The sequence below is a fragment of the Coregonus lavaretus genome, assembly GCF_964263955.1.
Source record: "Coregonus lavaretus genome assembly, chromosome: 3".
Lineage (NCBI taxonomy): Eukaryota > Metazoa > Chordata > Actinopteri > Salmoniformes > Salmonidae > Coregonus > Coregonus lavaretus.
In genome coordinates, this window is record NC_139990.1 from 34,701,547 (window position 1) to 34,845,725 (window position 144,179).

The 144,179-nt window shown below is 43.3% G+C and overlaps 2 protein-coding genes across 4 annotated transcripts in view; one reads left to right on the forward strand and one right to left on the reverse strand.

Moving 5' to 3' along the window:
• Positions 1 to 26,568: 26,568 nt before the first annotated feature.
• LOC311107124 (sodium/hydrogen exchanger 3-like) lies at positions 26,569 to 108,460 on the forward strand (the record flags this gene model as incomplete). Its single annotated transcript, XM_084149622.1, has 17 exons — positions 26,569 to 26,818; positions 69,320 to 69,622; positions 69,840 to 70,000; positions 78,184 to 78,262; positions 78,837 to 79,014; positions 79,525 to 79,745; positions 94,719 to 94,921; positions 95,067 to 95,156; positions 99,247 to 99,317; positions 99,466 to 99,595; positions 99,876 to 100,024; positions 105,281 to 105,401; positions 105,504 to 105,677; positions 105,792 to 105,846; positions 107,884 to 107,964; positions 108,127 to 108,223; positions 108,397 to 108,460. 17 exons carry the CDS (start codon positions 26,569 to 26,571, stop codon positions 108,458 to 108,460), a joined length of 2,427 nt encoding a protein of 808 aa, XP_084005748.1.
• Positions 108,461 to 141,458: 32,998 nt separating this feature from the next.
• olah (oleoyl-ACP hydrolase) overlaps positions 141,459 to 144,179 on the reverse strand; it is an 11,236-nt gene continuing 8,515 nt past the window's right edge. For all 3 annotated transcript variants that reach the window (XM_084158611.1, XM_084158609.1, XM_084158610.1), the window contains exons 4-7: positions 143,952 to 144,051; positions 143,610 to 143,779; positions 142,562 to 142,644; positions 141,459 to 142,248 (exon numbers count right to left, since the gene is read on the reverse strand). In XM_084158611.1, the coding sequence (XP_084014737.1) occupies positions 142,106 to 142,248; positions 142,562 to 142,644; positions 143,610 to 143,779; positions 143,952 to 144,051 (496 nt within the window). In that variant the 3' untranslated portion in view covers positions 141,459 to 142,105. The remainder of the gene's footprint in view (positions 142,249 to 142,561; positions 142,645 to 143,609; positions 143,780 to 143,951; positions 144,052 to 144,179) is intronic.

The following is a 144,179-nucleotide window of genomic DNA, read 5'->3' on the forward strand; positions in this document are numbered from 1 at the left end:
CTTGTCAAAAATAGTATGATATTGTTGCCGCCCGTAGCATTGAATGCAAGGGAAGCCAGCGAGCATTTGGCCTCCCTTGATAATTAAAAACAATTATAATAGCCAATCAGCGTTCAGCTAAACTCAGTGAGCTCAACTGTGAATGGTCCTGGCACACCAAAAAAAAGTGTCAAGGGAAGCCAGTTTGGATTTGACCTCACACCAATCACATCACATCAAAAACCAAACGTCATTGACAGAAAAAACTTGAATTGTTGCATCTCGTTGTGTTGTTGTCCTCCGGTGGCTAGCTAGCTAGCTAAAATAGGCCCTTTCCTAAATTAGCCATGGATGGAGATAGGGATTTAGTGTTTTTACTCAATTTTCCGTACTGACCAATTATTATAACGGCAATTCTGACAGCTATTCTTGCCTGAGAGGATGGAAGTTCAATATGTAGCTAGACGTAGTAGGCTAATGTTAACTAGCTGGCTTATTGTTTCCCATGAAAATAAGTTAGGCTAGCGAGGAAGCATTTTAGCCAGGTAGCCTATAGGACAACAAAAACTAAAAGCGTATACTGTATGACAGAGTCATATACCGTTTCAGCGACATGAAAGAGAGGAGGATGTCATTGGCATTTCTCTACATTAGTGTGAGTCAACATGTTTTTTCTACTTGCAAGCACGAACACACACAGCAATCAGTACCATGGACAGCCACATCATATTTATCTTACGTTGATTGGACTAAATTGTTTTTGGTATCTTTTAGTTGTCACTGTATTAGACTACGCATAGGTGAGTTGATGATGATGAAATGTTCAAATTAAAATGGTGCTGGAATATTGGAGGCAGCTCCTGTTTTCTTTGCGACTTGCGGTAGCCTAACTCGACATGGTTTTAAATCTATAGTTGTTTAGTAGTCCGAACATTTTTGAAACATTAACTTGCTTGACCATTCTGTATGTCAAACTGTTTGTTACATGCAATATGCTTTGTGGACTTCCCCGGACAGATGTTGCTCTCCGGTTTTGTGATGAAACGCAGGTGTGGTTGAATTTATTCTGCCACTGTGTCTTCTTTGTCTCGGCCTTAGGCCTATATATCATGTGCACTTTCAGAAAGGATTACATGTATATGATGCAAATCCCTTCACATACAAGACCTAGCTTTCCATCATCCAAAACATAACTCCAGGGCCTGGCCAGACATATATTTTGACAACCCCATGCTTTCACTGATGCAAGCCTTTCCACACTCCCTTTGTTAGGTCTAAGTACTGTGTAAAGAGTGAAGACTGGTGTTAATATTCATTCAATGGTGACTTTAAAACAGTTACAGAGTTTAATGGCTGTGATAAGAGAAAACCTTGGATGGATCAACAACATTGTATTTACTCCACAATACTAACCGAAATGACAGAGTGAAAAGAAGGAAGTGTCATGATCGTCTGAAGGAGGAGACCAATGCGCAGCGTTGCGAGTGAACATGATGACTTTATTAACTTAAAGCAACCACGAAGAAAACAACAAATGACGATCCGTGAAGTTCTAATACTGAATACTACTAACAGCAACAAAGAAACAATAACCCACAACACAAAGGAGAAAACACACAGAATATATATGGCTCCCAATCAGAGATAACGAGCCGACAGCTGACACTCGTTACCTCTGATTGGGAGTCATCGACCAATCACCACATGACACAAACAAAATAAAACTCACCCATCCCCAACACCACCAAATGAAATACACCCAAACACAAGAAAATGAACAACCCTGGCTCAATATAAACGTCCATAGAGCCAGAGTGTTACAGTACCCCCCCCTAAAGGTGCGAACTCCGGGCGCACCAACATCAGGACTAGGGGAGGGTCTGGGTGGGCGTCTGTCCATGGTGGCGGCTCTGGCCCCGGTCGTGATCCCCACCCCACCACAGTCACAACCTGCTTCGGTAGCCTCCTCCCAATGACCACCCTCCACCTAACCCCACCTGGACTAAGGGGCAACCCCGGACTAAGGGGCAGCATCGGCCTAAGGGGCAGCACCGGGATAAGGGGCAGCACCGGGATAAGGGGCAGCACCGGGACAAGGGGCAGCACCGGACTACGGGGCAGCACCGGACTAAAGGGCAGTACAGGACTAAGGGGCAGCACCGGGCTAAGGGGCAGTACCGGACTAAGGGGCAGCACCGGACTAAGGGGCAGTACCGGACTAAGGGGCGGCACCGGACTCAGGGGCAGCACCGGACTAAGGGGCAGCACCGGACTAAGGGGCAGTACCGGACTAAGGGGCGGCACCGGACTCAGGGGCAGCACCGGACTAAGGGGCAGCACCGGGCTAAAGGGCAGCACCGGGCTAAGGGGCAGCACCTGACTAGATGGCGGATCCTGGCTGGCTGGCTCTGGCGGATCCTGGCGGGACGGCTCTGGCGGATCCTGGCGGGACGTCTCTGGCGGATCCTGGCGGGACGGCTCTGGCGGATCCAGGCTGGACGGCTCTGGCGGATCCTGGCGGGACGGCTCTGGCGGATCCTGGCTGGACGGCTCTGGCGGATCCTGGCTGGACGGCTCTGGCGGATCCTGGCTGGACGGCTCTGGCGGATCCTGGCGGGACGGCTCTGGCGGATCCAGGCTGGACGGCTCTGGCGGATCCTGGCGGGACGGCTCTGGCGGATCCTGGCTGGACGGCTCTGGCGGATCCTGGCTGGACGGCTCTGGCGGATCCTGGCTGGACGGCTCTGGCTGCTCATGGCTGGCTGACGGATCTGGCTGCTCATGGCTGGCTGACGGATCTGGCTGCTCATGGCTGGCTGACGGATCTGGCTGCTCATGGCTGGCTGACGGGTCTGGCTGCTCATGGCTGGCTGACGGATCTGGCTGCTCATGGCTGGCTGACGGATCTGGCTGCTCATGGCTGGCTGACGGGTCTGGCTGCTCATGGCTGGCTGACGGATCTGGCTGCTCATGGCTGACTGACGGATCTGGCTGCTCATGGCTGGCTGACGGACCTGGCTGCTCATGGCTGGCCGACGGATCTGGCTGATCCTGTCTGGCAGAAGGCTCTGGCTGATCCTGTCTGGCGGAAGGCTCTGGCTGATCCTGTCTGGCAGAAGGCTCTAGCGGCTCCGGTCTGGCGGACGGCTTTGCAGGCTCAGTACAGACGGGCGGCTTATGCAGCGCTTGGCAGACGGGCAGTTCAGACGCCCTAGGGCAGACGGCAGACTCTGGCCGGCTGGCGACGCACATCGTGGACCTGGTGCGTGGAGTAGGAACAGACCGGTCCGTACCGGGAACACCCACCACTGGCCTTAACTGGGGATCAAGAACGGACCGGACCAGACTGGGAACACACTTCAGTCTCTCATGCCGTGCCACAACAACTTCCCTCCCTCTACTCGCCAATGGCTCCCGTAATCCGATAGCCTTCTCTCCAGCTCTACCTGTGGCAGCCTCCTGCTGCCCAGGCGCCCAAGCCATGTGCCCCCCCCAAAAAAATTTTTGGGGAGTAACCACGGGCTTCCAGCCTCGACTCCGCGCTTCCTCTTCATACCACCTCCTCTCGGCTGCAGCTGCCTCCAGCTCTTCACGAGGGCGGTGATATTCCTCCTCATACCACCTCCTCTCGGCTGCAGCTGCCTCCAGCTCTTCACGAGGGCGGTGATATTCCTCCGGTTGTGCCCAAGGACCCTTTCCAGCCCGAATCTCCTCCCAAGTCCAAAAATCCTTAGGAGGCGTCCATAAATCCTGCGTAGGTAGGTCCTGTTGCCGCTTGTTACGCCGCTTGGTCCTCTTGGGGTGGGTTATTCTGTCATGATCGTCTGAAGGAGGAGACCAATGCGCAGCGTTGCGAGTGAACATGATGACTTTATTAACTTAAAGCAACCACGAAGAAAACAACAAATGACGATCCGTGAAGTTCTAATACTGAATACTACTAACAGCAACAAAGAAACAATAACCCACAACACAAAGGAGAAAACACACAGAATATATATGGCTCCCAATCAGAGATAACGAGCCGACAGCTGACACTCGTTACCTCTGATTGGGAGTCATCGACCAATCACCACATGACACAAACAAAATAAAACTCACCCATCCCCAACACCACCAAATGAAATACACCCAAACACAAGAAAATGAACAACCCTGGCTCAATATAAACGTCCATAGAGCCAGAGTGTTACAGGAAGCCTGTACAGAATACAAATATTCCAAAACATCCATCCAATGTGTGTATTGTTGTATTATGACTTTGGATTAGGAAGGTTTAAAGGAATTTTTCACTTAAACTAAATTGTAGAGCAACACAGTACCAAAATAATTACTGTAAGGTAATGTTGATGATGTTTAGTTGGTATTTGATGGTCATACGGGAAAAACGTCAGAAAACCCAACATTCTTTTTACTTATTCCATTTCCTTCAGCCAGTTGTGAGTGTTGCTCAATCAGTTTATTATTATTAATTGCCCGTATTAAATAGTACTGTATTCCTCAAAGGTCCCCTGATCAAAGCATTCACCTAAGCTTGTGCAAAAACTCCCTCTCTGTTGTTTGAGTACTGTGAGAATTACTGCCCTTGTCAGATCTCTTTGCCTACAGTGGTATTGTATACCCTGCATAAACTTTATGTTGCTTTTATTCAAGGATTTACGATGTTAACTCTATGGCAGTGGGACCTCTCTGACCAGTCGCCTGTATGCTAAGGGTGTCACGGTTTCGGCCGAGGCAGCTCCTCCTCCTTGTTCGGGCAGGTTTCGCCGTTCGTCGTCTCCGGAGTACTAGCTGCCACCGCTCCATGTTTTCTGTTTGACTAGTTTTGTCTGATTAGTCACACCTGTCTTGTGTTATGTCCAATTAAGCACCCTATTTAGTTTCCCTGTTTTGTGTGTTGTGTTGTGTGTAATTGTTTCGTGTTGGTGTCGTTTCGTACCTTTGTTTGGTACGCCACCTCTGTATTTTACCTACTTCTCATTTTGGAGGAGTTTTGCGCGCCTGTTTTGGGCGCTTGTGTTTCACGCCTGTGTGCGTTTTTCCTCTGGCTATTTTGGATTATTGCATTGCATTTTCCAGTAAAGTATTTTGGACTCTCCTTCTGCTTCTGCACTTGATTCCACACCACACCTTTTCTACACGGCTCTGACAGAATTACACACCACTTCGATGGAATCAGCAGGAGCACAAGTCGACAGCGTGGAGGGACGTCTCCAGGGACAGGAACATCGCATTAATCGGATCGGGCACGCGTTGGAGGGCGTCATGGACACTCTTCGGCGCTGGGAGATCAGCGGTGTTCCCACAGCCCCACCGATCGCTCCATCACCACCAGAGAACCTGCCTACTCATCCACCGGAACCCAGTGGGATTCGGCTCTCGCTCCCGAGGGCGTACGACGGCTCCGCTGCCGGGTGTCAGGGCTTCCTTCTGCAGGTGGAGCTCTACCTAGCCACTATACACCCGGCGCCCTCGGGATACGAGAGCGTTTCCGCCCTCATCTCCTGTCTCACCGGCAAGGCGTTGGAGTGGGCCAACGCCGAATGGAGGGGAATAGACTCCGCCACAGTCACCTATGCGGAGTTCTCCTGCCGCTTTCGTGCAGTCTTTGACCATCCACCAGAGGGAAGAGCGGCGGGGGAACGTCTATTCCACCTTCGACAGGGGATGAGGAGCGCTCAAGAATTCGCACTGGAGTTCCGGACTCTAGCGGCTGACGCGGGGTGGAATGAGAGGGCCCTCATAGACCATTTTAGGTGTAGCCTTAGGGAGGACGTCCGCAGGGAGTTAGCGTGTAGGGACGCTACGTTAACTTTTGACCAGCTTGTGGACATGGCTATTCGTCTGGACAACCTATTCACGACCCGCGGACGTCCCAGATGGGGGCCTCCCATTCCACCCTCCAGCACCTCCGAGCCTAGTCCGATTGAGCTGGGAGGGGCTGGCGCTAGAACTAAAAGAGGAAGGAACCCGAGGGGAGCAGTCTCCTGCACCAAGTGTGGCTGCGGAGGGTACACCGCGGCTAGGTGCTGGGGAGGGTTCCCTGAGGAGGGAGATGGCAGGCCATACAGTGGGGAGTCCACCCAGGTGAGTAGGCGCCCTACTTACCCAGAGCTTTCTGTCGTCCACTTTACATTGCCTGTTTGTTTTCCACAGGTTGCACCTCGTTCCCAGCATAAGGCGCTAGTCGATTCAGGCGCAGCTGGGAATTTTATAGATCGCAAATTTTGTGTTAAGTTAGGGATTCCCCTCCTTCCAGTCGATAAACCTTTCCCCGTACATGCTTTAGATAGTCGTCCGTTAGGATCTGGGTGGATTGGGGAGCTCACAGCGCCACTTAGGATGATGACGCAGGGGGGTCATGAGGAGACGATTCAACTCTATCTGATTGACTCTCCTGCGTATCCGGTGGTACTGGGGCTTCCCTGGTTAACCACCCATGATCCTACTATTTCGTGGCGAGAGAAGGCTCTTCAAGGGTGGTCTGCTCAGTGTGAGGGGTTTTGTCTGGGTGTTTCCGTAGGGGCGACCTCGGTGGAGAGTCCGAACCAGATGTCAGCACTGCACATTCCTCCTGAGTATGAGGATTTGGCACTTGTGTTTAGTAAGACCCGAGCAGCAAGGTTGCCACCTCATAGACAGGGGGATTGTGCGATAGACCTCCAGATAGGAGCAGCGCTCCCGCGGAGCCATGTGTATCCTTTGTCACAGGAGGAGAAAAAAGCAATGGAGACGTACATTGCCGAGTCTCTGAGACAGGGATACATACGGACCTCTACTTCTCCCGCGTCCTCGAGCTTCTTTTTTGTGAAGAAGAAGGATGGAGGTCTGCGTCCGTGTATTGATTACCGCGGTCTCAATCAGGTGACTGTTAAATACAGTTATCCACTCCCGCTGATTGGGACTATGACGGAGTCATTACACGGGGCACGGTTCTTCACAAAATTGGACCTCAGGAGCGCATATAATTTGGTGCGCATTAGGGAGGGCGATGAGTGGAAGACAGCATTTAGTACTACATCCGGCCATTACGAGTATCTGGTCATGCCGTATGGGTTAATGAATGCTCCATCAGTCTTCCAATCATTTGTAGATGAAATTTTCCGGGACATGCAGGCGCAGGGGGTGGTGGTGTACATTGATGATATTCTGGTGTACAGCCCTACCCGGGCCGAGCATGTAGCCCTGGTGCGCAGAGTATTGAGGAGACTGTTGGAGCATGACCTGTATGTCAAGGCTGAGAAATGTCTGTTCTTTCAGGAGTCAGTTTCCTTTTTGGGTTACCAGTTGTCTGCGTCAGGGGTGAGAATAGAGGTGGACCGAGTGTCCGCCGTGCGTAATTGGCAAACCCCAACGACAGTTAAAGAGGTGCAGCGGTTTTTGGGGTTTGCGAATTACTACCGGAGGTTTATCCGGGGTTTTGGTCAGGTGGCAGCTCCCATCACGTCTCTTCTGAAGGGGGGTCCGGTGCGCTTGCAGTGGTCGGCTGAGGCGGACAGGGCTTTTGGTAAGCTGAAGGACCTGTTTACCTCGGCTCCGGTGTTGGCGCACCCGGATCCCACTTTACCGTTTCAAGTTGAGGTAGACGCGTCCGAGGCTGGTATAGGGGCCGTTCTATCTCAGCGCTCGGGTACACCACCTAAGCTCCGCCCCTGTGCTTTTTATTCTAAAAAGCTCAGTCCGGCGGAGCGGAATTATGACGTAGGGGACAGGGAGCTGTTAGCCGTAGTCCAGGCCCTAAAGGTGTGGAGGCATTGGCTTGAGGGGGCTCAGCACCCTTTCCTTATTCTGACCGATCACCGTAACCTGGAATATATTCGGGCAGCTAGGAGACTAAATCCTCGCCAGGCTCGATGGACTATGTTTCTCGCCCGGTTTGTGTTTAAGATCACTTACATCCCTGGGTCCCAGAACGGGAAGGCAGATGCTCTGTCCCGCCGGTATGACGCGGAGGAGAGGTGCGTGGAGCCCATTCCCATACTACCGGAGTCGTGTCTGGTGGCACCGGTGGTGTGGGAGGTCGATGCGGAGATCGAGTGGGCGTTGCGTACCGACCCTAGTCCTCCACAGTGTCCGGTGGGTCGGACGTACGTCCCGCTCGAGGTCCGGGATCGGTTGATTTATTGGGCTCACACGTCTCCCTCCTCTGGACATCCGGGTATTGGCCGGACGGTGCACTGCCTTAGCATGAAGTACTGGTGGCCAACATTAGCCAGGGATGTGAGGGTTTATGTCTCCTCCTGCTCAATATGTGCACAGTGTAAGGCACCCAGACATTTGCCCAGGGGTAAATTACAGCCCCTGCCCGTTCCACAGCGACCCTGGTCACATCTATCGGTGGATTTTGTTACCGATCTTCCCTCCTCCCAGGGGAATACCACCATCCTGGTCGTTGTGGATCGGTTCTCTAAGGCCTGTCGTCTCCTTCCCATGCCGGGTCTTCCTACTGCCCTACAGACCGCTGAGGCTCTATTTACTCACGTCTTCCGGCATTACGGGGTACCCGAGGATATAGTGTCTGATCGAGGCCCCCAGTTTACCTCCAGAGTCTGGAGAGCATTTATGGAACGTTTGGGGGTCTCGGTGAGCCTTACCTCGGGTTACCACCCGGAAAGCAATGGGCAGGTCGAAAGAGTCAACCAGGATGTGGGTAGGTTTCTGAGGTCATACTGTCAGGGCCAGCCGGAGGAGTGGGCGAGATATGTGCCCTGGGCCGAGATGGCACAGAACTCTCTCCGCCACTCCTCCACTAGACTAACCCCTTTTCAGTGTGTCTTAGGGTATCAGCCGGTTCTGGCACCGTGGCATGAGAGCCAGATCGAGGCCCCCGCTGTGGATGAGTGGGTAAGGCGCTCGGAGGAGACGTGGAACGCTGCTCACGTCCATCTGCAGCGTGCCATACGTCGACAAAAGACGAGCGCCGACCTACGCCGCAGTGAGGGGCCAGTGTACGCACCTGGAGATCGAGTCTGGCTCTCAACCAGGAACCTGCCCCTCCGCCTGCCCTGCCGGAAGCTGGGTCGGCGGTTTGTGGGGCCTTTTAAAGTCCTGAGGAGATTGAATGAGGTGTGTTACAGGTTAGAACTACCTATTGATTATAAGAATATTAACCCCTCATTCCATGTGTCTCTCCTCAGGCCGGTGGTAGCTGGTCCACTCCAGGACTTCGAGATTGAGGAGACTCCTCCGCCCCCGTTGGAGATCGAGGGGGCTCCGGCGTACACTGTTCGGACCATCCTGGATTCCAGACGCCGGATGGGGGGTCTCCAATATCTCGTGGAGTGGGAGGGGTACGGTCCGGAGGAACGGTGCTGGGTGCCGAGGAGGGATATTCTGGATCCGTCCCTGATGACCGAATTCCATCGTGGTCATCCTACGCGCCCGGCGCCGCGCCCTCCGGGGCGTCCCCGAGGCCGGAGTCGGCGCACGGCTGGAGCCGCGCGTCAAGGGGGGGGTACTGTCACGGTTTCGGCCGAGGCAGCTCCTCCTCCTTGTTCGGGCAGGTTTCGCCGTTCGTCGTCTCCGGAGTACTAGCTGCCACCGCTCCATGTTTTCTGTTTGACTAGTTTTGTCTGATTAGTCACACCTGTCTTGTGTTATGTCCAATTAAGCACCCTATTTAGTTTCCCTGTTTTGTGTGTTGTGTTGTGTGTAATTGTTTCGTGTTGGTGTCGTTTCGTACCTTTGTTTGGTACGCCACCTCTGTATTTTACCTACTTCTCATTTTGGAGGAGTTTTGCGCGCCTGTTTTGGGCGCTTGTGTTTCACGCCTGTGTGCGTTTTGCCTCTGGCTATTTTGGATTATTGCATTGCATTTTCCAGTAAAGTATTTTGGACTCTCCTTCTGCTTCTGCACTTGATTCCACACCACACCTTTTCTACACGGCTCTGACAAAGGGAGAGAAAGCAGTGTCAAATTGGGCCGAGAGATGATAAAAGACATACAAAAGCATTAGCCATAGCTAGCTGAAATTGTCAAATATTTGTAGGTAAAGAGAATATGTTTTATGCAGTGACCTTGGTATTTGTTCCGGTCTTACTGCATGAGACTGACCAATAGACTGACTCATGGTGTAATGACGTGTAATTGAGAGGCCTGTTGTCTTTAGTTGGTTTGGTCAGGGCGTGAGTTTCTATGTTATATATTCTATGTTTATGATCTAGTTAGTCTATTTCTATGTTGCAGTGCTAGGTGGTGTTTCTAGGTTTGGCCGGGTGTGATTCCCAATCAGAGACAGCTGTCGCTCATTGTCTCTGATTGGGGATCATACTTAAGTAGCCCATTGCCTACTGTGTATTGTGGGATCTTGTTCCGGTTAGGCTGGTATGTGTATAGCCTTTTGGACGTCATGTTACGTTGTTTATTGTTTTGTTGAATGTTTATTTAGTTAAATAAACATGTACGCTTTTCACGCTGCACCTTGGTCCGACCCGTCTCTCAATGATCGTGACAGAAGATCCCACCAAACGAGGACCAAGCAGCGTGGCCAGGAGGAGCAAACACCCGGGACACAGCGGGAGGCTACGTTGGTAGATGTCCTCCTCGGTTGGGGGAAAATCACCGAGGAGGAGGCCGTCCGTTACAGTAGGGCAATGAAGGAGGAAGCCCGGGTAGGAGAGGATCAACGGCGACATCAACGGTGCCGGCCGAAGAGGAAGCCCGAGAAGCAGCCCCAATAAAAATGTTTTGGGGGGCTCACGGGGTGGACAACGAGGCAGCAGGAGGCCGGGAAAGGGCTGACTAGAGAGGAGGAGGCCGCTATTTTAGAGGTCCTCCAAGACTTGCGGATCGAGAGTCTGAGAGAGGAGGCCACCACGTTACGGGGGCTGTTAGATCAGAGGGAGCAGGAGTTATCCGTTCAGAGGAAGGCGCTACAGGAGGCTCAAAGGGAGAAGGAATTAGTGGAGGCAAGGAGAGAGGAGCTGGTCAGGCAACAGAAGGAGCGTGTGTTCATAGAGGAACCTAGGTATGCGGAGATACGCACTGTGTCGCCAGTGCGCATTCACAGCCCAGTGTGTCCTGTGCCAGCGCCCGCACGTGTCGTGTGAATGTGGGCATCCAGCCAGGACGGGTTGTGCCAGCTGTACACTCCAGACCTCCAGTACGCCTCCACGGTCCAGTATATCCTGCTCCGGTTCTACGCACTGTGTCACCAGTGTGCCTCACCAGTCCAGTACGGCCCGTACCTGCTCCCCGCACCAAACCAGTGGTGCGTGTCGCCAGCCCGGTACGCCCCTTACCTGCTACCCGCACCAAGCCAGTGGTGCGTGTTCCCAGTCCGGTACGGCCAGTGCCTGCTCCCCGCACCAAACCAGTAGTGCGTGTAACCGGTCCGGTACGGCCCGTACCTGCTCCTCGCACCAAACCAGTGGTGCGTGTCGCCAGCCCGGTACACCCCATACCTGCTCTGCGCACCAGGCCAGTGGTGCGTGTTCCCAGTCCGGCCCGGCCCGTTCCTGCTCCGCGCACCAGACCTGTGGTGCGTGTCCCCAGTCCGGTCAGCGGCTCCACTCCGGAGCCAGAGCAATCCGCTCCACCGGTGCCTGATCCAGCTCTGGTCAGCGGCTCCATTCCGGAGTCAGAGCATTCCGCTCCACCGGGGTCCAGTCCAGCTCCGGTCAGCGGCTCCACTCCGGAGCCAGAGTATTCCGCTCCACCGGGGTCTAGTCCAGCTCCGGTCAGCGGCTCTACTCCGGAGCCAGAGCAGTCCGCTCCACCGGTGCCTAGTCCAGCTCCGGTCAGCGGCTCCACTCCGGAGTCAGAGCAGTCCGCTCCACTGGGGTTTAGCTCCGGTCAGCGGCTCCACTCCGGAGCCAGAGAAGTCCGCTCCACCGGTGCCTAGTCCAGCTCCGGTCAGCGGCTCCACTCCGGAGCCAGAGCAGTCCGCTCCACCGGGGTCCAGTTCAGCTCCGGTCAGCGGCTCCACTCCAGACCCAGAAGTCAGCCCCTCTCCAGGGTCGGGGCCTCCCACACCAGTGTCCAGACAGGGCATGGTGCATCGTGGGGGGATTGCCGATCCAGGCCCAGCCGTCAGCCCCTCTCCAGGTTCGGGGTCTCCCACACCAGGGTCCAGACAGGGCTTGGTGCATCGCAGGAGTATTGCCGATCCAGGCCCAGACGTCAGCCCCTCTCCAGGTTCGGGGTCTCCTACACCAGGGTCCAGACCAGGGGCGCAACGTGGAGGCAGAGAGGAAGAGGTCGTCAAAGCCCACCCGGACCCTCCCCTAATGAGTCAGGTTGGTGTAGTACACACCTTTGGGGGGGGTACTGTCACGCCCTGGCCTTGAGAGGCCTGTTGTCTTGGTCAGGGTGTGAGTTTCTATGTTATATATTCTATGTTTATGATCTAGTTAGTCTATTTCTATGTTGCAGTGCTAGGTGGTGTTTCTAGTTTTGGCCAGGTGTGATTCCCAATCAGAGACCGCTGTCGCTCGTTGTCTCTGATTGGGGATCATACTTAAGTAGCCCATTGCCTACTGTGTATTGTGGGATCTTGTTCCGGTTAGGCTGGTATGTGTATAGCCTTTTGGACTTCATGTTACGTTGTTTATTGTTTTGTTTTATGTTTATTAAGTTAAATAAACATGTACGCTTTTCACGCTGCACCTTGGTCCGACCCGTCTCTCAACGATCGTGACACATACATTAACTTAAGTCCTTTTGTTCACCCGACCTAGAATACCTCACAATCAAATGCAGACCGTATTATCTCCAAAGATAATTTTCCTTGGTTATAGCCACGGCCGTTTATATCCCCCCCCTCAAGCTGATACCATGACAGCCTACCCTAACCCTAACCAGAAACCGTGGATAGATGGCAGCATTAACGCAAAACTGAAAGCGCGAACCACCGCATTTAACCATGGCAAGGTGACTGGGAATATGGCAGAATACAAACAGTGTAGTTAATCACTCTGCAAGGCAATCAAACAGGCAAAATGTCAGTATAGAGATAAAGTGGAGTCGCAATTCAACGGCTCAGACACGAGATGTATGTGGCAGGGTCTACAGACAATCACAGACTACAAAAGGAAAACCAGCCGCGTCGCCGACACCGACGTCTTGCTTCTGGACAAGCTAAACACCTTCTTCATCCGCTTTGAGGATAACACAGTGCCACCAATGCGGCCGCTACCAAGGACTGTGGGCTCTCCTTCTCCGTGGCCGACGCGAGGATTAATACGTTAAATGTTTACTCACAAGGCTGCCGGCCCAGACGGCATCCCTAGTCGCATCCTCAGAGCATGCGCAGACCAGCTGGCTGTTGTGTTTACGGGCATATTCAATCTCTCCCTAGCCCAGTCTGCTGTCCCCACATGCTTCAAGATGGCCACCATTGTTCCTGTACCCAAGAAAGCAAAGGTAACTGAACTAAATGACTATCGCCACGTTGTACTCACCTCCTGTTATCATGAAGTGCTTTGAGAGACTAGTCAAGGATCATATAACCTCTACCTTACCTGCCACCCTAGACCCACTTCAATTTGCTTACCGCCCCAATAGATCCACAGACGATGCAATTACCATCACTCTGCACACTGCCCTATCCCATCTGGACAAGAGGAATACCTACGTATGTAAGAATGCTGTTCATTGACTATAGCCCAGCATTCAACACCCTATTACCCTCCAAGCTCATCATTAAGCTGTAGGACCTGGGTCTGAACCCCGCCCTGTGCAACTAGGTCCTGGACTTCCTGACGGGCCGCCCCCAGGTGGTGAAAGTAGGAAACAACACCTCCACTTCGCTGATCCTCAACACAAGGGTGTGTGCTCAGCCCACTCCTGTACTCTCTGTTCACCCATGACTGCATGGCCAAGCACGCCTCCAACTCAATCATCAAGTTTGCAGACGACACAACATTAGTAGGCTTGATTACCAACAATGACGAGACCGCCTACAGGGAGGAGGTGAGGGCTCTGTGAGTGTTGTGCCAATAACCTCTCACTCAACGTCAACAAAACAAAGGAGATGATCGTGGACTTCAGGAAACAGCAGAGGGTGCACCCCCCTACAACATCGACAGGACCGCAGTGGAGAAGGTAGAAAGCTTCAAGTTCCTTGGCGTACACATCACTGACAAACTGAAATGGACCACCCACACAGACAGTGTGGTGAAGAAGGTGCAACAGAGCCTCTTCAACCTCAGGAGGCTGAAGAAATTTGGCTTGGCACCTAAAACCCTCACAAACTTTTACAGATGCACAATTAAGAGCATCCTGTCGGGCTGTATCACCGCCTGGTACGGCAACTGCACCACCCGCAACCGCAAGGCTCTCCCGAGGGTGGTGCGGTCTGCCCAACATATTACCGGGGGCAAACTAGCCGTCCTCCAGGACACCTACAGCACCCGATGTCACAGGAAGGCCAAAAAGATCCACAAGGACATTAACCACCCGAGCCACTGCCTGTTCAACCTGCTATCATCCAGAAGGCAGGGGCGGTGTGTTCAATAGGGCGATATGGGCGACGCACTGCCAAACGGGAAAAGGAAGGGATTTTTTTTCTAATCAATTATATCACGGCAACAGTAGTTATCAGTGTTGTAATCTAGACGTCTGATCTGCCACAGTGCCACTAAATGTCCAATCAGGCTAAAGTCGTGCTTCAAATGGCCCCCCCCCCCTTTTGGGGCGATTTCAGTCAGGTTGAAAATCGCCCAGAAGTCTGTCATAGACTCCCATGTAAAATCTATTTTTTTCAAATATCAGAGCTTTCAATACAATCTCTATGGGTTTCTGAGGGCTTGCACTTACGCGCTTTCGTCATACGTAACATAACCATGAACGTAACTAAGAAAAGAGCGGGTAGCAGCGTCAATCAATTCACTACTACTATCAAAATGGCTAGGCTTCAGTGCAACTCGATTGTGTCTTTGAAAGAAGTTCCTTTTTGTCGGCGAACAAATGAAGATAAATTGGCAACGAAACAATTAGGACCTCCCAGGCCAAATTTAATAATTCAACAGGTTTCTACTAAAGGGGGGAAGTCCTACACCCGAGGATTTTCCAAAAATTGGTACGAACGAAAAACCTGGCTAGCAGGCTGCGATGTAGCTAATGCAGTCTTCTGCTACCCCCTGCTTACTCTTTCACCCTGAAGGCGGCACGGCAGACAGCACCGCTTGGACAGCGGCTGGTGTGTAACGGACATGCACCATCTTTCAGGAAAGATTAAGAAACATGAGCTGTCAAAGACCCACATGGATAGCTGTTTGAGATTGTCTGCTTTGGGGAGAGTGAACATTCCCACTCAACTGGATGAGGGATACAGGCTAGCTGTCCGCCGCCACAACGATGAGGTTAGTGTTGATAATCACAAGTTTACTGGAGAACTGAAACTGACAAGGCTGACAAGATAGGACGCTTTTGTCCATTGTTATTGGATAAGAACAGAACTTATAACCAGCTCCTGACCTAAATAGATCTTAGCACAACATTTTACTCAACATATCATATTCCATATTCACTATAACAAATATATTTACTACGACATTAGCAAGAACCGCCACATCCTCAGCCGGCTAATCCAGTGTGTGAAGTTTTGCGGAGTGTTTGAGTTAGCTTTGCGAGGCAAAGATGAAACCGAGGGCTCCACCAACCCTGGTAAGCCAACACTTTTGAGATCAGTCAATAAATGCTTCTGGTATTGACTTATATGCTGCCCCTGTCTTCATGTTGTTGCTGGACATATCTTTTTTAAAATGTGTGTAGGTCACCTAAATCATCAGAAAAATTGCCCCCCCTGAGAATTTTTTCAGGAGCCGCCACTGCCAGAAGGTGAGGTCAGTACAGGTGCATTAAATTTGGGACCGAGAGACTGAAAAACAGCTTCTCAAGGCCATCAGACCGTTAAATAGCCTTCACTAGCACATTAGAGGCTGCTGCCTATAGACATAGACTAGAAATCCCTGGCCACTTTAAGAAATAAAACACTAGTCACTTTAAAAATATTTACATATCTTGCATTACTCATCTCATATGTATATAGTGTGGGAAATACACATGCAGACATCATCTGTTCACCCACACCGTGTCTCACAAAGCCACGGGGTTGGAACCAAAATTTTGGAAATTTGTGTTTCTTGGCCCAAGCAAGTCTCTTCTTCTTATTGGTGTCCTTTAGTAGTGGTTTCTTTGCAGCAATTCGACCATGAAGGCCTGATTCACACAGACTCCTCTGAACAGTTGATGTTGAGATGTGTCTGTTACTTGAACTCTGTGAAGCATTTATTTGGGCTGCAATTTCTGAGGGTGGTAACTCTAATGAACTTATCCTCTGCAGCAGAGGTAACTCTGGGTCTTCCATTCCTGTGGCAGTCCTCATGAGAGCCAGTTTCATCATAGCGCTTGATGGTTTTTGCGACTGCACTTGAAGAAACGTTCAAAGTTCTTGAAATGTTCCGTATTGACTGACCTTCATGTCTTAAAGTAATGATGGACTGTTGTTTCTCATTGCTTATTTGAGCTGTTCTTGCCATAATATGGACTTGGTCTTTTACCATATAGGGCTATCTTCTGTATACCCCCCATACCTTGTCACAACTCAACTGATTGGCTCAAACGCATTAAGAAGGAAAGAAATTCCACAAATTAACTTTTAAGAAGGCACACCTGTTAATTGTAATGCATTCCAGGTGACTACCTCATGAAGCTGGTTGAGAGAATGCCAAGATTGTGCAAAGCTGTCATCAAGGCAAAAGGTGGCTATTTGAAGGATCTCATATATAACATATATTTTGATTTGTTTAACACTTTCTGGGTAAGTCTCTAAGAGCTTTACACACCTGGATTGTACAATATTTGCCTGTAGCTTTGTAGTGACTGGGTGTATTCATACACCATCCAAAGTGTAATGAATAACTTCACCATGCTCAAAGGGATATTCAATGTCTGCTTTTTTTTTTTTTACCAATCTACTAATACTGTAGGTGCCCTTCTTTGTGAGGCATTGGAAAACCTCCCTGGTCTTTGTGGTTGAATCTGTGTTTGAAATTCACTCCTCGACTGAAGGACCTTACAGATAATTGTATGTATGGGGTACAGAGATGAGGTAGTCATTCAAAAATCATGTTAAACACTATTATTGCACACAGAGTAAGTCCATGCAAATTATTATGTGACTTGTTAAGCAAATGTTTACTCCTGAACTTATTTAGGCTTGCCATAACAAAGGGGTTGAATACTTATTGACTCAAGACATTTCAGCTTTTCCTTTTAATTAATTTGTTACATTTTCTAAAAACATAATTCCACTTTGACATTATGGTGTATTGTGTGTAGGCCAGTGACCCAAAATTTCAATTTAATCCATTTAAAATTCAGGCTGTAATAACAAAATGAGGAAGAAGTCATCTCATATTGCTCAAATAAACAGCAAACCTGGTTTCAAAAAACCTACCTCTGCCAGGAGGCTGAAACTTGGCCGCAAGTGTATCTTCCAGCAAGACGAAGACCCCAAGCACACACAAGGAAATGGTTAATTGACTTCAAAATAAAAAAATTCAATGGCCATCTCATTCTCCAGACCTGTGGTTTGAATTGAAGAGGGTAGTCTATAAGCACAGACCGAAGGATATCAAGAATCTGAAAATATTGTGAATGGAGGAATGGTCTAAGGTCCCTCCCACTCTCATAAAACAATATACTGTAGATAAAGGCTAAGTGCTGTTATCCTCGCAAGGGGAGGCTGTACAAAGTATTGAAAACATGGGTGCCAATCATCTATCAATTTGCTACTTTTTTTATTACTTGTTTAGCAAAATACTTTTCTCTGAGCAATAGTATTAGTATAAAATAATATAATTTTCCATTTTTTCCCCACACAATATATCTCAGTATTTGTATTATTTATTTAATACAGTCTTATTTGCTTGTCATTATCAAGGTTGCCAATAATTTCGGACTGTACAGTGGCTTGCGAAGGTATTCACCCCCCTTGGAATTTTCCCATTTTGTTGCCTTACAACCTGGAATTAAAATTGATTTTTTGGGGGTTTGTATCATTTGATTTACACAACATGCCTACCACTTTGAAGATGCAAAATATTTTTTGGGGTGAAAAAAGCAAGAAATAAGACAAAAAACAGAACTTGAGCGTGCGTAACTATTCACCCCCTCCCCAAAGTCAATACTTTGTAGAGCCACCCTTTGCAGAAAATACAGCTGCAAGTCTCTTGGGGTATGTCTCTATAAGCTTGGCACATCTAGCCACTGGGATTTTTGCCCATTCTTCAAGGCAAAACTGCTCCAGCTCCTTCAAGTTGGATGGGTTCCACTGGTGTACAACAATCTTTAAGTCATACCACAGATTCTCAATTGGATTGAGGTCTGGGCTTTGACTAGGCCATTCCAAGACATTTCAATGTTTCCCCTTAAACCACTCAAGTGTTGCTTTAGCAGTATGCTTAGGGTCATTGTCCTGCTGGAAGGTGAACCTCCGTCCCAGTGTCAAATCTCTGGAAGCCATCCTCACGTACTTTGTGCCCCCTCCGATTTTTGGGGTGCATGACCCCCTGGATGCAATCTTAACAGGAAGGTTTTCAGCTCTCTCCAACCTGTTCCCTACCTCTTCATTGTATCCACGTCAGTGCATACAGTACATTCCAATGGCAATGCAGGACTGAGAATCAATACATGCTGATCTCTATAAGCATTTTAAGATGTCATCAGCTATCCACCTTATGTAATCTAACTCTGCTTAGTTCTGGCCTGATCCAGTTTCTGGCACTTGCAGCAAAACCTCTGCTACTTACCGTGGCCAAGGATGTCAGAGCCACAGACTCACCTGACCCCTCTAACTGACCACTATACCCTTGCCCTCAGCAACCGCTCGATCCTTGGTCACTTTTGACAGAAGAATCATGGTGTCTTAAACACAAGCCAGTATAACAATAGGCGCCAGCTTACACACAAACTGTAAAAGAGTTGTCGTGCAAGCAGCTGCTCATTAGTCCATGCTGGTGTCCTCGAAAAAGTATTCTTGCCGGCATGGACTTCACCTCACTAGTTCCAACTTGTGAGGTTCATGCCACCTGTAAAATGTAAATAATTACAATGAAAGCTTGATGTATTGTAGTTAAATTAGGATGTAGAATGTAGAGTTTCAGAATCCCTTCCAAGTAACCCTTCAAACTGATATCAATTGGCAAACATCTGAGTGTTTTCAGTGCCAGTAGATAATGAAATTGTACAACATGTACAGTAGGTTTAAGCTGAATCATGGGCAAAAATTAGTTTGCCTGTTGAGAAATGCTTTCCACAAAAGCAGAAAGCAGATTTTTTTTGTTTAACCTTTTATTTATCCAGGAAGTCCAATTGAGGTCAGAAGACCTCTTTTACCTTGGGGCTTTTCTCATTTGGGCAAAAGTCCGTCCTCCACCCTCGCTCCGGAAACCGATAAGTTTCTTGAGGAGATGTAAATTCGTTAGTAGGTGAACGGAAGGTCCTCGATAGCCACCTTTCATCGAAGATAGTCATGTGTGTCCTTCGCGGAAGAGTTTTGAAATCTGCCACACCCCCTTAGAATCAGCTTTTGTTTGTCGGAGGAGAAAAGAATGCACACGTTTAAAAACAACATAATGTGGCCTCCCGAGTGGTGCTTGAGGCGTCACTACAGCCCCGGGTTCGATCCCAGGCTGTGTCACAAACGGCCGTGACCGGGAGTCCCATATGGCAGCACATGATTTGCCCAGCATCGTCTGGGTTAGGGGAGGGTTTGGCCGGGGGTGCTTTACTTGGCTCATCGCGCTCTAGTGACTCCATGTGGCGGTCCGGGCGCCTGCAGGGTGACTTCGGTCGTCAGTTGAATGGTGTTTCCTCCGACGCATGACTTGACCTTCACCTCTCCCGAGCCCGTTGGGGAGTTGCAGCGATGAGACAAGATTGTAATTGGATAATACAAAAAGGGGGTGAAATGTATTAACAATACTTATCGTTTTATCTATAAAATCTCTTGATCACTTTACACATAATTTGCCTGAGTCTCATTTCATACAAGCACGTTCCTTCTCCTCGCCGCCTCTCCTCGATTACCTTTGATATTTTTCAAAAGGAGTCGAGAGAGGACAGACAAATCATGGAGCAGCCAAAGTGGATCGTTAGATGCTTTTTTTCCCCACAGAAGATCTCCGCTAAACATACAATTAAGATGTTTAGACTGTCTGATTGATTGTGACCACCGATAACTTACAAACGAAGTCGACTACAAATACAAAGTTGCAAAAGTATTTGCAATTGTTACAAACAAGTGAAGGATAAAACAACGCATCAAATGAAAACCGAGATGACTTGAAAGATAAATAGGCTACATGGGCCTTCATGGGCTATTTCTATCATACTGAAATCTAGTTTAATGTCAAATCAAATTTTATTTGTCACATGCTTTATAAACAATAGGTGTAGACTAACAGTAGGTGTAGACTACAGAAAAACTACAGAAAAATAATAACACATGGAATAAATGCACAATGAGTAAAGATAACTTGGCTATATACACAGGGTACCAGTACCGAGTCGATGTGCAGGGGAACGAGGTAATTGAGGTAGATATTTACATATAGGTAGGGGTAAAGTGACTAGGCAACAGGATATATAATAATCAGTAGCAGCAGCGTATGTGAAGAGCAAAAAGGGTCAATGCTATTTAGCAGTCTTATGGCTTGGGGGTAGAAGCTGTTCTGTCCTGTTGGTTCCAGACTTGGTGCATCGGTACCGCTTGTCGTGAGGGGGAAGAGGCATTGTCGTGCCTTCTACACGACTGTGTTGGTGTGTGTGGACCATGTTATTTCCTTAGTGATGTGGACACCGAAGGAACTTGACGCTCTCGACCCGCACCACTACAGCCCTGTTGATGTGGATGGGGGCGTGCTTGGCCCACCGTTTCGTGTAGTCCACGATCAGCTCCTTTGTCTTGCTGACGTTGAGGGAGAGGTTGTTGTCCTGGCACCCTATAGGCTGTCTCGGTGATAAGTCCTACCACTGTTGTGTCATCAGCAAACTCAATGATGGTGTTGGAGCCATGTGGGTGAACAGGGAGTACAGGAAGGGACTAAGCATGCACCCCTGAGGGGCCTCAGTGTTGAGGGTCAGTGTGGTGGATATGTTGTTGCCTACCCTCGCCACCTGGGGGCGGCCCATCAGGAAGTCCAGGAACCAGTTGCAGAGGTAGGTGTTCAGTCCCGGGGTCCTGATCTTAGTAATGAGCTTGGATGGTGTTGAACATATGAACAGCATTCTCACATAGGTGTTGTTCTTGTCCAGGTGGAAAAGGGCGGTGTGGACAGCAATATAGAATGTGTGGTCTGTTGGGACAGTGTGCCAATTGGAGTGGGTCAAGAGAGTCTGGAATGATGGTGTTGATGTGAGCCATGACCAGCCTTTCAAAGCATTTCATGGCTACAGATGTGAGTGCTACGGGGTGATAGTCATTTAGGCAGGTTACCTTGATGTTCTTGGGCACAGGGACTATGGTGGTCTGTTTGAAACGTAGGTATTACAGACTGGCTCAGGGAGAGGTTGAAAATGTCAGTCAAGACACTTGCCAGCTGGTCCGCGCATGCTCTGAGTAAGTGTCCTGGTAATCCGTCTGGCCCCGCGGCCTTGTGAATGTTAACTTGTTTAAAGGTCTTACTCACATTGGCTACGGAGAGCGAGTTCACACAGTCATCTGGAACAGCTGGTGCTCTCATGCATGGTTCAGTGTCTGGTAGTATCGCGTCACTGGGCGGTCGCGGCTGGGTTTCCCTTTGTAATCTGTGATAGTTTGCAAGCCCTGCCACATCCGTCGATCATAGTCCTGTATCGACGTTTTGCCTGTTTGATGGCTCGTCGGAGGTCGTAGCGAGATTTTCTATGTACGTAGCGGGATTGTTAATCTTGGTATATGTACTATCGGATGAATTCCGGAACATATTCCGGTCTGTGCTAGCAAAACAGTCCTGTAGCTTAGCATCCACTTCATCGGACAACTTTCCTATTGAGTGCGTCACTGGAACTTCCTGTTGGAGTTTTTGCTTGTAAGCAGGAATCAGGAGGATAAAGTTATGGTCAGATTTGACAAAGGGAGTGTGAAGGAGAGCCTTGAATGCGTTTCTGTGTGTGGCGTAAAGGTGATCTAGAAATTTGTCGCCTCTAATTGCACAGCTGACATGCTGGTAAAAATGAGGTCAAACGGATTTCAGTTTCCCTACATGAAAATCACCAGCCACGAGAAGCGCCACCTCTGGGTGTGCATTTTCTTCTTTGCTTATGGCCCTATACAGCTCGTTGAGTGCAGTCTTAGTGCCAGCATCGGTTTGTGGTGGTAAATAGACATCTACGAAAAATATAGATTAAAAATCTCTTGGTAACTATTATGGTCTGCAGCTTATCATGAGGTATTCTAACTCTGGCGAGAAAAAACTTGAGACTTCCAACGTAGTCTAGTCAGGATGCTGGCTCGTCTGCCTCTTTTGCGCCGTTGCTTCCTCTTTCGAGTCCCGGGGATTAGTGCCTGGTCCGAATTAAGTAGAACGCCCAGAGCTTCCGACTCGTTGAAGTGGAAATTGCCATCCAAATTGAGGTTAGTGATCTCTGTTTTTGGTTATAGGCATTATGTACACAAAAAGTTACGTGTGAAAAAAAGAGCATAATTGGTCGTAAAATGGCTGCTTTCCACTGCAGCGCCATCTTAGATCAATTGAGTTCTATTTTACCGCTAGGCTGCTGTCTGTAATTTCATGACGTGCCCAGTCTGTGATTTAGTTCATTATTGGGTAAGCATAATAAGCATTTGCAGTATTTGCAGTATTTGCAGCCAAAGGTGGTTTTCAGATGTAATAACTTTTTTTAACATTGTCACCTTAGTTACATTGATATTTCTTAGTTGTACAGCCTTTCTTTAATGGTCAGATTGGATTGTCAAAACCGAATCCCTATCCAGAGGATCAGAATCTCATTTTTTATTATTTTAAATCCCAATTCTATGGAAGCTCGTTCCCGCCACCAAAATAATAAAATAATAATGTTTGAGCTGCATTTGAAAGTAAAAGTTGAATTCAAAATATTATTGGCATTGTTGAATTCAATTTTCATAATAGCGAGCTAGGACTGAAAATGTGTTAGCTAAACTAGCAAGTCTGTTTTTTGGTTACCAAGGCAACTACTTCAGTGGATGTTGAACACATTTCTACTGGCACATGAACACATCGTGTTAAATTATAGCCATGGTATAAAAGGAATAATCAACTCGGGGCTCTATGCTTTCTCTGGAAAGTAATGCAAGGTTAGTTCCACTCCTCTAGCATGTCGTGGAACACACCTTCCACGTCATTCATTATTTTCCAAAGAACGCATAGCCCCTCGTTGATTATCCCTGAAATAGTAAGTCGTTATTATGAGATAGTAAGTCGTTGTTATGAGATAGTAAGTCTGGATCGATGTCTGTGCACGCCTGAATCTAATTAGCATAATAAAATATTAAACATAAATCTGTCTGTTTAAGCTAGAGATATCTGTTTTGCATTGGATGTTTCTCAATCCACCGCATCCACCTATGTCGCACTTCCGCATCTGCGGTGAAAAGTGACAGAGCTAGAGCGATGTTTGTCAGACAATGAGAAATGTCGAAAATCGGTCTTCTCACAAAATCATGTTTCCTCTATGACTAAACAAGTGTCAGGAGACTCATCGGTACAACCAATCTGCCAACTTCTGTCTGTAACGTCCATACCGTTTAGGCTACACACTAATATGACCCCTCTGTGCAAAGGTGAGACTCTCACGAACATGTACAGTGGGGAAAAAAAGTATTTAGTCAGCCACCAATTGTGCAAGTTCTCCCACTTAAAAAGATGACAGAGGCCTGTAATTTTCATCATAGGTACACGTCAGCTATGACAGACAAATTGAGAAAAATAAATCCAGAAAATCACATTGTAGGATTTTTTATGAATTTATTTGCAAATTATGGTGGAAAATAAGTATTTGGTCACCTACAAACAAGCAATATTTCTGGCTCTCACAGACCTGTAACTTCTTCTTTAAGAGGCTCCTCTGTCCTCCACTCGTTACCTGTATTAATGGCACTTGTTTGAACTTGTTATCAGTATAAAAGACACCTGTCCACAACCTCAAATAGTCACACTCCAAACTCCACTATGGCCAAGACCAAAGAGCTGTCAAAGGACACTGACCTGCAGAGAGCTGGGACCAAAGTAACAAAGCCTACCATCAGTAACACACTACGCCGCCAGGGACTCAAATCCTGCAGTGCCAGACGTGTCCCCCTGCTTAAGCCAGTACATGTCCAGGCCCGTCTGAAGTTTGCTAGAGTGCATTTGGATGATCCAGAAGAGGATTGGGAGAATGTCATATGGTCAGATGAAACCAAAATATAACTTTTTGGTAAAAACTCAACTCGTCGTGTTTGGAGGACAAAGAATGCTGAGTTGCATCCAAAGAACACCATACCTACTGTGAAGCATGGGGGTGGAAACATCATGCTTTGGGGCTGTTTTTCTGCAAAGGGACCAGGACGACTGATCCGTGTAAAGGAAAGAATGAATGGGGCCATGTATCGTGAGATTTTGAGTGAAAACCTCCTTCCATCAGCAAGGGCATTGAAGATGAAACGTGGCTGGGTCTTTCAGCATGACAATGATCCCAAACACACCGCCCGGGCAATGAAGGAGTGGCTTCGTAAGAAGCATTTCAAGGTCCTGGAGTGGCCTAGCCAGTCTCCAGATCTCAACCCCATAGAAAATCTTTGGAGGGAGTTGAAAGTCTGTGTTGCCCAGCGACAGCCCCAAAACATCACTGCTCTAGAGGAGATCTGCATGGAGGAATGGGCCAAAATACCAGCAACAGTGTGTGAAAACCTTGTGAAGACTTACAGAAAACGTTTGACCTGTGTCATTGCCAACAAAGGGTATATAACAAAGTATTGAGAAACTTTTGTTATTGACCAAATACTTATTTTCCACCATAATTTGCAAATAAATTCATTAAAAATCCTACAATGTGATTATCTGGAGAATTTTTTTTTCATTTTGTCTGTCATAGTTGACGTGTACCTATGATGAAAATCTGATCTTTTTAAGTGGGAGAACTTGTACAATTGGTGGCTGACTAAATACTTTTTTCCCCTGTCGTATCTGATGAGTGGTGGCCATTATTGCTGATGAACAAAAGGAGTCTGCTCATACTGAACATTGATCATAAGGTTTATTCAGATCACAAGCTTCAGCATGGGTGACAGACTCGCGAGGTCTGGAGAACAGTGTCCTCCCATTCTAGGGGCTGCTCTGGGGTTTATTGTCTAAAACCCTTCTTATATAGACAATACCAAAATAAGGGTTACCCCCTCTTCTGGCCAATCACCAGTCTCTCCTCGGGCGTCACCCTCCAAGCGGCACATTTCAAATAACATCATAAAACATCCCCCCTCTGGCCTGAACAACCAACATTCCATTTCGTCATGAAAAACATTTAACAAAGACATAATTTTAATACACTACACCCCCACTGTATGGATGCAAGGACTGACCATCCATGAGATAAAAATGACAGTTTTAACCATGTTTTAAAGCTACAGTATACAGTGTTGGTTTACAATTACATTGTTTACAAACAGTTAAAGAAAACAAGCTTTTGTGGGTTTCTGACTGGGTAAGACTGTTGCCCATGAGGTATTTCTACTTTACATTCTTCAAGAATCAATGGCTACATATGAATAATTTAAACTCAAAAAATTGACGTACCAAACCCATATTGCCCCTTTAATGGATTAAATTGAATTAATGAATACATCAGACAGCCAGATGGGGGCATGTCCCCGCATGGGGGGTCCAGAGGGGGGCTTGGCCCTGAATGCATTAATTGGAGAATTTGGAATTTTTCAAACACCTGTAACAGCTTTTTCCTGCAATCTAGAGCCATAATCATTACGCTTAATTCTATGCATACCTCTTGAGCTGTCTGTATCCTCCTGACTGGTGGTTATTCTTAGAAACTAAATGTATCTTCTAAAATTTGAGCAAAATATTTAAAGGAATATAAGTCTTATTCAGTACATTTAGTAATTGCTTGCTTTTCTAAAGCAACAACAAATCTGATTTTTGTTGTATCTCTGTAACACTTCTAGCCACCTAACAATTGTATGAAGTTGGCTTTAGCTAGCCCAGACAGGTTCCCTATCTCCCAACCTCATAACTAGCTACCAAGAAGCCATTTCAGGCTATCATTCAAGTTAGAGTAGCTAGCTTGTCTAACTAAGCTGGCATGCCTGCTGGCAAGGTTGGTAGACTTTAGAAAAGCCTCTGGTGTCCTGAGCGAGTGAGTACCAAGAGGGTGGTAAGGTTGGGCAGAACTTCCGCCCCTGCCCATTGAAGAAGTGGCCCAACTAGCTGGTCTGGCTAAAGAATGGGAGGGGCTTTCACCTGTAGTGAAAAGGTGTACCCTAGCCTGAGCGAGGACAGAGAGGAGCAAACATACTTAGGGCCAGCACTGAAAATCCAGAGACCGTGAGAGAGGACAGAGAGGGAGGGAATGAGAGACAGACACCAAGATCGATCAAAGAGCAAAAGATTTGAGAAGCATCCAGCTCCAAGATGCCAGCTCTATGGCACTCCACGTTCTTCCTGGTGATGGTGCTGCTTGCCATCAGTAGGCCCAGCCTGGCATCTCAGGCAGGGAATGATGACCTTCAGATGGGCACAGAGCACAGGACAGACAAGGGCACAGAAAATGGAACACAGAATCTTATCACCACCCTGCCCATCGTCACCTGGAACTGGCAAGAAATTCAATTCCCGTACTTGGTGGCACTCTGGATCCTGGTCAGCTGGCTCTGCAAACTCTGTGAGTACCATACATCTACATCCCCTTCCCCAGGCTACTTATCTTTATAGCACTTCATCGTACCATAGATCGCCATCCCCTAGTCACCCTCTGAGAGTTTTAAAAGATGTTAAACCAAGTTGGTGTCAGCTTAAGACAACTGACTTTACACTGTCATAACACAGCCAATTTAACTGTGTGTTAGTGTAGAATTGTACAGGATTTATGTGTTTCGACAGGAAAGCTGAGGAAAACTTTGGTAGAGTCTGGCAAGTGATAATGTAATTTGTGCAAATGTGTATGTAGGTACAGATGTTAGTTATGGAGTTTCAGCTTTTGAAGGTGAATGGTTAAAGGTAATGGAGTATCCACAGTGTTGTGTTGTCATTAGCGTTGTCAGTGTACACAACGGACACAATTGAGATGTGACGTTAGTTACACTCTGTGTATAGGTACATATACAGTAGATACAGTGCCTTGCAAAAGTATTCCCCTTGGCGTTCTTCCTATTTTGTTGCATTACAACCTGTAATTTAAATGGATTTTTATTTGGATTTCATGTAATGGACATACACAAAATAGTCCAAATTGGTGAAGTGAAATGAAAAAAATAACTTGTTTCAAAACATTCAAAAAAATAAATAATGGAAAAGTGGTGTGTGCATATGTATTCATCCCCTTTGCTATGAAGCCCATAAATAAGATCTGGTGTGATAAGTTGCGTCAATTCAAATCTGGTATTGGAACAAAAAGAGGTCAATACACGTCTTCTAAAATAGACTAGTATTTTAATTAATGCAAACACTTCAATGGTAAATATGATGTTCGTAAATACGGGTCCACTGAAATACCACGCAGGGCAGACAGAGAACTGGTCCATTGTTATAAGTTCTTCTTAAAATACTCTGACAGAGATAGTTCCCGCTCCCTGCTGGCCTATCAAAGTAGAGACTGAGCCTGGTTTAGACTTACTCAGCCTATCGCTGGTCCCAGCCCCTTGGTGCTTCACTGTTGCCAGGTGTTCAGTTGTTTTGCAACTTCAGACATAGTCTGTTCCTCTCCACTGTAGCAGAACACATGTCCTTGAGCGTTCTAACAAAGAGGCTGTGTTTGTGTGAGTCACAAGCCTGTCTCAGCCTACCCCCATAACAGTTCCCCACATTAATCACAGCTTGTTATATTAAACAGTCTATATCAGTACAGCACAAATCTATTATGTTTAATCATTAATGCTTTCTTATTAAGCTAACAGCACATCTAAAATATAAGATAATAATATCCCACAATCCCCCTTTTCACACCCACTGGGTGTGAACCCAAAATAAGAAAACCCAAAATAAGAAATTTCAGGGAAATTTAGGATTCCCCCTTTTGACACCCACTAGGGTGTCACTCATTAAAATACAATACAAACAAAAATAATCAAACTTGTATTAATATAAAACATAAACAGGGAAGTAAACTTTGGCCCCCTTTAGACACCCACTAGGGTGTCACTCCACCACCTCACCAATAGCAAACCAAGGGTCATACTTGTCAACCCCATCTCAGTGTCTGCATCCCCTTCTTGAGCCCCTAGGAGGGGCATCATACCAGCCATATGCACGACATCTGTAACAGACTTTCTCAGACAAGGAATTACACAGGCAGTACAGCACATTAATATTAGAAACACAACTACTAGGGTCAGAAATCCAGTAACCACCAATGATGCGAACTTACCAAACCACTCCCCCAACCAGGAGAACAGTCCGTTTCCCTCCATTCCAGCCATGCTCTTCATTTCAGCTGATAGTTTATCTAAACCAACTAGGGCTTTAGAGATACTCCCGTCAGGACTGGTATTGTTAGGGATAAACGTACAACAATGGCTTACCATTCTATAGACACCACCCCTTTCTGCCTGATCTAGAGCCAACCTCTTTTTACTAAGTCATAAGAGTGAGATGGCGGATAATTGTTCAAAAGATCCCTTCTGTTGCATCCCTAGTCCAGCCAATAAATCGTTGTTGGTCGTAATAGATATAATTAATCCAATTCACAATTTTGTTTATTGTCACCCACCAAAAGAACGTGGTAGTAAACCCTTCCCCTAATTGTTTCATAGCTCGGTATCCATCCGATACCCCCTTTGGTAGCCCAATCGCATCCATCTAAATAGGGCTATTCTCCTTCTTGTTAAAACTCCTCCTACATCTGTTTAATCCTTGTTTCCTGGTGACTAATTCTAACTAGCTGAATCAGTAGAACCAGGGCGCACGTATCTAGCCACCCCTTTGGAATTCTCTGCCTTACACTGCCCTTACTGGCACATGCCCACCACACATCAGTTACAGGGGCTGTAAGGTTCAGAATTCTCTCCTGTGCTTCCGAACTTAAGTCTGTCACATTACTACTATCTCCAATTGATAATTGGTGATGTCTTTGTTTCTCTTTACCCCCCATCTGGATGTTCAGTCCCACCCGGTCTCATATCCCCATCCCCAAGTGTGTTTAAACACTTGAGTCTAGGAACAATCCGCCGTGGGGGCCGAACACGAATATAATAGGATTTTATAATCCCAATTTGTTTATTGACATGTACCCCACTCATTGGCTACATCCCCAACCCTTATTTTGAATCTGACAGTCTGCCCTTCTCTGACTCCTATTTTGTAGGCCACTCGTCCTTAAAGGTCAGTATGTCGGGTCGCTTCTCTTCTCTTTTACTTCTTAACAATGGTAAGGGCATAGCATAATTGGTGGTGGATCTTGACATATCAAGACCATTACCGAGACTATGATGCAACCCAAGTTATCCATATTCCCAAAAACCGCCAACCCTCTCCTGTCCTCAGTCTTTCTGCTTGGTACTACCCCAAACTCACACCCTGAGAACACACTACAGTGATGATAGGTCGGGGTAGGAGATCTTCGTTAACAGAGGTGATCCCCAGACCCTATTGGGTCAGTTCTTCTCTCTAACTCTGCATGTCAGTTCTTCTCTCTAACTCTGCATGTGTTCAATGGTGCTTGTATGTGTTCTTACCTCTTTGCAGTGGGTAACGTGGACCCAGGTTGCTCTTTCTGCTATTCTAATGGCAAAGGCAGTGACCAATATAACCTGATAGGGCCCTTGTCAACAGGCCTGCTTCCAGTTTTTCTTCTTTAGGGACTGGATGCTCACCAGTCACCTGGTTAGATAGAGTGGGTCACCTTCTCCTTTAGTTCACCAGTGGGGCACAAAACCTCTGACATACGGGTGTGGTTAATAAACTATCTTCACACATGTTCAGCTCTCAATTTCTATTTCTGACTTTTTTTGTAAAAATATTTTGTCCTCTCCTTCGTGTATATTTATTATTTAATCCTACCATCTACTTATCATCCCCCTTTTGACACATGTTTTGCCCATGTGTCAATATTACCACCTACCTAAACAATCACTTAGGTAATATTGGTAATTTATCATCAAATTGCCATCCCTTATTTATTTTTGAGACTGTCCCTTGCTTCTTTATTGCTCCAATCTTCCTGATCTCATTACTAAATAAATGATCTAGGTAAATTGTTTCGCATTAGATTGTGCCTTCCTCTGATTACTGCAGCTCATTGCATTAATTTAGTTTCAAATACCAACTTGTTGTTTATTAAAGCATACTAAAAATGAAATTTAAATGACAACATTTGATAATACCTCAATTTACTTCTATCCCGTAAAAGTAATCCAAGATTAGTACAATTGACTAGCAACAGGTATCCCTCATTCAGGGAAAGCTCTCTCTCTCTTCTGTTATTTTATGGTTCAAATCATATATATTATTACCAAATTATAATCTTCTTCACACTTTTCACAGTATTATAAATTACCCTCAACTTAGTTTATTTTCCTATCTTAAAGTCCTCCTCTCATGCCTTTAGAATGTACTAGTGTGGATGATTAATTAACACCAGAAAGTTAAAGCAGAGTTCAGAGGCAATTGAAATTATTCAACGAACTGTTCCATCCCATAGTATACCAAACATTACCATTATTCTAAATATTTCATAAATGTTACTTATCCCAAGTGTTCATTAAGTCCTCATGACATTCATTCTCATAAGAAATCATATATACCCCAAACTCAGCCAAAACCGAAAAACTCCATAAAATTCACTGTGCGTGCTCCTCCAAGACCTATCACCCTTGACCTGCTGAAAACCCCCCAAAATTGAAACAACAAGGCTTTATAAACATCATACTAGGTGTGTTGTTTTTTGTTTGAAAAACCCTATTTGAAAAACAACAACCACAAATAGCCAGGCCCCACTTGATTTGGTAGCTCACTGCCTAACTTCACTACTGCTCCCCCTCGCCCTGGGCAACATTCCAATGAGATAAGCTAATCTCTTTCTCCTGGTTATAATTTTGTTAACCTTCAATTACCATCAGTAATCTAAAGATGGTAGTACACACAAAACATGATACAGATATCCCCAGTCCTAACCCATCAATAATTGTTTGTATCAATCTAATTCCTCATAACTAATCCATAAAACCACTCAAAATTCCTTGAGTATACAATTATTATTTAATTGATTACCCTAACATGTGATCTCATCTCAAATGATCCATTATCAATTATTTGATCAACCCCCTAAGAAAATATGTCTCCCCTTCTATTGTTCCTGTCCCCCCTGTAAATGTCATATTTCATTTTTTAGCCAATACAATCACGGTTACATCAAAAGTAATGCAATGTCTATAATAGGGTGTAAGGTAAATTATTCCTGTTGTCTTTTTCAGCTAAACGTTTTATATCCCTCAGTTAATGGTATTTTCTCCCTAATATATCTTCATACTCTTCTCCTTTCCCTAAATGAGATTTAATCCCTTGCCTTTCCTCTACTATCCTTATATCATTACTGGATCAATGATATTAACTGTAATAACTATTAATAATAATTGTAATAACTACTTTAACATTAAATTGTGCCTTTTTCTGATAATGTTATAATTGTAGCCTATTGCATTACTTTAGTTTAAAATATATGTTTGTTTATTTAACAAATCTAGAACCCACTATAGGTTGGTGCTATTCCCTCAGCATAATAGCTAAAGCTACTTGCATCCCCTGGTCCCCGTAACGAAAATAAATTATTGTTCTAGAATTCACCAACTATTTGCATACACCACTGGTGTTAAGCAACCTATCGAATAAAGTAATAACAATTAGAATTTATCAAAGCACTGCCTTTCAGTCAAGTATTCAGACCTCCACTTGAAATCTTACAGCTCAATCTAACTCGCTTGACTGTCTCTACTTTTTTTTCTCCCGCTAACCAGAGCCATAAGTTATTCTCCTTTGTCCTCAACTCAATTTTCACAGCTCTATCGCCATTTCAGTTCGCTATTCAATTTCTTTAACTGTTCTCTCTGATTAGGCCCTTATTAATAAAACAAATACTTGCTATCGTTGATAAGCATACATTTAATGATATTCCTATCATTTGAACTATCTCTCACCCCTCCCCTTGCTCCTTCCTACACAACGGGGAAGGCGCGGGGACCTTGTAACATATTTTCATAGACCTTTCTAGAATACTTCTACTTAAGCTATCTAATTCAACCTTTCACATTTCTCAATCCACGTAGTAATCTAGGTCTATAGCCCCAATGCGAAAGCTTTACCCACTGTCCCTACCTGTGTTCGAACCAGGGACCCTCTACATACATTGCCAGTCACCCCACACAATCCGCAATGCTTTCAAAGTACGCCAAACAACCACTTCCATGTCGCACAACCAGCCACGTCATCACTCCCGACTAGCCAGCCCTTTCATCTCAAACACTAAATCCCCTAGTAGCAAAAATAAAACACTCTCAAACAGCGTTCTGCATTTACCTCTCATCGGGTTTAAAAACTAACGTAACAACATTAACCATCCTCTATTGCTGTAGTAACGTCTTGTTTGGTTCAGTTTATTTATTACGGAGTGTCCATAATACTTCTCTATTCTCAGTAGTTTAAGTCTCACCTCATTCAGTAACACAAAAATTCTCTCCCCGCACCTATTTCGGTTGAATAAGTGAGCCTTTCTATTTAACCCAAAACACGCTACAAATCGTCCATTCAACATCACCAAACTAAATACTCAGTAGTATCCGGTCACCACCCATACCAGCCGTCGAATTCCACTCATACATACAGATTTCACCTTATGCCATTGAAATGCCAAATAAACCATAATAGTTCAATGGAACCCTCTGTTGGCTCTCTACTATATTATACATTACTTCTATACCCACATTAGTTATGGTCCGATTACCCATTAAACCTTATCACATGATCAAACAACGGTACAACCTTAAACTCATATTCTCTACTTTCTCACCCATTACGTACGTCTACGTTCAGGTGAGCAAGTTCATACGTATATATCGTTAGAAATGTATAGGTACCTCTCAAATAATCGCTTCGTGGTGTTTTTAGCCAATTCTTAATCGACACAAATCACTTCTTAGTCTTTCCTGACTCTCCAAAAGCCATACTCTCGCTGTCTCTAGCCCCTCCCTCCTTTTGTTTCAAGGGTGGACTTCAGTACTTTCAGCACTCGTTCCGCCTCTGTGTGTCCTGCCATATTAATGTACACAATGCTTCCTTCTTTTTATTTCTATTCTAAGCGTTTTTAAAATTTTAGGTTCAAGTTTCTATTTCTCACTTTTAATACGTTTTATTTTAATTTCTCTACCTTAGTATATCTATTCCCAATTATCATTCACAAATTATACGGTTTAAACAACCACAAACCCAATAGTTATTCACAAATTATACAGTTTGGACAGCCACAGATGTCTTTAATTCCTAATTAGTTTTCTATCAATGTATACAGGTTTATTAATTTTAGTAACCCGCATTCACTCTTTTATTTCGTCTGCAAACACTATTTTATTACACTGGGATCATTCACACTCTCATGCATATGTCACGATCGCTTACAGACGAGAAGGACCAAGGCGCAGCGTGATATGCATTCATATTTATTTACGGCTAAACACACGACAAAACAACAAACGAAACGTGAAGTCCAAGGTAGCATTCAAACAACATACCTTACACGGAACAAGATGCCACAACTAACAGGTGCCAAAAGGCTGCCTAAGTATTGTCCCCAATCAGAGACAACGAGCAACAGTTGCCTCTGATTGGGAACCACACAGGCCAACATAGATCTACACATTCTAGATCTTAAACATAGAACATCGACATAGCAAACACAACACAGAAAATACACACCCTGACTCAACAAATACAAGTCCTCAGAGTCAGGGCGTGACAGCATACGACACCCTATACTTTAAAGTGCTCCTCCGATCTGGGCCGTACCCCCAAGTACAACTCCCTGCCGAAGCGCAACACTATAGTGTACTTTAAAGTGCTCCTACGATTCTAGCCGTACTAGTTACGGACCTTGCCGATAGCGCAACACTATCTAAAATTGTAAGTGTCCCTCTGATCCTAGCCGTACCCTCGTAGTTACGATCCTTGCCAGTAGCGTTTAGACCAATAATTCCCTATATCCCACAGTTCCCACCCCCGGTGGTCCTAGCCTGGGGATTTCAGTATTTTCTCCGATCCTAGCCGTACCCCCGCAGTTACGGACCTTGCCGTTAGAACAATAATCTATGGTACCATGGTTTAACATCACATTCACCACAGGTTTGCATGTCACAATATGGTGCTTATCTACTCATAATAGTTTCATAATTTAGTTCACTTACATCAGAAAGGTGTTTCACAAAATTAATTTGGATAAAGGCAATGTGCAGAACTTTAGTTATATAACAATAGGTGTCTGCTTACCTGTTTTTAGTAGTCCGGACTCTTTGTGAAACACACCGTCCAATGACAGAGATGTCCAATGGGCCGGACAATACCCAGCGAAGTCCCTCTACCAGATCACGTTGGTGGTCACCAATTGATAAGTTGCGTCAATTCAAATCTGGTATTGGAACAAAAAGAGGTCAATACACGTCTTCTAAAATAGACTAGTATTTTAATTAATGCAAACACTTCAGTGGTAAATATGATGTTCGTATATACGGGTCCACTGAAATACCACGCAGGGCAGACAGAGAACTGGTCCATTGTTATAAGTTCTTCTTTAAATACTCTGACAGAGATAGTTCCCGCTCCCTGCTGGCCTATCAGAGTAGAGACTGAGCGTGATTTAGACTTACTCAGCCTATCGTTGGCGCACAGGCTGGTCCCAGGCCCTTGGCGCTTCACTGTTGCCAGGTGTTTAGTTGTTTTGCAACTTCAGACATAGTCTGTTCCTCTCCACTGTAGCAGAACACATGTCCTTGAGCATTCTAACAAAGAGGCTGTGTTTGTGTGAGTCACAAGCCTGTCTCAGCCTACCCCCATAACAGTTCCCCACATTAATCACAGCTTGTTATGTTAAACAGTCTATATCAGTACAGCACAAACCTATTATGTTTCATCATTAACGCTTTGTTATTAAGCTAACAGCACATCTAAAATATAAGAGAATAATTTCCCACAGGTGCAACCAATTATCTTCAGAAGTCACGTAATTAGTTAAATAAAGTCCACCTGTTTGCAGTGGCTTGCAAAAGTATTCACCCCTCTTGGCATTTTTCCTATTTTGTTGCCTTAAAACCTGGAATTATATATATACATACTGAGACCATGTGACAGATCATGTGACACTTAGATTGCACACAGGTGGACTTTATTTAACTAATTATGTGACTTCTGAAGGTAATTGGTTGCACCAGATCTTATTTAGGGGCTTCATAGTAAAGGGGGTGAATACCTATGCACGCACCACTTTTCCGTTATTTATTTTTTTGAATGTTTTGAAACAAGTTATTTTTTTCATTTCACTTCACCAATTTGGACTATTGTGTGTATGTCCATTACATGAAATCCCAATAAAAATCCATTTAAATTACAGGTTGTAATGCCACAAAATAGGAAAAACGCCAAGGGGGATGAATACTTTTGCAAGGCACTGTACTTCATTTTTTCCTCAATTCATGCACTTTGGTTGGAGAGCAATGTAGCAGTGCTCCCTTCCCTTAGGATCTACATGCAAGAACATGATCAACTACCCAAATTGAGTACTAATCAACTGTAGACTGTATTGTGCACTCATCCTCTGTCACCAGTCTAACCAAAACACAACCAGGCTATAGCCACATTTATACCTGGTTCTAACATGCAACCTTTGTCCTGATCTGATTGTGCCTACATTTCTAGACAGGATTGGTGTAGACGATTAAAAGACTCATTGTGATCAGATCCTATAAGTGTAAGCAGACAAGATTAGGTCAAGATCAAGACAAGCTCAGGACGTAGGACGCATGCTAGGGGCATGTATAAACAGGGCTTCTGAAATTAATTCCCAGCCTATAGGCCTAGTTCTGGTAGGAATGGATAGAATAGGAATGGCTAATTAGCCTAACCTAGGGTTGACAACTTGGAATGGACTCAGACAATCCTTAAACTGTTTATTGATTTCTTCTATTCATGTAATTCAGTCATCAAAAAAATCTCCTGGACTGGCTTCACTGTTTGACAGGAGGTAAAAGCCCATTTCTGGTAAATCCAGTCCAAACTGGAAGGTTGGCAGTCCTGATTAGTAATCTGTAAAGAGACCTTACAAAGAGGGTTTTGTCATGGGTAGAACATCAAAAACATATTTGGCAGTGGTTACTTATGGAAATGTGATATTAAGCATTTCACTGCAAGCGTAATGTCATTTTGTACAATGATGAAAGTTTAAAGAACATTACAAAGCACATAAGTGTTCTGAAAACGTCTTCCTAGAGGTTGCTGTAGGTCGCCCTCAGGGCATTAGTAGAAGAAAAGCAGAAGGGTTAAAAGCAAACCTGAATGCTATAGCTCATGGTGACTCTATTGTAACCGGTATGAACTTCGCAAATGTTAAATATACACTACAAAGACCCAATTTTGTATTCCACAAGAATATGTACTGTCTACAACTTCCGGCCCCAAAATGCCCTATGTCTGACCTTTCCATCTTGCCAAGACTGAACCTTTCTAATCAGGTGTTAAAAATTGCATACTTATACATGCTTGATGGAACATGGGTCTCAAGGCCATAATCATGTTTAACATTTTAAAGGCTAAACAGCAAGCTGGGCGCTGGTTAAAATGATACATTGGGACATTAGTTAATTTATATGGCTAATAATGTGAATTTATGCATGCCATCTTTTCCCACCCTATTTAGCCATGGAGTTAAACATTTGGCTGTAAATTTACATTTACATTTACGTCATTTAGCAGACACTCTTATCCAGAGCAACTTACAAATTGGTGCATTCAACTTATGATAGCCAGTGGGACAACCACACAATTCTTTTTTTGTTGTTGATTTTTTAAAATATTTTTGGGTGGGGTAGGGGGGGGTAGAATTATTATTTTTATACTATTCCAGGTATTCCTTAAATCAAGTAGATAATAATAAACCCACCTCTATTTTATGTTAAAATTACATTTGATGTATTTATAATGTGTGAAAATAGATTACTCATAGGGTCTGTTATGCAAATGCACCTCAAGTTAATGGCTTCAGTTTCTAAACACTTCCAGCCAATGTGAAAATGTCCACCTGTTAGGTCTTACTAAGTCCAAAAGGCTTATGTGAGCACTGTGTGACATTGACTGCTGAATGTCAGTATATACATATACTGACACATACTGTATACTGACTTATTCACTTATATACATATTACAAGCTATGATAATAACAAACACAAACAAATCCAAGTAAAAAAAAGTTTCAGTTGGATTACCTGTGCCAACTGTGTAACGAGTAATATTTATTATGCTGATTGAGTATTATGCCTCCGTACCCAGCTCCTGACCGAAACAACATTGTCACTATGGAGTTCACCAGAATGTGAACAGTGTTCACATCACAAATACATAATGCCATTGTTTCCTACTTGACAAGTTTCTGTTGTACAGTATATCAATAACGTTAACGAATACATACAAATACGTACCCACAGATTTATTGTCCCATGTACACACACCTGCGTGAGAATGTGGTTATGAAACAGCCCTCTGTGGCCAGGTAAACAATGAACTTGTAAGCAGGAATCAGGAGGATACAATTATGGTCAGATTTGCCGAAGGGAGTGTGAGGGAGAGCCATGTGTGCGTTTCTGTGTGTGGCGTAAAGGTGATCTAGAATTTTGTCACCTCTAGTTGCACAGCTGACATATTGGTAAAAATTAGGTCAAACGGATTTCAGTTTCCCTACATGAAAATCACCAGCCACGAGAATCGCCACCTCTGGGTGTGCATTTTCTTGTGTCCTTATGGCCCTATACAGCTCGTTGAGTGCAGTCTTAGTGCCAGCATCGGTTTGTGGTGGTAAATAGACATCTACGAAAAATATAGATTAAAAATATATTGGTAAATGGTATGGTCTGCAGCTTATCATGAGGTATTCTAACTCTGGCAAGAAAAAACTTGAGACTTCCAACGTAGTCTAGTCAGGATGCTGGCTCGTCTGCCTCTTTTGCGCCGTTGCTTCCTCTTTCAAGTCCCAGGAATTAGTGCCTGGTCCGAATTAAGCAGAACGCCCAGAGCTGCCGACTCGTTGAAGTAGAAATTGCCATCCAAATTGAGGTTAGTGATCTCTGTTTTTGGTTATAGGCATTATGTACACAAAAAGTTAAGTGTGAAAAAAAGAGCATAATTGGTCGTAAAATGGCTGCTTTCCACTGCAGTGCCATCTTAGATCAATTGAGTTCTATTTTCAGATGTAAGAACGTTTTTTAAACATTGTCACCTTAGTTACATTGATATTTCTTAGTTGTACAGCCTTTCTTTAATGGTCAGATTGGATTGTCAAATCCGAATCCCGATCCAGAGGATCAGAATCTCATTTTTAATTTTTTTAAATCCCAATTCTATGGAAGCTTGTTCCCGCCACCAAAATAATAACATCTGACTACGAGTTATGAGATAGTAAGTCATTATTATGAGATAGTAAGTCGTTGTTATGAGATAGTAAGCCTGGAACGATGTCTGCGCTCACCTGAATCTAATTAGCATAATAACATATTAAACATATCTGTCCGTTTAAGCTAGAGATATCTGTTTTGCATTGGATGCGTCTCAATCCACCGCATCCGCCTATGTCGCACTTCCGCATCTGCGGTGAAAGGTGACAGAGCTAGAGCGATGTTTGTCAGACAATGAGAAATGTCGAAAATCGGTCTTCTCACAAAATCATGTTTCCTCTATGACTAAACAAGTGTCAGGAGACTCATCGGTACAACCAATCTGCCAACTTCTGTCTGTAGCGTCCATACCGTTTAGGCTACACACTAATATGACCCCTCTGTGCAAAGGTGAGACTCTCACGAACATGTACATGTCAGTTTTGTTTTGATCTAGGTCGCCACAGGCCTCACAAGACTTGTCTGAAGGTCCCCGGTACCAGTTGAAAAAATGAATGGAAGTACAGTACATGGAGACTGTTTTACTGCCAAAAATATGGGGTTAGAAACTCTGATATAGGAGAGACACTTCAGAACAAACTTCATTTTTATATTTTGGGGGCTATCTGTTATTCAATGAATTTTTTTCCTCAAATAATATATATATATGTATACAGTGGGGGAAAAAAGTATTTAGTCAGCCACCAATTGTGCAAGTTCTCCCACTTAAAAAGATGAGAGGCCTGTAATTTTCATCATAGGTACACGTCAACTATGACAGACAAAATGAGGAAAACAAATCCAGAAAATCACATTGTAGGATTTTTTATGAATTTATTTGCAAATTATGGTGGAAAATAAGTATTTGGTCAATAACAAAAGTTTCTCAATACTTTGTTATATACCCTTTGTTGGCAATGACACAGGTCAAACGTTTTCTGTAAGTCTTCACACCGTTTTCACACACTGTTGCTGGTATTTTGGCCCATTCCTCCATGCAGATCTCCTCTAGAGCAGTGATGTTTTGGGGCTGTCGCTGGGCAACACAGACTTTCAACTCCCTCCAAAGATTTTATATGGGGTTGAGATCTGGAGACTGGCTAGGCCACTCCAGGACCTTGAAATGCTTCTTACGAAGCCACTCCTTCATTGCCCGGGCGGTGTGTTTGGGATCATTGTCATGCTGAAAGACCCAGCCACGTTTCATCTTCAATGCCCTTGCTGATGGAAGGAGGTTTTCACTCAAAATCTCACAATACATGGCCCCATTCATTCTTTCCTTTACACGGATCAGTCGTCCTGGTCCCTTTGCAGAAAAACAGCCCCAAAGCATGATGTTTCCACCCCCATGCTTCACAGTAGGTATGGTGTTCTTTGGATGCAACTCAGCATTCTTTGTCCTCCAAACACGACGAGTTGAGTTTTTACCAAAAAGTTATATTTTGGTTTCATCTGACCATATGACATTCTCCCAATCCTCTTCTGGATCATCCAAATGCACTCTAGCAAACTTCAGACGGGCCTGGACATGTACTGGCTTAAGCAGGGGGACACGTCAAACACTGCAGGATTTGAGTCCCTGGCGGCGTAGTGTGTTACTGATGGTAGGATTTGTTACTTTGGTCCCAGCTCTCTGCAGGTCATTCACTAGGTCCCCCCGTGTGGTTCTGGGATTTTTGCTCACCGTTCTTGTGATCATTTTGACCCCACGGGGTGAGATCTTGCATGGAGCCCCAGATCGAGGGAGATTATCAGTGGTCTTGTATGTCTTCCATTTCCTAATAATTGCTCCCACAGTTGATTTCTTCAAACCAAGCTGCTTACCTATTGCATATTCCGCCTTCCCAGCCTGGTGCAGGTCTACAATTTTGTTTCTGGTGTCCTTTGACAGCTCTTTGGTCTTGGCCATAGTGGAGTTTGGATTGTGACTGTTTGAGGTTGTGGACAGGTGTCTTTTATACTGATAACAAGTTCAAACAGGTGCCATTAATACAGGTAATGGGTGGAGGACAGAGGAGCCTCTTAAAGAAGAAGTTACAGGTCTGTGAGAGCCAGAAATCTTGCTTGTTTGTAGGTGACCAAATACTTATTTTCCACCATAATCTGCAAATAAATTCATTAAAAATCCTACAATGTGATTTTCTGGAAAAAATTTTCTAAATTTGTCTGTCATAGTTGACGTGTACCTATGATGAAAATTATAGGCCTCTCTCATCTTTTTAAGTGGGAGAACTTGCACAATTGGTGGCTGTAGTGGAACAGGTTGAGAGCTTCAAGTTCCTTGGTGTCCACATCACCAACGAACTATCATGGTCCAAACACACCAAGACAGTCGTGAAGAGGGCACGACAAAGCCTATTCCCCCTCAGGAGACTAAAAAGATTTGGCATGGGTCCTCAGATCCTCAAAAAATTCTACAGCTGCACCATCGAGAGCATCCTGACTGCTTGCATCACCGCCTGGTATGGCAACTGCTTGGCCTCTGACCGCAAGGCACTACAGAGGGTAGTGAGTACGGCCCAGTACATCACTGGGGCAAAGCTCCCTGCCATCCAGGACCTCTATACCAGGCGGTGTCAGAGGAAGGCCCTCAAAATTGTCAAAGACTCCAGCCACCCTAGTCATAGACTGTTCTCTCTGCTACCGCACGGCAAGCGGTACCGGAGTGCCAAGTCTAGGTCCAAAAGACTTCTCAACAGCTTCTACCCCCAAGCCATAAGACTCCTGAACAGCTAATCATGGCTACCCGGACTATTTGCACTGCCCCCCCACCCCATCCTTTTTACGCTGCTGCTACTCTGTTAAGTATTTATGCATAGTCACTTTAACTCTACCCACATGTACATATTACCTCAACTACCTCAACTAGCCGGTGCCCCCGCACATTGACTATGCAACGGTACCCCCCTGTATATATAGCCTCCCTACTGTCACTTTATTTTACTGTATATATAGCCTCCCTACTGTCACTTTATTTTACTTCTGCTCTTTTTTTCTCAACACTTTTTTGTTGTTGTTTTATTCTTACTTTTTTGTTTAAAATAAATGCACTGTTGGTTAAGGGCTGTAAGTAAGCATTTCACTGTAATGTCTGCACCTGTTGTATTCGGCGCATGTGACCAATAAAATTTGATTTGATTTGATTTGATTTGACTAAATACTTGTTTCCCCCACTGTATATATATATATATATATATATATATATATATATATATTTATATTATGTTTTTTTATACTTCAAGGGATCTTAAAATTCAAAATCAAATAGCTAAATGATCCTTGGTATGACCTTCTTAAAACAGTTCCCCCCGGCTTAGACTCTGATGGGTTAAAGGGCCAATCTGGGATTCAAACAATATCCCCGCCACTTTATTGGGTAAAAAGCTGAGGAATGGGGCAGGAGAAATGTAACAACTCTTAAATAAATATAGACGCAAGGACTCTCTCACATGGATGCAAGGACTGACCATCCATGAGATAAAAATGATAGTTTTAACCATGTTTTAAAGCTACAGTATACAGTGTTGGTTTACAATTACATTGTTTACAAACAGTTAATGAAAACAAGCTTTTGTGGGTTTCTGACGGGGTAAGACTGTTGCTCATGAGGTATTTCTACTTTACATTCTTCAAGAATCAATGGCTATATATTAATAATTGAAAACGCAAAAAATTGACGTACCAATCCCATATTGCCCCTTTAATGGATTAAATTGAATTAATGAATACATCAGACAGCCAGATGGGGGCATGGCCCCGCATGGCTCTGTCGCAGCCGGTTCTGTCGCAGCCGGCTCTGTCGCAGCCGGCCGCGACCGGGAGACTCATGGGCGGCGCACAATTGGCCCAGCGTCGTCCAGGGTAGGGGAGGGAATGGCCGGCAGGGATGTAGCTCAGTTGATAGAGCATGGCGTTTGCAACGCCAGGGTTGTGGGTTTGATTCCCACGGGGGGCCAGTATAAAAAAAATTATATATTCACTAACTGTAAGTCGCTCTGGATAAGAGCGTCTGCTAAATGACTAAAATGTAAATGTAAATGTCCAGAGGGGGGCTTGGCATTGCATGCATAAGTTGGAGAATTTGGAATTTTTCAAACACCTGTCACAGCTTTTTCATGCAATCTAGAGCCATAATCATTACACTTAATTCTATGCATACCTCTTGAGCTGTCTGTATCCTCCTGACTGGTGGTTATTCTTAGAAACTAAATGTATCTGCAAAAATTTGAGCAAAATATTTAAAGGAATATGAGTCTTATTCAGTACATTTAGTAATTGCTTGCTTTTCTAAAGCAACAACAAATCTGAGGGGGCACATGTCCCTGTGCCCCCTCAGATGGGGGCACAGGGACATGTGCCCCCTCAGATTTTTGTTGTATCTCTGTAACACTTCTAGCCACCTAGCAATTTTATGAAGTTGGCTTTAGCTAGCCCAGATAGGGAACCTATCTCCCAACCTCATAACTAGCTACCAAGAAGCCATTTCAGGCTATCATTCAAGTTAGAGTAGCTAGCTTGTCTAACTAAGCTGGTATGCCTGCTGGCAAGGCTGGTAGACTTTAGAAAAGCCTCTGGTGTCCTGAGCCAGTGAGTACCAAGAGGGTGGTAAGGTTGGGCAGATCTTCCGCCCCTGCCCATTGAAGAAGTGGCCCAACTAGCTGGTCTGGCTAAAGAATGGGAGGGGCTTTCACCTGTAGTGAAAAGGTGTACTCTAGCCTGAGCAAGGACAGAGAGGAGCAAACATACTTAGGGCCAGCACTGAAAATCCAGAGACCGTGAGAGAGGACAGAGAGGGAGGGAATGAGAGACAGACACCAAGATCGATCAAAGAGCAAAAGATTTGAGAAGCATCCAGCTCCAAGATGCCAGCTCTATGGCACTCCACGTTCTTCCTGGTGATGGTGCTGCTTGCCATCAGTAGGCCCAGCCTGGCATCTCAGGCAGGGAATGATGACCTTCAGATGGGCACAGAGCACAGGACAGACAAGGGCACAGAAAATGGAACACAGAATCTTATCACCACCCTGCCCATCGTCACCTGGAACTGGCAAGAAATTCAATTCCCGTACTTGGTGGCACTCTGGATCCTGGTCAGCTGGCTCTGCAAACTCTGTGAGTACCATACATGTACATCCCCTTCCCCAGGCTACTTATCTTTATACCACTTCATCGTACCATAGATCGCCATCCCCTAGTCACCCTCTGAGAGTTTTAAAAGATGTTAAACCAAGTTGGTGTCAGCTTAAGACAACTGACTTAACACTGTCATAACACAGCCAATTTAACTGTGTGTTAGTGTAGAATTGTAAAGGATTTATGTGTTTCGACAGGAAAGCTGAGGAAAACTTTGGTAGAGTCTGGCAAGTGATAATGTAATTCGTGCAAATGTGTATGTAGGTACAGATGTTAGTTATGGAGTTTCAGCTTTTGAAGGTGAATGGTTAAAGGTAATGGAGTATCCACAGTGTTGTTGTCCTTAGCGTTGTCAGTGTACACAACGGACACAATTGAGATGTGACGTTAGTTACACTCTGTGTATAGGTACATATACAGTAGATACAGTGCCTTGCAAAAGTATTCCCCTTGGCGTTCTTCCTATTTTGTTGCATTACAACCTGTCATTTAAATGGATTTTTATTTGGATTTCATGTAATGGACATACACAAAATAGTCCAAATTGGTGAAGTGAAATGAAAAAAATAACTTGTTTCAAAACATTCTAAAAAATGAATAATGGAAAAGTGGTGTGTGCATATGTATTCATCCCCTTTGCTATGAAGCCCATAAATAAGATCTGGTGCAACCAATTACCTTCAAAAGTCACATAATTAGTTAAATAAAGTCCACCTGTTTGCAGTGGCTTGCAAAAGTATTCACCCCTCTTGGCATTTTTCCTATTTTGTTGCCTTAAAACCTGGAATTATTTATATATATATATATACTGAGATCATGTGACATATCATGTGACACTTAGATTGCACACAGGTGGACTTTATTTAACTAATTATGTGACTTCTGAAGGTAATTGGTTGTAGCAGATCTTATTTAGTGGCTTCATAGCAAAGGGGCAAAGTTCTTTTTTTCATGTATGTCCATTACATGAAATCCCAATAAAAATCAATTGAAATTACAGGTTGTAATGCAACAAAATAGGAAAAACGCCAAGGGGGATGAATACTTTTGCAAGGCACTGTACTTCAGTTTTCCTCAATTCATGCACTTTGGTTTGAGAGCAATGTAGCAGTTCTCCCTTCCCTTAAGATCTACATGCAAGAACATGATCAACTACCCAAATTGAGTACTAATCAACTGTAGACTGTATTGTGCACTCATCCTCTGTCACCAGTCTAACCAAAACACAACCAGGCTATAGCCACATTTATACCTGGTTCTAACATGCAACCTTAGTCCTGATCTGATTGTGCCTACATTTCTAGACAGGATTGGTGTAGACGATTAAAAGACTCATTGTGATCAGATCCTATAAGTGTAAGCAGACAAGATTAGGTCAAGATCAAGACAAGCTCAGGACGTAGGACGCATGCTAGGGGCATGTATAAACAGGGCTTCTGAAATTAATTCCCAGCCTATAGTCCTAGTTCCGGTAGGAATGGATAGAAGAGGAATGGCTAATTAGCCTAACCTAGGGTTGACAACTTGGAATGGACTCAGACAATCCTTAAACGTTGTTTATTGATTTCTTCTATTCATGTAATTCAGTTATCAAAAAAATCTCCTGGACTGGCTTCACTGTTTGACAGGAGGTAAAAGCCAATTTCTGGTAAATCCAGTCCAAACTGGAAGGTTGGCAGTCCTGATTAGTAATCTGTAAAGAGACCTTACAAAGAGGGTTTTGTCATGGGTAGACCATCAAAAACATTATTGGCAGTGGTTACTTATGGAAATGTGCTATAAAAGCATTTCACTGCCGGCTTAATGTCATTTTGTACAATGATGAAAGTTTAAAGAACATTACAAAGCACATAAGTATTCTGAAAACGTGTTCCTAGAGGTTGCTGTAGGTCGCCCTCAGGGCATTAGTAGAAGAAAAGCATAAGGGTTATGTCAGTGTTGCTGTAGGTGGGTGTGGTGGTGGAATCAGGCGCAGGACGCAGAAAGTAAGTCCAAAAGACTTTAGTGGATGCACAAACACAAGCACGAATAAATGCCCTGAGGCGAGAACTCCGCACGCAGGCGAAAACAAAACGGGCGCACTAAACAGGTGCGACAAAACACTCCAACACAATGGAGAACAGCTCAACCGAGCAAACAGTATACGTACTAGCAAAACGCACGACAGTGAAAACAATCACACACAACACTTGACAAACACAACGAGAACTTATAGGACACTAATGACACTAAACGATAACAGGTGTACAATACCAGACCAGACCAAACGAACATAGAAACATACAACGGTGGCAGCTAGTATTCCGGAGACGACGAACGCCGAAGCCTGCCCGAGCAAGGAAGAGAGGCAGCCTCGGCCAAAACCGTGACAGGTTAAAAGCAAACCTGAATGCTATAGCTCATAGTGACTCAATTGTAACCGGTATGAACTTCGCAAATGTTTAAATATACACTACAAAGACACAATTTTGTATTCCACAATAATATGTACTGTCTACAACTTCAGGCCCCAAAATGCCCTTTGTCTGACCTTTCCATCTTGCCAAGATTGAACCTTTCTAATCAGGTGTTAAAAATGGCATACTTATACATGCTTGATGGAACATGGGTCTCAGGGCCATAATCATGTTTAACATTTTAAAGGCTAAACAGCAGGCTGGGCGCTGGTTAAAATGATACATTGGGACATTAGTTAATTTATATGGCTAATAATGTGAATTGATGCATGCCATTTTTTCCCACCCTATTTAGCCACATTTACGTCATTTAGCAGACGCTCTTATCCAGAGCAACTTACAAATTGGTGCATTCAACTAATGATAGCCAGTGGGACAACCACCCACATTTTTATATATACAGTGAGGGAAAAAAGTATTTGATCCCTTGCTGATTTTGTATGTTTGCCCACTGACAAAGAAATGATCAGTCTATAATTTTTATGGTAGGTTTATTTGAACAGTGAGAGACAGAATAAGAACAAAAAGATCTAGAAAAACGCATGTCAAAAATGTTATAAATCGATTTGCATTTTAATGAGGGAAAAAAGTATTTGACCCCCTCTCAATCAGAAAGATTTTTGGCTCCCAGGTGTCTTTTATACAGGTAACGAGCTGAGATTAGGAGCACACTCTTAAAGGGAGTGCCCCTAATCTCAGTTTGTTACCTGTATAAAAGACACCTGTCCACAGAAGCAATCGATCAATCAGATTTTGTTGTTATTCTGTCTCTCACTGTTCAAATAAACCTCCATTAAAATTATAGACTGATCATGTCTTTGTCAGTAGGCAAACGTACAAAATCAGCAGGGGATCAAATACTTTTTTCCCTCACTGTATATATATATATTTTTTTTTTTTAAATATATTTTTTAATGGGGGGGGGGGGGGTAGAAGGATTACTTTTATACTATTCCAGGTATTCCTTAAATCAAGTAGATAATAATAAACCCACCTCTATTTTATGTTAAAATAACATTTGATTTATTTATAATGTGTGAAAATAGATTACTCATAGGGTCTGTTATGCAAATGCACCTCAAGTTAATGGCTTCAGTTTCTAAACACTTCCAGCCAATGTGAAAATGTCCACCTGTTAGGTCTTACTAAGTCCAAAAGGCTTATGTGAGCACTGTGTGACATTGACTGCTGAATGTCAGTATATACATATACTGACACATACTGTATACTGACTTATTCACTTATATACATATTACAAGCTATGATAATAACAAACACAAACAAATCCAAGTTTAAAAAAGTTTCAGTTGGATTACCTGTGCCAACTGTGTAACGAGTAATATTTATTATGCTGATTGAGTACAGTAAATAACCAATAAGTGACAGTCGTTAGTGCCGTTTTTAAGGAAATAAAACACATATCCTAAATAATTTGTGAAGTCATGATGCCTCCGGATCCAGCTCCTGACCGAAAACAACATCGTCACTATGGAGTTCACCAGAATGGGAACAGTGTTCACATCACAAATACATGATGCCATTGTTTCCTACTTGACAAGTTTCTGTCTTACAGTATATCAATAACCTTAACGAATACATACAAATACGTACCCACAGATTTCTCCCATGTACACACACCTGCGTGAGAATGTGGTTATGAAACAGCCATCTGTGGCCAGGCAAACAATGAACTGAAATTATACACCCACAAATCAAATGTAACAACTTTTCATTCGGCTTGAAAGCACACATTAGTATGAAGTTTCCTCCTTGAGAGGCATAGTAATCTCTGCCCTTGATTGAGTACAGTAGAGACTAAGGAACCGAAGCCAAGCATTGAAAACACTGCTCAACGTGACTGAGTAACCAGGAGCAGTGGTCCTAAAGAGATACTGTATTTCCTCCCTCCACACCCTCCCACCTTGAGAGGACATATAAATGCCTGAGAGTGAGAGAAAAAAGTGTGTTGTACTGATTGGCTCCAGTTTTCTCTGGGGGGCGTAAAGAGGGCATCAGGAGAGGCCAAACACTCTCAGAGAACAAGTTTTGCGGCATTATTTATTTGGTGAAAGGCCATGCAGAACTTGCGTCTGGCTGCTGGGGGCAGTGTTGCTGACTTGCACCATGTAGGTGGTCCTCTGTAGCTCAGCTGGTAGAGCACGGCGCTTGTAACGCCAAGGTAGTGGGTTCGATCCCCGGGACCAACCATACACAAAAATGTATGCACGCACGACTGTAAGTCGCTTTGGATAAAAGCGTCTGCTAAATGGCATATTATTATTATATTATTATTATGGGTCTGGTGGTTGAGGGTATGGAGGTGGGAGCACCCCATGGGTCGCATCCAGAGTCAGGGGTGGTGGGATCGAACCACAGCCATATCCAAAATGGGTTCGTATACAGCGGGGTGCGGTCAGCTTTACGGGTCTTGACCGATTACATGACACAGCTGCAGATTCACTGTTAGACAGTGGGGCCTGCTTTGATTTCAGTCCTAACGAAGATTATGATTGATAAATTGTTTTAATTGAGTGTTTTGAACTTTTGGGGAGAGCAGTTGTGATCAAATAAAAGCTTAAAAAGAGGAGAGAAAATAATACTCAGACCAAATCCAGGGTCCACTTTTGCCACAGTTTAAAATAATGTTACAGACACAAAACTATGTCAGGGAAGATATTGCAGGGCATTCACAACGATGCTGGCAGACAGTTGTAATGACTTTCCCTGTGGCCTGGACTCAAAGATTACTCTTTCATGATCATAAAACATAATCAAGAATTTGTTCTTAGATTCTGACCTTCCATTTATACTTTGGGTCTCATTTCAAAGGAGAAAGTTAACTTTCATAATTCAATACAATGTTCATGGGAGGAAAGATGTAGCCCTAACTGAGTGCAGGACGAAGAGGGGAAGAACAGGATTTGAAGTAAATTGTAAACATCAGACAGATCGAAGGGAGCAGGCAATATCATCCAGTGAGAACGAAAGCTGTGTTTTGTGTAGCATTTGTGCCATAACTAGGCTCAACTTAATGCTACTACTGTCTGGCAACTGTAGCCCTTGTCAGTGTTCTCAACAAGTATAGGTAGCTGCATCCTGGACTGGTCTCGGAATAGTGGGTGTATCGAAAGGAGTGGGTGTGTCCAAAGTGCTATAGGTTAGACGCTCTTAATTGAACGGTGTTGCCCGTGCCATTAAAAGTGTTCCCATTGGTCAATTCCAGACCGTTCTCTACCTGATGTTGCGGAGACTTCTGACATGCTGCGCTGTTTTGTAGCTAAAATACTTCCTTTGTTTGCTTTTGCCGATTTCAAAGTCACTTACTATCCAGAGCAACTGCATCACCAGATTAGTATAAACAATGGGTAACACTGTAACGATAGCTTTGTACCAAGTAGGTTGCCTACAGTGGATGACTAAATATAGCACGCACGCTGTAATGAGGGATGTTGGACGGAGTCAGGCGCAGGAGAGGAAATCACGGAATAAATGGTTTATTCAAATAAACAGAGGTACGCAGCAATGTGTAATATCCTCCAGTGCGAAAAACGGCGCACTGGGGAAGACAAGGCACACGGGTGAATATCCCGGCGATACAAAATATAAATCTAGCTCCACCGAGCTACAGTGGGGGAAAAAAGTATTTAGTCAGCCACCAATTGTGCAAGTTCTCCCACTTAAAAAGATGAGAGAGGCCTGTAATTTTCATCATAGGTACACGTCAACTATGACAGACAAAATGAGATTTTTTTTCTCCAGAAAATCACATTGTAGGATTTTTAATGAATTTATTTGCAAATGATGGTGGAAAATAAGTATTTGGTCAATAACAAAAGTTTCTCAATACTTTGTTATATACCCTTTGTTGGCAATGACACAGGTCAAATGTTTTCTGTAAGTCTTCACAAGGTTTTCACACACTGTTGCTGGTATTTTAGCCCATTCCTCCATGCATATCTCCTCTAGAGCAGTGATGTTTTGGGGCTGTCGCTGGGCAACACGGACTTTCAACTCCCTCCAAAGATTTTCTATGGGGTTGAGATCTGGAGACTGGCTAGGCCACTCCAGGACCTTGAAATGCTTCTTACGAAGCCACTCCTTCGTTGCCCGGGCGGTGTGTTTGGGATCATTGTCATGCTGAAAGACCCAGCCACGTTTTCACTCAAAATCTCACGATACATGGCCCCATTCATTCTTTCCTTTACACGGATCAGTCGTCCTGGTCCCTTTGCAGAAAAACAGCCCCAAAGCATGATATTTCCACCCCCATGCTTCACAGTAGGTATGGTGTTCTTTGGATGCAACTCAGCATTCTTTGTCCTCCAAACACGACAAGTTGAGTTTTTACCAAAAAGTTATATTTTGGTTTCATCTGACCATATGACATTCTCCCAATCCTCTTCTGGATCATCCAAATGCACTCTAGCAAACTTCAGACGGGCCTGGACATGTACTGCCTTAAGCAGGGGGACACGTCTGGCACTGCAGGATTTGAGTCCCTGGCGGCGTAGTGTGTTACTGATGGTAGGCTTTGTTACTTTGGTCCCAGCTCTCTGCAGGTCATTCACTAGGTCCCCCCGTGTGGTTCTGGGATTTTTGCTCACCGTTCTTGTGATCATTTTGACCCCACAGGGTGAGATCTTGCGTGGAGCCCCAGATCGAGGGAGATTATCAGTGGTCTTGTATGTCTTCCATTTCCTAATAATTGCTCCCACAGTTGATTTATTCAAACCAAGCTGCTTACCTATTGCAGATTCAGTCTTCCCAGCCTGGTGCAGGTCTACAATTTTGTTTCTGGTGTCCTTTGACAGCTCTTTGGTCTTGGCCATAGTGGAGTTTGGAGTGTGACTGTTTGAGGTTGTGGACAGGTGTCTTTTATACTGATAACAAGTTCAAACAGTTGCCATTAATACAGGTAACGAGTGGAGGACAGAGGAGCCTCTTAAAGAAGAAGTTACAGGTCTGTGAGAGCCAGAAATCTTGCTTGTTTGTAGGTGACCAAATACTTATTTTCCACCATAATTTGCAAATAAATTCATAAAAAATCCTACAATGTGATTTCCTGGATTTGTTTTTCTCAATTTGTCTGTCATAGTTGACATGTACCTATGATGAAAATTACAGGCCTCTCTCATCTTTTTAAGTGGGAGGACTTGCACAATTGGTGGCTGACTAAATACTTTTTTCCCCCACTGTATATTTCCTCTACAATGAACAATCACACACAAAGACAAGGGGGGGCAGAGGGAACACTTATACAGGTACTGATGAGGGGATATGAACCAGGTGTGTGTAATAAACAAGACAAAACAAATGGAATGATGAGATGAGGAGCGGCAGTGGCTAGAAGGCCGGTGACGACGAACGCCGAAGCCTGCCTGAACAAGGAGAGGAGGCAGCCTCGGAGGAAGTCGTGACAGTACCCCCCCCCCCCCTTGACGCGCAGCTCCAGCAGCGCACCGACACCGGCCTCTGGGACGACCAGGAGGACGCGGAGCCGGATGGCAACGGTGGAAATCCCGCAACAGGGAGGGATCGAGGATATCCCTCACCGGGATCCAGCACCGCTCCTTCGGACCTTACCCCTCCCACTCCACGAGGTACTGAAGGCCCCCCACCCGATGCCTCGAATCCAGGATGGAACGGACGGAGTACGCCGGGGACACCTCGATGTCCAGAGGGGGCAGAGGGACCTCCCGCACCTCAGACTCCTGGAGCGGACCAACCACCACCGGCCTGAGGAGAGACACATGGAACAAGGGGTTAATGCAGTAATCTGGAGGGAGTAGTAACCTATAGGTAACCTTGTTTATTCTCCTCAGGACTTTGAACGGCCCCACAAACCGCGGGCTCAATTTCCGGCAGGGTAGGCGGAGGGGCAGATTCCAGGTCGAGAGCCAGACCCGATCACCCGGTACAAAGACCGGGGCCTTACTGCAGTGGCCATCCCCCTGCTCTCTCCTTCCCCAGTACCCACCATGACCCTTCTCCCTAGTTCACCTAAATGGAGTCTTATAGTGCAAAATACATAACTAAAGCCTTTGATACAGATGTAACCCCCCAACCTTCCTACCTCATCCACCCTTTTCACCCACATGGAGTCTTCTCCTTTACCCACATGGAGTCTTATAGTGCAATGGATACAGTATATACCAGCCACCACACCCCTCTTCTCTCCAGTATCCATCATGCACCCCCCCACACCTAAATGGAGTCTTATAGTGCAAAATATACAACTAGAGCCTTTGATACAAATCAAATCAAATCAAATTTTATTGGTCACATGCGCCGAATACAACAGGTGCAGACATTACAGTGAAATGCTTACTTTTTTACAGATGTAACCCCCCAACCTTCCTACCCCATCCACCCTCAGTTCACCAACATGAGGTCTTATAGTGCAACAGATACAGAATATATATGTATTCATTGATAGTGCAACATGTACCAGAACCCCACCTCTCTCTTTCCACAGTATCCACCCTGCCTCTCCTCCACAGTACCCACCATGACCCCCCCCATCAACTACTGTTAACAGATATATCCCCTGCTCTCCTTCTCTTCCACCCCTCTGTCACAGATATGACAGACCCCCATCCCCCTGCTCTCTCCTTCCCCAGTACCTAAAACTGGCAGTCTGAGCACTGTCCAGGAAAGGATGGGTCTGTGAAATACCCCAGCAGAATTCCACACTTCCCATTCGTTAGTAGGAGCATTGGGCCAGTAACCGAAAGGTTGCTGGATCGAATCCCAGACCTGACAAGGTAAAAATCGGTAATTCTGCCCCTGAGCAAGGCAGTTAACCCACTGTTTCCCGGGCGTCGAAGACGTGGATGTCGATTAAGGCAGCCCCCGCACCTCTCTGATTCAGAGGGGTTGGGTTAAATGTGGAAGACACATTTCAGTTGAATGCATTCAGTTGTACAACTGACTAGGTATCCCCCTTTACCTTCCCTTTCCCTGTGTACCCCACACAGTCTTTGAAGTACTCATTGCAGTTAATGCCCATCAACTTCAAACGTCTGTTGCATGCTCTCTATGTTCACCACACCTCTATCAAGAAACAGACGGAGAATCAGGGAGAACATAACATTATTAAAATGAACATGCTTATGAGAATACTGTTTAAGACGACATGATACATGAAACGGATGAAACACTAATTCAACTCTTGAATCAATCAACTGTGCTGTAACATTTTCATACCACTGTTGCTCTGCTGCCTGAGACACAAGTAAAGGTTTTACATTTTCTTACTATCATTATTGATATTGTCTAAAACATTGAATAATACTTAACAATATAGCAAGAGACGTGTTGATTGGTACCTATCAAATTACATTTCAGACTAATTGCATTGGCTACTTACCAGGCAAAGTGGGCCCGCTTTCTAAATTCTCCACTGCTCACATCCATTAAACCCTTACATATCAAGGAGAGGGTCAGGTAGGCAGAATCCCTGTATGAGAGGACGACCTCCAGACAGATCTCCTTCAAGATGACAAGTTGTGACTCCTGAAGGGCAACTGGCAAATTCAGTGTATTGTAAGAGTTGTTACTATTACCAATGGACAATGCATAAATGTTTGTAATTACAATCATTCTTAAAATTATTCAAAGTCATGTGCAGGCCCCTACCTGTAAAATCCATTTAGGACATTTGATCTTTGGCTTGCCTAGAGGTGCCAGTGTTAAATGAGCTGGTTCCAGGGGTCCCGTGGCCGGAAGGGCTGGTCCCGTGGCGAGAAGGGCTGGTTTTGCACAAACGGCAAATAAATATAATGAATTCTGTAATGGAAAACATATATCATACTGTTAGTGTTCACGCTAGGAGATATAGCATAACATAATTGGCAATAAAGCTGAATGATTTCAATCACTAATGTGTAGGAGCGAAACAATTCAACAAAAGCAGATGCTGTATTATATAGTGGTACAGTACCATTCAGGTCTCTACAGTGCGACCATTTTACTCACATATGGGCCTAAATATTTTGCTGTGCGGCCTGGAATTTCTCTTTAGGAGCACCATTGCACCTAGAAAAATTAAGGATTCTAGCTTAAAATCGCTAATATTTTTCATTATGCTCCTACATTTCTTTGTGGGTGCCTACATTTTTCAACTAAGGCGCACACCTGCTCCTTATAAAAAAGGTCAGTGTAGAGCCCTGCCATTGCAATACCAACCTCTATGCAGGACTGCCGTCAACCTATGAGACACCAGGTGTAAACGGCTATATCGGTCCGCTAATATAGGACTATTAAAGGCTCAGTACACTACTTTTGTGGAGCGGATGAGTTTCTACCTATTCAGGGGGTCATATTGAGTTTGACCATGTAATAAGTAAAACCTAGAGAATTTCTGCAAGCATTGCAACACTGTAGTGTTTGACTGCACACAGCTCGGTCGAGTTGTTCAACATACTGTATTATACTTTCATCTCGAGTTGTTGTACGTCGGACAGAGTATAATCTCTGAGTCTGAGCTTGCAGAGGGTTAGGCGTAGTAGTAATATCTGATCAATTACCTGCTTGCTTTCGAAATACCCACCCCCTTTCGACACACCCACTCCTTTCCACACGCCCATACTCCGGTCACCATATTGGGACCCATCTATTGTCGCGGCAACACGCTGTTCTTCTGACCAAGTGCTTTTCACTCAAGTTCATGGGATATATTAAGATATTCCGTAGATGTAAACAAAAAATTACAACAGTTTTTGAGTAGGTGGTAAGTGTGAATATGGCATTTTCTTAAATACATACAGTACGATTTATTTTCAAGGTCAATCATTGTGCTTAAGACAGGAACAGTGCCTATGTCCAATACGATGCAAAAAAAAATGAAAACTGAGAATAACCGAAGAAAAAGCAGACAGAAGGGAGCAAATGGTGAACAAAAATGTGTTTTATTAAGTTGAACGTTTCTCCAAATAAGTGTAAAGAATAATTTACTCAAACATACTTTTCTAAGAGGTCATCTGGATTGGACTCCAATCCAAACAACTAACCAATAACAATTAATGTCATAAAGGGAAAAATCCTTTGAACAACAGCGTGGGGACTGGTTATCTATTTGTTTCCTTATCATTTAACTAACTTATCCCAGATCCGTACTGTTGGTAATGAATCATTAGAGTATAAGTAACTCATAAAACAGATACAAACATTCTAAATAGCTTTTGCTACTTGCTAAATATTACATTTTCTGAGCAGAGGTCTTAAAGGATAAAATAAACAGAATAGTTAAAGGAGCATTATGTAGATTTCTTAGGCAAGCATCCAGCCCCACCGGTTGCGGATACAGGTGAAAAAAAAGTTTAGCCAAGCGACTAAATTATAAGGCTCTGGGAAAAACCGGAGTAAATATAGGTAACAATTTTAATTGCTGGAGAGAAATTATGGCCCTAAAAGGGCTGAAGTCTGATGCAGAGATGGCCTGTTTTCTGCTTGACAGGTAAGGTTACCAAGACGTGGCGCCAGCTAGCTAGTAATGTTAGCTGTGATGTACATTTTATGGCTGTCTTGATAAATAACTACGGTGTACATGGTATTTATGATCTAAAACCAGTCAGGATATTGACATAAGCATGTGTGTTTTTGAGAGTCATGATCATTTAGAAACTACTTGTCTTTTGCATTGGTGGCTAGCTAACGTTTCACATGCTTTTCTCTGTTTGAGAGTGATAGAACTGTAATGGTGCTCGGCTGTACCGTTAGCAACTGTAATGGTGCTTGGCAGTATAGTTGCCTCGCCTTCTTGAGTCTTCCAAGTGACTGACTAACGTTATTACACAACATTACTGAAACAATGCTAGCTAACATTATATAGCTTGGTAGAGAGTTGACAAGCAAGCTCACTAGCTAGGTTTTGTGACATACTGTACATTAGCAAGCTAGCTAGCTAGATATAATGGGACATGCACAAAATAAAAGTGTAATTTCTCATCTTGTAGTTATGAAAAGGCCCCACCACAATCCACTCCAAGGAAAGTGTTACCTTTGCCTGCTTTATCAAGCATTGGAGTGGCATCCAGCACCACACTGTCAGATAGTTGAGAGCACACACTTAATTTCAATAGGAGAATAGCTAGATACCTTTTCCTTTTCCTTTCAATGATGGCTATTGGGTAGTGTGAACTTTCTTTTGTGTGCATAATTTATGGTTGGTTTCTGTATCCCTTTCTTTGTGCCTGCCTGCCTTTAAGTAGCCTATGTGGGGGTGTATCTCTCTGGTACTGCCGTGTGTGTGTGTGTCTGTCTCTCTCTCTATCTCTCTCTCTCTAGTATTCAAAATGTTTGCCAGTAATGAAGATACTATATGCTTGGAGTATTACCAATTGTCTTTTTCGAAAGGGGGCATGAGTTTCTGGAGGAGCCTGGAGTGGTTGATCTAGATGGGAGTACCATGGAGGCAACAGCAGGTTTTTTTTCATTAACTATTCCCAGACATTATCACCCTATATGTGTATTGCCATTGTTGTACAGATCTTATTTAGTGAATTTACTTTTTTGTTATGTTCTATCACTTCTATTTAGTCTGAAAATGAGCATCTCCGAAGAGACCATAGAAGTAAATGAAGATGAGGTCATTGACCTAATGAGTGTAATATTTTTCTTAGTATTTGTGATGCACTAGTGTGCTTAATTTTGTTGTTTGTATTTAGAATTTACCATTTATTACATTTATTATTCTGTCTTATTTGTGATAGCATCGATTGGGATGATGAAATTGGTGCTGATGAGAGTGGTGCTGTTGAGACCGGAGTCCCTCAAAGGAATCACAGGTGAATTAAGATTCTGATGAAGAGGAGTCTGACGAGTTTGAAGATTCTGGGGACAGCAGCTCCTTCACTTTGTGTGTGGTATGTTTATCATTCCATGCCTTTAGTCATGTATACATTTTTAAATGTGCATCTTAATTTTTGCACTACAGAATTATTTTCCCCTCATAGTAACAATTATATTTTTTCTGACTCATCTGTTGGAATACATCTCAAGATTGACAGTAAAGGCCCTGATGGACCAAGACCCCTGCTGCTGGACCTCTCTAAAGATCCCTCTGAAGCCTCCACTATCAAGCAACTAGGGGGAGACCTCCCAGCCTGCCTCCCAGTCCCAACCCCAAAACTGATGCAGCACTTTCTCCATGTACCAGGCCACACACACAGACTGATGACAGGAACATACACATGAAGATAAAGGCGAAAGAAACGCACACCTATTTAGGCGAGGTGCTGGCTGAAGGCGTAAAACACTTCAAAAAGAAAAGGAAAGCCTCACACTCTAGGAGCTCAGATGCAATAATTTAATATCTTAATAACCAATGTTTCATTTCCTTTTCTTTTTGAAGGAACATACACATGGACAGCTTAAGATCTATGGCTAGCTGGCATAGTGAAGGAATGGGATGAAATTAGCATTGATTTAAGTATCCTTATGCTGTGCAGAGGGCATACAGTGTCAGACCATTTTCGTAGGTTTACTTTGCTCTGTTAACATGGCCTTACTTTTGAGAGTACCTTACTTCATTAAAGGCCCACCATCATCACATGATCCCCCCATTCAATTTGCCAAGCAGCTCCTCCTAAATGGCTCTTCACAAAAAGTGACACACATTCCAACTTGCAAACAAATCATTGGTTTATAAGACAGAATGAGTGACAACGTGATTCTAGCCTATTGAAACACAGAGCAGACCATCCCCCTTCCCAAACCCCTTGCTGCACACCTGAACCTTATTTTGATTTAGATTGTGATCGGTGGTGTACACATGAGTTCATTCGAATTGGGTGATCAAGTGACGACAGTGGGCCTTTAAACAGTTAGTTCAGATTAAATCTATAGAGGTCTTTACACAGCTAGATCCATTGATCCACCTACTGTATGCTGCTACGTTTTACCCGGACTACCTGTCAGCCATAGCTCTATTAAAATATATTGTTGGCCTCTTTACCCTCCTCTAATCCTCCCATCCCTGTGTTCATGGGGCTCTACCTGCCTCTAGGGATGTATATTATGTCTGGGCTGGCACACAAATATTTTATTTCTTGTTAGGTGACAGAAGGTTCTGGATCATAGGTGTTTTTGATCTGGTTATATTCTGAGTTTCTGTTTTAGCCATTTAGCAGTTAACCCTTAGCTACCAAGACAAATGGTCAACTTGCATCATGTTCACATTGCATCTTAATGAACTCCTTAAAGCTGTAATCAGCGAGTCTTCGGCGACCCCCAGGACGCACCTCTTCTTTTGTTATTTCATTTTGAACGAAACCCAACACTTACCTCTTTTTATCACTTCTCTTTTCGGGTCGAGTTTATACAGATCCAATACTAATGATTATGATGATGGTTGTTCAGTAGAACATTTCTGAAAACGTTGTCCCTGCTACCACAACTGTTTATCTACAACTAGCTAGCAGCTGACTACTCTGCTGTTTATATTCTAGCTCTCTCGCGAACGCTCATGCGCGCTCTCTCTCGCTCACACAACCATAGATTGTATATATAAACAACACAAGAAGCGGGGAGAAGCCTGGGGTCATGGATGACTCGCTGATTACCACTTTAAATATGTAATTTAGTTCATTTGTCCAGGGGTAGTTATGTGTTTTATAGCCCAGTTGAAAAGTCCTCTCGAATATCGGTGCCATAACCTAACAATTTCAGGCCTCTTTCTTATTTCGCTGTCTTACATCTTATTTCACTGGACATCCCATGTCTCCTTGAATAGTAAGGCTTGGAGTAAGTTCTCATTTACCTGCATAGACCTGGCACAAGTCATTGGCATTAACTATTGTTTTGAGGGTGAAATTTGAACCGTAGGATTATGTCATAATGGTAACCAATTTTCAATATAAACAAACGTTGTCTAAAATGTGTAACATTGTACCTTTGAAACGTTATATCCAGAAAAAAACTAATATGCAAACAAACTAATGTAACATTGTTTATTCAAGCACACTTTCAGTTATATAAATTAAATCAGACATTGTCCCATTTAAACTGCTGTGCTGGGAGAAAGTGCAGTTATGTCACTTTTGGGTGAGAAATAAACTAACAACCTTTAGAATCTTTCATATGACATGGTGTGCCCAGTAAGGTTTTTGATGTCCTGAAGATGCACCTGGCAACGGACACACTTTGGGCATAACACTAGTATGGCATCATGCCACATGCTTTGAGAATCCTTATGCCCAGGGTGGAACCCAGTGTACTGTGAATGGGGATCAGGGAAAGTGTCCCTGATTCTCCAAACACAGCAACTGGGGATGACAACTCGGTTTCCTGCACCAAGGGCACCATGCTGCCACATCACAAACTGTGTGTAGGCAGAATGCCGGTACTCCCGGGCATCATTTCCAGGCTCTGCTGCATCAGCCACTGCCAACAATTCAAGCCTATACCACCTGTGCAAGCGTAAATATCCGTTGTCTAGGCAGTAATGGGCGAAATGTGGCAGCTGGCTTACACAGAGGTCTGGTCCCTGACCGCAACAGTTCCTCTTTCTGTCTATAGGCATCTCCCTGCAGTTGCCACAGGTGCACCTGGTACATGTGCAGGTGGTGGCTCACCATTCCGCCTCCGGTAAATCTCTAGGACAGGGGTGTCAAACGTCCGGCCCGCGGGCCGGATCAGGCCCGCAAACGGGTTTAATCCGGCCCGCGAGATGATTAAAAAAAAAATATATATATATATATATTTTTGTAAAGTATAAAAATGCGCTGCAATTTTTCAATAAAATAAACTGCTGTTCCAATTGCGTCCACTGGATGGCGCAATAGCAATTGTGTTAAGCAAGCAAACTGTTTATACCGGGGCAGAGCAAGTAGGTCAAGCACGTGCAGCCAATGAGCTACTTTGTTTTGCCCGCGATATTTATTACGGCTTCTACTTTTAACATTATGTGCTTTGGCACCCTCATTGCCCCAATATGTCTCTGTCAAAAAAGAGAAAAGTGGACGCAGAGTGCAGAGTGTTCCAAGAAAAATGGTCATCCTATTTCTTCACGGAATTGAATGGGAAAGCTGTATGTTTGGTGTGTTCAGAGCATGTTGCAGTGCTGAAAGAATATAACCTTCGTCGCCACTATGTGAGTCTTCATGCCGACAAATATGACAACTTTCAAGGACAGCGGAGATGAGAGAAGGTGAATGAACTGTTGGCGGGTCTGAAGAAACAGCAGTCTGTGTTTACTCACAGCCGAGACATCAGTGACGCTGCAGTGAAAGCTAGCTACCTCATTGCTAATGAAATCGCAGTGGCTTCAAAACCATTTAGTGAGGGTGAATTTGTAAAAACATGCATGATGAAGGCAGCGGAGATTGTGTGCCCTGAAAAGCGGCAGGCTTTTGCAAATATCAGCCTGACAAGAAACACAGTTGCAGACAGGATTTCCGATCTTTCAGTGGATTTGGACAGCCAGTTGAAGCAAAAAGTAAAGTAATTTATTGCGTTTTCGGGTTGCAATTGATGAAAGCACGGACATTACAGATGTTGCACAACTGGCCATTTTCATCTGCGGAGTTGATGACACATTGACCGTCACCGAGGAGTTCGTGGAGTTGGTGCCGATGACAGATACAACGACAGCAGCTGATATTTTTACCGCACTCGTCGGCGCGCTGGACAGGGTCGGAGTGGACTGGTCCCGCGCTGTCAGCCTGGCTACAGATGGTGCGCCCTCAATGATCGGGAAAAAAGCAGGCGTTGTGACAAAGTTCAGAGAGAAAGTGCAATCTGCAAATGGAGGACGTGATTTTTTGACTTTTCACTGTATTTTGCACCAGGAGGCTTTGTGTTGCAAGTCAATAAAGATGGATAACGTCATGAAGGTGGTCATCCAAACTGTTAATTTCATCCGATCCAGAAGCCTGAATCACCGTCAGTTTGACAGCCTTCTCAGAGAGAAAGACCACATCTATGGCCTGCCATACCACACTGAGGTAAGATGGTTAAGCCGAGGTGCTGTGCTGAGGCGTTTCTTTGATTTACGAGAAGAAATTGAACAGTTCATGGAAGAAAAGGGCAAACCAGTGTTAGAATTTCATTCCGCAGAATGGATGCAGGACCTTGCATTTATGGTGGATGTTACAGAGCACCTGAATAACTTGAACAAACAGCTGCAAGGGCGCAACAAAGTTGTCACGCAGTATTATGACAGCATACGTTCTTTCAAGTTGAAGCTGTCATTGTGGGAGACGCAACTTGCCGGTGGTGATGCAGCTCACTTCCCCTGTCTGAAAAATGTGTGCGTGACCCAACATGTGGCAGACATGAAGCGGTTCAAAGATAAAATAACGGGACTGTTACGGGAGTTTGAGCAACGCTTTCAGATTTATGTTTATATGTTTTTATGTTGATGTGCTATTGTTTTTAATTGTTTTTATTTTATTTGTATATTTAACCTATTCTTGACTCTGTGGTTCTTGCACTTGTTTGGGGAACAGGATTTCATTATTTGTATCTACATTTCTGCCTGAGAAATGACACCCTGATATAGTTCTGTGATCTGTGATATACTTCTGTGAATCACTGAGGCATTGTGTGGTTGTGTGTTCTTTGTCCTCAGAACTTTCAAATAACTTGAGGTGTTTTATGATTAATAGTGATGTTGTGCTTTTGGACACTGTCCTCAGGCTCCAGCTTTATGTTTATATGTTTTTATGTTGATGTGCTATTGTTTTTAATTGATTTTATTTTATTTGTATATTTAACCTATTCTTGACTCTGTGGTTCTTGCACTTGTTTGGGGAACAGGATTTCATAATTTTTATCTACATTTCTGCCTGAGAAATGACACCCTGATATAGTTCTGTGATCTGTGAAACAGTTCTGTTAATCACTGAGGCATTGTGTGTTTGTGTGTTCTTTGTCCTCAGAACTTTCAAATAACTTGAGGTGTTTTATGATTAATAGTGATGTTGTGCTTTTGGACACTGTCCTCAGGCTCCAGCTTTATGTTTATATGTTTTTATGTTGATGTGCTATTGTTTTTAAATGATTTTATTTTATTTGTATATTTAACCTATTCTTGACTCTGTGGTTCTTGCACTTGTTTGGGGAACAGGATTTCATAATTTTTATCTACATTTCTGCCTGAGAAATGACACCCTGATATACAGTGGGGAGAACAAGTATTTGATACACTGACGATTTTGCAGGTTTTCCTACTTACAAAGCATGTAGAGGTCTGTAATTTTTATCATAGGTACACTTCAACTGTGAGAGACGGAATCTAAAACAAAAATCCAGAAAATCACATTGTATGATTTTTAAGTAATTAATTTGCATTTTATTGCATGACATAAGTATTTGATCACCTACCAACCAGTAAGAATTCCGGCTCTCACAGGCCTGTTAGTTTTTCTTTAAGAAGCCCTCCTGTTCTCCACTCATTACCTGTATTAACTGCACCTGTTTGAACTCATTACCTGTATAAAAGACACCTGTCCACACGCTCAATCAAACAGACTCCAACCTCTCCACAATGGCCAAGACCAGAGAGCTGTGTAAGGACATCAGGGATAAAATTGTAGACCTGCACAAGGCTGGGATGGGCTACAGGACAATAGGCAAGCAGCTTGGTGAGAAGGCAACAACTGTTGGCGCAATTATTAGAAAATGGAAGAAGTTCAAGATGACGGTCAAACACCCTCGGTCTGGTGCTCCATGCAAGATCTCACCTCGTGGGGCATCAATGATCATGAGGAAGGTGAGGGATCAGCCCAGAACTACACTGCAGGACCTGGTCAATGACCTGAAGAGAGCTGGGACCACAGTCTCAAAGAAAACTATTAGTAACACACTACGCCATCATGGATTAAAATCCTGCAGCGCACGCAAGGTCCCCCTGCTCAAGCCAGCGCATGTCCAGGCCCATCTGAAGTTTGCCAATGACCATCTGGATGATCCAGAGGATGAATGGGAGAAGGTCATGTGGTCTGATGAGACAAAAATATAGCTTTTTGGTCTAAACTCCACTCGCCGTGTTTGGAGGAAGAAGAAGGATGAGTACAACCCCAAGAACACCATCCCAACCGTGAAGCATGGAGGTGGAAACATCATTCTTTGGGGATGCTTTTCTGCAAAGGGGACAGGACGACTGCACCGTATTGAGGGGAGGATGGATGGGGCCATGTATCGCGAGATCTTGGCCAACAACCTCCTTCCCTCAGTAAGAGCATTGAAGATGGGTCGTGGCTAGGTCTTCCAGCATGACAACGACCCGAAACACACAGCCAGGGCAACTAAGGAGTGGCTCCGTAAAAAGCATCTCAAGGTCCTGGAGTGGCCTAGCCAGTCTCCAGACCTGAACCCAATAGAACATCTTTGGAGGGAGCTGAAAGTCCGTATTGCCCAGCGATAGCCCCGAAACCTGAAGGATCTGGAGAAGGTCTGTATGGAGGAGTGGGCCAAAATCCCTGCTGCAGTGTGTGCAAACCTGGTCAAGACATACAGGAAACATATGATCTCTGTAATTGCAAACAAAGGTTTCTGTACCAAATATTAAGTTCTCCTTTTCTGATGTATCAAATACTTATGTCATGCAATAAAATGCAAATTAATTACTTAAAAATCATACAATGTGATTTTCTGGATTTTTGTTTTAGATTCTGTCTCTCACAGTTGAAGTGTACCTATGATAAAAATTGCAGACCTCTACATGCTTTGTAAGTAGGAAAACCTGCAAAATCAGCAGTGTATCAAATACTTGTTCTCCCCACTGTAGTTCTGTGATCTGTGAAACAGTTCTGTTAATCACTGAGGCATTGTGTGTTTGTGTGTTATTTTTCTTTAGAATTTTCAAATAAACTTGACGTGTTTTATGATTAATAGTGATGTTGTGCTTGTACTATTTTGGACACACTGTCCTCAGGCTCCAGCTTTATGTTGTATGTTGATCGTATTAAAACAAAGAAAAGAATCTGAAGTTGTTGTTTTTAAGTTATATATACCATGATTTTTCCGGTCCGGCCCACTTGGGAATAGATTTTCCTCCATGTGGCCCCTGAGCTAAAATGAGTTTGACACCCCTGCTCTAGGACATCAAAAACCAACCCTGACTCTCACTGAAACATCAGCCTCACCACCTCCCTGTTGTCTGCATCATCCAGATCCCTGAGGAGGAATTCCTGAATGAACAGATGCACACACAGCCTATTATCAGTAAGACAGAATGTGATATTTCTCTCCACACCCCACTAAAGGTATTTCTCATACAGTGGGGAAAAAAGGTATTTAGTCAAAATCAAAAATCAAATAAAATACAATTTTATTGGTCACATGCGCCGAATACAACAGGTGCAGACATTACAGTGAAATGCTTACTTACAGCCCTTAACCAACAGTGCATTTATTTTTAACAAAAAAAAGTACAAATAAAACAACAACAAAAAAAGTGTTGAGAAAAAAAAGAGCAGAAGTAAAATAAAGTAACAGTAGGGAGGCTATATATACAGGGGGGTACCGTTGCAGAGTCAATGTGCGGGGGCACCGGCTAGTTGAGGTAGTTGAGGTAATATGTACATGTGGGTAGAGTTAAAGTGACTATGCATAAATAATTAACAGAGTAGCAGCAGCGTAAAAAGGATGGGGTGGGGGGGCAGTGCAAATAGTCCGGGTAGCCATGATTAGCTGTTCAGGAGTCTTATGGCTTGGGGGTAGAAGCTGTTGAGAAGTCTTTTGGACCTAGACTTGGCACTCCGGTACCGCTTGCCGTGCGGTAGCAGAGAGAACAGTCTATGACTAGAGTGGCTGGAGTCTGACAATTTTGAGGGCCTTCCTCTGACACCGCCTGGTATAGAGGTCCTGGATGGCAGGAAGCTTGGCCCCAGTGATGTACTGGGCCGTACGCACTACCCTCTGTAGTGCCTTGCGGTCGGAGGCCAAGCAGTTGGCATACCAGGCGGTGATGCAACCAGTCAGGATGCTCTCGATGGTGCAGCTGTAGAATTTTTTGAGGATCTGAGGACCCATGCCAAATCTTTTCAGTCTCCTGAGGGGGAATAGGCTTTGTCGTGCCCTCTTCACGACTGTCTTGGTGTGTTTGGACCATGATAGTTTGTTGGTGATGTGGACACCAAGGAACTTGAAGCTCTCAACCTGTTCCACTACAGCCCCGTCGATGAGAATGGGGGCGTGCTCAGTCCTCTTTTTTTTCCTGTAGTCCACAATCATCTCCTTTGTCTTGGTCACGTTGAGGGAGAGGTTGTTGTCCTGGCACCACACGGCCAGGCCTCTGACCTCCTCCCTATAGGCTGTCTCATCGTTATCGGTGATCAGGCCTACCACTGTTGTGTCGTCGGCAAACTTAATGATGGTGTTGGAGTCGTGCCTGGCCATGCAGTCATGGGTGAACAGAGAGTACAGGAGGGGACTGAGCACGCACCCCTGAGGGGCCCCCGTGTTGAGGATCAGTGTGGCAGATGTGTTGTTACCTACCCTTACCACCTGGGGGCGGCCCGTCAGGAAGTCCAGGATCCAGTTGCAGAGGGAGGTGTTTAGTCCCAGGATCCTTAGCTTAGTGATGAGCTTAGAGGGCACTATGGTGTTAAATGCTGAGCTGTAGTCAATGAATAGCATTCTCACGTAGGTGTTCCTCTTGTCCAGGTGGGAAAGGGCAGTGTGGAGTGCAATATAGATTGCATCATCTGTGGATCTGTTGGGGTGGTATGCAAATTGGAGTGGGTCTAGGGTTTCTGGGATAATGCTGTTGATGTGAGCCATGCCTTTCAAACCAGCCTTTCAAAGCACTTCATGGCTACAGACGTCAGTGCTACGGGTCGGTAGTCATTTAGGCAGGTTATCTTAGAGTCCTTGGGCACGGGGACTATGGTGGTCTGCTTGAAACATGTTGGTATTACAGACTCAGTCAGGGACATGTTGAAAATGTCAGTGAAGACACTTGCCAGTTGGTCAGCACATGGCAAGTGTCTTCACTGACATTTTCAACATGTCCCTGACTGAGTCTGCCACCAATTGTGCAAGTTCTCCCACTTAAAAAGATGAGAGAGGCCTGTAATTTTCATCATAGGTACACGTCAACTATGACAGACAAAATGGAAAAAATAATCCCGAAAATCACATTGTAGGATTTTTAATGAATTTATTTGCAAATTATGGTGGAAAATAAGTATTTGGTCAATAACAAAAGTTTCTCAATACTTTGTTATATACCCTTTGTTGGCAATGACACAGGTCAAACGTTTTCTGTAAGTCTTCACAAGGTTTTCACACACTGTTGCTGGTATTTTGGCCCATTCCTCCATGCAGATCTCCTCTAGAGCAGTGATGTTTTGGGGCTGTCGCTGGGAAACACGGACTTTCAACTCCCTCCAAAGATTTTCTATGGGGTTGAGATCTGGAGACTGGCTTGGCCACTCCAGGACCTTGAAATGCTTCTTACGAAGCCACTCCTTCGTTGCCCGGGCGGTGTGTTTGGGATCATTGTCATGCTGAAAGACCCAGCCACGTTTCATCTTCAATGCCCTTGCTGATGGAAGGAGGTTTTCACTCAAAATCTCACGATACATGGCCCCATTCATTCTTTCCTTTACACGGATCAGTCGTCCTGGTCCCTTTGCAGAAAAACAGCCCCAAAGCATGATGTTTCCACCCCCATGCTTCACAGTAGGTATGGTGTTCTTTGGATGCAACTCAGCATTCTTTGTCCTCCAAACACGACGAGTTGAGTTTTTACGAAAAAGTTCTATTTTGGTTTCATCTGACCATATGACATTCTCCCAATCCTCTTCTGGATCATCCAAATGCACTCTAGCAAACTTCAGACGGGCCTGGACATGTACTGGCTTAAGCAGGGGGACACGTCTGGCAAAAAAATCTCAATTTGTCTGTCATAGTTGACGTGTACCTATGATGAAAATTACAGGCCTCTCTCATCTTTTAAGTGGGAGAACTTGCACAATTGGTGGCTGACTAAATACTTTTTTCCCCCACTGTATGTCTGGTCAAAGTCTACGATTCATTCAAAGCCAATTCAAACACTAATTTCTATTGCAAATTGATCAAACTAGATCATGTTTCTATTAAACGTAGTATGTGTGGAGAAATACCAAAAACTAAAATATATTCAGCCACCAATTATTCTGTTCATACATGAACTATTCAAGAAAGAATACTTACTTTTTGTTAATATAATATTTTTTCAACATAATACAAACCTGTGTGGCAGCCATTCTATCACCTCGGAGAGCAAAAAGCCTCTCCTCATCCTCATTTCTCATTCTGCCCCTGGCTCTCCCTCTGCCCCTGGCTCTGCCTGTCCATCCTCTGCCCCTGGCTCTCCCTCTGCCCCTGCCTCTGCCTGTCCGTCCTCTGCCCCTTGCTCTCCCTCTGCCCCTGGCTCTCCCTCTGCCCCTGGCTCTGCCTGTCCGTCCTCTGCCCCTGGCTCTCCCTCCCCCTGGCTCTGCCTGTCCGTCCTCTGCCCCTGGCTCTCCCTCTACCCCTGCCTCTTGCTCTGCTAGTCTGACTCCCATCAACATTGTCCAACGCAACCTGCGCATACCATGAATGATGTAAGCTAGATGTTAGATGTCCTGCTATGTGAAATACTTTCTTACATACATTGGCTATTACAAAACAATTTGACAAGGTTGAAACTATTGCATCTAGCTAGAGCTGCAATAGTGTCAAACTAATTTTGGTTTAGCAAACGTTAGCAAGGCTAGCAAGGGAACCGACAGAACACATTACAGAAAGTTGACAGATTGAAGTACAACGTCGCCATATGGTATTACAATACAAATACATATTGGAGTTTAACGTTATTTCACCTCATCACTCAACATTCTTTGTGTCCAGTGGTTCGCTAGTAGACTGCTGCTGTAGCCGTATGAAATGGCTGGCTGGCTAGCTAGTTAGCTATGCCTATGTAAACAAATCCACACGTTTTAGAACAAAAGGGAGAGAGTGTGCAAAGGGGGAGTGACTCGCTTGTTGAGAAAGGGGGAGGGGGGAAGAGTTGTTTGAAAATAGCCTAACTGTTGTAATTCGCCAAGCTTCCACAATGTGGGAGAAAAATAGGTATATCACCTTTAAGTAGAATCTTCAACTTAATTTTTAACTGAGGCAACACTTAAAACACCTCATCAAAAGATACAGCCCTGAGCCCTGTGTCTGGATGACAAATCAAGAGGTTACTGTTCAGTCAGTGAACATTTTCACTTTGAGATAGAAAATAAATAATCTTGTCCACCAACTGGCTTGGTAGCAATTGAGCCTGTGAAAGAAGTTAGAGAAGGAGTAACCTGAACGATAGCATGGAATCTGAAAAAAACATTAAAGACTTTAAAAACTCTTGCCTCTCTCCACTAATCCAGAGTGTGTGACAAGAACATGTATAATGACACATTGCTGGTTAATCATACTCCAGGGAGCCCAGTCCATGTGATATCAAGTATGATTTTTAAGGTACAACTGAGCCTACAGTATATCAGCATTTCTACTCTAAGACACATTATGAATACATCCCCAGTGATCAAGAATGTGTAAGGAGGCCTGAACTAAGAGTTAATTATGCTCAAGTGTTGGAAGCAACTTGTCCGTGAAAAATGTATGTTTTACTTCAGTGGTTTATGAGAGCAGAGCACAAGGGCCATGATTTCTCTCTGACGAATCATTGGAGTAATAAACCAAGTATGAGTGGCTGGGTTGGTGCCTGAGACATTTTATGGACCAGGGCCCGGTTTCCCAAAAGCATCAGAAGGCTAAGTTCATCGTTAGAAGCATCATTAACTTAGTTATTTCCCAAAACCATTGTTACTAAAGTTGCTCTTGAAACCGCTTGTTATTTAACCGGGCCCAGGTCTGTTTGACTTGGCTGCACCTGAATCTACCAAATTATCCCTGTTATCGTTCTACTCTCTGACCCTCTTTATCTCTCATTCAATCTACATATCTCTGAATTTGTCTCTTTTGTCCTTGTCTCTCTCTGTTCACCAACAGTTTTCCAGCTGAACCCCAGCCTGACCGGTGTGATCCCGGAGAGCGGCCTCCTCATTTGCATCGGTTGGGTCCTGGGGGGCATCATCTATGGGGCAAACAAGGCGCAGACCTTCAGGCTGCAGCCCTTCACCTTCTTCTTCTACCTGCTGCCCCAGATCATCCTGGACGCGGGCTACTCCATGCCCAACAAGCTGTTTTTCAGCAACTTGGGCACCATCCTGGTTTACGCTGTTATTGGCACCTGCTGGAACGCTGCCACTTTGGGACTCGCCCTTTGGGGGTGCTGGTTGGGCGGGGCAATGGGTAAGGCGGCCAATGTGTGTGTCCCAAATAGCACCCTATTTCCTATTCTAGTGCACTACTTTTGACCAGGGGGCCGTAGAGCAGATCAACATAAAATATGGGTTCTATAGTTTTCCGATGATTGAAACTGGCATTTGTGAGGTCGTCAATCAGAGTACATGTGTAAGGTAGATGAAAGGTCTGAGATCATAATACCTTTTACCCTGGGCCTCTGTAGGCGATATCGACATTGGCCTCCTGCAGTTGCTGCTGTTTGGGAGTCTGATTGCTGCTGTGGACCCCGTGGCTGTGATTGCCGTGTTTGAGGAGGTCCATGTCAACGAGGTCCTGTACATTCTGGTGTTTGGGGAGTCCCTTCTCAACGACGGCGTCACAGTGGTCAGTCTGACTAACTTCATTATCCTCATTTATCATTATTAGGCTGCGTCCCAAATTGAACCCTTTTCCCTATGTCAGCATACTGACCAAGAACGGTGTCAATATGGAACGGGGGCCTACATATATATATATATATATTTTTGAACTCAGTAGGGCTTTCAACTTACTCTTCTTGAAAGTTGTAATAGTAGAATACACAAGCTGCAATTTTGTAATTTCGCTGCGCTTCAGCAGTTTTACTCTGTCATAGCTGACCTTAAAGAGCTATTTATGACAGTTGATCAACTAGCCCATATCAGCTAACATTTTTTAGCTAGGTTTTTCAGCCCACTGATTTTGTTGTAACGTTTGAGTCGCTCAGATATCACATGAACACACATAAGACATGCCAAAATGTGTACAATTGAAGGAAATTAGCTTTAGAACTGCAAAATGTTCTCTCCACCCCATGGAAAAATTTATAGAATTGCAGGAAATGAGCTTTAAAACTGCAAAATGTTTCTTCCACCCAATGGCAAAATTAGAAGTTGGGGTTTGTTACTACGCTGATAATGACAATATCCATCCGGACCTTAGCCGTCCTAGGAGATTTGTGTGATTGGACCTTCTCAAATAGTATTTGAATACCCCTGTCCTACTGTATATAGTGCACTACTTTTGGTCAGGGCCCATAGGCACTTTTGATCAGGTTCCCTTCAGTTGGTAGCCTACAGTTCATATAATTTCATTCCATTTGCTAAATCTGTAAACGCTGTCACATCCGTGTTGTTGTTGCTGAGGATCACTAGTAATAGTTGATCATATTTCATGTAAAACATATTTTACATGTAGGCTAATTAAATCATTATCGAGTGCAGACCAAGCCGTAACAGTTTGAACCTGAGGCATGGCGCAATACTTAGCCGTGCAATCCCACTGAGCACACCACGTCATTTCAACGTGGACATTTGGGTAATATTTGGTTGAGATGTTGACCAATGAGATTTAAACCTTTATTCACCCACTCCAAAATACATTTGTTGAATTCCTAATGTGCACAACCAAATTCCAATTGATAAACTGTCCGATTTTTGGTTTAGTTATCATCTAAATGTGTCATCACTGCGCTTTCAACCATTTAAAAGCACAACAAAGTTTAAATGGGAATACAATGTCCGAATAGTTTTTATTTATACAACAACTGAATGTATTATCACTGTGCTTCATCTAGAAATGCAACCAAATGACCTGGATTGCAGTTGAGATTACAGTGCATTCGGAAAGTGCATTCGGAAAGTATTTTTCCACATTTTGTTACGTTACAGCCTTATTCTAAAATGTATTAAATAAATAAAAATCCTCAGCAATCAACACACAATACCCCATAATGACAAAGTGAACAGGTTTAATTGTTTTGTGCAAATGATTTACAAATAAAAAAAACTATTCAAACCCTTTGCTATGAGACTCGAAATTGAGCTCAGGTGCATCCTGTTTCTATTGATCATCCTTGAGATGTTTCTACAAATTGATTGGAGTCCACCTGTAGTCAATTCAATTGATTGGACATGATTTGGAAAGGCACACACCTGTCTATATAAACCTGTTTTTGCTTTGTCATTATGGGGTATTGTGGATCAATTTTAGAATAAGGCTGTAACCTAACAAAATGTGGGAAAAAGTCAAGGGGTCTGAATACTTTCCGAATGCACTGTACATTAGAAGTACATAGTGCAAGTGATCAATGCTGTTTGAGATTCTGCTCAGATTATTATAGCAATTGTGAAGATCAATACAGACCTGCAACCTTTTCATGCTATCTTGAACATTAATGCTTTCTATGATAACATAAGAAGACATTTAGTTAAAGTAACTTCAATGTGACCATGGATATGTTACTCATTTTAAGGTTGAATAAATACTGTTACATTAGTTCGTAAGATAGGCTATTTACTGTATTACAAAAGTAATATTGAATGGTGTTTGGTTAACAACACAACCAAATATTAAAATCTAAAGGAGATGTCTCTAATGCTTGTATAATTTGAGATGGAGACGTGAATCCAACATATCAATTATTAATTTGTAGACAAACTGGAATTAAAGCCAGGCTAAGTCAGTGGCACAGAAGATACATCTCCTTCAAATGTGTGGACAACCAAACAAAATTCAATTTCACTTTTGCAATACAGTAAATAGCTTATTAAGTTGGCGACAAGTTAACAAAGAATATGTTGGATTTACGACTCCAACTAAACCAAAAATAAAAGTTAAAGAATAGGATTAAGACATCTCCTTCAAATGTTGATATTTGGTTGCTTTGACAATCAAAAACAATGCAATAATCCAGTTTGTCTACAAATTAATAAATTATATGTAGGATTCACATCTCCATCTCAACCAAAAATCGAAGTTAAAGAATAGCACTAAATCAAATCAAACTTTAAATGAAATTAGTCCTATTATTTAACTTAGATTTATTTTTATTGAGATGGAGACGTGAATACAACATTAATGATTAACCTGTAGATTAAACTTGAAAACAACCAAAGCTTGAAACCCTAGGCTTGTATGTATTGTCTATTTTTGGTTGAATACTGGGTTGAAATAGTATCATTTTTATTTATTATGGATCCCCATTTCTTGGGATCCAGCAAAATTAAGGCAGTTATACAATTTAAAAAACAGTACATTACAATACATTCATAACAGATTTCACAATACACTGTGTGCCCTCAGGCCCCTACTCCACTACCACATATCTACAACACAAAATCCATGTGTATAGTGCGTATGTTATCATGTTTGTGTCTGCGCATATGTTTGTGTTGCTTCACAGTCCCCGCTGTTCCATAAGGTGTATTTTTATCTGTTTTTTTTTTCAATCTAATTTTATTGCTTGCATCAGTTACTTGATGTGGAAGAGTTCCATATAGTCATGGCTCTTTGTAGTACTGTGCGCCTCCCATAGTCTGTTCTGGACTTGGACTGTGAAGAGACCTCTGGTGGCATGTCTTGTGGGGTATGCATGGGTGTCCGAGCTGTGTGCCAGTAGTTCAAACAGATAGCTCGTAGTGATGAAGTCAATCTCTCCTCCACTTTGAGCTGCAGAGATTGACATGCATATTATTAATGTTAGCTCTCTGTGTAGATCCAAGGGCCAGCAGTGCTGCCCTCTTCTGAGCCAATTGCAATTTTCCTAAGTCACTCTTTGTGGCACCTGACCACACGACAGAACAGTAGTCCAGGTGCCTGTAGGACCTGCCTTGTTGATAGTGCTGTTAAGAAGATAGAGCAGCGCTTTATTATGGACCGACTAATCCCCATCTTAGCTACTGTTGTATCAATATGTTTTGACCTTGACAGTTTAAAATCCAAGGTTACTCCAAGCAGGTTAGTCACCTCAACTTGCTCAATTTCCACATTATTTATTACAATATTTAGTTGAGGTTTAGGGTTTAGTGAATGATTTGTCCCAAATACAATGCTTTTGGTTTTAGAAATATTTAGGACTAACTTATTCCTTGTCACCCATTCTGAAACTAACTCCAGTTCTTTATTAAGTGTTGCAGTCATTTTAGTCGCTGTAGTAGCTGATGTGTAAAGTGTTGAGTCATCCGCATACATAGACACAATGGCTTTACTCAAAGCCAGTGGCATGTCATTAGTAAAGATTGAAAAAAGTAAGGGGCCTAGACTGCTGCCTTGGGGAATTCCTGATTCTACCTGGATTATGTTGGAGAGACTTTCATTAAAGAACACCCTCTGTGTTCTGTTTGACAGGTAACTCTTTATCCACAATATAGCAGGGGGTGTAAAGCCATAACACATCGTTTTTCCAGCAGCAGACCATGATCGATAATGTCAAAAGCCACACTGAAGTCTAACAAAACAGCCCCCACAATCTTTTTATCATCAATTCTACAAGGTGGACTCTACAATGTGTCAAAAGCGTTCCCTTTGGGTGGTGGACCATTCTTGATACACACAGAAACGGTTGAGCATGAAAAACACAGCAGCGTTGCAGTTCTTGACACACTCAAACCGGTGCGCCTGGCACCTACACTCTTAGAAGAAAGGTGCTATCTAGAACCTAAAATGGTTATTTGGCTGTCCCCAAAGGAGAACCCTTTGGAGAACCATTTTTGGTTCCAGGTATAACCCATATATAGAACCCTTTTGGGTTCCATGTAGAACCCGTTTCACAGCGGGTTCTACATGGAACTCAAAAGGGTTCTACCTTTTATAAGAGTGTACTACCATACCCTGTTTAAAGGCACTTAAATATTTTGTCTTATCCATTCAGCCTCTGAATGGCACACATTCACAATCCATGTCTCAATTGTCTAAAGGCTTAAAAATCCTTCTTTAACCTGTCTCCCCTTCATCTACACTGATTGAAGTGGATTTAACAAGTGACCTCAATGGAAAGAGCAAGTGTTCCTAATGTTTTGTACACTCAGTGTATAAAGTATGGTTACATTTTTATTTTTTATTTTTTTCATTTGAAGGAGTTGCCATGGCGCCCTGGTAGCAACCTAGACAGAGCTCTTGTAATGTGTACATATTTAGTTATTTTAAAGTGTTTTTATCCATTGTTTTGGAACCAACATTTTAATTTTTGATAAGCATATACTGTATATGGTGGTTTTGAGCCACGGATTTGCAGATTGACTGACAGGTCAACTCTTTTTGTCTTAGCTGGCTAATGTTTTTGTTTGAAAAATGCATCTGGACACAGTACCAGCTTTTTTATTTCACTTGGCTGCCAGTTTCTGATCTTTTGAGAACATCGTGAGAGAAATGGGAGATGGAGGAATACAGTGCTGAGGCAGAGGGCTCGTAGAGAGGATACTTTCTACTATTCTGAACTTTGTGTGGTGAGCTTTCTGGTGCCCAGAGCTGCCGAGGCATCACCCAAGTGGGTGCTTCACAGAGTGGAAAAGGTCAAGTCCAGTGGCTATATGACTCAGGCTGGTACCCAGACTTGCCCAATGCAAGTTCACCAGCAGACTCCATCACCATCATTTACCATCCTCTGACCAGCTCCCTCCGCTCAAGCCATGAACTGACCCTCTCCATCAGCAGAGGATGCAGCATTGAAATACTTGGCCTCTATTGGTTGACCTGACCTGTCATGATACAGTGGGCATAAAAAGTATTTAGTCAGCCACCAATTGTGCAAGTTCTCCCACTTAAAAAGATGAGAGAGGCCTGTAATTTTCATCATAGGTACACGTCAACTATGACAGACAAAATGAGAAAAAAAATCCAGAAAATCACATTGTAGGATTTTTTATGAATTTATTTGCAAATTATGGTGGAAAATAAGTATTTGGTCAATAACAAAAGTTTCTCAATACTTTGTTATATACCCTTTGTTGGCAATGACACAGGTCAAACGTTTTCTGTAAGTCTTCACAAGGTTTTCACACACTGTTGCTGGTATTTTGGCCCATTCCTCCATGCAGATCTCCTCTAGAGCAGTGATGTTTTGGGGCTGTCGCTGGGCAACACGGACTTTCAACTCCCTCCAAAGATTTTCTATGGGGTTGAGATCTGGAGACTGGCTAGGCCACTCCAGGACCTTGAAATGCTTCTTACGAAGCCACTCCTTCGTTGCCCGGGAGGTGTGTTTGGGATCATTGTCATGCTGAAAGACCCATCCAGGTTTCATCTTCAATGCCCTTGCTGATGGAAGGAGGTTTTCACTCAAAATCTCACGATACATGGCCCCATTCATTCTTTCCTTTACACGGATCAGTCGTCCTGGTCCCTTTGCAGAAAAACAGCCCCAAAGCATGATGTTTCCACCCCCATGCTTCACAGTAGGTATGGTGTTCTTTGGATGCAACTCAGCATTCTTTGTCCTCCAAACACGACGAGTTGAGTTTTTACCAAAAAGTTCTATTTTGGTTTCATCTGACCATATGACATTCTCCCAATCCTCTTCTGGATCATCCAAATGCACTCTAGCAAACTTCAGACGGGCCTGGACATGTAATGGCTTAAGCAGGGGGACACGTCTGGCACTGCAGGATTTGAGTCCCTGGCGGCGTAGTGTGTTACTGATGGTAGGCGTTGTTACTTTGGTCCCAGCTCTCTGCAGGTCATTCACTAGGTCCCCCCGTGTGGTTCTGGGATTTTTGCTCACCGTTCTTGTGATCATTTTGACCCTACGGGGTGAGATCTTGCATGGAGCCCCAGATCGAGGGAGATTATCAGTGGTCTTGTATGTCTTCCATTTCCTAATAATTGCTCCCACAGTTGATTTCTTCAAACCAAGCTGCTTGCCTATTGCAGATTCAGTCTTCCCAGCCTGGTGCAGGTCTGCAATTTTGTTTCTGGTGTCCTTTGACAGCTCTTTGGTCTTGGCCATAGTGGAGTTTGGAGTGTGACTGTTTGAGGTTGTGGACAGGTGTATTTTATACTGATAACAAGTTCAAACAGGTGCCATTAATACAGGTAACAAGTGGAGGACAGAGGAGCCTCTTAAAGAAGAAGTTACAGGTCTGTGAGAGCCAGAAATATTGCTTGTTTGTAGGTGACCAAATACTTATTTTCCACCATAATTTGCAAATAAATTCATTAAAAATCCTACAATGTGATTTTCTGGATTTTTTTTCTCAATTTGTCTGTCATAGTTGACGTGTACCTATGATGAAAATTACAGGCCTCTCTCATCTTTTTAAGTGGGAGAACTTGCACAATTGGTGGCTGACTAAATACTTTTTTTGCCCACTGTATGATGCTTGTAAGTTTGTTCTTTGCTTATGCGCTTTGAGATTTCTATTATGAAAAGCGCTATAGAAGTTACATTTATTATTATTTGCTCTGTTAAACCCACCCTTTTGGAATGACTTTGATAGCAACAGTGAATCTATTTAGTTATTAAGTGGAGACCTCTCAATAATCATTCTCACAATAGCACATTGGTAGTAGTCAGTGACAAATATCAAAGCTAAGCAGGGCAGGGCTAGGTTAAAACCCTGGGTGGTAGACCATAGGAATAGCTGTAGATACATCCAGTTGGAGGTGCTGCCCAGCATATTTTTTCTGATAGTGGATATTACGTCGAAGATCTGACGTTGTTAAAAAGGTACAAATTTAACATTTTATACATGGTTTGTCTATGTTGAATGATGAAACAGTACTGGTTGACTTTTTGCAAATCCAAATGTGTTTTACACGTAGATTCTACGTCACAATACGTGTGGCAAATTACATTGAAACAATGTTGATTCAACCATTTTGTGCCCAGTGGGATCACACAGTTCCATGGTCAGGGCAACCAATAGGCCAGGGTATACTATTGTACACTATTCTCCCTATTATAATTCTATGTACGCTAATCTTCCAACATTACCATTGGTTGAATACCTGAATGTGGCAATTTTTCAAATGAATTAAAAGTTTTTTTATTTTGTGTGTAAATGCGCTCTAACCATATTTTTCCATGTGCAGCCTAGGGTTCATAAAACTTTAAATCTATGCATGGATTCTGAAACTAAAGATAAATATGTTTTGATGGCTATCTTTCATTGATCTCCATTATGAACGCCTTCTTCATAGGCTACATTCTAATGTTGTGCAGATCAAATTCTGTATTTAAAGGGATTGCTTTAGAAAAATTAACCAAAAATAAAACACCCTGATCAAATTGGTAGGCTACCCAGTGGGTGTATTTTCTGGGATTTAATTAATTATATTAATTGTGCTCCACGGACCCACACGCAAATCTTGTTGCGCACGTGCATAGGGTAAGTCTGAATACGCCCTTTGTATGGAATAGGGTGCCAGCCTTAATGTTTACACAACAATTTTTTGGCAGAAACATTTACTTCACTTTTCATAATGTGTTAAATAAGAAGTAAGTTGAGTTCCAAATTTAATGATATTCATCATTGGAAACCTAAACCCGACAAATTAAGTACTAAGGCAATACACAAGACAAGGCACCTTGACTGAACTGCACCAGTCAGTCACATGATTTACTTCTGGGAATGCTGTCTGTTTGTAGGTCTACATAACAACATCAATCACATATAAATAGACCAAGAATAAAATTGTAATCTAATGGATTACATTACACAATTGATTAAATGTATTGTAACACATTAAATAACGTTATATTCAATGGATTTGGTTGCTTAACCTCCCCACCTCCTCAGTGACCAGGCATCTTTATTTTCATGTTCCCTCAGGTGCTGTTCAATGTGTTTAATGCATTTGTGTCGCTTGGAGGGGCAAAAATCGACGCTGTAGAGATCATCAAAGGCATAAGTACGTAAGAGCACCACACCTTGGCTACGTCCCAAATGGCACCCTATTCCTTATATAGTTCACTTATTTTGACTATGGCCCATATGGCTCTCGTAAAAAGTACTGCATTATGTAGGGAATAGGGTGCCATTTGGGACGCAGTGTTTGATTCTCAGGCCAACAAATAGTGCCCTGTCACGTAGTCAACAGGGACAGCTTGAAGCAAACTGCTAGGGTAATGCAACAAGCAATATAGTATGTAATCTGTCTAACCCAGGGGTAGGCAACCCTGGTCCTGGAGAGCTGTTTTTGATTTAACCAACCTGAAAGACCAGGTATGTTGAATTTAGGCAGTCACTGAACTGATCAATTAGCTCAGTTGGTCAGGTGGGGTGCCTAGTTGGGACAAAATCCTGCGGCTCTCCAGGAACAGGTTGTATGTATTGTATTTATTCATGAAATAATGAATATCTTTGTTCCCTGTTTGCCTCTCCATATGTCATTCTGTCTCGCTTTTTCTTCCCCTCTCTTTCACCCTCCTTCCCTTTTCTCTCTCTTATCACCCTCCTCTCTCTTCCTCCTCTGCCCTGTGCAGTCTCGTTCTTCGTGGTGGCACTCGGAGGCTCCCTGGTTGGTGTTATCTTTGGTCTGCTGATCTCGCTCCTGACCAGATGCACCAAAAACATCCAGATTATCGAGCCAGGCTTCATCTTCGTCCTGGGCTACCTCTCTTACCTCACAGCCGAGATGCTCTCGCTATCCGCTATCCTGTCGTAAGTCCTTCTGAGTGTTATGTTGATTTATTAGGACTTTTACAACCTTTCCATTAAGGGGTATTCCACTGAAAACCTAACATGATATTTCCACTTACCTTGGCTTAGTTTTTAGATACAGTATGTATTTCAGTTACATAACTCATTTTTTTCTAAGAGTGTACTACCTAGAACCTAAAAGAGTTCTTCAGCTGTCCCCATAGGAAAACCATTTGAAGAACCCTTTTTGGTTCCAGGTAGAACCCTTTTTGGTTCCAAGTAGAACCTTTTTGGGTTCCATGTAGAACCCTTTCCACAGAGGGTTCTACATAGAACCCAGAAGGGTTCTACATGGAAACAAAAAGGTTTCTACTATGGGGACAGCCGAAGAACCCTTTTGAGCCATGTATGACCCTTGAGGTTGACTCTGGTCAACTATGGCAGAGCGCTCTACATACCATTTATATACAGTACCTACTGCGTTTTAGTCTATATTCTAAGTGACATGACCCTTTTCTTGCTTTACCATAGGTGTACATTCTGTGGCATCTGCTGTCAGAAGTATATTAACGCCAACATGGACGAGAGGTCGGTCAGCACGGTACGATACGTAATGAAGGTGTTCGCAAATGGCTCAGAGACCATCATCTTCGTCTTCCTCGGCATCTCGGCCATAGATCCGTCTATATGGGTGTGGAACACAGCCTTTATCCTCCTCACACTCCTCTTCATCTTTGTGTTCAGGTTCATAGGTGAGTTTGGTTCATAATCTTTAGTATTATTTTGTGAGAGGGGGAATCAATGGAGATTCTATTTCGCTCAATTTCTATAGGATGAACAATATTGTAGTTTGGAAATGTAGGGACAATTACCAACATACAATCCCTGTGTGTGTAGCTCAATAGGATTCTCATTGAAGGCTTCACATTACCAGCACTGACACTATGTGTGTGTATGCAGAGATAGGCAAAAGATACATCTAAAAGTATCTTGTTTCAAATACAAAATACCCGACTGACCAATGTAGTAAAATATACTTTCGCAAGGTATTTTATCTACACTGAGTGTAATATAAATATAAATTAGTGTACAAAACATTAGGACCACCTTCCTAATATTGAGTTGCACCCCCTTTTCCATTAGAACAGCCTCAATTCGTTGGGGCACAGACTCTACAAGGTGTCGAAAGCGTTCCACAGGGATGCTTGCCCATGTTGACTCCAGTGCTTCCCACAGTCGTGTCAAGTTGGCTGGATGTCCTTTGGGTGGTGGACCATTCTTGATACACACGGGAAACTGTTGAGCGTGAAACACCCAGCAGCGTTGCAGTTCTTGACACACTCAAACCAATGCGCCTGGCTAGGGCTGTTGCAGTGACCATATTACTGCCACACCGGCAGTCATGAGTCATGACCTCAATAAAATTCGACGTGACCATTGAGTCACGGTAATTTCCTCTTATGCACTCTGGAAATGTGTTGGTAGTACCCAACTCGCTAACGATCATCAGGTCGCTAATGGCCTGGTACTCAGGGCTCTATTGTCCCTCTAACCAAATGCAATCGAAAATCACATGAAACACTTATCATCAAAACAGTATGTGCTTTTAAAACTCACATCACTGTGATGGATCAATTTGAAGAAAAAAGTTCAACAACCTGTTGAAACTGAGTGGAAAACATGGTCATTGTGGATGTTGTTTCAAAGCCTAACACAACTAAATGGACAGCGCTTTCTAAGGTGATGATTAATTAAAAACACCATATGCATATTAGAGCTTAAGCATACGCATAGACCTGTATATGAGCCAAAGCGGGAAAAGAAACCTGAATTAAAAATAATAATTGTGCAGTTATACAATACATAGCCTACTGCATATTGCACATGGCAGAATCATATTTTTTTTAAATACTGATTTAAGATATATTTGGTAAATAATTGGTCTAGCCTAAATTAAACACATTTAGCCTACAATTATAGTGAATTCGTATTAGATTTTGAATAGCCTAGTAAGTTTTTTTTTTTCAGAATTAATAGGCTGACACATTGCCTTTAGCTACCAAATACAGTGAGGGAAAAAAAGTATTTGATCCCCTGCTGATTTTGTACGTTTGCCCACTGACAAAGAAATGATCAGTCTATCATTTCAATGGTAGGTTTATTTGAACAGTGAGAGACAGAATAACAACAACAAAAATCCAGAAAAACATATGTTATAAATTGATTAGCATTTTAATGAGGGAAATAAGTATTTGACCCCTCTGCAAAACATGACTTAGTACTTGGTGGCAAAACCCTTGTTGGCAATCACAGAGGTCAGACGTTTCTTGTAGTTGGCCACCAGGTTTTAATGAGGGAAATAAGGATTTGACCCCCTCTCAATCAGAAAGATTTCTGGCTCCCAGCTGTCTTTTATACAGGTAACGAGCTGAGATTAGGAGCACACTCTTTAAGGGAGTGCTCCTAATCTCAGTTTGTTACCAGTATAAAAGACACCTGTCCACAGAAGCAATCAATCAATCAGATTCCAAACTCTCCACCATGGCCAAGACCAAAGAGCTCTCCAAGGATGTCAGGGACAAGATTGTAGACCTACACATGGCTGGAATGGGCTACAAGACCATCGCCAAGCAGCTTGGTGAGAAGGTGACAACAGTTGGTGCGATTATTCGCAAATGGAAGAAACACAAAAGCACTGTCAATCTCCCTCGGCCTGGGGCTCCATGCAAGATCTCACCTCGTGGATTTGCAATGATCATGAGAACGTTGAGGAATCAGCCCAGAACTACACGGGAGGATCTTGTCAATGATCTCAAGGCAGCTGGGACCATAGTCACCAAGAAAACAATTGGTAACACACTACGCCGTGAAGGACTGAAATCCTGCAGCGTCCGCAAGGTCCCCCTGCTCAAGAAAGCACATATACATGCCCGTCTGAAGTTTGCCAATGAACATCTGAATAATTCAGAGGAGAACTGGGTGAAAGTGTTGTGGTCAGATGAGACCAAAATGAAGCTCTTTGGCATCAACTCAACTCGCCGTGTTTGGAGGAGGAGGAATGCTGCCTTAGACCCCAAGAACATGGGTGGTCCTCTGTAGCTCAGCTGGTAGAGCACGGCGCTTGTAACGCCAAGTTAGTGGGTTCGATCCCCGGGACCACCCATACACAAAAATGTATGCACGCATGACTAAGTCGCTTTGGATAAAAGCGTCTGCTAAATGGCATATTATTATTATTATTATTAACACCATCCCCACCGTCAAACATGGAGGTGGAAACATTATGCTTTGGGGGTGTTTTTCTGCTAAGGGGACAGGACAACTTCACCGCATCAAAGGGACGATGGATGGGGCCATGTACCGTCAAATCTTGGGTGAGAACCTCCTTCCCTCAGCCAGGGCATTGAAAATGGGTCGTGGATGGGTATTCCAGCATGACAATGACCCAAAACACATGTCCAAGGCAACAAAGGAGTGGCTCAAGAAGAAGCACATTAAGGTCCTGGAGTAGCCTAGCCAGTCTCCAGACCTTAATCCCATAGAAAGTCTGTGGAGAGAGCTGAAGGTTCGAGTTGCAAATGCAAATCAATTTATAACATTTTTGACATGCATTTTTCTGAATGTTTTTGTTGTTATTCTGTCTCTCACTGTTCAAATAAACCTACCATTAAAATGATAGACTGATCATGTCTTTGTCAGTGGGCAAACATACAAAATCAGCAGGGGATCAAATACTTTTTTCCCTCACTGTATATCACCACCATGAGTTTCCATCTCCTCCCCTCTCTCCATCGTGCAGAGAGAGGGGCTGTCAACAGCTTAATTAAATATGTTTTTTTGTGAAAACATGTTACTATGGATGTTCCCGAACATACTTCACTTGGTTTCCCAAATTAAGCACTGGGTAGTTGCAGGAACAGGGTTGGAGAGCCCATGGCATACATTGTTAGGCGGAATATCACCTGTTACTTAGCGAAATAACCGGAGTAGCCTACCTGACTAGAGTGAAAAACGGCCTCTATTCGCTATTCCAGTGCATACAGATGACATGTCTTTTTTGTCTTGCCCCTGTTCTTGCCCATTTAATAATGGGCCATTCTAAATCTAAACTAATTTTACATATTAGTAAAGACAAGATTAAATTAAGAATAGTCTGATGGGTGAAAATATGATCACTTGATGAGAGAAGAGCTGTGCAGCCTGAGGCAAGGAACAGAGCGCAACCTTTTTTGGGGGGGACTTTCTCAAATCATCAATAGTCTATAGTCTCATCATGCAGCCCATATATCTTTTGATTTCAAAGGTTTGTATCAACTAAAGTTGCCAAATAACTCTAAATCTAGCATTTAGGACCTGTTTCAAATTATCACTTTTACACTCAACATAGCAACATATGAACGTACTCTCACTCCTGAATGGGAAAAATATCCTTTCTATTTTATTCAGCTAAGTTCAATTATATTGTTCTTACCATAAAATTATGTAATATAAAATAATGGCATGGAACTTATAAGCATATCTTGTCTGCTAAATGAACAAGCCTACAGCCTATGGCATGGTGCATAGCCAGATAACATACAGTAGGCCAACTCACATTCTGTTCTTCTGAAATACATTTTTTTTATATCATAATGTTTCTTTAGACCTGCCTAAAATAAATAATGGATTTATTTTGATGGTGTATATTCAATTGACTTTTTTAAAATGTAGATGTTCCAAAGGCACACGCGCATCAGCGGCTTGTATGTGTGGAGGCCTGGAAATGCTAAAATTTTGTTAATTAACAATTACCGTGAGACCGGCAGTCTTTTGCATGATAATAACTGGCTAACAAAATTTCATGACCACTGCAGCCCTAAGCCTGACACAAACTACCATACCCCAGTTCAAAGGCACTCAAAGGCACTTCAAAGGCACGTTCAAAGGCCAGTTCAAAGGCACTCAAAGGATTTAACAAGTGACATCAGTAAGGGATCATAGCTCCTAATGTTTTGTACACTCAGTGTAGATAAATACAGGCATTTTAGGTATTTTAGTATTTTCAAAATATAAAATACTTTTGAAAGTAAGCGCCTTAACTACAACAACATTATCAGTAATGGTAACAAAAATATTGCTATGACTGACTGTGATGTGTTTTTTTAACTACCTTATTTGATTAAGACCTAAGTTGCTCTGGATAAGAGCGTCTGCTAAATGACCTAAATGTAAAAATGAACAATTGCAAAGCACATTAGCTATTATTATTGGCTTTGTTTTGGGGGCGGCACTCATTAAAAGAATACCCAGTATGCTTTGTAAATGTTAATTTTAACATTTACATATACATTTTGGTCATTTAGCTGAAACTCACACCAGTGCCATCAGACTTCTGATACCAATGCAGGGTAAAGGGGGCCACAAAATTGTGAACTGCTATAAAAACTGGTATAGAAAAGTATTTTGTATTTATTTTTGAAAATACAAATTAAAGCTCTCAAGTATCTTGTTACAAAGTAATTCAAAATTAATTGAATACTTATTTAAATACAGTCGCTAGTGAAAGTCTACACACCGCACATGAAAATATACTATAGTATACTATGGTACAAATACTGTAGTATTACTATATTTATATACTATAGTATTCAATGTAGCATTTTTGCTGACTTTACTGTAATATAGTGTAGTAATTACTGTAGTGTTTTTGAGGACAATTGCAGTATTTACTATAGTGTTTTTGTTTGATTACCTTTGACATACACATGGGTGGTTTCTCCTTGTGGAAATCTACTGAACAAATACTAAAAGCACAAATGTTCCATAACCTGTAGGTAGGTAGCACTGGAGTCTGAATGGATAGTTCAGAGCTTCTGCTCTTTTCTATAACCTGTAGGGAACACAATATATACTTGGCATGTAGGTTTCTCACTCATGGGTGGCACAAATTGGGATATGTGGGATGGGAATGGGTGGGGTATATGCACATTAAATACTGTAGTATTACTATAGTAAAAATAAATGTAGTGTTTTTGGAGACGTTACTGTAGTATTTACTATAGTATTTTATGGTATCATACAAAAATCTATAGTAAGTACTACACATGATCGAGGGATACTACAGTGTGTAGTACAGTATTCGGCAGTATACTACAAAAGGTATAGTAAGTACTACACTTGAGCAAAGGATACTACAGTGTGGAGTATAGTATTGTACAGTATACTAGAGTTTACTACAGAATTCTATAGTAAATACAATAATAGTCGATAGTAAACTGTAGTATTTTGTCATGTGGGTCCCCTTGCACAGTCTTCAAATTTTGCTACCATAAAATGTATATTATATATTTTTTCCTAACGATCTACACAACCTCCTCTATATTTTCTAAGTGAAAGAGAAATTATAGGAAATGTTCCAAATTACTTAAATAAAGAATGAAGAGGTATTGATTGTCTTCACACCCCAGAGTGGAAGCACCTTTGGCAGCCATTACAGCTGTGAATTATTTTGAATAATATTCTACTAACCTTGCACAACTCTTAGGGCAACAACATATCCATTGTTTTTGTCCAAATTGCTCATACTGAGTACATTTCTATTTTGTATTTGTTTTAGGGGGTAGATCAGCTTTAATATTGCAGATAGATTGTAGCTTCCATCAATGTTATTGTCTGCATCCCTTCCAATCCACCATATTTCTTGGTAAATAAATGTATGTATTCATTTACAAAAAAATATATATGGGGGATTGGAAGTGATGCAGACAATTACATTGATGGAAGCTATACACACACACGCACAGTACCAGTCAAAAGTTTGGACACGCCTACTCATTCAAGGATTTTTCTTAATTTTGACTATTGTCTACATTGTAGAATAGCAAAGACATCAAAACTATGAAATAATACATACAGTGGGGAAAAAAAGTATTTAGTCAGCCACCAATTGTGCAAGTTCTCCCACTTAAAAAGATGAGAGAGGCCTGTAATTTTCATCATAGGTACACGTCAACTATGACAGACAAATTGAGGAAAAAAATTCCAGAAAATCACATTGTAGGATTTTTAATGAATTTATTTGCAAATTATGGTGGAAAATAAGTATTTGGTCAATAACAAAAGTTTCTCAATACTTTGTTATATACCCTTTGTTGGCAATGACACAGGTCAAATGTTTTCTGTAAGTCTTCACAAGGTTTTCACACACTGTTGCTGGTATTTTAGCCCATTCCTCCATGCAGATCTCCTCTAGAGTAGTGATGCTTTGGGGCTGTCGTTGGGCAACACGGACTTTCAACTCCCTCCAAAGATTTTCTATGGGATTGAGATCTGGAGACTGGCTAGGCCACTCCAGGACCTTGAAATGCTTCTTACGAAGCCAATCCTTCGTTGCCCGGGCGGTGTGTTTGGGATCATTGTCATGCTGAAAGACCCAGCCACGTTTCATCTTCAATGCCCTTGCTGATGGAAGGAGGTTTTCACTCAAAATCTCACGATACATGGCCCCATTAATTATTTCCTTTACACGGATCAGTCGTCCTGGTCCCTTTGCAGAAAAACAGCCCCAAAGCATGATGTTTCCACCCCCATGCTTCACAGTAGGTATGGTGTTCTTTGGATGCAACTCAGCATTCTTTGTCCTCCAAACATGACGAGTTGAGTTTTTACCAAAAAGTTCTATTTTGGTTTCATCTGACCATATGACATTCTCCCAATCCTCTTCTGGATCATCCAAATGCACTCTAGCAAACTTCAGATGGGCCTGGACATGTACTGGCTGAAGCAGGGGGACACGTCTTGCACTGCAGGATTTGAGTCCCTGGCGGCGTAGTGTGTTACTGATGGTAGAATTTGTTACTTTGGTCCCAGCTCTCTGCAGGTCATTCACTAGGTCCCCCCATGTGGTTCTGGGATTTATGCTCACCGTTCTTGTGATCATTTTGACCCCACGGGGTGAGATCTTGCGTGGAGCCCCAGATCGAGGGAGATTATCAGTGGTCTTGTATGTCTTCCATTTCCTAATAATTGCTCCCACAGTTGATTTTTTCAAACCAAGCTGCTTACCTATTACAGATTCAGTCTTCCCAGCCTGGTGCAGGTCTACAATTTTGTTTCTGGTGTCCTTTGACAGCTCTTTGGTCTTGGCCATAGTGGAGTTTGGAGTGTGACTGTTTGAGGTTGTGGACAGGTGTCTTTTATACTGATAACAAGTTCAAACAGGTGCCATTAATACAGGTAACGAGTGGAGGACAGAGGAGCCTCTTAAAGAAGAAGTTACAGGTCTGTGAGAGCCAGAAATCTTGCTTGTTTGTAGGTGACCAAATACTTATTTTCCACCATAATTTGCAAATAAATTCATTAAAAATCCTACAATGTGATTTTCTGGATTTTTTTTCCTCAATTTGTCTGTCATAGTTGACGTGTACCTATGATGAAAATTACAGGCCTCTCTCATCTTTTTAAGTGGGAGAACTTGCACAATTGGTGGCTGACTAAATACTTTTTTTCCCCACTGTATGGTATCATGTAGTAACCAAAAAAAGTGTATATTTTATATTCTTCAAAGTAGCCACCCTTTGCCTTGATGACAGCTTTGCACACTCTTGGTATTCTCTCAACCAGCTAGAATGCTTTTCCAACAGTCTTGAAGGAGTTCCCACATATTCTGAGCACTTGTTGGCTGCTTTTCCTTCACTCTGTGGTCCAACTCATCCCAAACCATCTCAGTTGTGTTGATGTCGGGTGATTGTGGAGGCCAGGTCATCTGATGCAGCACTCATCACTCTCCTTCTTGGTCAAATAGCCATTACACAGCCTGAGGTGTGTTTTGGGTCATTGTCCTGTGGAAAAACAAATGATAGTCCCAATAAGCGCAAACCAGATGGGATGGCGTATCGCTGCAGAATTCTGTGGTAGCCATGCTGGTTAAGTGTGCCTTGAATTCTAACTAAATCACAGACAGTGTCACCAGCAAAGCACCATAACACCTCCTCCTCCATGCTTCATGGTGGGAAACCACACAAACAGAGATCAACCGTTCACCCACACCACGTCTCACAAAGACACAGCGGTTGGAACCAAAAATCTCCAATTTGGATTCCAGACCAAAGGACACGTTTCCACCAGTCTAATGTCCATTGCTCGTGTTTCTTGGCCCAAGGAAGTCTCTTCTTATTATTGGTGTCCTTTAGTAGTAGTTTCTTTGCAGCAATTCGACCATGAAGGCCTGATTCACACAGTCCCCTCTGAACAGTTGATGTTGAGATGTGTCTGTTACTTGAACTCTGTGAAGCATTTATTTGGGCTGCAATTTCTGAGGCTGGTAACTCTAATGAACTTATCCTCTGCAGCAGAGGTAACTCTGGGTCTTCCATTCCTGTTGCGGTCCTCATGAGAGCCAGTTTCATCATGAAATGTTCCGTTTTGACTGACCTTCATGTCTTAAAGTAATGATGGCCTGTCGTTTCTCTTTGCTTATTTGAGCTGTTCTTGCCATAATATGGACTTGGTCTTTTACTAAATAGGGCCATCTTCTGTATACCACCCCTACCATGTCAAAACACAACTGATTGGCTCAAACGCATTAAGAAGGAAAGAAATTCCACAAATTAACTTTTAAGAAGGCACACCTGTTAATTGAAATGCATTCCAGGTGACTACCTCATGATGCTGGTTGAGAGAATGCCAAGAGTGTGCAAAGCTGTCATCAAGGCAAAGGTTGGCTTGATATATTTTGATTTGTTTAACACTTTTTGGGTTACTACATGATTCCATATGTGTTATTTCATAGTTTTGATGTCTTCACTATTATTATACAAAGTAAAAAAATAGTAAAAATAAAGAAAAACCCATGAATGAGTAGGCGTGTCCAAACTTTTGACTGGTAGTGGTTGAGAACAAGTATTTGATACACTGCCGATTTTGCAGGTTTTCCTACTTACAAAGCATGTAGAGGTCTGTAATTTTTATCATAGGTACACTTCAACTGTGAGAGACGGAATCTAAAACAAAAATCCAGAAAATCACATTGTATGATTTTTAAGTAATTAATTTGCTTTTTATTGCATGACATAAGTATTTGATACATCAGAAAAACAGAACTTAATATTTGGTACAGAAACCTTTGTTTGCAATTACAGAGATCATACGTTTCCTGTAGGTCTTGACCAGGTTTGCACACACTGCAGCAGGGATTTTGGCCCACTCCTCCATACAGACCTTCTCCAGATCCTTCAGGTTTCGGGGCTGTCGCTGGGCAATACGGACTTTCAGCTCCCTCCAAAGATTTTCTATTGGGTTCAGGTCTGGAGACTGGCTAGGCCACTCCAGGACCTTGAGATGCTTCTTACGGAGCAACTCCTTAGTTGCCCTGGCTGTGTGTTTCGGGTCGTTGTCATGCTGGAAGACCCAGCCACGACCCATCTTCAATGCTCTTACTGAGGGAAGGAGGTTGTTGGCCAAGATCTCGCGATACATGGCCCCTTCCATCCTCCCCTCAATACGGTGCAGTCGTCCTGTCCCTTTGCAGAAAAGCATCCCCAAAGAATGATTTTTCCACCTCCATGCTTCACGGTTGGGATGGTGTTCTTGGGGTTGTACTCATCCTTCTTCTTCCTCCAAACACGGCGAGTGGAGTTTAGACCAAAAAGCTCTATTTTTGTCTCATCAGACCACATGACCTTCTCCCATTCGTCCTCTGGATCATCCAGATGGTCATTGGCAAACTTCAGACGGGTCTGGACATGCGCTGGCTTGAGCAGGGTGAACTTGTGTGCGCTGCAGGATTTTAATCCATGACGGCGTAGTGTGTTACTAATGGTTTTCTTTGAGACTGTGGTCTCAGCTCTCTTCAGGTCATTGACCAGGTCCTGCCGTGTAGTTCTGGGCTGATCCCTCACCTTCCTCATGATCATTGATGCCCCACGAGGTGAGATCTTGCATGGAGCCCCAGACCGAGGGTGATTGACCGTCATCTTGAACTTCTTCCATTTTCGAATAATTGCGCCAACAGTTGTTGCCTTCTCACCAAGCTGCTTGCCTATTGTCCTGTAGCCCATCCCAGCCTTGTGCAGGTCTACAATTTTAACCCTGATGTCCTTACACAGCGCTCTGGTCTTGGCCATTGTGGAGAGGTTGGAGTCTGTTTGATTGAGTGTGTGGACAGGTGTCTTTTATACAGGTAACGAGTTCAAACAGGTGCAGTTAATACAGGTAATGAGTGGAGAACAGGAGGGCTTCTTAAAGAAAAACTAACAGGTCTGTGAGAGCCGGAATTCTTACTGGTTGGTAGGTGATCAAATACTTATGTCATGCAATAAAATGCAAATTAATTACTTAAAAATCATACAATGTGATTTTCTGGATTTTTGTTTTAGATTCCGTCTCTCGCAGTTGAAGTGTACCTATGATAAAAATTACAGACCTCTACATGCTTTGTAAGTAGGAAAACCTGCAAAATCGGCAGTGTATCAAATACCACTGTATTTTCAAAGAAGCGTGAATCATCATTATTTGGACCATTTAGGTTAATGAGCCATATCTGTTTATGGTCCAATTAAATTTAAATCATCCATCTACCTTGAGGATCTGTTTGGACAATTTGCACATTCTGATAAAAATGTCTGTTAATTAATATGACCACCCCTTTTGAATTTCTTTGCCCATGGGAGAAATATACAGCGGGGAAAGAAAGTATTTAGTCAGCCACCAATTGTGCAAGTTCTCCCACTTAAAAAGATGAGAGAGGCCTGTAATTTTCATCATAGGTACACGTCAACTATGACAGACAAATAGAGAAAAAAAAATCCAAAAAATCACATTGTAGGATTTTTTATGAATTTATTTGCAAATTATATGGTGGAAAATAAGTATTTGGTCACGTACAAACAAGCAAGATTTCTGGCTCTCACAGACCTGTAACTTCTTCTTTAAGAGGCTCCTCTGTCCTCCACTCGTTACCTGTATTAATGACACCTGTTTGAACTTGTTATCAGTATAAAAGACACCTGTCCACAACCTCAAACAGTCACACTCCAAACTCCACTATGGCCAAGACCAAAGAGCTGTCAAAGGACACCAGAAACAAAATTGTAGACCTGCACCAGGCTGGGAAGACTGAATCTGCAATAGGTAAGCAGCTTGGTTTGAAGAAATCAACTGTGGGAGCAATTATTAGGAAATGGAAGACATACAAGACCACTGATAATCTCCCTCGATCTGGGGCTCCACGCAAGATCTCACCTCGTGGGGTCAAAATGATCACAAGAACGGTGAGCAAAAATCCCAGAACCACACGGGGGGACCTAGTGAATGACCTGCAGAGAGCTGGGACCAAAGTAACAAAGCCTACCATCAGTAACACACTACGCCGCCAGGGACTCAAATCCTGCAGTGCCAGACGTGTCCCCCTGCTTAAGCCAGTACATGTCCAGGCCCGTCTGAAGTTTGCTAGAGTGCATTTGGATGATCCAGAAGAGGATTGGGAGAATGTCATATGGTCAGATGAAACCAAAATATAACTTTTTGGTAAAAACTCAACTCGTCGTGTTTGGGGGACAAAGAATGCTGAGTTGCATCCAAAGAACACCATACCTACTGTGAAGCATGGGGGTGGAAACATCATGCTTTGGGGCTGTTTTTCTGCAAAGGGACCAGGACGACTGATCCGTGTAAAGGAAAGAATGAATGGGGCCATGTATCGTGAGATTTTGAGTAAAAACCTCCTTCCATCAGCAAGGGCATTGAAGATGAAACGTGGCTGGGTCTTTCAGCATGACAATGATCCCAAACACACCGCCCGGGCAACGAAGGAGTGGCTTCGTAAGAAGCATTTCAAGGTCCTGGAGTGGCCTAGCCAGTCTCCAGATCTCAACCCCATAGAAAATCTTTGGAGGGAGTTGAAAGTCTGTGTTGCCCAGCGACAGCCCCAAAACGTCACTGCTCTAGAGGAGATCTGCATGGAGGAATGGGCCAAAATACCAGCAACAGTGTGTGAAAACCTTGTGAAGACTTACAGAAAACGTTTAACCTGTGTCATTGCCAACAAAGGGTATATAACAAAGTATTGAGAAACTTTTGTTATTGACCAAATACTTATTTTCCACCATAATTTGCAAATAAATTCATTAAAAATCCTACTATGTGATTTTCTGGATTTTTTTTTGTCATTTTCTCTGTCATAGTTGAATGTACCTATGATGAAAATTACAGGCCTCTCTCATCTTTTTAAGTGGGAGAACTTGCACAATTGGTGGCTGACTAAATACTTTTTTTCCACACTGTAAGTCAGGACTGAGACGGGACCATTCAGGAACACTAAACACCTATTGAAAAGCCATTCTGGTGTGTATGGCATAAACATTTGTGTAATTGTCTCGCTGAAAAATACAATTCTATCCCAGGGTTAGGTTTTCAGAAGACTACGTCGGGTTTTCCTTTAACTTTTTACTTGGGCTTTGCTCCTTTCATATTTATTTTGGTCCTGTCAAACTCCCCAATCCCTGCCGGTGACAATCATATCCATAACATGATGCTGCCACCACAATACTTGAAAATACAGAGGATCAACAACATTACATTCACTCCACATTACTGGCCTGTATGACATAGTGAAAAGAAGAAAGCCTGTGTTAAAAAATCCACTCTAAATCATTGATTCTGTTTGCAACAAGGCCGTTAATTAATACTGCAAGACAATACGGCAAAAACATTTGGGGGCCTGAATTAAAAACGACAGGTTTGGGTAAAATCCAATACATTGTGAAACTAAAGGTTATTTACATAACGAGTGAAATATTTCACAATAGAATTTTGTTCTGTAACTCCCATAACTCAAAGTAACCAATCACAAATGTCTGTTGAAGACAGACCTAGAGAACAGCGAATAGGGTTCGAATCCTAAGCAGGATAGTGTAGGAGAAAAGAGAGGTATCCACCCTCTGTCGAAGGCAGCTACCAAGGAGAGCATAACAGCATAGGCTCTTGTCCCCTCCAGCAAAGGAGCAGAGCGCACACTGGAACAAAAGGAGACTCTCTTCTGGGGAAGGTGGCGGACAGGAAGTCAAAGACTCCCAAGGTCCAATCTTGAATAAACTACTGGACCTAAGTCACAGAGAGGGATTAGGCAGGCTACGTGAAGGTAACCCAACGAAAAGAGACTGTGTTAGCATCGGGCCGACAGAAAACAGTCCACATGCCGGTCGTGCACAGGGCATGTAGCCTACTGGCGACCGGGGTAGAAACACATGTCAAAAGGGTTCTGTATGCTAGGGTGTCATATGCAAAAGCCAACCCCACCAGGACTGGACATAAGCAGGTAAAGAACTGGCTGACTAGAATGTCACTGTTTATCAAGCACACACCCCAGCAGGGTGCAGAGATCCTGTAGTGGCTGCAAAAGTACCCCAGAAGCTGGGGCATTTTTGGAACCGTCTGGGGTAGGCACATACAAAAAAAAAAGAGCCTATTTGAGCCTTTTCGAGACAGAGTCCATAGTGCGTGGCAGCAGGGAGGTGAACCATGTCAACCCGCAGGACTACCGTTCACGAGAGCGCAGACAAATGCGTGACGTATGAAGTCAGGCTGTGAAGTGAAACGATAAGAAAAAACTGTGGGCCAGATTTCTTAATCCAGTGCAATAGGACCGTATGTCTTGATCCTGCTCCGTGTAGGAGAGAGGGTGTCAAGAGAAGTGAATGCTCAGCCACTCGCTCCTGTATGACGGGAGGCAGAACAGGCACCAGCCCGACTGCATGAACCAATCGCAGAAGGGAAAGAGGACAATGGTAAAAAGCTTAAACTTAGTGGAGTCTCTAGGAGCAGGAGCTCGCCTAAGTTAGAATACCTCATGACCATACTATTTACCAAGAGAGTTTTCATCTATATTTTTCGTAGCTGTCTATTTACCACCACAAACTGATGCTGGCACTAAGACTGGACTCAATGAGCTGTATAGGGCCATAAGCAAACAAGAAAATGCTCAGCCAGAGGCGGCGCTCCTAGTGGCCGGTGATTTTAATGCAGGAAAACAAATCAATTTTACCTCATTTCTACCAGCATGTCACCTGTGCAACTAGAGGGGGGAAAAAAACTCTAGATCACCTTTACTCCACATACAGAGATGCATACAAAACTCTCCCTTGCCCTCCATTCGGCAAATCTGACCATAACTCTATCCTTCTGATTCTTGCTTACAAACAAAAACTCCATACGGAAGTACCAGTGATACGCTCAATTGAGATGCGCTCAATAGTGAAGTGGTCCGATGAAGCGGATGCTGAGCTACAGGACTGTCAGAGTAGCTACATTATCCATATTGATAAGGTTGTCATTGTCAAAAATTGATTTGTCATTTTTTGGATGAAAAGGTAAAAGGTCAGTTGTGAAATGTCACAACTCGGGTAACAACATTTTTCTCTGAGTTTCCCACTTGTAATTCCGACTTGGACGGTCATTCATTTCCCACTGTTTCCGATAACTCCGATAGCATGTGAACGCGGCGGTGTGAAAACTCTGAGGTGTGAAAACATACACAATCAAGACATCTTCGTTTTTTTAAATTGTATTAATTAGGAACATTTTCTATAATTGTATGTCACTTTTAAAATGTGAAGTAGGTTGTGTATCTGTAGGAAAAACATCTAATTTTATCCCTTTTTAGATGTAATTTTATGGCAGCAAAATGTGAAGACTACAAGGCACATGTAACAGAAATACTGCCTTTCTCTGTGTGTATGTCTATATCACAGGGGTCTTTTTACTCACCTGGATTCTCAACCAGTACCGACTGGTTCCCTTGGAGTTTATTGATCAGGTAGTGATGGGCTACGGTGGCCTACGAGGGGCAGTAGCCTATGGCCTTGTGGTCTCGCTGGATGAGAATAAGTTCAAGGAGAAGAATCTGATGATCAGCACCACCCTCCTAGTGGTGTACTTCACTGTCGTGCTGCAGGTAAAATAGCTCATTTAAATGTCAAACTTCAGTCGATAGATAGTGAAATATTTGTTGTTTTCTTTCATAGTGTAATGTGTTCACTTGAACAGACTGGTATATTTTAATTGGCCACCGGTTTACTATATTTTCTTATTTGTTGCAGGGAATAACCATGAAACCACTGGTCAACTGGCTGAAAGTGAAGAGGGCAGCAGTGACAGAACGCACACTAGCTGAAAAAATACAGAATAGGGTAACTATCTGGTCAGAAGTCTTTGTTGTTCATCAACCCCAAAGACTCAGACAACACACCTTACATCTCTCTAATTAATCCCCAAAGTAAAGTTTTTACTTTTTGTAAACTGTACTACACCACCTTTGTTAATGACAAGGTATATTAAGAGAACACACAAATAAATTAGTAGCAGGGCGAGATTCATGCAGACTTTAAATAAAGCACACTCGTGATGAAATACTCTTTGTAAGCTAGTACACTCGTGATGAAAAACTTTGTGAGATAGCACACTCATGGTATAATATTCTTATAGGATAATAACACACTGGTGGTAATTGGTATAACAACACAATGGTGGTAATTGGCATGTGAATGCACACTGCTTTCGAATGAAATAGCTCCCTCCTAAGGAGGTCTCTAGGGAAGTGGTGACGCAACATACAAACAAACATGTATATTACAAAGAAAATTGTACTAATCCGCCCGCTAAGGCAACCCCAAATCTTTTGCCTGGATACCAGCTCACCAGGGCAGACTACAGAGAAAAAACCTACCTACCTATCGGGACACAAACTAACTCAACAGTAAGAACAGCGCTCCAAAAGCTCTGTGAAAAATAAAAAACATAATTATAACCCCGGGTCATTTATACAATAGCAGTATTTTTTTAGTAGCCCTTTCCTGCAGTCAAATAACCTAGTGGCCTCATGGGTGGAATGTGATTAATATTTTTCATAATTAATAAACATCATTTATTTTTAAAACGCTGAAAATCCGGTGTTTCTATGTCAAACTGTTTTGTTATATTTCAGTATTTTGTGATGTATATTATCAAGTGTAATATTGGGATGCAAACTCAAAATTGAATGCATTTCAACTCTATATCTGACATGGTACAGGTGTCTTCTTTTTTTTAGGCCCATAACCATGTGTGAGGTGTATACCTTTTTTCAAAGTATATTTGTTTAAGACTACCAAGAAACACTCTGTGTGACCATGATTTAGCCCACTGCAGCAAAAGGTTAAATAAACAGCGTTATTAGATAGACTTGATTCACATTACAATGTTAAAAGCGAATACCTTTAAAATGAATGAGCTATACCGGTCTCCCAGCTCATACACTCACAACCGGCTTCCAAGCCGCTTCTCCCCATCAAAAAAAATGAGGGAATGGGCAATGGGAGTGGATTGTCTTGCTTTCTCTACCATCTCTGCTGTCACAACCCACAGCCCACAGGTATGTTTTCCACTAGATAACACAGCCACAAAGTCAAAATTGGCTATATTGTGGCGTTAGCGGACCCACTCCTTAGCTAGCTAACTAACTAGAAGAACGAGGAGACTGTAGCTGAACCGGCAAATCAGGTTTTAATGCCCTCGAAATAAAGGCTAACAGAGGGTTAGAAGGGTTGCCCAAAACAATAAAAGCATCTGGCTGTCAAATAACTCAGAGGAGATGTTATTGTGTCCCATTCAGTCTCTCAGACCCCCCTCAACCCCAAAAACTAGTGGCCTATCAGCTATGTGAACTAGGTGCAACTCCTCCCCCCATAATTTCCCCATGAGCCCCCCCACATGATTTTTGGTATTTTATGATAGAGCTAGAGGGTCGCTACACTGATCTTTGTTACTCCAAAGTGGCCAACGACGGGGGATCCATGATGTGCCTACAACACCTTTTCTCAAAGATCCTTGGGCACCACCACTTGCCAACAGGGTTCACAGGTGGCTGGCAGGAGCTGTACACCAGGCCATTCAGATCATAGGCCTCTTACAGTGGCAGACCGTGCCACTACTTCTTCCCAGGGTGGCCGGGACCCTTCCTCCAGCCAACCCATGACCATCCTGAGGTCAGGATCATCCAGCTGCAGTTCTCGCCAACTTTGTTCATTTGCTGGTAGCAGTGCCCAGCACTTCACCTCTTCGACATGCAGGTTCACGGCCTCACGTGCTTCTGCTCAGTTGCAGATGTGGCATTCTGGTGCACATGGCAGCCGAGACATGCTATCTGCATTAGTATGGCTTTCCCCGGCTCTGTGCTGAATGGTGAATTGGAATGCCTGGAGCTGTTTGATCCACCGAGCTACTCCTTCCGGCTCTTTGAAGGACAGGAGCCACTTCAAGGCAGCATGATCGGTGCACACGGTGAAAGGAAGGCTACAGAGGAGATGCTTGAAGTGCTCAACTGAGTCGACGACCGCCAGAAGCTCCCGGCGGGTTATACAATTATTCTCTGGCTTGTCAAAGGTGCGATTGTAATATGCAACTCATTTTCCTTCCGGGGTTAGCTGCGACAAGACTGCACCGAGGCCTTCATTGCTGGCATCCGTATCGAGGTTGAACGGATTTCCCGGATCTGGGGATCTGATGCACACAGGGTCCTGACACAAAGCCTGCTTCAGGATGTTAAAGGGTGTATGTTGGTCCATCCCCCACTCAAAGAGGGTATTGACTGCCATGTGGATATCAGTGAAAATTGGAAAACTTTGAACTTCCGCAAAAGGTAGTAAAAGGGGGCTGCCATAGTGGCGAACCCAGCAATAAATCATCTGTAATAGGAGGCTAGCCCTAAGAAAGACCGAAGCTGGTGTATGTATGGTGTAAGCCAATCCCTGACAGCGGCAACTTTGTTCGGTTTTGTCATGACTCCTGCCTGGCTGACTCTGTGTCCGAGGAAGGTAACATCTTTCTGCATGAAACTGCACTTTTCTCTTTGGATTCGGCCTAGAACTTCCTCCAAGTTTTCCTACGCAATCTCGAAGCTTGTCCCATGCACCAGTAGATCATCGAAATACACCACACATTGTTCCGGGGGCACACCTTTGAGAACCTTCTCTATAAGCCTCTTGAAGGTGGCAGGGGCATTATACAAGCTAAAGGGCATAGTGGTAAACTGCCACAGGCCTCGTCCTATGGTGAAGGCAGTCTTTGCTTTGTATTTGGGTGCCAGAGATACCTGGCTATCCGCTCCGTAGATCCAGGGAAGAGAACCAAGCTGAGCCAGCGACATAATCGAGACACTCGTTTATCCGATGCAGTGGATAGGAATCTTTCACCGTCTTGTCGTTCAGTTGCTGATAGTCGGCAGAGAACCTATAGGTTCCATCTCTTTTTGAGGACCATGACCACGGGGGAGGCCTATCAAACTGTTTGATGGTGTCAGTAGATGCCATCTGTTCTATGAGCTCATCCGCTGCGGCTTGGTGGGCATAGGGCATCCATCTGGCGCGTTGTCGGATGGAGCACGTTGCCTGTGTCAATGATGTGCTGCACCAAGTGGGTTCGACCTACATCATTAGGAGTGACAGCAAAGCTGTGCCAGAATGTGTAAAGTAGGTCCCAGACTTGTCACTCCCACATGGCTTTGCTGCCGATTCTGCGACTGTGGTGACACTTGCCGTCTGTATAACTGGTGTAGGCAGGGGCTGTAGTTACTCCTGTGGCTCCATGGTGGTGGGGCTATCATTGGAGAGGGGGAACGTGCACTCTGCAAAGGGGGCTTCCCACTAAAGGCTAGGGCTTGTCGGTTGGCAGGGTTTGTTTGCGCCACAGTGGGCATCATGGGAAAGGCAGCCTCACTGAAAGGGGGGATGGGTTTATCATCTTGGAAAATAATGGTATTTGTCTGGAAGTCCAGCTTTGCCTCTGCCTTACACAGGAAAGCCATGCCTAGTAAATAGTGCACTTTAACTTCAGCAACCCAGACAGGGTGACGTGCAGAGTAGTCACCCACCTGTATCAAGACTTCACACCTTCCCAGAATAGGAGCTCTTTCTCCAGTTACTGTGATGAAGGGAACTTCGGTGGCTTGGGGTTGAGCACCAGGAGGCAGAAGGTCAGGATGGATAAGGGTCATTGTGGAATCTGTGTCCAGTAGTGCACATGTCAACCGGCCCTCAACCCAAACATGAACTCAACAGCAGTTAGTGTATAGAGGGAGAGGGGTCTGGAAGATGAAGGGTGTTTATCAAGGGCTGAGTGTCAGTTGCTAAACCCCTCTTTTTATAAAACATCAACCAGTTAATCTAACAGTGTTGAAAATGGTCAACCTAAATCTAACCTTGATTAAATATATCCATGAATCATCATTCCATTTTATTTTTTCAGACCTTTGACCACATGCTTGTCGCCATAGAGGACATTTCTGGACAAATAGGACATAACTACATGAGGGACAAGTATGTGGACACTAACATCATATTATCAACTTCAATAAGTTGTCATCATATAAGTATTATTTAAATTAATGTATTACATACCATACCTTTCAAAGATTAAATTTAACACAATTGTTTTGTTTTTATTCTCTTCTCGTATCCTTCTAAGGTGGAATACATTTGAGGAGAGGTGGTTGTACTGGCTCTTGATGACTCCCTCTGCCAGGAAGTCTTGTGACCACATATTCAACATCTTCCACAAGCTCAACCTCAAGGATGCCATGAGCTATGTGAAAGAGGTAAGAGCGACTAAAGGTTTGGGAAAGCCATGACAACTTAATACTGTAGTTACAATGCTACACAATAAATTAACCACCAGGATCACTGATTTACATTAACATTACAAATATATTTTTTTTGTTTATTTTTTATAGCAGATGTTACAGCGGGTGCAGCAAAATGCTTGTGTTACTCGAACTGTTAAGAGCAAGTAACACAAGCATTTCACTGCTACATCTTCTAATCTGATGGAGACTGTGTACAACTTTGATTTGATGAAATATTTTTATCCCATTATAGGGAGAAAGCAGAGGCTCATTGGCGTTCGTTCGGCATGAATCCAAGGCTGATGTGGATTTCAATAAGATGTTTGGTGCCAACTTCTCAGAGATGATGCCTTCCATCATGACAGAAAATATGGGACCGGATCATGTTCCAGTCTCCATCTTGTAAGCAACATTGCCTGACTTAATTTGCATCCCAATGGCACATGCATCCCAATGGATCATGTTCCAGTCTCCTCCATCTTGTAAGCAACATTGCCTGACTCAGTCCGCATCTCAATGGCTCAAGTCAAAAGTAATGCACTATAGGGTTGGACAACCCTGGGGCAAAGTACAGGTACGAATGGTGAAACTGACATTGCGTGCAGTTTACTTACCCATTTTGCATGTACAGTGGGGAAAAAAAGTATTTAGTCAGCCACCAATTGTGCAAGTTCTCCCACTTAAAAAGATGAGAGAGGCCTGTAATTTTCATCATAGGTACACGTCAACTATGACAGACAAAATGAGAAAAAAAATTCCAGAAAATCACATTGTAGGATTTTTAATGAATTTATTTGCAAATTATGGTGGAAAATAAGTATTTGGTCAATAACAAAAGTTTCTCAATACTTTGTTATATACCCTTTGTTGGCAATGACACAGGTCAAACGTTTTCTGTAAGTCTTCACAAGGTTTTCACACACTGTTGCTGGTATTTTGGCCCATTCTTCCATGTAGATCTCCTCTAGAGCAGTGATGTTTTGGGGCTGTCGCTGGGCAACACAGACTTTCAACTCCCTCCAAAGATTTTCTATGGGGTTGAGATCTGGAGACTGGCTAGGCCACTCCAGGACCTTGAAATGCTTCTAACGAAGCCACTCCTTCGTTGCCCGGGCAGTGTGTTTGGGATCATTGTCATGCTGAAAGACCCAGCCATGTTTCATCTTCAATGCCCTTGCTGATGGAAGGAGGTTTTCACTCAAAATCTCACGATACATGGCCCCATTCATTCTTTCCTTTACACGGATCAGTCGTCCTGGTCCCTTTGCAGAAAAACAGCCCCAAAGCATGATGTTTCCACCCCCATGCTTCACAGTAGGTATGGTGTTCTTTGGATGCAACTCAGCATTCTTTGTCCTCCAAACACGACGAGTTGAGTTTTTACCAAAAAGTTCTATTTTGGTTTCATCTGACCATATGACATTCTCCCAATCCTCTTCTGGATCATCCAAATGCACGCTAGCAAACTTCAGACGGGCCTGGACATGTACTGGCTTAAGCAGGGGGACACGTCTGGCACTGCAGGATTTGAGTCCCTGGCGGCGTAGTGTGTTACTGATGGTAGGCTTTGTTACTTTGGTCCCTGCTCTCTGCAGGTCATTCACTAGGTCCCCCCGTGTGGTTCTGGGATTTTTGCTCACCGTTCTTGTGATCATTTTGACCCCACGGGGTGAGATCTTGCGTGGAGCCCCAGATCGAGGGAGATTATCAGTGGTCTTGTATGTCTTCCATTTCCTAATAATTGCTCCCACTGTTGATTTCTTCAAACCAAACCAAATACTTATTTTCCACCATAATTTGCAAATAAATTCATTAAAAATCCTACAATGTGATTTTCTGGATTTCTTTTTTTCAATTTGTCTGTCATAGTTGACGTGTACCTATGATGAAAATTACAGGCCTCTCTCATGTTTTTAAGTGGGAGAACTTGCACAATTGGTGGCTGACTAAATACTTTTTTCCCCACTGTATAACTCAATCCCTCCTTAGAGCAACCTGCTAGAGGGTGGTTTCCCTTGTCGTATTGTTCCAATACGGAGGCTAGACATCTGTATTAGTCTAGCAACAGTGCAAGAGTACAGAAGAACTGAGCGGATGATCTATTACAGCCGCATCACCTTAGGAAAACACACACATGGTGTGTTCCAATGATCCCATAGTCACCGTCCCATAGTTTGCACCAATGTAGCGAACGGCGGGACAGGGAGGCCAAGCCGGATCGCTGGTGTGGGAAACAAACACCCTACGCATGGCGCCCAATGGTGGCTATAGTTATAGCTAGCCGAACAGGTGAAAAGTGCCTGCTGTGTCTAACAGTCTGGGAGCCAGTCTGCTTGGTGAAGAGAGCGAACACACACTAGCGGTTGCGAATCGTCAGTGTAGTAAAATCCCTCTATTGTAGGATAGGATGGAAATGATGTTGCAGGACAGTTTGATGTAAAACTAGTGACCAGCCCGAGGAGATTGTATATGAGCCTAGTGGATCCTGGCTCGAACCCTTTAGGATGTGCTCCACACCCACATGAAAAAATACTATAGTATACTATGGCATAAATACTATAGTATTCACTGTGGTGTTTTTGCTGACTTTACTGTAGTATTTCCTGTAGTGTTGCGGACATGACTATAGTATAATGCAGTATTTAAAGTTTACTATAGTATAAATACTGTAGTAAAAAGAAAACGACTATAGTAATGAATAATGTTTTTGCGGACTGTTTTATACTGTAGTGTTTTTGCAGACATTACTGTAGTATTTACTACAGTGTTTTTTTTATTATTATCTTTCCCATTGCAGTGGGGGCTTTCTCCTCGAGGAAAACTATTCGACTGAACTGCTCTTTTCATAACCTGTAGGGAACACAATATATGGTCTATACTTGGCATGTAGGTTTCTCACATTTGAGTGGCACAAATTGGGATATGGGGGAGGAAAATGGGAAGGGTATATGCAAATAAATACTGTAACATATACTATAATAATTACTGCAGTGTTTTGTGGACTATAGTGTTTTTGCAAACATTACTGTAGTATTTACAGTGCATTCTGAAAGTATTCAGACCCCTTCTCTTTTTCGAAATTGTTACGTTACAGCCTTATTCTAAAATTGATTAAATATTTTTTTCCCCTGATCAATCTACATACAATACCCCATAATGACAAAGCAAAAACAGGTTTTTAGAAATGTTTGCACATTTATTAAAAATAAAAAAAACATTGCATTTACATAAGTATTCAGACCATTTGCTATGAGACTCGAAATTGAGCTCAGGTGCATCCTGTTTCCATTGATCATCCTTGAGATATGTTTCTATAACTTGATTGGAGTTGATTTGGAAAGGCACACACCTGTCTCTATAAGGTCCCACAGTTGACAGTGCATGTCAGAGCAAAAACCATGCCGTGAGGTCGAAGGAATTGTCTATAGAGCTCCGAGACAGGATTGTGTCGAGGCACAGATCTGGGGAAGGGTAGAAAAAAATGTCTGCAGCATTGAAGGTCCCCAAGAACACAGTGGCCTCCATCATTCTTAAATGGAAGAAGTTTGGAACCACCAAGACTTCCTAGAGCTGGCCGCCCGGCTAAACGGAGCAATCGGGGGAGAAGGGCCTTGGTCAGGGAGGTGACCAAGAACCCGATGGTCACTCTGACAGAGCTCCAGAGTTCCTCTGTGGAGATGGGAGAACCTTCCAGAACAACCGTCTCTGCAGCACTCCACCAATTAGGCCTTTATGGTACAGTGGCCAGACGGAAGCCAATCCTCAGTAAAAAGGCACATGACAGCCCGCTTGGAGTTTGCCAAAAGGCACCTAAAGGACTCTCAGACCATGAGAAACAAGATTCTCTCCTCTGATGAAACCAAGATTGAACTCTTTGGCCTGAATGCCAATCGTCACGTCTGGAGGAAACCTAGCACCATCCCTACAGTGAAGCATGGTGGTGGCAACATCATGCTGTGGGGATGTTTTTTAGTGGCAGAGTGACTAGTCAGGATCGAGGGAAAGATGAACGGAGCAAAGTACAGAGAGATCCTTGATGAAAACCTGCTCCAGAGCACTCAGGACCTCAGACTGGGGCGAAGGTTCACCTTCCAACAGGACAACGACCCTAAGCACACAGCCAAGACAATGCAGGAGTGGCTTTGGGACAAGTCTCTGAATGTCCTTGAGTGGCCCACCCAGAGCCCGGACTTGAACTCGATTTAACATATCTGGAGAGACCTGAAAATAGCTCTGCAGCGACGCTCCCCATCCAACCTGACAGAGCTTGAGAGGATCTGCAGAGAAGAATGGGAGAAGCTCCCCAAATAAAGGTGCTTCAACAAAGTACTGAGTAAAGGTTCTGAATATGTATGTAAATGTGATATCAGTTTTGAATTTAATACATTACAGAATCAGAGTCACAAACAGGTAATGGGGATTAGAGGGCCTAAAATCAAACAGTTATTCTTAATATTTAATTATTGGGATTATAGGAAAAATGTACTTACTATGCCTGTGATACAGTATCTGGTTGTCCCACCTAGCTATCTTAAGAGGAATGCACTAACTGTAAGTCGCTCTGGATAAGAGCGTCTGCTAAATGACTCAAATGTAAAATTATAGGAGAAATACAGATAGTAATAATAAAGTAACAGATACACGCTCACATTCAAATCAGGGAAAATATATGTGAGATTGAGCTGGATACTCTTATGTATATACTGTCTGGAACTAATGGTCTTCAGAGAACTCTCCAAAACAAAGGATTTCAGAAGTCCAGTAGTTAGCCACAGTCATCCTCAGTCTTCATCGGGTCCCAGCTGAGTCTCTCTCTGGCACAAGTCCCTTTGGTTAAAAGCTGTCGTCCTTGTTGCTGATAGGAGAAGCTTTGATGTAGACTAGAGGTGTGAGATGAGCAAAAGAGGGGAAGGACGACTCCTGCCGGTAGATTGCTGTGGGTGGCCCCCCTCTTTCTTTGTTCTCTGGCCACTGAAGAGAGGTCCTTGTGTATTCTCATTGTGGTTGACGTCTGGCGTTGATGTGTTAATTCGACTCTCCTCTACACTAACAACCCGGCTTCCAAACCGCTCTTGTATCCTAAATCATGCAATGGAGCCACAGTGTTTTTGTAAATGTACACTACAAGTCAAAAGTTGACACCTACTCATTCAAGGGTTTTTCTTTATTTTGTATTATTTTTTACATTGTAGAATAATAGTGAAGACAACCTATGAAATAACACATATGGAATCATGTAGTAAAACCAATTCTTCAAATAGCCACCCTTTGCCTTGATGACAGCTTTGCACACTCTTGGCATTCTCTCAACCAGCGTCACCTGGAATTATTTTCCAACAGTCTTGAAGGAGTTCCCACATATGCTGAGCACTTGTTGGCTGCTTTTCCTTCACTCTGCGATCCGACTCATCCCAAACCATCTCAATTGGGTTGAGGTCGGGGGATTGTGGTGGCCAGGTCATCTGATGCAGCACTCCATCACTCTCCTTCTTGGTAAAATAGCCCTTACACAGCCTGGAGGTGTATTGGGTCATTGTCCTGTTGAAACTTAGCCTTAAGATGCTTTTGGGAAACCGGGCCCTAGTACGTTTTCAGAGTCTGCCCTCCAGTCGCCAGCAAATTACTAACAGTGAACATTTAATGTTTCTTCCCTTCTAGATGGGACAGTGTAACCCCTGTCTGCCTGAACATGCATGAGCAGGACCTGAAGATGAGGGAGTCAGAGGACATTAATGCACACCATCTACTGCAGCAGCACTTGTACAGAGGCAAGAAACAGGTATTGCTTAGTTGAAGACAATTAGATCCCCCCAAAAAATGCCAAGGGCGCTAAAAAGAAAGCAGTTTTTTACCCTCTTCCTCTCATTCCTTGACCTAACAGCACAGACACTGGTACAGTCGGAAACACCTTGACGTCAACAAGGATGAGAATGAGGTGCAAGAGATCTTCCAGAGAACCATGAGGAGCCGTCTAGAGTCCTTCAAGTCCGCCAAAATGGGTGTCGCGCCACCCAAGAATATAACCAATCATCTAAAGAAAGACCAGCCACAAAAGGTCAGGGATGACTACACTTTTTTCTCCTTCCCCCTTGTCTTCATAGCCATCCTCTTGGAGGCAATGTGATAATATGTACAGTATGTTGTGTATTTCATTTTGTGTCATTTTTAGATGCCAAACGGAAAATCCACGGATAACAGTAAAAGCCATGCTTATGGGGACGAAGGTACTTCTTTGCTTTTCACTTCTCTTTTGCATTATATAAGAGGCTTGTGGGTAGGGGCGTTCTTGAATTACGGTTGCGTTTTTCTAAATCAACTACAGTGCCCTTAAAGTATTCATATCCCTTGACTTATTCCACATTTTGTTGTATTACTGGCAAGTGTCTTCACTGACATTTTCAACCTCTCCCTGACCGAGTCTGTAATACCTCATGTTTCAAGCAGACCACCATAGTCCCTGTGCCCAAGAAAGTGAAGGTAACCTGTCTAAATGACTACCGCCCATAGCGCTCATGTCGGGAGCCATGAAGTGCTTTGAAAGGCTGGTCATGGCTCACATCAACACAATCATCCCGGAAATCCTAGACCCACTCCAATTCGCATACCGCCCCAACAGATCCACAGATGACGCAATCTCAATCGCACTCCACACTGCCCTTTCCCACCTGGACAAAAGGAACACCTATGTGAGAATGCTGTTCATTGACTACAGCTCAGTGTTCAACACCACAGTGCCCAAAAAGCTAATCACTAAGCTAAGGACCCTGGGACTAAACACCTCCCTCTGCAACTGGATCTTGAACTTTCTGACGGGCCACCCCCAGGTGGTAAGGGTAGGCAACAACACATCTGCCACGCTGATCCTCAACACTGGGGCCCCTCAGGGGTGTGTGCTTTGTCCCCTCCTGTACTCCCTGTTAACCCACGACTGCGTGGCCAAGCACAACTCCAACACCATCATTAAGTTTGCTGACGACACAACAGTAGGCCTAATCACCGACAATGATGAGACAGCATATAGGGAGGAGGTCAGAGACCTGGCAGTGTGGTGCCAGGACAACAACCTCTTCCTCAGCGTGAGCAAGACAAAGGAGCTGATCGTGGACTACAGGAAAAGGAGGGCCGAACACGCCCATTCACATCGATGGGGCTGTAGTGGAGCGGGTTGAGAGTTTCAAGTTCCTTGGTGTCCACATCACCAACAAACTATCATGGTCCAAACACAAGAAGACAGTCGTGAAGAGGGCATGACAACACCTTTTCCCCCTCAGGAGACTGAAAGGTTTTGGGATGGGTCCCCAGATCCTCAAAACGTTCTACAGCTGCACCATCGAGAGCATCCTGACCGGTTGCATCACCGCCTGGTATGGCAATTGCTCGGCATCCGACCGTAAGGCGCTATAGAGGGTAATGCGTATGGCCCAGTACGTCACTGGGGCCAAGCTTCCTGCCATCCAGGACCTATATACTAGGCGGTGTCAGAGTAAGGCCCAAAAAATGGTCAAAGACCCAAGTCATACTGTTCTCTATGCTACCGCACGGCAAGCGGTACCGGAGTGCCAAGTCTAGGTCCAAAAGGCACCTTAACAGCTTCTACCCCCAAGCCATAAGACTGTTGAACAATTAATCAAATGGCCACCCGGACTATTTATATTGACCCCCCCCCCCCTTAGCTAATAGTTTTCTTTAATATAAACCCCTCCCTCGATAACAGTTTTCCACTGGAGGGAATGCTCAAGGTCCTTGTATATCTTTGGAGTAATTTCCAAGGTGGGAACACCAATGACATAAAACTTACTGACACATGCAGTATTATATTTGTAAAAAATAAACATGTATTTTAATAGCCTTTTTTATTGATCTATACAATATATTAAATACTTTTGTTTACATTGCATTCAAAATAATAGATATCTCTAAATCCCCAAAACATGTCACTACAACTGTACTGGGTCACTACTGGGTCCAGCCAATTTGCTTACCCTAAGTACTTCTAACATAAACAAAATGTTTTGCTGTATAAAGGACTTGCATTGTTTTATTATTGATAAAGAGTTCAATATATTGAAAAACATGTATGATGTAACCATATATTTGTAATTTAAAAGGGTTTTTCATGTTTGCAAAGGCAAGGGATGCAAATGCCACCACAATCCAAGAACTACCCGGGGGGGAAAAAGAGGATGAGGCTGATTACATTTGCTTTCTGACATAAACAGAATTTAATTGTTTTCTGGTTGGCTGTTTCTTTCTGCCTTCAGATTTGGAGTTTTCTGAAGGAGACAGTGCCTCTAGTTGCGAGGCTGCTGGTGGTTCATTCCCCATGAGAGCCTATAGAGGTGGTAAGTCTTCACATCAACTCAAAACTAATGAAGTAAACCAAGTTAAACATGTCAAAGTCAGACACTAAAACACTTCAGTCACTAAACAACAACCTCACCTCTTAGAGACCTTTCAATTGAATAAATACATTTCAATTAATTGAAATCTCCTTCCTGGTCTAGCTGGGATCATGAACCCAGCTTTCATGGCAGAGATGGACCCCATGCCACCAATGCAGCAGATTCCGCCATTGCTGGCTGAAGCAGAGGTGGACTTTTGGTAAATATGCTAATTGTATTAAGAATATGAGCAGTAGTAATTAATGTGTTATGGGTTAGATGGAATGTTTTATGTGCAAATGTATTTGTGGCTGGAGACTATGTGTAGAGGAGGAAGATGGCCCTGCCACTGCATAGCATTGTTTTATTTTGTGTCTGTGTGTGTCTTTGCAGCAGTGACTCTCAGCTTCCCTTACGGTACTCTGCTGGAAGGACACACTCCACAGATCGATGTTGATACATTGAGAAAGATTCTGCCTGAGCCCGAGACCCTAGTGACGGAAGAAGGTCCAGAGCCAAAAGGGACCATACATCATCACCCAGGCTACACCAAATGGCTGTACTGATAGAGGGTAGCTCGACCTGGTATCATCTGCACCACAGTAACTTCAAGATCTTCCAGACTCACCTGACTTCCCCACCATTGATTTCGCTACCCTTGACTAGTCCCCCTAACAGAAATTGAGGTCTAACTTGCTGATCCTGGTACTCTGCGGTGAAGTCGACAGTGTGATAAGAGTATATTAGAAATTGGTATTAAGAATAATTGGTAAAAATAATTTGTCTGAATCAGAAATGAACTCAACTGTTCTGATCTTTCCTCTCTCTCGAGGTTACTACAGATGGTGTCTTAATGCATAGCAGGGATAATTTGGTAAAGAACGGTGTGATCCTCAAAACCCCCTCTAACCGGCTGAAGAGGAGCAACAAAGGCATTCAATAAGGCCCTGTCCGCACCACTTCTACCGGGAGACCTGAATCAGAGCCAGCAACTGGTGTACAGCATCCAATTGAAGCTATCAACTGCTTCTCTCTCATGCCTTTCTCTCGGGAGTGTGACAGGAGTCAACGTGGAGTGAGCATGGAGAGTGATCCATTCCAAAACATCTCTCATGTTGCTGGTATACTGGTTGGCAAATGGACAAGACAGAATGGGGGGGGTAGAGATGGTGGCAGATCAGGTGAGACATTGAAATTGGGACATTGTCATGGGCCATCCATTTTGAACTATGAAGCCATCTGAAGAACATAATGAAGAGACGCCAGAAGATTGAGTGCCGGGGAAGGAAGGGGTTGGTCAACTGTGCCCGTAATTCATTATTTGTGGTATCAGGTTGATTGAGGTCTACACACTGCTAAATTTATAGTAATTTAGACTACGAATGCATTGAGATACAGATCTGTGGTTACTCTCCTGATGAGGAAGTTAATACTAGAATTATGGATAAGTATACTGTATGTTAATATAAATGTACATTCCGCCAGTGTCGATGTGTGCTAAATTGAGGGTTTTAACTTTGAGTGATAGGACCAATGAATCACTAAGAATTGTCATTCTAAATTAGGTTTGGATAATTAATTAGGTTTTGATTATGATTTGTAAACTGACTGATTGATTTGAGTAAGTTATTAGTATGTTAATAACTAAAGATGTTGACACTATTCTCAGCATGCCCTGTTATTGCTTATACAATCGCAAGATATCTGCCTTAAATAGATATTATGGTTAAAACGAAGTTGCATTATTTTTTATGTGTTAGGATACACTTATATTGTTTATTTTGAGTAGAAACTTTTGAATCTTACTGTGAAAGATGTAAGTGCAAAGTCAACTGATATTTCTATGAAATAATGTTTTCACTGGTTGGTTTTAAAATTCCTAGATTTTGTTGAGACTAGTAGTCTCAAAGAGGGGAATGATGGGGTATACACATATTTACCTGATTTTGTTTAATATTAATAGTTAACCATTAATATGCTTAACAATAGTAGAGACATTTCTTTAGTGCAAATGCTGTGCTTCTGAGAAAGGATGGTTCCCTCTAGCTCCCTGCAGCTGCTCTGGGCGTGTAGTCAAGGACATGGGATGGAGATAAACTTCAGGAACAGATAGACCTGTATTGTTTCTCGTTGCTTCGGAGTAACCTGGTCACACGGTTAAAACAAAGAGCCTTAGTGACCACAGTTTTCCAGTTCATCCTGTCTTTTACTATCTTCCAAGGGCACAGCTGTGTGGAGATATGGGCAGTGACGGAGCTAACATTATCACTTGTTTGTGCGCTATGACTTGATACACATAGCCACAGGAAGAGAACAAGATGGCTCCTGATCTTTTTGTGACCACCTCACCCCTCAATGTGATAACATGACCTAGTTATATTGTAGACAATAAAGTTTATTGGCCACTTGTATCAGCCTGTTCGCCTTTGCATTAACTAATTGTCGGGGGGGGGGGGGGGGGGGGGCAACAACAGTATGAAGTAACACAAGCGTAGACAAAAATGTACCTTTCTCCAGGGATATGACCCAGGACTTTTATTCAGGGAAAGAAACAGAATGTGCCACCGCGCTGGGTAACAATAAAACCAAAACCTAGCTTGCCTTTGAGCCTTTCTACACGGGTCTTCCGGTCCCTCTCTGCGACCAGACAGCTAAGCTGTTTACCAGCGTATCCAACAAAAGAAAACAGAAATTCAACAGGTTTGTCCTTACTTGGGTCAGGCCTACGGCCAAGTAACAGCCGGTAGGTTTCCTGTCCAGTTGGGTTCGATATTCCTCCCAGGGTTGGAGGGCCCTGCATGTCAGCTCTTGCTGCTCTAGACCAACAACAAAAAAATCTGGCCAAAGCCAGGTTAAAACAGACACCGCCCAAGCTAATTAGATTCAGGTGTGTGTAATTAGGCTCTTACTCTTCCGGGCCATCCTCTCTCCTGGCCAGCAGATGTAGCCAACGAGCAGGAATATACCGGCCTTCACACGTCCACCACATAATCTAAACATAATATTTTTCAGGGAAGACATATTTACTGATGGTGAGAGGCTGCAAAACTCATTCACTTACAATGGTGTCATTCATAATAGCCAGGAGTTTTACCACAATGACTAGCTTGGTGCTTCATTCTATAGCTGGAGGACTCCTGATATCTCCAGGAGTGATATGTATAATTTCTCTATTTATCTGTTGTCTAGTACTGTCTTTTTGCTAGTTAGGGCCATCTACTTTAAGTGCTGCCTGTCTTCCCAGTAGCCTACTACTAGGTGTATGAACTGCTGGCAGGGTAATTTGTGACTTGTTTTGGTAATCATTGGCTGTATTGGAGGGGTAGTGGTTTCCTAGGCAATCAGCAATTAGTACAGGGATGCATGCTCTTCACCTCTGTAGGCAATTAGCAATTAGTGCTAGTACTTCAATCAGGTGCACAGGTCAAGAGAAAAAATTGAGTAATCAAGGTGACAGACAGTGACACATTCAATACCGCCTTGCACACATTTGCCTGCATCTAGCTGATCTAGGGTGTAATCATTAGTCCAACAGTTACAAACAAGAGTTCTTGTTGGACAAATTCAGGTATGTTTATCCCCGTTTTGTTCCGTATGCTTCCGTTTAAGAAAAGTTTTTCACCAGAATTGGTAGAATGAATATTCCCCTGATCACGCGCAAACACAGTTCACTTTCATAGCAGCCACATACAAACAGAATGATCATTTTGCTCATTGTATAATTCCTTCACGCATCAACACGCTCTCCTTTTCCCTTCGCTTGTGGACTTCAGTGCACAACACATCAGTTGTCTGTGACCAGATTAAAAAACCTTTACAAGCCAAACATTCATATGATAACCGCTACACACAGCCTACATCTCATTGTCACCATATTAGATAACGTTATAGTCAACATATCTACTAGAACTTAGCGTTAGTAAACCCACTACAATCGTGCAATACAGTCAGCAAGCAGTTACACCGGCTGGCCCCAGTGCCAATTAATAAAACCAAAAGCTTACCTTGACTTGGAAGAGTTCCAGTGTTGGATAGCCATAGCCAGCTAGCTAACATAGCATCCCTCTCTGTTTGAGTAGGCTAAACTAGCTAGCTGCATTCACCAGCTAAGTGAAAGTGAAAAAGAAATACGAAATCGCTCTCTTGCTTCTCCTTCATTTTTTAATAAATAAATGTGTTCAAAACTGTTAAACTATTGTCTTTCTCAACTACTCACCACACTGCAGTGCTAGCTAGCTAGCTGTAGCTTATGCTTTCAGTACTAGATTCATTATCTGATCCTTTGATTGGGTGGACAACATGTCATTTCATGCTGCAAGAGCTCATTGGTTGGAGAACGTCCTCCGGAAGTCGCCATAATTGCTGTGGAAGTCTGTGGAAGGGAGTGAGAACCATGAGCTTCCTAGGTTTTGTATGGAAGTCAATGTACCCAGAGGAGGACGGAAACTAGCTGTACTCCGGCTACACCATGGTGCTACCCTACAGAGTGCTGTTGAGGCTATTTATCAAATTTGATTGATCGTTATCATTTTTACAGTCTTAAAGCACACAGAGTATGGAAAATTATTATAAATTGAGAATTATTTTTCTTTTTGTCACAATTCATGCTGTCACAACAAGGAAATGAAATGGCAAACATGAGAAATTGTCATTGAAGCATTCACATTTAGTTTTTAAATGTGTCAGTGTTGTACTGGATAGTGCCATGGAAATGAAATATTAAACACACTGTGCTATTTCTTATTCAAAATGGCAGGCATGTATACCCAATCAATTTGAATTTTGTCACAAAAAATACATACCGATTTAGGAAAAGGAATTGCAAAAATGATATTGATTTATCATTTGACCATTTGCATTTCCAATTGAGTTTTGGCAGCTAAATGCTTCCATAGTATGTAACAGTGATGCATAGCTATTCAATGTATGAGAGTAGTCTTCTGTAACAAGCATGACTGAATGGTTTCATGAACTCCTTTAGGAGGTTTCAAGAAAGTTGTAACAATTCATTTAACCTTTTATTTTGACAGGGAGTCCTATTGAGAACAAGGTATCTTTTGCAAATGTAATAACAAAAATACAAAACGCAAAAAAACGAATACAAAACAGAATCATAAAAAATGAACACATTCTTCATTAAATAGGTCCTCAATCAGCAGTCTGAATTGCCCTAGAAGGATCAAAACATAACATTTTAGAGAATTTTGTAGATTATTCCACAAGTAAGGTGCAAAAAGCTGATTTACCCAACTCTGTACACACCAAAGGAATTTACAGAGATAGCCATCCCTGAGACCGGATATAGGTAACTCATACGTCTAAAGTTATTAATGATGTTAGGTACAGCGGGAGTTTGTGTTAAAGAGCTTTATAAATGAAAAGAGACCAATGAATTGACCTACGTGACAGAGGGTCCACCTACTTTCTGATAGAGAATGCAGTGATGTGTACACAACCTGTACCCATAATAAAACAAAGTGCTCCATGGTAAACTACATCTAATGGCTTTAATGAAGTGGCAGCTGCATTCATTTAGATGATGTCGCCATAGTCTATGACTAGTAAGAACATCGATTGAATTACCTGTTTTCTACTATTAAGCGAGAGGCCTGACCTATTTCTATAGAAGAACCCCCTTTTTATACTCAGCTTCTTAAAAAGCCACAAATCCCTTCGAAAATGGCCTATGTGGCATCGATACGAATCAGAAACAGTTATTATAGTATCAAAATTTACTACAAAGTGTAAATAGGATAACTTTGGTCATAAAGTCAGTTTCGTGATTGCTCTCTAGCCATTAGCATAGACAGTGCGACATACCTGCTCAGCAGCTCCGACTGTTTACATAACCTCGCATATTTTTTTACTTGAGAAATACTGCACCAAACACCTTTAGTTAGATACAAAATTGCGCAACTTAAACATCACGGCAAAAACGTCAACATTTATTACAGATTTCTTGAGTTGTCTTAGATTTAGTCTGGAGATTTTGAGGAAGTGAAATAAGCTTCCGCGTCTACAGTGTCTCATGGGGGACAAACATCATTAACCACACGGAATCAGTCAGGAAACACACCTCCAAGACTGAAATGTCGTTTTTCTAATGAGCAACAGAAAAACATGTGCCAATCGGCATGTTTAATGGCTCTTTAACTCATCAATATGTTTATATTGAACTGTTTATCAATGAAAAAACATAATGCAACTCCTTTATACTGCAAAACGTTATGTTTATGTTTTAAGTACTTAGTATAAGCAAATTGGCTGGACCCAGTAGTGACCCAGTACAGTTGTAGTGACATGTTTTGGGGATTTAGAGATATCTATTATTTTGAATGCTAAGTAAACAAAAGTATTTAATATATTGTATAGATCAATAAAAACAAAGGCTATTAAAATACATGATTTTTTTTTACAAATATAATACTGCATGTGTCAGTAAGTTTTATGTCATTGGAAATTACTCCAAAGATATACGAGGACCTTGAGCATTCCCTCCAGTGGAAAACTGTTATCGAGGGAGGGGTTTATATTAAAGAAAATTATTAGCTAATCACACCATTTAGTATGTTATAAAATTAAGGATTCCATTGATAATTTGATGTGTCTAAATTTAACCGGTGTGAAATGGTTAGCTAGTTAGCGGTGTGCGCTAGAGGCATTTCAATTGTTGACCACTCGCTTTGAGACCTTGCAGCGATATAAACCTGTATGCATGTCCCAACCGCTAATAGTGGATGTCTACGGTTACTCATGTTATCAAGGTTCTGTGATCTAAGAAACATTCTGCTGACTGAGTGAAAGCAATTTGCACAACACATACAGTACCTTCAGAAAGTATTCACACCTCCTGACTTTTCCCATATTTTGTGTGTTACAGCCAGACTTTAATACGGATTAAATTGAGATCGTGTCACTGACCTTCACACAATACCCCGTAATGTCAAAGTGGAATTATGTTTTTAGAAATGTTTAGAAATTAATAGAAAATGAAAAGCTGAAATGTCTTGAGTCAATAAGTATTCACCCCTTTTGTCATAGCAAGCCTAAATAAATTCAGGAGTAAAAATGTACTTAATAACTCACAAATTGCATGGACTTACTCAGTGTGCAATAATAGTGTTTAACATGATTTTTAAATGACTACCCCATCTCTGTACCCCACACATACAATTATCTGTAAGGTCCCTCAGTCGAGCAGTGAATTTCAAGCACAGATTCAACCACAAACACCAGGGAGGTTTTCCAATGGTTCGCAAAGATGGGCACCTATTGGTACAGTGGCTTGCGAAAGTATTCACCCCCCTTGGCATTTTTCCTATTTTGTTGCCTTACAAGCTGGAATTTAAATGGATTTTTATTTGGAATTCATGTAATGGAAATACACAAAATAGTCCAAATTGGTGAAGTGAAATGAAAAAAATAACTTGTTTCAAAAAATTCTAAAAAATAAATAACGGAAAAGTGGTGCGTGCATATGTATTCACCCCCTTTGCAATGAAGCCCCTAAATAAGATCTGGTGCAACCAATTACCTTCAGAAGTCACATAATGAGTTAAATAAAGTCCAACTGTGTGCAATCTGAGTGTCACATGATCTGTCACCTGATCTAAGTAATGCCTCTAGCGCGCACCGCTAACTTCTGACCCACTGGGAATGTGATAAAAGACATAAAAGCTGAAATAAATCATTCTCTCTACTATTATTCTGACATTTCACATTCTTAAAATAAAGTGGTGATCCTAACTGACCTAAGACAGGGAATGTTTTACTAGGATTAAATGTCAGGAATTGTGAAAAACTGAGTTTAAATGTATTTGGCTAAGGTGTATGTAAACTTCCGACTTCAACTGTATAGTTTAAGAATGTGAAATGTCAGAATAATAGTAGAGAGAATGATTTATTTCAGCTTTTATTTCTTTCATCACATTCCCAGTGGGTCAGAAGTTTACATGCACTCAATTAGTATTTGGTAGCATTGCCTTTAAATTGTTTAACTTGGGTCAAACTTTACGAGTGGACTTCCACAAGCTTCCCACAATAAGTTGGGTGAATTTTGGCCCATTCCTCCTGACAGAGCTGGTGTAACTGAGTCAGGTTTGTAGGCCTCCTTGCTCGCACACACTTTTTCAGTTCTGCCCCAACATTTTCTTTAGGATTGAGGTCAGGGCTTTGTGATGGCCACTCCAATACCTTGACTTTGTTGTCCTTAAGCCATTTTGCCACAACTTTGGAAGTATGCTTGGGCTCCCGAGTGGCGCAGTGGTCTAAGGCACTGCATCTCAGTGCTTGAGGCGTCACTACAGACCCCCTGGTTCGATTAAAGGCTGTATCACAACCGGCCGTGATTGGGAATCCCATAGGGCGGCGCACAATTGGCGCAGCGTCATCCGGGTTTGGCCGGTGTAGGCCGTCATTGTTAATAAGAATTTGTTCTTAACTGACTTGCCTAGTTAAATAAATTTATATATATATATATATATATATATATATATATATATATATATATATATATATACACAGTGGGGAGAACAAGTATTTGATACACTGCCGATTTTGCAGGTTTTCCTACTTACAAAGCATGTAGAGGTCTGTAATTTTTATCATAGGTACACTTCAACTGTGAGAGACGGAATCTAAAACAAAAATCCAGAAAATCACATTGTATGATTTTTAAGGAATTAATTTGCATTTTATTGCATGACATAAGTATTTGATACATCAGAAAAGCAGAACTTAATATTTGGTACAGAAACCTTTGTTTGAATTACAGAGATCATACGTTTCCTGTAGGTCTTGACCAACATTGCACACACTGCAGCAGGGATTTTGGCCCACTCCTCCATACAGACCTTCTCCAGATCCTTCAGGTTTCGGGGCTGTCGCTGGGCAATTCGGACTTTCAGCTCCCTCCAAAGATTTTCTATTGGGTTCAGGTCTGGAGACTGGCTAGGCCACTCCAGGACCTTGAGATGCTTCTTACGGAGCAACTCCTTAGTTGCCCTGGCTGTGTGTTTCGGGTCGTTGTCATGCTGGAAGACCCAGCCACGACCCATCTTCAATGCTCTTACTGAGGGAAGGAGGTTGTTGGCCAAGATCTTGCGAGACATGGCCCCATCCATCCTCCCCTCAATACGGTGCAGTCGTCTTGTCCCCTTTGCAGAAAAGCATCCCCAAAGAATGATGTTTCCACCTCCATGCTTCACGGTTGGGATGGTGTTCTTGGGGTTGTACTCATCCTTCTTCTTTCTCCAAACACGGCGAGTGGAGTTTAGACCAAAAAGCTCTATTTTTGTCTCATCAGACCACATGACCTTCTCCCATTCCTCCTCTGGATCATCCAGATGGTCATTGGCAAACTTCAGACGGGTCTGGACATGCGCTGGCTTGAGCAGGGTGAACTTGTGTGCGCTGCAGGATTTTAATCCATGACGGCGTAGTGTGTTACTAATGGTTTTCTTTGAGACTGTGCTCTCAGCTCTCTTCAGGTCATTGACCAGGTCCTGCCGTGTAGTTCTGGGCTGATCCCTCACCTTCCTCATGATCATTGATGCCCCACGAGGTGAGATCTTGCATGGAGCCCCAGACCGAGGGTGATTGACCGTCATCTTGAACTTCTTCCATTTTCGAATAATTGCGCCAACAGTTGTTGCCTTCTCACCAAGCTGCTTGCCTATTGTCCTGTAGCCTTGTGCAGGTCTACAATTTTATCCCTGATGTCCTTACACAGCTCTCTGGTCTTGGCCATTGTGGAGAGGTTGGAGTCTGTTTGATTGAGTGTGTGGACAGGTGTCTTATACAGGTAACGAGTTCAAACAGGTGCAGTTAATACAGGTAATGAGTGGAGAACAGGAGGGCTTCTTAAAGAAAAACTAACAGGTCTGTGAGAGCCGGAATTCTTACTGGTTGGTAGGTGATCAAATACTTATGTCATGCAATAAAATGCAAATTAATTCCTTAAAAATCATACAATGTGATTTTCTGGATTTTTGTTTTAGATTCCGTCTCTCACAGTTGGTGTACCTATGATAAAAATTACAGACCTCTACATGCTTTGTAAGTAGGAAAACCTGCAAAATCTGCAGTGTATCAAATACTTGTTCTTCCCACTGTGTATATATATATATATATATATATATATATATATATATATATATATATATATTGTCCATTTGGAAGACCCATTTGCGACCAAGCTTCAACTTCCTGACTGATGTCTTGAGATGTTGCTTCAATATATCCACATAATTTTCCTTCCTCATGATGGCATCTATTTTGTATAGTGCACCAGTCCCTCCTGCAGCAAAGCACCCCCACAACATGATGCTGCCACCCCTGTGCTTCACGGTTGGGATGGTGTTCTTTGGCTTGCAATCAACCCTCTTTTTCCTCCAAACATAACGATGGTCATTATGGCCAAACAGTTCTATTTTTGTTTCATCAGACCAGAGGACATTTCTTCAAAAAGTATGATCTTTGTCCCCATGTGCAGTTGCAAACCATAGTCTGACTTTTTTATGGCGGTTTTGGAGCAGTGGCTTCTTCCTTGCTGAGCGGCCTTTCAGGTAATGTCGATATAGGTGTCACGCCCTGACTCTGGGGACTCTTATTTGTTGAGTCAGGGTGTGATTTTTCTCTATGTTGTATTTTCTATGTTTGTGATCTAGGTTTTGTAGTTCTATGTTTGGCCGGGTCTGTTTCCCAATCAGAGGCAGCTGTCGCTCGTTGTCTCTGATTGGGGAGCATACTTAGGCAGCCTATTGGCAATTAGGTGTTGTGGGATCTTGTTCCGTGTGAGGTTTGTTGTGTGTACCTTAGGACGTCACGTATCGTTGGTTTATTGTTTTGTCATTGTGTTTATTCGTTAAATAAACATGTATGCATATCACGCTGCGCCTTGGTCCGTCCCGTCTATGAACGACCGTGACAGAAGATCCCACCAAACGAGGACCAAGCAGCGTGCCCAGGCGGAGAGAGTAGCCATGTCACAGGTGGGCAATTGGTGGTCATGGGAGGAGATATTTGCAGGGAAAGGGCCATGGGCGAAGGTAGATGCCCAGGCAGGAGAGGAGCAACGGCAACACAGAGGACGCCGGTCGAGGAAGAAGCCCGAGAGACAGCCCCAAGAAAAAAAAATTGGGGGGCTAAAAGGGTGGTTGGCGGAGCCTACTGTTAGAGCAGAGCCAACTCCCCGTACTCATGCGAGGAGGCGTGTGACTGGGCAGGCTCCGTGTTATGCGGAGCTACGTACTGTGTCGCCAGTGTGCCGGCACAGTCCTGTACGTCCTTTGCTAGCACCAAGCACGTGCCGTGCGAAGATGGGCATCCAGCCAGGACGGGGTGTGCCGGCTCAACGCTCCTGGTCTCCAGTATGCCTCCTCGGTCCCGCATATCCTGCGCCGGTTCTACGTACTGTATCGCCAGTGCGCATGCACAGCCCTGTGCGTCCTGTGCTAATGCCTCACACATACTGTGCGGAAGTAGGCATCCAGCCAGGACGGGTTGTGCCAGTTCTCCGCTTCAGACCTCCAGTCCGCCTCCACAGTCCGGTACGGCCTGTTCCTGCTCCTCGCACCAAACCAGTGGTGCGTGTTCCCAGCCCGGCCCGGCCTGTTCCTGCTCCTCGCACCAAACCAGTGGTGCGCGTCGCCAGCCCGGCCCAGCCTGTTCCTGCTCCTCGCACCAAGCCAGTGGTGCGCGTCGCCAGCCCGGCCTGTTCCTGCTCCTCGCACCAAGCCAGTGGTGCGCGTCGCCAGCCCGGCCCGGCCCGGCCTGTTCCTGCTCCTCGCACCAAGCCAGTGGTGCGTGTCGCCAGCCCGGCCCGGCCTGTTCCTGCGCCTCGCACCAAGCCAGTGGTGCGCGTCGCCAGTCCGGCCCGGCCTGTTCCCGCTCCTCGCACCAAGCCAGTGGTGCTCGTCGCCAGTCCGGCCCGGCCTGTTCCCGCTCCTCGCACCAAGCCAGTGGTGCATGTTCCTGGTCCGGTTCGGCCCGTGCCTGCTCCTCGCACCAGACCAGTGGTGAGTGTGTCCAGTCCGGCACGGCCCGTGCCCGTTCCACCGGAGCCTGGTACGGCACCAGTCAGCAGCTCCAGTCTGGAGCCAGAGCAGTCCGCTCCACCGGTGCCTGATCCAGCTCCGGTCAGCTGCTCCAGTCCGTGCCAGAGCAGTCCGCCCCACCGGTGCCTGATCCAGCTCCGGTCAGCGGCTCCACTCCGGAGCCAGAGCAGTCCGCTCCACCGGTGCCTGATCCAGCTCCGGTCTGCGGCTCCAGTCCGGAGCCTGAGCAGTCCGCTCCACCGGTGCCCGGTCCAGCTCCGGTCAGCGGCTCCAGTCCAGACCCAGACGTCAGCCCCTCTCCAGGTTCGGGGTCTCCCACACCAGGGTCCAGACAGGGCTTGGAGTATAGTGGGAGGAAGGAGAGGGGAAGCAGCGCGCCGAGGTCCAGACCAGACCAGGGGCACAACAGGGAGGCGGAGAATAGGTGGTTGTCACGCCCGGAGCCGGATCCGCCTCCGAGGCGGAATGCCCACCCGGCCCCTACCCTGTTAAGTAAAGGTTGTGCGGTCGGAGTCCGCACCTTTGGGGGGGGTACTGTCACGCCCTGACTCTGGGGACTCTTATTTGTTGAGTCAGGGTGTGATTTTCTATGTTGTATTTTCTATGTTTGTGATCTAGGTTTTGTAGTTCTATGTTTGGCCGGGTCTGTTTCCCAATCAGAGGCAGCTGTCGCTCGTTGTCTCTGATTGGGGAGCATACTTAGGCAGCCTATTGGCAATTAGGTGTTGTGGGATCTTGTTCCATGTGAGGTTTGTTGTGTGTACCTTAGGACGTCACGTATCGTTGGTTTATTGTTTTGTCATTGTGTTTATTCGTTAATAAACATGTACGCATATCACGCTGCGCCTTGGTCTGACCCGTCTGTCAACGATCGTGACAATAGGACTCGTTTTACTGTGGATATAGATACTTTGTATCTGTTTCCTCCAGCATCTTCACAAGGTCCTTTGCTGTTGTTCTGGGATTGATTTGCACTTTCGCACCAAAGTACGTTCATCTCAAGGAGACAGAACGCGTCTCCTTCCTGAGCGGTATGACGGCTGCGTGGTCCCATGGTGTTTATACTTGCGTATTATTGTTTGTACAGATGAATGTGGTACCTTCAGGCGTTTGGAAATTGCTCGCAAGGATGAACCAGACTTGTGGAGGTCTCCAATTTTGGCTGATTTATTTTGATTTTCTCATGATGTCAAGCAAAGAGGCACATAGTTTGAAGGTAGGCCTTGAAATACATCCACAGGTACACCTCCAATTGACTCAAATGATGTCAATTAGCCTATCAGAAGCTTTTAAAGTCATGACATCATGTTCTGGAATTTTCCAAGCTGTTTAAAGGCACAGTCAACTTAGTGTATGTAAACTTCTGACCCACTGGAATTGTGATACAGTGATTTATAAGTTAAATAATCTGTCTGTAAGCAATTGTTGGAGAAATTACATTGGGTCATGCACAAAGTAGATGTCCTAACCGACTTGCCAAAACTATAGTTTGTTAACAATACATTTGTGGAGTGGTTGAAAAACGAGTTTTAATGACACCAACCTAAGTGTATGTAAACTTCCAACTTCAACTGTACACCTGTTCTGAAAGGCCCCAGAGTCTGCAACACCACCAAGCAAGCGGCACCATGAAGACCAAGGAGCTCTCCAAACAGATCAGGGACAAAGTTGTGGGGAAGTACAGATCAGGGTTGGGTTATAAAAAAATATCTGAAACTTTGAACATCCCACGGAGCACCATTAAATCCATTATTTAAAAAATGGAAATAATATGGCACCACAACAAACCTGCAAAGAGAGGGCCGCCCACCAAAACTCACAGACCAGGCAAAGAGGGCATTAATCAGAGAGGCAACAAAGAGACCAAAGATAACCCTGAAGGAGCTGCAAAGCTCCACAGCGTAGATCGGAGTATCTGTCCATAGCACCACTTTAAGCCGTACACTCCACAGAGCTTGGCTTTACGGAAGAGTGGCCAGAAAAAAGCCAATGCTTAAAGAAAAACATGAGCAAACACGTTTGGTGTTCGCCAAAAGCCATGTGGGAGACTCCCCAAACATATGGAAGAAGGTACTCTGGTCAGATGAGACTAAAATTGACCTTTTTGGCCATCAAGGAAAACACTATGTCTGGCACAAACCCAACACCTCTCATCACCCCGAGAACACCATCCCTACAGTGAAGCATGGTGGTGGCAGCATCATGCGGTGGGGATGTTTTTCATCGGCAGGGACTGGGAAACTGGTCAGAATTGAAGGAATGATGGATGGCGCTAAATACAGGGAAATTCTTGAGGGAAACCTGTTTCATTCTTCCAAAGATTTCAGACTGGGATGGAGGTTCACCTTCCAGGAGGACAATGACCCTAAGCATACTGCTAAAGCAACACTCGAGTGGTTTAAGAGGAAACATTTAAATGTCTTGGAATGGTCTAGTCAAAGCCCAGACCTCAATCCAATTGAGAATCTGTGGTATGTACACAGCAAAGATTGCTGTACACCAGCAGAACCCATTCAACTTGAAGGAGCTGGAGCAGTTTTGCCTTGAAGAATGGGCAAAAATCACAGTGCCTAGATGTGCCAAGCTTATAGAGACATACCGCAAGAGACTTGCAGCTGTAATTGCTGCAAAAGGTGGCTCTACAAAGTATTGACTTTGGGAGGGTGAATAGTTATGCACGCTCTGTTTTTTTGTCTTATTTCTTGTTTGTTTCACAATAAAAAATATTTTGCATCTTCAAAGTGGTAGGCATGTTGTGTAAATCAAATGATACAAACTCCCAAAAAATCAATTTTAATTCCAGGTTGTAAGGCAACAAAATAGGAAAAATGCCAAGGGGGGGTGAATACTTTCGCAAGCCACTGTAGATGGGTAAAAAGCAGACATTAACATGCCTTTGAGTATGGTGCAGTTTTTAATTACACTTTGAATGGTGTATCAATACACCCAGTCACTACAAAGGTACCTGGCGGCAGGTAGCTTAGTGGTTAAGAGCATTGTGCCAGTAACTGAAAGGTCACTGGTTCTAATCCCCGAACCGACTAGGTAAAAAATCTGTTAATATGCCCTTGAGCAAGGCACTTAACCCTACTTTCTCCTGTAAGTTGCTCTGGATAAGAGCGTCTGCTAAATGACTAAAATATAAAAATATACAGGCGCTCTTTCTAACTCAGTTGCCAGAGAGGAAGGAAACCGCTCAGGGATTTCACCATGAGGCCAATGGTGATTTTAAAACAGTTACAGAGTTTAATGGCTGTGATAGGAGATAACTGAGGATGGATCAACAACATTGTAGTTACTTCACAATACTCAGATAAATGACAGTGAAAAGGAAGCCTGTACAAAATACAAATATTCCAAAACATGCATCCTGTTTGCAATAAGGCACCAACTGTCCTAAGTGTTATGTTTGGGGCAAATCCAACACATCACTTAGAACCACTCTTCATATTTTCAAGCAAGGTGGTGGCTGCATCATGTTATGGATATGCTTGTCATCAGCAAGGACTAGAGAGTTTTTTAGGATAAAAGAGCACAGGCAAAATCCTGGAGGAAAACTTGGTTCAGTCTGCTTTCCAACAGACACTAGGAGACAAAATCACCTTTCAGCAGGATAATAACCTAAAACAGGCCAAATATACACTGGAGTTGCTTACCAAGGCAACATTGAATGTTCCTGAGTGGCCTAGTTACAGTTTTGACTTAAATGGGCTTGAAAATATATCAACAACCAACTTGACAGAGCTTGAAGAATTTTGAAAAGAATAATGGGCAAATATTGTGCAATCCAGGTGTGCAAAGCTCTTAGAAAGACTCACAGCTGTAATCGCTGCCGAAGGTGATTCTAACATGTGTTGACTCCGGGAGTTGACTACTTATCTAATCAAGATATTATTGTTTTATTTCCCATGAATAAAAAATACTGAATTTTTCTTCCACTTTGACCGAGTATTTTGTGTAGATCGTTGACAAAAAAAAGTCTATTAAATCCATTTTATTCCCACTTTGTAACACAACAAAATATGGAGAAAAAAAAGTCAAGGGGTGTGAATACTTTCTGAAGGTACTGTACATTTTTGACCGACCTGCTTGAGTCGGTCTTATGTAGCAACATTTGAAATTGTGTTTTTTACATTGGATAAAAGTAGAGACTCAGAACTAGAAAATGGTATATCATACACTACAGTTGAAGAACAATGGGAAAGTAATTCTGCTTTGAAAGTTGATAAACTTGTAACCTCACTTTTGAGAAAATGGGCCTTGAATGTTTTGGTACCTACTGGAGAGCTCTTCTTTGTCTACACCCATTCAGCATCGTTAACACCCTTTTAAGCCTTAGTCCTACCCATCTCTTTAAGGATTCACATGTGAGGCTATGTACTAAATAACCAAAGATTTCAAGACTAAAGGCTGGTTTATACTATGGGTGTGTTCGTAAATTTAATCTGGAGTGCCAATGTGTGCTCTGGCCGTTCGTAAATTCAGAGCGTTTTGCTCTCGGAGCGCACACTGGACGCTCTGGCCGAAAAGTAGGGTTGATCCAAGCGTTCTGACCTACCAACAGCAGTCAAGCACCCAAGCTAACTGGCTAACGTTGGCTAGCCACTTCCAGACACAAATGAGAGAACAGCTCACTCTGACCATTTTACTCGCCCTAGTAAAACTGGTTAGGCTGTTTTTATGTTATCCAGAGCGTTGGTGACTGCAACTGTGCTGCTGGAAAACAATTTAATTACGTTTTTTTGCCAACGTTTACTGACACCGGCCATATTCCATGGGTGGGTGTTGAGCGTTTGTAAATTCGTCAGTTATTCTGCGCTCTGGCACACTTAGACGAGAGTGCTCTGAAATCGGAGCAGATAGCCAGAGCGAATTTACCAGCTAAGTCTATCGACAGTTGTCGCAGTGACATCATAAACATTCTATTGAAATAGTTACTTGCATAGTGGAGTCTTTTGTTTAGACATGTAACTAGCTAGCTAAACAATTAACCATAATCCCAACTCATAACGTTACTACCCTGCATGAATCTGCAGGTAGCTAACCAACCAGGTTCAATGTTAGCTAGCTAACATTAGGCTATAACTAGCAATGCAAATGGATCTGAGATACGAATAATATTACTACACAGATCATACATGTAACGTTAGCTAGCTAGCCAACGGTACACTTTAACGTGAAATGAAAATGATTTTCTGACAAAATTAGAAAAGTGTAATATCTGAATATGTAGCTTGCTAGACTCTCTTACCCGTATACACGGATGGACACTTATCCCTCTCTATCACGGATGTCATGGTCGCCCTTAGTTTGAAGATGTAATCCGGAGCCTTCTGTGTGTTCTCTTTTCGACTCCGTCTGCATATTTGCAATCAAACGCCAGAAAATCCTTAGCTATCATACTCTAATTGCACTGATTTCAAAACTCTGTCCTCCAGAAAGTGGAGAGCAACACTTATGCAGTTCTACTACGTGATATCTTTCAAAAAAGCCACATTAGAATGGATTATCTACACATACTGACCAGCTCATATTATAGACAGAAGCGTGCTACATGGCAGACCAATCCAAACTCATCTCTCGGCATGTCCAGCCCACTCATTATCTCAGCCAACCATGGCTAGCGGGAAGGTTGCTGTCTTTTTCCATGGATAAACCAACTAGGGTCGTAATTTAACAATTGTATTCATATTTACAGATGGCATACAAGTTTGTTATTAAGGCACAAGAAAGTTCACATGTTCCAGAAGGCATTTCTGCCCAAAAAAACACATTTAGATTTTTTTTTTAAGTTCACGTTCAAATGGCACTCCTGTGAAGTAGTGACGCGCGACATACGCCTAGTTTCCTGAAATGAGTCACATTTAGATTGTCACGATTACAGTTGCAAAGCTACCAGTATTTTAACAAAGTTACTGACATTTTCTGTAATTTTGGTACAGTTCATCTATAGAAAATATAGTCATTTTTACTTGAATAACTTTAAAAAATGTATTCATATAAAATATATATTTTTCTTAATCTTTATAGCTGTGTCTATATTATCTATGAGTTTCTAGTGGATATACCATATGGCTCAAGAGAAAAAAGCCAAAATAATGAAAAATAATAGAATCAACAATGACATCGGCAATTAACTCTACAACTCATCCAACTATTGACTTTGTTTTACAACTGCCAACAGTTTGGTGCCAAAACATTTACAACAAAGACATATTAAAGGTGCTACATAGAATTTCTCAGAATTTCTCCCCTATGGGTAAGTAATACTGTGAAACACTATCATTCCACTATCACTGCAAAAATTCAAACAAATCCTGTGTAGCACCTTTAAAATAAACAAAAGCGTGTAAAAAGAAAATACAGGATCTTCCATGCTGAAACCTTCATATTAAACACAAAAGGTATTCAGTAAGTTGATGGTTGTATTATTTAGGATAATGTTTCATTGAGTTGTCATTCTATTTAAACATTCAATTCATCATATTTTATCATTTTATATCTTTAACATGATATCTTTTTTTAAAAAAGTTATTCAATTATGAATTACAGTATTTTCGATAGATGAACTGTTAAATAAACAAAATTCCAGAAAATTCCAGTAACTTTGTTAAAACACCAGTAGAATTGCTACTCTAATCGCGACAATAATCTCAATGTACAGTGAGGGAAAAAAGTATTTGATCCCCTGCTGATTTTGTACGTTTGCCCACTGACAAAGAAATGATCAGTCTATAATTTTAATGGTAGGTTTATTTGAACAGTGAGAGACAGAATAACAACAAAAAAATCCAGAAAAACACATGTCAAAAATGTTATAAATTGATTTGCATTTTAATGAGGGAAATAAGTATTTGACCCCTCTGCAAAACATTACTTAGTACTTGGTGGCAAAACCCTTGTTGGCAAACACAGAGGTCAGACGTTTCTTGTAGTTGGCCACTAGGTTTGCACACATCTCAGGAGGGATTTTGTCCCACTCCTCTTTGCAGATCTTCTCCAAGTCATTAAGGTTTCGAGGCTGACGTGGCAACTCGAACCTTCAGCTCCCTCCACAGATTTTCTATGGGATTAAGGTCTGGAGACTGGCTAGGCCACTCTAGGACCTTAATGTGCTTCTTCTTGAGCCACTCCTTTGTTGCCTTGGCCATGTGTTTTGGGTCATTGTCATGCTGGAATACCCATCCACGACCCATTTTCAATGCCCTGGCTGAGGGAAGGAGGTTCTCACCCAAGATTTGACAGTACATGGCCCCGTCCATCATCCCTTTGATGCGGTGAAGTTGTCCTGTCCCCTTAGCAGAAAAACACCCCCAAAGCATAATGTTTCCACCTCCATGTTTGATGGTGGGGATTGTGTTCTTGGGGTCATAGGCAGCATTCCTCCTCCTCCAAACATGGCGAGTTGAGTTGATGCCAAAGAGCTCGATTTTGGTCTCATCTGACCACAACACTTTCATCCAGTTCTCCTCTGAATCATTCAGATGTTCATTGGCAAATTTCAGACGGGCATGTACAGTGGGGAAAAAAAGTATTTAGTCAGCCACCAATTGTGCAAGTTCTCCCACTTAAAAAGATGAGAGAGACCTGTAATTTTCATCATAGGTACACGTCAACTATGACCAGACAAAATGAGAAAAGAAATTCCAGAAAATCACATTGTAAGATTTTTTATGAATTTATTTGCAAATTATGGTGGAAAATAAGTATTTGGTCACCTACAAACAAGCAAGATTTCTGGCTCTCACAGACCTGTAACTTCTTCGTTAAGAGGCTCCTCTGTCCTCCACTCGTTACCTGTATTAATGGCACCTGTTTGAACTTGTTATCAGTATAAAAGACACCTGTCCACAACTTCAAACAGTCACACTCCAAACTCCACTATGGCCAAGACCAAAGAGCTCTCAAAGGACACCAGAAACAAAATTGTAGACCTGCACCAGGCTGGGAAGACTGAATCTGCAATAGGTAAGCAGCTTGGTTTGAAGAAATCAACTGTGGGAGCAATTATTAGGAAATGGAAGACATACAAGACCACTGATAATCTCCCTCGATCTGGGGCTCCACGCAAGATCTCACACCGTGGGGTCAAAATGATCACAAGAACGGTGAGCAAAAATCCCAGAACCACACGGGGGGACCTAGTGAATGACCTGCAGAGAGCTGGGACCAAAGTAGCAAAGCCTTCCATCAGTAACACACTACACCGCCAGGGACTCAAATTCTGCAGTGCCAGACGTGTCCCCCTGCTTAAGCCAGTACATGTCCAGGCCCATCTGAAGTTTGCTAGAGTGCATTTGGATGATCCAGAAGAGGATTGGGAGAATGTCAGATGAAACCAAAATAGAACTTTTTGGTAAAAACTCAACTCGTTGTGTTTGGAGGACAAAGAATGCTGAGTTGCATCCAAAGAACACCATACCTACTGTGAAGCATGGGGTTGGAAACATCATGCTTTGGGGATGTTTTTCTGCAAAGGGACCAGGACGACTAATCCGTGTAAAGGAAAGAATGAATGGGGCCATGTATCGTGAGATTTTGAGTGAAAACCTCCTTCCATCAGCAAGGGCATTGAAGATGAAACGTGGCTGGGTCTTTCAGCATGACAATGATCCCAAACACACCGCCCGGGCAACGAAGGAGTGGCTTCGTAAGAAGCATTTCAAGGTCCTGGAGTGGCCTAGCCAGTCTCCAGATCTCAACCCCATAGAAAATCTTTAGAGGGAGTTGAAAGTCCGTGTTGCCCAGCGACAGCCCTAAAACATCACTGCTCTAGAGGAGATCTGCATGGAGGAATGGGCCAAAATATCAGCAACAGTGTGTGAAAACCTTGTGAAGTCTTACAGAAAACGTTTGACCTGTGTCATTGCCAACAAAGGGTATATAACAAAGTATTGAGAAACTTTTGTTATTGACCAAATACTTATTTTCCACCATAATTTGCAAATAAATTCATTAAAAATCCTACAATGTGATTTTCTGGATTTTTTTTTGTCATTTTGTCTGTCATAGTTGACGTGTACCTATGATGAAAATTACAGGCCTCTCTCATCTTTTTAAGTGGGAGAACTTGCACAATTGGTGGCTGACTAAATACTTTTTTTTCCCACTGTATATGTGCTTTCTTGAGCAGGGGGACCTTGCGGGCGCTGCAGGATTTCAGTCCTTCTCGGCGTAATGTGTTACCAATAGTTTTCTTGGTGACTATGGTCCCAGCTGCCTTGAGATCATTGACAAGATCCTCCCGTGTAGTTCTGGGCTGATTCCTCACCATTCTCATGATCATTGGAACTCCACGAGGTGAGATCTTGCATGGAGCCCCAGGCCGAGGGAGATTGACAGTTCTTTAGTGTTTCTTCCATTTGCGAGTAATCACACCAACTGTTGTCACCTTCTCACCAAGCTGCTTGGCGATGGTCTTGTAGCCCATTCCAGCCTTGTGTAGGTCTACAATCTTGTCCCTGACATCTTTGGTCTTGGCCATGGTGGAGAGTTTGGAATCTGATTGATTGATTGCTTCTGTGGACAGGTGTATTTTATACAGGTAACAAACTGAGATTAGGAGCACTCCCTTTAAGAGTGTGCTCCTAATCTCAGCTCGTTACCTGTATAAAAGACACCTGGGAGCCAGAAATCTTTCTGATTGAGAGGGGGTCAAATACTTATTTCCCTCATTAAAATGCAAATCAATTTGTAACATTTTTGACATGAGTTTTTCTGGATTTTGTTGTTGTTATTCTGTCTCTCACTGTTCATATAAACCTACCATTAAAATTATAGACTGATAATTTCTTTGTCAGTGGACAAACATACAAAATCAGCAGGGGATCAAATACTTTTTTCCCCCTCACTGTATATGTTTATTAGTTTGAGAAAATAACATAAAATATGAACTTATGTACACTGAACCAAAATATAAACGCGAAATGTAAAGTGTTGGTCCCATGTTTCATGAGCTGAAATAAAATATCCCAGAAATGTTCCATATGCACAAAAATCTTATTTCTCTCAAATTTGGTCCATTAATTTGTTTACACCCCTGTTAATGAGCATTTCTCCTTTGCCAAGATAATTCATCCACCTGGCAGGTGTTGCATATCAAGAATCTGATTAAACAGCGTGATCATTACACAGGTGCACCTTGTGATGGGGACAATAAAAGGCCACTCTAAAATGTGCAGTTTTGTCACACAACACAAGCCACAGTCTCAAGATTTGAGGGAGCGTGCAATTGGCATGATGACTGCAGGAATGTCCACCAGAGCTGTTGCCAGAGAATTTAATGTTAATTTCTCTACCATAAGCCGCCTCCAACGTCGTTTTAGAGAATTTAGCAGTACGTCCAACCAGCCTCACAACCGCAGACCACGTGTAACCATGCCAGCCCCGGACCTCCACATCTGGCTTCTTCCTCTGCTGTATCGTCTGAGACCAGCCACCCAGACAGCTGATGAAACTGAGGAGTATTTCTGTCTATAATAAAGCCCTTTTGTGGGGAAAAACGAATTCTGGTTGGCTGGGCCTGGCTCCACAGTGAATGGGCCTGGCTCCCCAGTGAATGGGCCTATGCCCTCCCAGGCCCACCCATGGCTGCACCCCTGCCCAGTCATGTGAAATCCAGATTTGGGCCTAATGAATTTACTTCAATTGACTGATTTCCTTATATGAATTGTAACTCAGTAAAATCTTTGAAATTGCTTCGTTTTATTTTTGTCTAGTATATTTGTATTATAACGTTTGAAAAACATGTCTACAACTCAAGTTTTATTAGTCTCAATATTCACTAAACAACATTGTAAACTCTTTACATACAGTATATTATATATATATTATGCTACCTTTACATAATATAGATACCGCTTCAAACGTCTCCCATTCGGGATAACCAGTGCCCCCGACTATTTTCAAAGGAAAATGACGGAAACGCTGCAAGGGCTCGAGGGTGTGGCTATATACATGGACGATGTACTGATCTATGCAAACTCTGAGCAGGAACATGACAAGCGCCTGAGAAACATGCTTAAAGTCATTGAAGTGACAGGCCTCAAGCTCAACAAGGACAAGTATAAGTTCAAACAAAGCCAGCTCCGCTTCCTAGGGCACATCATTGATGTAAATGGCGTCAGGCCAGACCCGGAAAAGGTAATGGGGATAAGCAACTTCCCCCAGCACCAGAACATAAGCGAGCTGAAGCGTTTCCTCGGGATGGTACAGTATCTGGGCGAATACATTCCGGAGCTATCACCTGTGGGGCAGCCGCTCTACGAGCTCCTCAAAACAAGGGTAGAGTGGGCCTGGGGACACACACAGGAGGCAGCATTTCAGAGACAACACTCACTAACCACTGCTTCCGTGTTAACTTATTATGACTCCAGGAAGCCTACAGCAGTGTCAGCTGATGCCAGCAGCTACGGAGTAGGAGGTGTCCTACTTCAACAGCATGGTGAGGACTGGAAACCAGTCGCCTACTGCAGAAGGCATCTGAGCGATGCAGAGACAAGGTAAGAAAAATAGTGCTTAGCGAGGGTGTGGGCTTGCGAACGCTTTGAGAAGTACACTACCGTTCAAAAGTTTGGGGTCACTTAGAAATGTCCTTGTTTTCGAAAGAAAAGCCATTTTTTGGTCCATTAAAATAACATCAAATTGATCCGAAATACAGTGTAGACATTGTTAATGTTGTAAATGGCTTTTGTAGCTGGAAACGGCTGATTTTTAATGGAATATCTACATAGGCTTACAGAGGCCCATTATCAGCAACCATCAGTCCTGTGTTCCAATGGCACGTTGTGTTTGCTAATCCATGTTTATCATTTAAAATTAGAAAATCCTTTTGCAATTATGTTAGCACAGCTGAAAACTGTGCTGATTAAAGAAGCAATAAAACTGGCCTTCTTGAGACTAGTTGAGAATAAGGCCAGGATAGTTACTGAGGAGCGATGGGGTGAGGTTGTGTTTCTCTAAGAGGGAGGTAAGCTTGGCTTCTTCTTTATAAGTGTCGAGTAAAACTTAAACCATGCATTTAGATTGTAGGTAGGTATTGTAGTTAGGTATTGTAGGTAGTTTATCCAGGTAGTTATTGTAGGTAGTTATTGTAGGTAAGTATTGTAGTGTATTCGACTGAGCCCGGTGAAGCACGAGGCTAGCTAGCTAACCCACTACCTGGACCATTAAAGCTAGCTAGCTAGCGGGTAATAACACCGCAGCCACTGCTAGCTGGCAAACTATACCAGCTAGCAGTACTGTAGCAACTAAATACATTTCAACGGAACGATTTGATTAGTGTAAAGTTAGCTAGCTACATAGTTGTCTTGGTATCAAAGACAAAGGTGTAGTATAGACAAACTATCGAGGTTAGCTAGCCAGTTACATTTTCAAACAGTCAACACCGCAGCCACTGCTAGCTAGCCAACATTACCAGCTAGCAGTACTGTATCATTTTAGTCAATGAGAATTTTGCAACGTAAGCTTCACTTTCTGAACATTCGAAATGTGTAGTCCACTTGTGTAGCTAGCATGTCTGACTTTGTGCTAGCTAGCCAACGTTTAATTACATCTGCGTTATGAAAGGAACTAGACACGGACATGAATGATCCATTGGTAGTTTGTTATAACCAAGTATTGGTGCTAAACCGTGTGTTATTTGATGCTACCATGCTAGTTAGCTATGGCGTCATAGGATACGGTGCCCTGGGCGGTTTTCACAGAAGAATACTGTACCAAGTTAGCTAGCTGAATAAACTAAGTTAGTCTATTCCTGGAAACATTGAACTACTGTAGATTACAGCAATTATAATTTCTAAAGTGGAAGTTGGAAGAGTTGTATTTGAGTGTTTCAGTGAAAGGTTAGTGAGGGAGGCCTCGTTTCCCCAGATGTTTAGTTAATTTCATTCCGATCTTCTTTGCATTAGTGTAGCCTTTTCTGTAGCCTGTCAACTATGTGTCTGTCTATCCCTGTTCTATCTTCTCCCCACACGTATTACAAACGCCTCACACCGCGTGGCTGCTGCCTCTCTAACCTGGTGGTCCCTGCACGCACGACCCACGTGGAGTTCCAGGTCTCCGGCAGCCTCTGGAACTGCCGTTCTGCGGCCAACAAGGCAGTGTTCATCTCAGCCTATGCTACCCTCCAGTCCCTCGACTTCTTGGCGCTGACGGAAACATGGATTACCACAGAAAACACTGCTACTCCTACTGCTCTCTCCTCGTCTGACCATGTGTTCTCGCATACCCGAGAGCATCTGGTCAGTGGGGCGTTGGCACAGGAATCCTCATCTCTCCCAAGTGGACATTCTCTCTTTCTCCCCTGACCCATCTGTCTATCTCCTCATTTGAATTCCATGCTGTCACAGTCACTAGCCCATTCAAGCTTAACATCCTTATCATTTATCGCCCTCCAGGTTCCCTTGGAGAGTTCATCAATGAGCTTGACGCCTTGATAAGTTCCTTTCCTGAGGATGGCTCACCCCTCACAGTTCTGAGTGACTTTAACCTCCCTACGTCTGCCTTTGACTCATTTCTCTCTGTCTCATTCTTTCCACTCCTCCTCTTTTGACCTCACCCTCTCACCGTCTCCCCCTACTCACAAGGCAGGCAATACGCTTGACCTCATCTTTACTAGATGCTGTTCTTCTACTAATCTCACTGCAACTTCCCTCCAAGTCTCCGACCACTACTTTGTATCCTTTTCTCTCTCGCTCTCCTCCAACACTACTCACTCTGCCCCTACTCAGATGGTAATGCGCCGTCGCGACCTTCGCTCTCTCTCTCCCGCTACTCTCTCCTCTTCCATCCTATCATCTCTTCCCTCTGCTCAATCCTTCTCCCTCCAATCTCCTAATTCTGCCTCCTCAAACCTCCTCTCCTCCCTTTCTGCATATTTTGACTCTCTATGTTCCCTATCCTCCCGGCCGGCTCGGTCCTCCACTCCTGCTCCGTGGCTTGACGACTCATTGCGAGCTCACAGAAGAGGGCTCCGGGCAGGAAATGGAGGAAAACTAGACTCCCTGCCGACCTGTCATCTTTTCACTCCCTCCTCTCTACATTTTCTTCCTCTGTTTCTGCTGCTAAAGCCACTTTATACCACTCTAAATTTCAAGCCTCTGCCTCTAACCCTAGGAAGCTCTTTGCCACCTTCTCCTCCCTGCTGAATCCTCCTCCTCCTCCCCCTCCCTCCTCCCTCTCTGTGGATGACTTCGTCAACCATTTTGAAAAGAAGGTTGACGACATCCGATCCTCATTTATTAAGTCAAATGACACCGCTGGTCCTGCTCACACTGCCCTACCTTATGCTTTGACTTCTTTCTCCCCTCTCTCTCCAGATGAAATCGTGCGACTTGTGACGGCCGGCCGCCCAACAACCTGCCCGCTTGACCCTATCCCCTCCTCTCTTCTCCAGACCATTTCCGGAGACCTTCTCCATTACCTCACCTCGCTCATCCTTGACCACTGGCTATGTCCCTTCCGTCTTCAAGAGAGCGAGAGTTGCACCCCTTCTCAAAAAACCTACACTCGATCCCTCCGATGTCAACAACTACAGACCAGTATCCCTTCTTTCTTTTCTCTCCAAAACTCTTGAGCGTGCCGTCTTTAGCCAACTCTCTTGTTATCTCTCTCAGATTGACCTTGATCCAAACCAGTCAGGTTTCAAGACTGGTCATTCAACTGAGACTGCTCTTCTCTGTGTCACGGAGGCTCTCCGCACTGCTAAAGCTAACTCTCTCTCCTCTGCTCTCATCCTTCTAGACCTATCTGCTGCCTTTGATACTGTGAACCATCAGATCCTCCTCTCCACCCTCTCAGAGTTGGGCATCTCCGGCGCGGCTCACTCTTGGATTGCGTCCTACCTCACATGTCGCTCCTACCAGCTGGCGTGGCGAGAATCTGTCTCCGCACCACGTGCTCTCACCACTTGTGTCCCCCAGGGCTCAGTTCTAGGCCCTCTCCTATTCTCTCTATACACCAAGTCACTTGGCTCTGTCATATCCTCACATGGTCTCTCCTATCATTGCTACGCAGACGACACACAATTCATCTTCTCCTTTCCCCCTTCTGATAACCAGGTGGCGAATCGCATCTCTGCATGTCTGGCAGACATATCAGTGTGGATGACGGATCACCACCTCAAGCTTAACCTCGGCAAGACGGAGCTGCTCTTCCTCCCGGGGAAGGACTGCCCGCTCCATGATCCCGCCATCATGGTTGACAACTCCGTTGAGTCCTCCTCCCAGAGTGCAAAGAACCTTGGCGTGACCCTGGACAACACCCTGTCGTTCTCCGCTAACATCAAAGCGGTGACCCGATCCTGTAGGTTCATGCTCTACAACATTCACAGAGTACGACCCTACCTTACACAGGAAGCAGCACAGGTCCTAATCCAGGCACTTGTCATCTCCCATCTTGATTACTGCAACTCGCTGTTGGCTGGGCTCCCTGCCTGTGCCATTAAACCCCTACAACTCATCCAGAACGCTGCAGCCCGTCTGGTGTTCAACCTTCCCAAGTTCTCTCACGTCACCCCGCTCCTCCGCACACTCCACTGGCTTCCAGTTGAAGCCTGCATCTGCTACAACCCAATGGTGCTTGCCTACGGAGCTGTGAGGGGAATGGCACCTCCATACCTTCAGGCTCTGATCAGGCCCTACACCCAAACGAGGGCATTGCGTTCATCCACCTCTGGCCTGCTGGCCCCCCTACCTCTGCGGAAGCACAGTTCCCGCTCAGCCCAGTCAAAACTGTTCGCTGCTCTGGCACCCCAATGGTGGAACAAGCTCCCTCACGACGCCAGGACAGCGGAGTCACTCACCACCTTCCGGAGACCCTTGAAACCCCACCTCTTTAAGGAATACCTGGGATAGGATAAAAGTAATCATTCTACCCTCCCCCACCAACAAAAAATTAAACCTTTTTTTTGTGATATATTGTAAAGTGGTTGTCCCACTGGCTATCATAAGGTGAATGCACCAATTTGTAAGTCGCTCTGGATAAGAGCGTCTGCTAAATGACGTAAATGTAAATAAGAGCACCTCCTTCCAGCTGCCCACTGCACTGAGGCTAGGAAACACAATCACCACCGATAAATCTACAATAATCGAGAATTTCAACAAGCATTTTGCTACGGCTGGCCATGCTTTCCACCTGGCTACCACTACCCCGGCCACCAGCTCTGCACCCTCTGCTGCAACTTGCCCATGCCCCCCCCCCCCCGCTTCTCCTTCACACAAATTCAGACAGCTGATGTTCTGAAAGAGCTGCAAAATCTGGACTCCTACAAATCATCTGGGCTAGACAATCTGGACCATTTCTTTCTAAAATTAGCAGCCGAAATTGTCACAACCCCTATTACTAGCCTGTTCAACCTCTTTCGTAACGTCTGAGATCCCCAGAGATTGGAAAGCTGCCGCGGTCATCCCCCTCTTCAAAGGGGGTGACACTCTAGATCCAAACTGTTACGGACCTATATCCATCCTGCCCTGCCTTTCAAACGTTTTTGAAAGCCAAGTTAACAAACAGATCACTGACCATTTCGAATCACACTGTACCGTCTCCGCTATGAAATCCGGTTTCCGAGCTGGTCATGGGTGCACCTCAGCCACGCTCAAGGTCCTAAACGATAATAGACAGTACTGTGCAGCCGTCTTCATCGACCTGGCCAAGGCTTTCGACTCTGTCAACCACCGCATTCTTATTGGCAGACTAAATAGCCTTGGTTTCTCAAATGACCGCCTCGCCTGGTTCACCAACTACTTCTCAGATAGAGTTCAATGTGTCAAATCGGAGGGCCTGTTGTCTGGACCTATGGCAGTCTCTATGGGGGTGCCACAGGGTTTAATTCTTGGGCCGACACTTTTCTCTGTGTATATCAATGATGTCGCTCTTAATGCTGGTGATTCTCAGAGCCACCTCTACGCAGACGACACCATTTTGTATACATCTGGCCCTTCATTGGACACTGTGTTAACAAACCTCCAAACGAGCTTCAATGCCATACAACACTCCTTCCGTAGCCTCCAACTGCTCTTAAACACTAGTAAAACTAAATGCATGCTCTTCAATCGAACACTGCTGGCACCCGCCCACCCGACTAGAATCACTACTCTCGATGGGTCTGACCTAGAGTATGTGGACAACTACAAATACCTAGGTGTCTTATTAGCCAGTAAACTCTCCTTCCAGACTCACATTAAGCATCTCCAATCCAAAGTTAAATCTAGAATTGGCTTCCTATTTTGCAACAAAGCCTCCTTCACTCATGCTGCCAAACATGCCCTCGTAAAACGGACTATCCTACCGATCCTTGACTTTGGCGATGTCATTTACAAAATAACCTCCAACACTCGACTAAATTGGATGTAGTCTATCACAGTGCCATCCGTTTTGTCACCAAAGCCCCATATACTACCCACCACTGTGACCTGTACGCTCTTGTTGGCTGGTCCTCACTACATATTCGTCGCCAAACCCACTGGCTCCAGGCCATCTATAAATCACTGCTAGGCAAATCCCCGTCTTATCTTAGCTCATTGGTCAACATAGCAACACCCACCCGTAGTATGCGCTCCAGCAGGTATATCTCACTGGTCATCCCCAAAGCCAACACCTCCTTTGGCCGCCATTCCTTCCAGTTCTCTGCTGCCAATGACTGGAACGAACTGCAAAAATCTCTGAAGCTGGAGACTCTTATCTCCCTCACTAACTTTAAGCATCATTTGTCAGAGCAGCTTACCGATCACTGCACCTGTACACAGCCCATCTGAAATTAGCCCACCCAACTACCTCATCCCCATATTGTTATTTATTTTGCTCATTTGCACCAGAGTATCTCTATTTGCACATCATCTCTTGCACATCTATCATTCCAGTGTTAATACTAATTGTAATTATTTTGTACTATGGCCTATTTATTGCCTTACCTCCATAACTTGCTACATTTGCACACACTGTATATATATTTTCTGTTGTATTTTTTACTTTGTTTTGTTTTACCCCATATGTAACTCTGTGTTGTTGATTTTATCGCACTGCTTTATCTTGGCCATGTCGCAGTTGTAAATGAGAACTTGTTCTCAACTGGCTTACCTGGTGAAATTAAAAAATTAAAAATGTGGAGCATCAGCAATTCATAGAACAGTGCAAACTGGCTCTAACCAGAATAGAAAGAGGAGTGGGAGGCCCCGGTGCACAACTGAGCAAGAGGACAAATACATTGGAGTGTCTAGTTTGAGAAACAGGCGCCTCACAGGTTCTCAACTGGCAGCTTCATTAAATAGTACCCGCAAAACACCAGTCTCAATGTCAACAGTGAAGAGGCGACTCCGGGATGCTGACCTTCTAGGCAGAGTTGCAAAGAAAAAGCCATATCTCAGACTGGCCAATAAAAAGAAAAGATAAGATGGGCAGTCTGAGATTTTGCTTTTTCTTTGCAACTCTGCCTAGAAGGTCAGCATCCCGGAGTCGCCTCTTCACTGTCGATGTTGAGACTGGTGTTTTGCGGGTACTATTTAATGAAGCTGCCAGTTGAGGACCTGTGAGGAGCCTGTTTCTCAAAATAGACACTAATGTACGTGGTCTGCTTTTCTGGCATTTTTTTACAAAGTTTCCTTTCACGGTATATTAGTAAATACATATATTTTGGTTAATTTTTTTTGCGTTTCAATTCATCTTTAATATGGCGTTGGGCCACCACGAGCCAGAACAGCTTCAATGTACCTTATGCCATGTAAACCATTTGCCATGGCTGTCTGTCACCAGATCTCAACCCAATTGAACACTTATGGGAGATTCTGGAGCGGCGCCTGATAATGTTTTCCACCATCATCAACAAAACACCAAGTGTCTGGAACTCTATTGGAGGGATGTGACACCATTCTGCCATGACAAATTCCATCACTTGGTGTTTTGTTGATGATGGTGGAAAACGTTCTCAGGCGCCGCTCCAGAATCTCCCATAAGTGTTCAATTGGGTTGAGATCTATGGCATATGGTTTACATTGTTTTCATGCACTTCAAACCATTCAGTGACCACTCGTGTGCCCTGTGGATGTGGGCATTGTCATCTTAAGGGGGTATAGCCACGGTAGCCAAAATAATGGCCTGCTCAGCATTTTTATACATGACCCTAAGCATGATGGGATGTTAATTGCTTAATTAACTCAGGAACCACACATGTGGAAGCACCTGCTTTCAATATACTTTGTATCCCTCATTTACTCAAGTGTTTCCATTATTTTGGAAGTTATCTGTACATGTCCTTGATGACAATGGCAGTATTATCAGCAGCACCTGTCTTTTTACTAAAGAAATGCATAAACTTAGGTAATTTTTCTGTTAACCTCTACGGGATCGATGTCCCGTATATGGGACAGTAGAGCTAACGTGCGCGAATGTGATTAGCATTACTTTCCAGGACATAGACATGTCTTATATGGGCAGAAAGCTTAAATTCTTGATCATCTAACTGCACTGTCCAATTTACAGTAGCTATTACAGTGAAAAAATACCATGCTATTGTTTGAGAGTGCACAACAACAAAAAACTTCACGGCAACTGGTTTGAGAAATAGGTAAATAATGTACTTACATTCAGTAATCTTGCTTTGATTTGTCATCCTGAGGGTCCCAGAGATAAAATGTAGCATAGTTCTGTTTGATAAAATCAATTTGTATATTCAAATGTGGGAACTGGGTTCTACAGTTTGAACCCCTGCTGTCTCTGGCTCCACACCCACCCGGCCATCTGGATGTGTGAAAGTGTGTATAAGCTAATGATCCATCTTGTATGACATTCCTGGGAGTGTGTAAACTTAGATTTTGTATTACCATATAATTTTTGTATGTTCTCTATAGTTATGTACTTGAAAATGTATCAATTGACCAATTCGGCACATTTGGGCAGACTTGATACAAAATTGTCCAGTATTGCAATGTTTCACTGGATCAATCTGAAACTTTGCACACACTGCAATATTATATTGCGGCCTTGTTCTTGCATTTCAAAGATGAAACATATAAATAGAAAACACATGTTTTTTTGTTTGTATTATCTTTTACCAGATTGAATGCGTTATATTCTCCTACATTAATTTAACATTTCCACAAACATCTAAGTGTTTCCTTTCAAATGGTATCAAGAATATGCAGGTCCTGAGCTACAGGCAGTTAGATTTGGGTATGTCATTTTAGGCGAAAGTTGAAAAAAAAGGTTGATCCTTAAGAGGATCTTTATGAGTCTTTTTTTATGCTTATTTTCTCTGCCCCGCTCTGAAAGCACCTCATTGCTGCAGCTTAATTTCAATGAAAGTCACATTTGCAATCATATTGCTAATGATTACTATTATTTATTTATGTCCAGCTCACGAGGCCCGTTGATGATGTGAGGCCTGTGGCAATTGCCTCTTCTGTCTAATGGTAAGTCCGCCACTGCATGTACTGCATAATTGATTGTGTTGAGATTCCCATTCACTGCCCTACTCATCCGTTTTTGCGAGTTCGTCAAGAGGTTTGACCCCCGGTCGGGGTTAGAGTCCCAGTCGGGGCTACCCTTCAAATTCACTACAATATATATTTACATTACATTTAAGTCATTTAGCAGACGCTCTTATCCAGAGCGACTTACAGTTAGTGAGTGCATACATTTTCATACTGGCCCCCCGTGGGAAACTAACCCACAACCCTGGCGTTGCAAGCGCCATGCTCTACCAACTGAGCTACAAGGGACTTCCATGATTGGTTTAATTAATTGGTTTCCAGAGTCAGATGTGGATGCCATTTTTATGTATCTTCGTCCAGTATGATGGAAGTTAGAGATAGTTTTGTGTGAAAATGCTTACTAGCTTAGCACAAAGACTAGAAGTCTACAGGAACAGCTAGCATGCTGATAAAGAAATGTGTTAGTAAGATATGACTAAAATGTCACACCCTCAGTTAAACTAATAATGTATGACTAATTAGTAGACTAGAGCTTAGAGAGTTAATCAAATGTGTTTATATAAGATGCATATTTTCCCAGCAACAGAGTATTTGTGTCTTGTAATTAGGCAAGCAGAAGTGCAAAACGATTGAAACCAATAACAGAAGACCGGTTCCCACACAGGGAGGGGGAGTGAAAAAGGCTTGCAGGATATTGTGAGAACAGTGATAGAGAAAAAATGCAGCCTGCCCGAGAAAGGAGTAGACTATGATAAGAACGTGTGTGTGTGTGTGTGTGTGTCTGTATGTGTAACATGATAGTCAGGAGAGCAGAGGAAAATCACATGAGCTAAACCCAGGTGTGAGCTTACAAGATGTGTACAGTGGAAAAATACAGCGCGCCTAAAGCAGGGTGGGATTTTTCCTCTGACGTGTGTGTATAAAAAGATTGTACGACCATTTTGTTGCAGAGCACTCTCAATGAATAAAGGCTGACCATTGCAATAAGGGGTCTTTGTTTAATTAATTTAAACTAGAGATTTACACCTCTGGGAATTATTCAAAGATTTAAGAAGTGTTTGACTTCAACCATTGAGATAACAAAATTCTCGTGACACATGCTAACACTTTTGATCAGAACATAAAAGTGACAGATGCACAGATGGTGCCGAAACGGCCACAGACGTTGACCAACCTCAGGTACATCAGGCTCAGCAGAATGTCATTGGTACAGTACAGTAATGGTAACAGACAATGTCCCAAATGGCACCCTATTCCCTATATAGTGCTGGTCAAAAGTAGTGCACTATAAAAGGGAATAAGGTGTAATTTGGGAGGCAGACATTGGTATACAAAGAGGACTAGTCAGGCAATCTGTCTGTTTCCATTTTAAACTGTAATACAACTTACCTCACTCTTAAAATACTAATTACATTGGCTAGATTCACATGGTCAACAAACCCTACTTCCATCATTTGCATTATTGCTCCAAGGCATAGAAAAAGGAATGATATTTTGTAGGCAGGAATTGCAGTGAGTGACCTGACTGTTACCAATGATACTACTGTTGAAATGCTTCTTGGACTCCTATTCTTCAAAAACTAAGTAAAACTGGTTGTGTCACTGCCACTGCGCCCTTCATAGCTACAAGTAGTCAATTTCCGCCATCTCCAGATACTTTGTGATGTAGTCCAATATGACCTTCTCATTGGCTGCATCTTTTAAATAAAAGTGAGCTCCAGGTAGCATTTGCACTGTAAAATCTCCAGATGATATGTCTTTCCATGCTGTTAAATGAGAAAAAGGGAAAGACGCATAACACATTTAAAGTTGCGATGGAAACAGATCACAATTTTCCACAACTAAAGTTCTAAAGCAACTTCAAAAGGTTCTAAAATGATCACGGAATTTATGAAGAGTTCTCTCAAGACCTTACACAAACCGCCAGGAACCTTTAGCTGAACTGTGCTCATCACTTGGCCATGTTTTTATATACACGTGCAGAACTCATACAGTCATGTAATTTGTGTTAATCACAGGGTGTTACAGCAGTGTAAATGTTATTGAGAGAATTGCTAGACATCGCATCAGAACTCTGACCTTGTAAGTCATGAGGCATGTCCTGCTTTCCATCGAAGCATGTGACTGGGCAGGAGAGGAGAGGACTGTCTGGCCTGTCGCACCTGGAACACAAGAACAATCTTTATTACATATTTATACATGTGTAATAATTTATACATATGTAATATGGGCGATAACAGGCTTGCTAGCAAGCTAACCAAATCCATCAGTCCTCCAGTAGCTTGCTATAATGAAAATCGAATTCAACAATGCCAATAAAGTTTTCAATTCAACTTTTGCTTTCAAAAGCAGCTCAAATATAGACCATGTAAGTATTAAAGAGTGACTACCTTTAAAAAGCAACAAATCCCTTTAAAAACGGGCTATGTGGCATCGATTAGTCAGAAACAGTTATTCTAGTGTTGAAATTGACTACAAAGTGTAAATAGGATAATTTTTGTCTTGAGAAATACTCCAAACAATTACGCAACTAAAACATCCTCGACAGAAACGTCAAAATTAATCAAGATTTCTTGAGTTATCTTAGATTCATTCTGGGGATTTTGAGGAAGTGAAATAGGCTTCAGTGTCTCAAGGGGGACAAACATTATTAACCAAACGCGGAATCGATCAGGAAACACACCTCCAAAACTGAAATCTCGTTTTTCTAATGAGCAACAGAAAAACACACGTGCCAATCGGTGTGTTCAGATGCTCTTTAACTTCATAGCCATTGAATTATACAGTGCATTATAAGGAAATAATGCACGCTCTATAATGCCCTTCTAGACAATCAGAATCGAGTATTCAACAATGCCATGGTATAAGTGGTAACAAATATGTCGCTAAATAACATGTACAGGCCAGTGATGCTAATAGAAGGCGCGTCCCAACAATATCTCCTATCTTCTGAAGTGTGCACTTGTTCACTACTGTCCACAAATCTAAAATAATTGGATTGATGGGAGGCATGGGCTAGGGGAAATTTCCACCATATTTCTTATACCAGTAATTTCCTTTCAAATGAGTGAAAGTGCACACTTTGGGAGGAAGGAGAGATAATTGTGACAAAGCCAGAGATGCCCACCTGTAGTTCTCTACCACGTGGAGGTCGGCTTTCAGCGCAGGCAGGAAGAGCTTTACCACCTCAGAATTGGCCAGTAACTCGGGGGGAGTCCCACCAATCCTGGTCATCCACTGGAGGAATTCCTCGTCTGATAAATCACTTCTATTTGGGGCTTGGATACGCATCTCAGACTAGAAATAAAGGAAAAACTAAAGCATGACTGCTTTAGGTCAGTACATTAAGTGATAACTTCTGAAATGCTATCAGAAATGCCCATATGATTGCATGTCATACAAATGTCATAGTAAAGTTATATTGTATATTGCTGTTCCGTTTTTACATGATTGCTATTACAGTACTCACGTAGGGTGCAGAGGCACCAGACAGGAAGATGTGAATTGGTTCCAGCTTGTGGACTCTTTTCAAAGTATCTGCTATAGCAAAGCTGGTCATGGCGCCAAAGCTGTGACAGTGCAGAATAGTTATAAAAGGTAATAATGACAATTCTGACAACTTTGGATCAATAAAATGTAGCTTCAGGAAAGAAAGGACCATGATGATGATGACTATAGATCAAACAGTGCCATCAGT